This window comes from Oncorhynchus nerka, linkage group LG13, assembly GCF_034236695.1.
Source record: "Oncorhynchus nerka isolate Pitt River linkage group LG13, Oner_Uvic_2.0, whole genome shotgun sequence".
Taxonomy (NCBI): domain Eukaryota; kingdom Metazoa; phylum Chordata; class Actinopteri; order Salmoniformes; family Salmonidae; genus Oncorhynchus; species Oncorhynchus nerka.
Genome location: NC_088408.1, coordinates 30,258,679 through 30,393,494, shown reverse-complemented (window position 1 = coordinate 30,393,494; position 134,816 = coordinate 30,258,679). Strand labels below are relative to the sequence as shown.

General features: G+C 43.6%; 3 protein-coding genes across 5 annotated transcripts; all 3 read right to left on the bottom strand.

Annotated features, from left to right (window-relative positions):
• Nucleotides 1-14,636: 14,636 nt before the first annotated feature.
• On the bottom strand, nt 14,637-36,746 carry fez2b (fasciculation and elongation protein zeta 2b). 2 transcript variants are annotated; one of them, XM_029676581.2, is made up of 9 exons: nt 36,361-36,746; nt 27,306-27,414; nt 23,978-24,094; nt 23,705-23,846; nt 21,713-21,978; nt 20,060-20,140; nt 18,632-18,707; nt 18,376-18,441; nt 14,637-17,711 (listed from the first exon to the last, which is right to left on the bottom strand). In XM_029676581.2, the coding sequence occupies exons 1-9, from the start codon at nt 36,660-36,662 to the stop codon at nt 17,695-17,697; spliced, it is 1,176 nt and encodes a 391-aa protein (XP_029532441.1). In that variant the 5' UTR covers nt 36,663-36,746; the 3' UTR covers nt 14,637-17,694. The 2 variants fall into 2 exon arrangements, with proteins under 2 accessions (XP_029532441.1, XP_029532442.1); XM_029676582.2 differs by lacking the exon at nt 20,060-20,140.
• A 543-nt stretch (nt 36,747-37,289) lies between these two features.
• LOC115139333 (WD repeat-containing protein 26-like) lies at nt 37,290-55,452 on the bottom strand. Of its 2 annotated transcripts, none has more exons than XM_029676579.2 (14): nt 54,701-55,452; nt 52,760-52,859; nt 52,139-52,195; nt 47,481-47,617; nt 46,873-46,970; nt 43,821-43,995; nt 43,123-43,261; nt 42,704-42,844; nt 42,243-42,362; nt 41,715-41,860; nt 41,351-41,429; nt 41,072-41,201; nt 40,572-40,766; nt 37,290-40,484 (listed from the first exon to the last, which is right to left on the bottom strand). In XM_029676579.2, exons 1-14 carry the CDS (start codon nt 54,982-54,984, stop codon nt 40,459-40,461), a joined length of 1,827 nt encoding a protein of 608 aa, XP_029532439.1. In that variant the 5' UTR covers nt 54,985-55,452; the 3' UTR covers nt 37,290-40,458. The 2 variants fall into 2 exon arrangements, with proteins under 2 accessions (XP_029532439.1, XP_029532440.1); XM_029676580.2 differs by having other exon boundaries at nt 43,839-43,995.
• Nucleotides 55,453-61,107: 5,655 nt separating this feature from the next.
• On the bottom strand, nt 61,108-74,799 carry LOC115139332 (adenylate cyclase type 3-like). The gene is made up of 20 exons (XM_029676578.2): nt 73,107-74,799; nt 72,177-72,326; nt 71,077-71,207; nt 70,783-70,894; nt 69,989-70,116; nt 69,672-69,830; nt 69,383-69,548; nt 69,145-69,246; nt 68,923-69,032; nt 68,648-68,809; nt 64,886-64,973; nt 64,670-64,786; nt 63,525-63,796; nt 63,322-63,403; nt 62,952-63,110; nt 62,663-62,809; nt 62,444-62,560; nt 62,193-62,319; nt 61,984-62,108; nt 61,108-61,813 (listed from the first exon to the last, which is right to left on the bottom strand). Exons 1-20 carry the CDS (start codon nt 73,782-73,784, stop codon nt 61,625-61,627), a joined length of 3,321 nt encoding a protein of 1,106 aa, XP_029532438.2. The 5' UTR covers nt 73,785-74,799; the 3' UTR covers nt 61,108-61,624.
• Between the last annotated feature and the right edge of the window lie 60,017 nt (nt 74,800-134,816).

Genomic DNA, 134,816 nt, shown 5'->3' with positions numbered 1-134,816 from the left:
ATTTATCATCATTAGTCATTTAGGTCAACGTTGGATCATTCAGAGATCCTCACTGAACTTCTGGAGAGAGTTTGCTGCACTGAAAGTAAAGGGGCTGAATAATTTTGCACGCCCAATTTTTCAGTTTTTGATTTGTTAAAAAAGTTTGAAATATCCAATAAATGTCGTTCCACTTCATGATTGTGTCCCACTTGTTGTTGATTCTTCACAAAAAAATACAGTTTTATATCTTTATGTTTGAAGCCTGAAATGTGGCAAAAGGTCGCAAAGTTCAAGGGGGCCGAATACTTTCGCAAGGCACTGTAGATGCATCCGATTACATTTTTTTTTACCACCAAATAAATTAACAGTAGGGAATTTCTATGAAAAGAGATTCAACATCAATGTTATCAGATGTAAGTACGAGGTTCTCTCTTACAAATAATTGAAAACGTTTATGAACAAAAATGGACACTCCTCCCACTCTTGATGTTCTACAGTGGTGAACAGCATTATAAGGAGACATGTTATAAAGCATGGTTCTCTCTTCAGTCAACCATGTTTCTGAAAGGGCAACAATGGAACATTTTTGACTGAAAGACTACAGATAATTAACAAAATGGTCATGATTTTTAGGAAGAATGCGAACGTTCAAATTAAAGGCAGGAAATAAGCTTGTCTTTGAATTATAATATCATGATCAATATCATTAATATCTAATGGGACAGTGTTATCAGCGTTGATATCCAGCCAACTAAGAGAGATACACAGTCGGCATCATCCAGAGAGCGGAATGGAAAATGGTGCTGGAGGGGATGGCTTCTGTTTTACGGGCTCCTAAATAACTGTGCTATTTTGTGTTTTTTTTTGCATTGTCTGTAACTTGTTTTGTACATAATGTTGCTGCTACCGTCTCTTTTGACCGTAAAGAGCTTCTGGATATCAGAACAGCAATTACTCACCTCAAACTGGACGAAGATTTTTTCTTTAATGAGTCCGACGTGAAGGAAAAATACTTCTCCAAGACCAGGCCCAAATCCCTGTCATTCGCATGAAGAAAATACTGAAATTCCGAGGGCGGAGATCAGGGAGAATTTGTCGCGAGTGGGTAACCCGCCTCTACGATCTGTTCTACTGGCCATCGTGCATTCACTGGAAAATAAACTGGATGATCTCCGCTCAAGACTATCCTACCAATGGGACATTATCAACTATAATATCTTATGTTTCACCGAGTCGTGGCTGAATGATGACATGGATAATATACAGTTGGCTGAGTTTTCCGTGCATTGGCAGGACAGAATAGCTACATCTGGTTAGACGAGGGGTTTTTGGTGTGTGTCTATTTGTCAATAACAGCTGGTGTTCAATGTCTAATATTAAAGACATCTCGAGGTATTGCTCGCCTGAGGTAGAGTACCTCATGATAAACTGTAGACCACACTATCTATCAAGAGAGTTTTCATCTATATTTTTCGTAGCCGTCTATTTACCACCACAAACCGATGCTGGCACTAAGACCGCACTCATCAAGCTGTATAAGGCCATAAGCAAACAAGAAAATAATCATCCAGAAGCGGGGCACCTAGTGGATGGGGACCGGTTGCATCACCGCCTGGAATGGCAACTGCTCTGCATCTGACCGTAAGGTACTACAGAGGGTAGTGCGTACAGCCTAGTACATCAGTGGGGCCAAGCTTCCTACCATCCAGGACCTACAGTTGAAGTTGGAAGTTTATATACACCTTAGCAAAATACATTTAAACACAGTTTTTCACAATTCCTGACATTTAATCCTAGTAGAAATTCCCTGTCTTAGGTCAGTTAGGATCACCACTTTATTTTAAGAATGTGAAATGTCAGAATAATAGTAGAGAGAATGATTCATTTCAGATGTGATTTCTTTCAATTGTTTAACTTGGGTCAAACGGTTTGGGTAGCCTTCCACAAGCTTCCACAATAAGTTGGATGAATTTTGTCCCATTCCTCCTGACAGAGCTGGTGTAAGTTAGTCAGGTTTGTAGGCCTCCTTGCTTGCACATGCTTTTTCAGTTCTGCCCACAAATTTTCTATAGGATTGAGGTCAGGGCTTTGTGATGGCCACTCCAATACCTTGACTTTGTTGTCATTAAGCCATTTTGCCACAACTTTGCTAGTATGCTTGGGGTCATAATCCATTTGGAAGACCCATCTGCGAGCAGGCCCATTGTTGTGCCACTTTGGAGCAGTGGCTTCTTCCTTCCTGAGCGGCCTTTCAGGTTATGGTGATATAGGACTTGTTTTACTGTGGATATAGATACTTTTGTACCTGTTTCCTACAGCATCTTCACAAGGTCCTTTGCTGTTGTTCTGGTATTGATTTGCACTTTTCGCACCAGAGTGTACGTTCATCTCTAGGAGACAGAACGCGTCTCCTTCCTGAGCGATATGACGGCTACGTGGTCCCATGGTGTATATACTTGCATACTATTGTTTGTACAGATGAACATGGTACCTTCAGGCGTTTGGAAATTGCTCCCAGGATGGACCAGACCTGTGGAGGTCTACAATTATTTTTCTGAGGTATTGGCTGATTTCTTTTGATTTTCCCATTATGTCAAGCAAAGAGGCACTGAGTTTGAAGGTTGGCCATGAAATACATCCACAGGTACACCTCCAATTGACTCAAATGATGTCAATTAGCCTATCAGAAGCTTCTAAAGCCATGACATAATTTTCTGGAATTTTCCAAGCTGGTTAAAGGCACAGTCAACTTAGTTTATGTAAACTTCTGACCAACTGGAATTGTGATACAGTGAATTATTAGTCAAATAATCTGTCTGTAAACAATTGTTGGAAAAATTGCTTGTGTCATGCACAAAGTAGATGTCCTAACCGACTTGCCAAAACTATGGTTTGTTAACAAGGAATTTGTGGAGTGGTTGAAAAACGAGTTTTAATGACTCCAACCTAAGTGTATGTAAACTTCCGACTTCAACTGTATATACTAGGCGGTGTCAGAGGAACGCCCCAAAAATTGTCAAAGACGCCAGTCACCCAAGTCATAGACTGTTCTCTCTGCTACCGCACGGCAAGCGGTTTTGTAGCGCCAAGACTAGGTCCAAAAGGCTCAACCCCCAAGCCATAAGACTGCTGAACAATTAATCAAATGGCCACCTGGACTATTTACATTGCCCCCCCCCCCCCCCTTTTTTTTACACTTCATCTACTCGCTGTTTATTATCTATGCATAGTCACTTTACCCCTACCTACAAACTACCTCGACTAACCTGTACCCCTGCACATTGACTCTGTACCGGTGGTACCCCTGTATATAGCCTCAGTATTGTACTTGTATTATGTTACTTTTTATTTTATACTTTAATTTATTTCGTAACTCTATTTCTTGAACTGCATTGTTGGTTAAGGGCTTGTAAGGAAGAATTTCACGGTAAGGTCTACACTTGTTGTATTCGGTGCATGTCCAATACAACCATACATTTGTGTTATTTTTATCAACAGGGGTACACTTCCTATGGAATGCACATTGAGACAGTCCACATAACACCACTAAAGACTTCAGAGGATTATGACATTTAGAGCAATGTGTGTTTTGGTCATGAGATTAGTTGAAACACATGAACAAAGTAGAATTTATATGTGTTTATGTGTTGAGTGTGTATGCATGTCAAATCAGAAATCAGTTGACTATAGCGGAGTCACTTGCCATAAGCCTACGAGAGAGAAGGGGGGTGAATGACCAGCTGATCATACTTCAACTAGTCGTGGCAGCAGTACCTTTTCTTTTGATTAAGATGTTGGTTCCCTTCAGTCACTTGGCTCTCCTGAGAATATGAGCAGTTTCACCACAATAGATCTGGACCGTCTATCGGGGAAGAAATTGCCATTCCTATGTGCCCTCTCCATCTCGTTTAGGGCCCAGTTTGGGACGATCTGCCAGGAGTTTCTTGTGATTCTGTGTCATGCCATGTTTCAGTCTTTACGTCCTCAATTCTTTCGATTAAAATGTTATTGCGTCTTGATTGATTTCTGAGGTAGTCTCCTTTGAAAGAGTGCTTGTCAAGTGTTGTTTGGAAAATTGCGAAATCCTCACATGGTTTTGAATGCAGTCTGGCTGGTGACATTCGAGCCCTATAACTCCTCCACCTCCCACTGCGTACATTCCAAACTGTTTAAATTCCATTACATCCTTAAACAGATCATCAACACTTTTGTTGGTAGAATCCATAAAGAGTTGCAGGAAGGACTTAAAGTTATTTACCTGCAGATCTATTTGATCTTTATAGAACTTGAGTAGTTCATGGAGTGTAGTGCTTGATATGTATTCTTACATTTACATTTACATTTAAGTCATTTAGCAGACGCTCTTATCCAGAGCGACTTACAAATTGGTGCATTCACCTTATGACATCCAGTGGAACAGTAGTGCATCTAAATCTTTTAAGGGGGGTGAGAGGGATTACTTTATCCTATCCTAGGTATTCCTTAAAGAGGTGGGGTTTCAGGTGTCTCCGGAAGGTGGTGATTGACTCCGCTGTCCTGGCGTCGTGAGGGAGTTTGTTCCACCATTGGGGGGCCAGAGCAGCGAACAGTTTTGACTGGGCTGAGCGGGAACTGTACTTCCTCAGTGGTAGGGAGGCGAGCAGGCCAGAGGTGGATGAACGCAGTGCCCTTGTTTGGGTGTAGGGCCTGATCAGAGCCTGGAGGTACTGAGGTGCCGTTCCCCTCACAGCTCCGTAGGCAAGCACCATGGTCTTGTAGCGGATGCGAGCTTCAACTGGAAGCCAGTGGAGAGAGCGGAGGAGCGGGGTGACGTGAGAGAACTTGGGAAGGTTGAACACCAGACGGGCTGCGGCGTTCTGGATGAGTTGTAGGGTTTAATGGCACAGGCAGGGAGCCCAGCCAACAGCGAGTTGCAGTAATCCAGACGGGAGATGACGAGTGCCTGGATTAGGACCTGCGCCGCTTCCTGTGTGAGGCAGGGTCGTACTCTGCGGATGTTGTAGAGCATGAACCTACAGGAACGGGCCACCGCCTTGATGTTAGTTGAGAACGACAGGGTGTTGTCCAGGATCACGCCAAGGTTCTTAGCGCTCTGGGAGGAGGACACAATGGAGTTGTCAACCGTGATGGCGAGATCATGGAACGGGCAGTCCTTCCCCGGGAGGAAGAGCAGCTCCGTCTTGCCGAGGTTCAGCTTGAGGTGGTGATCCGTCATCCACACTGATATGTCTGCCAGACATGCAGAGATGCGATTCGCCACCTGATCATCAGAAGGGGGAAAGGAGAAGATTAATTGTGTGTCGTCTGCATAGCAATGATAGGAGAGACCATGTGAGGTTATGACAGAGCCAAGTGACTTGGTGTATAGCGAGAATAGGAGAGGGCCTAGAACAGAGCCCTGGGGGACACCAGTGGTGAGAGCACGTGGTGTGGAGACGGATTCTCGCCACGCCACCTGGTAGGAGCGACCTGTCAGGTAGGACGCAATCCAAGCGTGGGCCGCGCCGGAGATGCCCAACTCGGAGAGGGTGGAGAGGAGGATCTGATTACATTTACATTTAAGTCATTTAGCAGACGCTCTTATCCAGAGCGACTTACAAATTGGTGCATTCACCTTATGACATCCAGTGGAACAGTAGTGCATCTAAATCTTTTAAGGGGGGTGAGAGGGATTACTTTATCCTATCCTAGGTATTCCTTAAAGAGGTGGGGTTTCAGGTGTCTCCGGAAGGTGGTGATTGACTCCGCTGTCCTGGCGTCGTGATGGTTCACAGTATCGAAGGCAGCCGATAGGTCTAGAAGGATGAGAGCAGAGGAGAGAGAGTTAGCTTTAGCAGTGCGGAGCGCCTCCGTGATACAGAGAAGAGCAGTCTCAGTTGAATGACTAGTCTTGAAACCTGACTGATTTGGATCAAGAAGGTCATTCTGAGAGAGATAGCGGGAGAGCTGGCCAAGGACGGCACGTTCAAGAGTTTTGGAGAGAAAAGAAAGAAGGGATACTGGTCTGTAGTTGTTGACATCGGAGGGATCGAGTGTAGGTTTTTTCAGAAGGGGTGCAACTCTCGCTCTCTTGAAGACGGAAGGGACGTAGCCAGCGGTCAGGGATGAGTTGATGAGCGAGGTGAGGTAAGGGAGAAGGTCTCCGGAAATGGTCTGGAGAAGAGAAGAGGGGATAGGGTCAAGCGGGCAGGTTGTTGGGCTGCCGGCCGTCACAAGACGCGAGATTTCATCTGGAGAGAGGGGGGAGAAAGAGGTCAGAGCACAGGGTAGGGCAGTGTGAGCAGAACCAGCGGTGTCGTTTGACTTAGCAAACGAGGATCGGATGTCGTCGACCTTCTTTTCAAAATGGTTGACGAAGTCATCTGCAGAGAGGGAGGAGGGAGTGAAAGGATGTCAGGTCCGCAGGGAGGCGAGTTTTCCTCCATTTCCGCTCGGCTGCCCGGAGCCCTGTTCTGTGAGCTCGCAATGAGTCGTTGAGCCACGGAGCGGGAGGGGAGGACCGAGCCAGCCTGGAGGATAGGGGACATAGAGAGTCAAAGGATGCAGAAAGGGAGGAGAGGAGGGTTGAGGAGGCAGAATCAGGAGATAGGTTGGAGAAGGTTTGAGCAGAGGGAAGAGATGATAGGATGGAAGAGGGGAGAGTAGCGGGGAGAGAGAGCGAAGGTTGGGACGGCGCGATACCATCCGAGTAGGGGCAGTGTGGGAAGTGTTGGATGAGAGCGAGAGGAGAAGGATACAAGGTAGTGGTCGGAGACATGGAGGGGAGTTGCAATGAGGTTAGTGGAAGAACAGCATCTAGTAAAGATGAGGTCGAGCGTATTTCCTGCCTTGTGAGTAGGGGGAAGGTGAGAGGGTGAGGTCAAAAGAGGAGAGGAGTGGAAAGAAGGAGGCAGAGAGGAATGAGTCAAAGGTAGACGTGGGGAGGTTAAAGTCGCCCAGAACTGTGAGAGGTGAGCCGTCCTCAGGAAAAAGGAGCTTATCAAGGCATCAAGCTCATTGATGAACTCTCCGAGGGAACCTGGAGGGCGATAAATGATAAGGATGTTAAGCTTGAAAGGGCTGGTAACTGTGACAGCATGGAATTCAAAGGAGGTGATAGACAGATGGGTAAGGGAGAAAGAGAGAATGACCACTTGGGAGAGATGAGGATCACGGTGCCACCACCCCGCTGACCAGAAGCTCTCGGGGTGTGCGAGAACACGTGGGCAGACGAAGAGAGAGCAGTAGGAGTAGCAGTGTTGTCTGTGGTGACCCATGTTTCCGTCAGTGCCAAGAAGTCGAGGACTGGAGGGAGGCATAGGCTGAGATGAACTCTGCCTTGTTGGCCGCAGATCGGCAGTTCCAGAGGCTACCGGAGACCTGGAACTCCACGTGGGTCGTGCGCGCTGGGACCACCAGATTAGGTGGCTGCGGCCACGCGGTGTGGAGCGTTTGTATGGTCTGTGCAGAGAGGAGAGAACAGGGATAGACAGACACATAGTTGACAGGCTACACAAGAGGCTACGCTAATGCAAAGGAGATTGGAATGACAAGTGGACTACACGTCTCGAGTGTTCAGAAAGTTAAGCTTACGTAGCAAGAATCTTATTGACTAAAATGATTAAAATGATACAGTACTGCTGAAGTAGGCTAGCTGGCAGAGGCTGCGTTGTTGACTATGTAGGCTAGCTGGCAGTGTCTGCGTTGTTGACACTACACTAATCAAGTCGTTCCGTTGAGTGTAATGGTTTCTACTGTGCTACTGTGCTGCTATTCGGGGCTAGCTGGCTAGCTAGCAGTGTTGATTTACGTTACGTTGCGTTAAAAGAACGACAATAGCTGGCTAGCTAACCTAGGAAATCGCTCAAGACTACACAATTATCTTTGATACAAAGACGGCTATGTAGCTAGCTATGTAGCTAGCTACGATCAAACAAATCAAGCCGTTGTACTGTAATGAAATGAAAAATGTGATACTACCTGTGGAGCGAAGCGAAATGCGACCGGATTGTTGAGTGCGGAAGTTCTGTTAAGTTAAGGACGACGAATAGCTGGCTAGCTAACCTCGGTAAATTAAGATAATCACTCTAAAACTACACACTCTAAACTACACAATTATCTTGGATACGAAGACAGCAAAGACAACTATGTAGCTAGCTAACACTACACTAATCAAGTCGTTCAGTTGAGTGTAAGTTGTGCTGCTAATCGGTAGACGGTGGACTAGCTAACGGTAGACGTTAGCTAGCTAGCTAGCTGCAGGGCGGTGTAGACTGCGTTAGGACGACGAAATACGATAATTACGCAATTATCTATGATACAAAGACGACTATGTAGCTAGCTAAGAAGAAAAATTGCTAAGATTAGACAAATCAAACCGTTGTACTATAATGAAATGTAATGAAATGTAATACTACCTGCGGACCGAGTGCAGATGCGACCGCTCGCTCCAACCTCAATCCACATTGAGCTTTGAGGCGTTTTTCTGTCTAGTATTAGCCATGCTACAAGCTTGTTGTCAGCTAAAAATCCCTCTCAAAAACAACCTCCGCCAGATAAATGACAAACACACACAAGCAACACACACTAGAACACACATGCACCAGTACGATAAACAGACAGAAGGCGGAAGATCCTGGCTACACTTTACTAAACAAGCGGGAGATTATTAACACGGAACCCAAACCGGCTGCACGCGTGCGCCATCGTGCATAAATGTATTTTGTCCCCCCACACCAAACGCGATCATGACAAGCAGGTTAAAATATCAAAACAAACTCTGAACCAATTTTATTATTTGGGGGACAGGTCGAAAAGCATTAAACATTTATGGAAATGTAGCTAGCTAGCTTGCACTTGCTAGCTAATTTGTCCTATTTAGCTAGCTTGCTGTTGCTAGCTAATTTGACCTGAAATGCACAAGATCCTCTACTCCGTTTATTAATCCACACATAAAATGGTCAACCGAATCGTTTCTAGTCATCACTCCTCCTTCCAGGAGTTTTATTCTCTTGACTTTATATTGTGATGGGCAACTTTCATAAATTAGGTTTATTACCGCCACTGACCTCGTTCGTCTTTCAGTTACCCACGTTGGTATAACCAATGAGGAGATGGCACGTGGGTACCTGCTTCTATAAACCAATGAGGAGATGGCACGTGGGTACCTGCTTCTATAAACCAATGAGGAGATGGCACGTGGGTACCTGCTTCTATAAACCAATGAGGAGATGGGAGAGACAGGACTTGCAGAGCGAACTGCGTCACAAATAGAACTGACTTCTATTTTAGCCCTTAGCAACGCAGACGCTCATTGGTGCGCGCGAGCAGTGTGGGTGAAATAATTGAATAATATAGATTTCTAAATTTATTTTGCAATGCTTGCACATGCGACGTGAGCGGTGTGGTCAGCCTGTAACTCGCAAATTAGTGCTGTGGATACACCAGTCAAAGATGCTTTGGAGAGTCAGTGGTAGGAGCATTCGGTTACCCATGGAATGAGCAGCATAAACGAATAAAGCATTGCATCATATCATCGCATTTGTGGAAAAATTTGTCCTTATATAAATGCATTTCATGTAATTCTACATCATTTTCCATGACTGGAGACTTGGGTAGAATCTTTTTTCATACCGAACAAATTATGGAAAGGACAGGCTACTTCGACACTGACAAACTGAAAATCTGAACATCAATAAAAACGACCCTGTCTTGAATTCATCAATAGCCTAGGTGTAGGTTTGTGAAGACACATATTGTAGGCTACAATATGAGAAGGAAATTATAGTCCTAAAAATGCTTTCCAGTTTCCCAATGATGCAGAGCTCACTTTCTGGTGATGGCCAATGTACTTGTGCCAAAACTCTCTATCTCTCTCTCTTGTTTTACTTTGTAAAATAATATTTTGAAATGTATCAAATATGTTGGTAGACTACAGCAGACAGATTAGAGTCTTCTCTCTTCAGCAGGAGCCATTTTCTTTCCAACCTGTGTATTCCCATGATTGTATTAGAAATATTGAGAAAGGCCTGTTTTGTCAACATGCTGTTTGTTCACTGACAGATTTACTGCGCATTCCCAACTGTACGCTAGTTATTGGGCTACACTCCACAGCTAGGCTATTATTTTTTAAAGAAACTATTGATCATCTGTGGCTAAATTATAGGCCTTCTTGTGGTGTAGTAGGCTATTCAGAATTATTTAATTTATTTCTGAACACACAGCATTAATTCTATAACTTTGGCATATGTATTTGTTCTTCCAGAACCCTACGTGTGCAGCTATGATTCTGTAAGGAAATAAATGATCAAGTGTAACGCTGGAGAGATGAAAGTTGCAGGCTCATGTCTATCAGAGCAGAGAGAGGGAGAGATAACATAGAAAGAACATCTCATTCAAGTTCTGTGAGAAATACAGGCACGCTTCTCACACAGCCCTGGTCTCAAACCTAGGTTACAACCGGAGACCACTTGTAACCACGCCAGCCCATGACCTCATCTGGCTTCTTCCCCTGCGGGATTGTCTGAGACCAGCCACCCAGACTGCTGATGAAACTGTGGATTTGCACAAGCGAATCATTTCTGCACAAATTGTCAGAAACCATCTCAGGGAAGCTCATCTGCCTGCTTGTCGTCCAGGGTCTTGCCCTGACTCCAATTCGTCATTGTAACTACATGTGAGCAAATGTGAGCAACATTGTGAGCAAATGCTCACCTTCGATGGCCACTGGGACGCTGGAGAAGTGTGCTCTTCATGGATGAATCCCGGTTTCAACTGTAATAGGCAGATGGCAGACAGCGTGTATGGCGTTGTGTGGGTGAGTGGTTTGTTGATGTCAACATTGTGAACAGAGTGCCCCATGGTGGCAGTGGGGTTATGGTATGGGCAGGCTTAAGCTATGGATAAGAACACAATTGTATTTTATTGATGGCAATTTGAATGCACAGATACTGTGACGAGATCCTGAGGCCCATTGTCGTGCCATTCATCCACCTTATGTTTCAGCATGATAATGCATGGCCACATGTCGCAAGAATCTATACACAATTCCTGGAAGCTGAAAATGTCCCAGTTTTTCATGGCCTGCATATTCACCAGACATGTCACCCATTGAGCACGTTTGGGATGCTCTGGATTGGCGTGTACGACAGGGTGTTCCAGTTCCTGCCAATATCCAGCAACTTGGCACAGCCATTTAAGAGAAGTGGGACAACATTCCACAGGCCACAATCAACAGCCTGATCAACTCTATGCGAAGGAGATGTGTCGCGCTGCCTGAGGCAAATGGTGGTCACACCAGATATTGACTGGTTTTCTGATCCATGTCCCTACCTTTTTTAAAAAAGGTATCTGTGACCAAAAGATGCATATCTGTATTCCCAGTCATGTGAAATCCATAGATTAGGGCCTAATGAATTTATTTCAATTGACTGATTTCCTTATGTGAACTGTAACTCAGTAGAATCTTTGAAATTGATGCGCAAAGAATTTTAACAAACAAAGAACAGAAATGTCACAGCAGTGGGTTAGTAATAGATGGTCAGTCGCAGAAAAAGTACCCAACTGTCATACTTGAGTAAAAGATACCTGAATAGAAAATGACTCAAGTAAAAGTCAACTAGTAAAATACTACTTAAGTAAAAGTATTTGGTTTAAAATATACTTAAGTATAAAAAGAAAAGTTAATTGCTATAATATACTTAAGTATCAAAAGTAAAAATACAAATAATTTTAAATTCCTTTATATTAAGCAAATAAGGGGCAGACATCATTTACAAATGACGCAAGTGTGTTTAGTGAGTCCGCCAGATCAGAGGCAGTCTGAGATTTCCCACTTCCGAGTTTCAAGTTGTTTTGAACATGGCAGAAGTCATGCTAGATTGATAACATGGCCAATGTATTCAACCTTTTCTGGTCCATGGTTTTGCGTGTGAATGTTTATCCTTTAAAGCTCAGAAAAGATTTCAGACAGATTTTTTAAATCCTTAAAGCCAGACCTGGACCACACATCCTCTCCACCTAATAGCAGGCAGGGGAAGCAAAACAGTGATTGCTTTGCGGCGCTTGCAGTTAGTCATCGATTCCTTCCAAACCACTCGTTGAACTTGCGATTTCCGACTTGTGTAATGTTTATGTCCTATGGCCGATGAACACCGATACGTGTTATCTATAATTTCTCTTCATATAGTACCAAGGATTGAAAAGCATTTGCCAGTAGATTGTCGACGTGATTTATGATGACTGCTTGAGCCTATCACGGCGCAAATAGAGAAGATTACCAATGCCCACCCTTGTATTTTCGCATGCTGCACCGAGCTAGGCTGAAACACCTGCATTTTGGAGCTGCCTTACTCAAGAAAGAGATCATGTTTGTATGCAGCTTTATTCATTCAATTAATATATATATATATTTACATTGTTTGCAAACTGATATGTGACACGAATTAATACCAAATCAACATGAAAAACAGGCAAAAAGAAAATGATCATATATATTTTTAAGCTCTGCCCCACCTGCCCTGAATGACAGGTCGCCACTGCTTAGAACTATTCCTATTTGGCTATGACTGCAACGTTGTGCAGTTTGGTTTTACTGCTTCTTCACATCGAACTGATAAATGACTCACTTCAGATTGTCTAAGAAAATGACTTTTCTTGGGAGCCAGACAGACATAACTCTGGGACAGATGCATGAGTGCTTCCATGAAATAGGACTCCCGAGGAGGTAGAGGGCTGATGGAGAGAAGAGCTGCCCGTTACACTGAGAGAATAACATTTCATTTTTTCAATTAACAGTATTAAGGCATCCATTTATATTCAGATTTGTTCTTATAGCTACACTGACCTAACATAGAAAGAGAAGAGTATGCCATTTTTTTATTTTATATAAAACATATTTGTACATTGACTTCTGGTTTCCGAGCCGGTCACGGGTGCACCTCAGCCACACTCAAGGTACTAAACGATATCATAACCGCCATCGATAAAAGACAGTACTGTGCAGCCGTCTTCATCGACCTTGCCAAGGCCTTCGACTCTGTCAATCACCATATTCTTATCGGCAGACTCAGTAGCCTCGGTTTTTCGGATGACTGCCTTGCCTGGTTCACCAATTACTTTGCAGACAGAGTTCAGTGTGTCAAATCGGAGGGCATGCTGTCCGGTCCTCTGGCAGTCTCTATGGGGGTGCCACAGGGTTCAATTCTCGGGCCGACTCTTTTTTCTGTATATATCAATGATATTGCTCTTGCTGCGGGCGATTCCCTGATCCACCTCTACGCAGACGACACCATTCTATATACTTTCGTCCCATCATTGGACACTGTGCTATCTAACCTCCAAACGAGCTTCAATGCCATACAACACTCCTTCCGTGGCCTCCAACTGCTCTTAAACGCTAGTAAAACCAAATGCATGCTTTTCAACCGATCGTTGCCTGCACCCGCATGCCCGACTAGCATCACCACCCTGGATGGTTCCGACCTTGAATATGTGGACATCTACAAGTACCTAGGTGTCTGGCTAGACTGCAAACTCTCCTTCCAGACTCATATCAAACATCTCCAACCGAAAATCAAATCAAGAGTCGGCTTTCTATTCCGCAACAAAGCCTCCTTCACTCACGCCGCCAAGCTTACCCTAGTAAAACTGATTATCCTACCGATCCTTGACTTCGGCGATGTCATCTACAAAATGGCTTCCAACACTCTACTCAGCAAACTGGATGCAGTCTATCACAGTGCCATCCGTTTTGTCACTAAAGCACCTTATACCACCCACCACTGCGACTTGTATGCTCTAGTCGGCTGGCCTTCCTTCGCTACATATTCGTCGCCAGACCCACTGGCTCCAGGTCATCTACAAGTCCATGCTAGGTAAAGCTCCGCCTTATCTCAGTTCACTGGTCACGATGGCAACACCCATCCGTAGCACGCGCTCCAGCAGGTGTCTCACTGATCATCCCTAAAGCCAACACCTCATTTGGCCGCCTCTCGTTCCAGTACTCTGCTGTCTGTGACTGGAACGAATTGCAAAAATCGCTGAAGTTGGAGACTTTTATCTCCCTCACCAACTTCAAACATCAGCTATCTGAGCAGCTAACCGATCGCTGCAGCTGTACATAGTCTATTGGTAAATAGCCCACCCATTTTCACCTACCTCATCCCCATACCGTTTTATTTATTTACTTTTCTGCTCTTTTGCACACCAATATCTCTACCTGTACATGACCATCTGATCATTTATCACTCCAGTGTTAATCTGCAAAATTGTAAATATTCGCCTACCTCATGCCTTTTGCACACATTGTATTTAGACTCCCCCTTTTTTTCCCTACTGTGTTATTGACTTGTTAATTGTTTACTCCATGTGTAACTCTGTGTTGTCTGTTCACACTGCTATGCTTTATCTTGGCCAGGTCGCAGTTGCAAATGAGAACTTGTTCTCAACTAGCCTACCTGGTTAAATAAAGGTGAAATAAATAAATAAAAAATAAAATAAAAACTTGCTGTTGCTCTGCATGTAAGAATGCCTTTTGATAGATGCAATCTGTAAACAGAAAATGTGCAGAAACCTATTAAAAGTGTGGACCAATGTATTTTAATAGTAACTTTAAGTAGAGTAAAAAGGTGATTTAATACCAATTATTTATCATCATGGATGCACTTACAAACCAATAGTATGACACCAAAGTAAACATTATTTTATTTGAAATGAGTTCCAATGTAATTCTGGCACAAAACGTTTGTACCAATAGTCGATATGGTTTCAAAACAAACATTTACTGAATAAATGAATGTACATTAGTACCTCATGACAACAAGACAAGTAAACATAAAAACCCAAAATGGGGGAAGAAGTATATTGCATTAAAAATAAATGAGTAGATTCTATTATACAAAAGTTCTGGCATTTACAAAGGCAGCCTTATTTGTTGCTTGTGACTATATAAATATAAATCTCTAGATAAAGCGTGGATATACGCTGATATGGTCCCTCTATTTTAGGAGACATGCAACGAGGGGTGGGGCTTCAGCCTGAGTCGATAACCTTCTCTCATCTCCGTGACAACCCCATGCCGCTCCAAGACAACCAGAATAATACTAGTTCTCAACTCGACTAGTTTCAAGGAGTCCAAACCCCACCCAAGCTAGTATACATTTCAGTTCAGCTTAACTTTCTTATTACAATGTGGTTCAATGCTAAGGATCCCTTTAGTGTGACCTTAATCCTTATCATTCATTTGATTTATTTAGTAAAAGTAGATAAAGTGCATGCAGCACATGCTTGGGGCTCTGAATGCTTCTGAAGCTTGCTACAGTTGAAAGATAGTTACATATGATTCTGTACAGTACGTAGAGGTCTACTGGCTTCCCTTACTAAAGAAAGATGCCTTCTGAGACCCTCAACTAAAACCCAACATCTCTTCATAACATACACTTTGATACAGGGAAAAGAGAGCTTCCGTTAGACTCAATGATTCCTGCCAACTACATCAGACTTCTACTAGTGAGGACTGGCACTACCATTGACTTACAGCGGCCCACCTGGGATATCTAGTTGCTGTCTATAGGTGTCAGGCTGCCTTGGTACAGAGCTATTGCAAGCTGATGCTACAACGTCCACTTAGCTAGGTACTAGCCTATACTTGTCTGAAGCCTTATCACTGATGTTACTATATTACTACTCAGGCCTAGGACAGACAAAAACTACTAAATGGCTACTCAAGCTATAGGATGATGGGCTTGCTAATGCTTCAACATTATCCCCAAGCATGGCGTAACAACATCTACACTCTTCTTCCTAACAGGCTGCTGTAGAACCGATGCTCTGGGTGTACCTGAGAGTCGTGATAGACCAGACCTGATGGGCTTGTGTGTTATTGTAATTATTGTGCACTGAGCTTAGTTACTGCTGATGATTTGACAGGATTGTACAGAGGTGATATTATAGACAGTGCTGAAGGTTAGTGGTTGTGGATGTAGACAATGAGTTTTTGAAATATGTATGTTTGAAAAATCTCTCCTGCTTTTGTACAGAAACCTCTCTACATCCTTTAAATTGTCTACATAAGTGCATGCAACGATTTGGTGATCTACTACTGTTGCTAAGTCCACTAGACAAGACAAGATAACATGTCATCACTAGATCCCCAACATTTACACAACATCAAAGAGTTATTAGTTCTAAACACAACATGGCAGGATCAACTCACAGCAATTTAACCATTATTTTACATTCTAATATTATTGCTGTAACCCTTCACTTACTGTACTTTATAGAGGAGGTATGAGGCAAGTATACAGGGTGATGTCATGTGACATCCCTAGGAGGGGTCAGAGGTTGACGGCTAGTGTTTACATAACAATGGTGATGTCATAATAAGTGGCCACACACTGCTGGCAGTAAAAAGTCCCTCATCTCTCTAAAACCACAGAAAAATAAAAAGCTGTACAAGTTTGTTCTTTGTTACCTTCTTACTAACTTCTGTCATTTTTCCCTTTTTTGAGAAGTTATCACTTAAAAAAAAAAGTTCCATCTGTGCAATTTCACATTGTAGTATACAAACAATGCTTTATAATATTTGACCGATGTAGCTCGCTAATCCTATGTAGCAGCATGCAAAGACATGCACAACTTTTAAGGGGGTTTATGAAACATAAAACCTAAGAGATGGTGAAAACAAGGCTTCTGAAACCCACTAATCCCATGGTCTGTCAATCATTAATTGCTCTGAACCAATAGCTCTCTGATAAAGTGGCGAGCTCCCATTGGACTGATCCCGCCCTAGTTAGACTGGTTCAAGAAGCCTTATTTTCCCATCCCTCCTATATATACACACACACAGAGGGAATTAGCCAGTTTAACAGAGAAAAGATGCATCCCAATTGTCAAGTGACTTCTTCTCCTTGTCTCCTCACCCGAACCTTTAATGATGTGAAAAGGCAGGCAGGTGAATGTAGAGGAATTTGTTTTCCATCTCCAGTTCCTTCACATCAGTGCAAACGGAGGATAGAAGATGAGAACAGCAAGCCACTTTAGACAATGGAGAGTAATACTGCTAACATGCAGAGAAGACATTAAAACAAATGTTAGATATTAGCATTACAACATTAAAAAAAACATTTAAGATTACACGTAAAAGGTGAGAAGATTATAAGGTAAAACAGGCATTGAAATGTGAATCTCAAAAGGTTGCGGGAAAAGTTGTTGTGGAGAAAATAAATACTCCATCAGGAAGAGTCCACCTTATTAGGGGGGTGGGTGACTCCTTCCATTGGTATGTTCAAGAACTCTGCAGCTCCTGAGCGCAGGGCCAGCTTTAGCCTTTTGGGGGGCTCTAAGAGTGGCAAATTTGTTTCATGGGACCCCTCTTGATGACAGTCAGAAAAATGCATGTTTTAAAGATAATTTCCTGCAGTTCTACACATTTTGCCATGGGGCAGAGAGAACATTTAGCAATTTTCTACGAAAAATTCATGCAATTCTAGTTCTGCCATGGGGCAGAGAGATATTATTGCATTTCTACCCATTTTACCATGGGGTGAATCATTTCCTACAATTCATCACATTTTACCATGGCTTATGCCATGTTATTGATATCTGAGTGACTAACAAAATCAATGAGGGCCCCCTGGAGGTCAGGGACAGTAAGTTGAGTTCCTAAAAAATAAAAAGTGCTTATGCCTTGAGTGTGTTCAGAGTGTTGTAGAACAGGTGGCTCCTCCACTGGGTTTATGTGGGACACAGCACTGTAGGGACAAGAAGAACACCCAGAAAACAGCTGTCAACCTAAAATGATCTACCACAAGGAAGAGAGCAATTAAGAACGGATGGGGGGGTGAGCAAGAGCGTGTGTGTGAGTAGGAGGAGGGAGTGTGTGTAAGATAGAGGGTAAGTAAAGTAAGTACACCATAATCACAATCACAGCACAGGTACACTACACTACAGCACAGAGCCAGGGAAGGGGGCTGTCTCGGAGGTGTGTGAGAGCGGGCTCTCCACACATTGCGTGTGTGTGCGTTTCCTGTATGCATGTCATTGTGTGTGTGTGGCTCACAAACCTCCACCTCCACCTTTCTCATACTAGAACTAGCGACAGAGCAGCGCAGCAGAGGCGAGAAACAAGGAGGGTAAAGGTCAAGATGAAAGGCTCCGAAAAACCCTGCAGGCCTTCAGTGAACAAAGAACACACCCTCCTAATAACATGTGTCCTAACTGGACCCTTGTGTCCTGCAGCATCTTTCTCAGGCACTAGGTCATAGTGAGACTGTCAATCTAGACAAAAGCTCTGTTTTGAATGGGAGCAATGTTTCCTCAAAGTAATTGAGTACCTTTGAGAATGTACACCTTGTGTGGTAATGTGTGGTGTTTTGAACGGGAGTAATAGTTTTGTAACTGGTAGGGAGGGAGTACCTTTGAGAATGTAGTCTGTTAGGAGGCTGGGTACCTTCTCACTGTCCTCCCGCATGGCATGCAGAACTGCATGGAGGGAAGAGCAAAAAAAAAGATTTGGGATGAGTTACTATCATGGTCATAATAGGACATTTCTGTCTTCACATTACAGCTTTCATCAGTTGGCCTACAGTGACTTAAAAAGTTAACAGACAAAGTGTGGTTTGTAAAATAAACAATACAACGTTGTAATAAACAGGAACATGTCAGTACTCACTCTTGGTGAGGATCTGAAGGTCTTCCACAGAGGGGGAGCCAGAGTTCTTCTCATAGGGGATAACTGTGGTCAGATACTGAGAGCGAGAAACACACGTCACAACCACAGAATGAGAGGAGAGAGAGAACACGACACAGGAGAGAGGGAAGGCAAAGGATGGAGGGGGATAAAAAAAAAGGACAAAAATGTTGAACAGAAAGAAAAAGAAACTGCACCATGATAAAAGAGAAAGTTAAGAATTTTGATGCAAAACTCATCTGTAGTTCTGCCTGCTTGAACGACAAATAGCTCAGATACACATAAAAACATTAAATGACCCCGGGATTCGATAGAACGTCACTCAGTGATGCACAAATACGATATAACATTCAAAATGGGTGAATCTTAACTTTCAACTGGAACAACCAGCATTTGAACTACTTTGCAGACAACCATAATATCCATAAAAAATATTTTAAAAAATTACGCCGTGCGGCTGGGATCTTTCATCTCAGCACTTTACATTTATATCTCTGTTCAGTGTATGTTCGCTGACGGAATGTAATTTATGTCAGTAGATTTTCTGTATTCCTCAGAGGGGACACTAATTCAGAGAAGTTTAGGCAGTTAGACAAATTCCCTAAATTTGTCATTGTTCCCCTGTTAATGAAGTGTTCAAGCAATGTCAGTTGAGTTGAATCAAAAGATGACAGCACATGTTGATCATTGACATAAATGCGGAGGCCCGTTCTATTCATATGGCAGCACATGCGATCAGGCGCAAAGGAGGGGAGAAAATGTGCTTTTCAAACGGATATTAAACGAGACCTCGTCATTACGCTGGCCAATTATAGTCATCCAAAATTCCATGACTGTCACAATCCTAAACATTTACCATCACCCTTTGTATGAATTGTTGGAAGGCAAGAAACTGATTATTTGAGAGTGAGAGAGTCATTGGTCGACTCTGAGCCAATAATGAGTGAAAGTAAGTTGTGATTGGTTGGTGTGTGGCTGTAGGTGAGGTTTAAGGCCATTGGTTGGCTTTAGCTTGGTGGGAGACAACTGGGCATTAGTAATAGGAGGATGCTTGTTTGCAGGAAATAAGGAGTGCACACTACTGGATGATTCAGCATCCAGTTACAGCCAATCTCAAGGCTAAATGCTCAGTCAACAAGACAGGAAAAGGATAAGGGAAGAAAAGAACAAGTCATAAAAAGAGAAGGATATGAAAGCTGAGAAGGAGAGCTGCTTAATTTGTGTTTGATGGACAGAGAGAATGAGCCACAGGACGAGAGAGCAGAAAGGAGGGCTTGAGTTAAATTGAAAATGAAAGATGGTAAAATAAAGAGGACATGTGGTAAACACAGCAGCGGCAAAAGCTGTAGAGAAAAGAACTGTAAAGAAAAATGTCAAAAAAGATGAGGATAGCTAGAGAGAGAGGGGCACCTGTTTGTCCCCTCCTGTGATGCCGAAAGTTTGACGGAGGCCGTTCTGAATGACAGTGGACAGCCCTTCCATAGTGAAGAGCTAGAGGAAGGGAGAGGAGGGAGAGAACGCAAGAGAGATAAAACTACCAGAGAAAGAATGAGAAACCCTCCAAAAAGACATGAGAGCTCTAGAGAGCAGGAGAATAAGAAGAGGGGTATAGAACTGGATTCAACCTGCCATCGTTTCTGGTTCCGAAAAGGACAAATTATCCACACGGAAGTCCAACAGTTCAGATTGGACAAAAACAATGACAAGGTGAATTCAGACCTACAGGGTCGTTTATTTTACTGTCCAGTTTTCAGCTGGTATTTACAAAGACATATAACAAAGCCCAATAATTACAATGTAATGATGTAAATAAATACATTTTCACTATGTAAATAGCAGGCTAATAGTGGACTGTAGAATGAAGCAGAAGGAGAGACAGAAAGAGAGACCCAACAGGGTCTGCAGGGTGAGTGCAGAAGTTAGTACAGGACTACTGCAGGGTGTTGTTTTGCACTTCCAGGCATGTCTCTCATGCATTTCTTCTGTTTCCAGTGCATGCATCTAACCTGGTTTGTGCCTGTATAAATGGGCGTGTGCACAATACACTAACAGTGGTGTACAAAATGATTGACACCCTTGATAAAGATGAGTATTAATGACCATATAAAATAAATAATTAAAGTACTGAACTATATTGTATGCTCAAAAAATGTGGGAAATTATGTTATTTTATACTAATACAATTGCCCAGAGAAAGATTTTGTTTAGCAAGTCCATATTTTTCCTGAAAAAGGTAGGGGTCAAAATGATTGACCACCCAAAGATTCTTATAAAGTAGTCAAAAGTTTAGTATTTGGTTCCATATTCCTAGCAAACAACGACTACATCAAGCTTGTAACTCTACAGACTTGTTGGATGCATTTGCAGTTTGTTTTGGGTTTATTTTATTCTGATTATTTTGTGCCCAATAGAAATGAATGGTAAATAGACATGCTAAGATATCATTATCATTCATGATTATGCGTAATCATGGTAGCATCTACATTAATGTAGATGTGTTTAGAAACATATACTATTCTTATTTACAATACAATTGACTCCAAAATGACACAATACATTATTTACCATTAATTTAGGGGCGGCAGGTAGCCTCGTGGTTAGAGCGTTGGACTAGTAACCGAAAGGTTGCAAGATTGAATCCCCGAGCTGACAAGGTACTGTTCCTAGGCAATCATTGAAAATAAGAATTTGTTCTTAACTGACTTGCTTAGTTAAATAAAGTTCAAATATTGATGTAGTCATTGTGTGATAGAAATATGGGACCAAATACTAAACTTGTGACTACTTTATTTAGTCTTTGGGGGGTCATTTTGACCACTACATTTGAGTTAAAAAATTATGACTTGTTAAACAAAATCTACTTCTCTGAGCAATTGTATTAGCTCAGTACTTGCATTATTTATTTTATACAGTCAGTACTGCTCATCTTAATTAAGGGTGTCAATAATTTTAGACCCCACTGTATCTAGGCACGTATGTGCATCACAACGTGTATTATATGCATTTCAAATCATACAATACTATGTGTACGAATCTGTGTCTATCGGTGCCCATCTCGCTCACCGTCCCAGGGACATGTGTCCTGTCTGCCCTCTGAGCGCTGCCTGTGGGCCTGATCTTCTTCTTCTTGCGGAGCAGCTCACGGTGCTCCTTCTGCCGATTCTGCACGTCGATGAGCAGTGAGATGAAGCTGTTCTTCACCTCCTTCTCAAAGTCCAGCTCGTCCCTCAGGGCCAGGGCCTGGATCAGCTCCTCACTGTAGCGCCTGATGGCCGTCTCCACCTCCTCCAATGCCTCGCTCAGCTCTGAGACTGAAAGACGACGCAAGCCTGGGAGGAGGTAGGGACGAGAACATAAACATACTAACACATACTTATATAGAGCTTGACAAATTCCATGAACACATGGCAGGATAACACATCACATACTAACACATAATTACATGGTCAGTCCCAAACGTTTGCATTACAGCTTGATATGTTTTGCATTTAAAGTTACATAACAAGTAAGCAGTAATTGCTGTCCAGTTGTATGTAGTGTCTATTATGTAACAATGCTACTATGAGCCTGTATCTGCAGTCCAGTTGTATATACACTAAATATACAAAACATTTAAGAACACTTGCTCTTGCCCTGACAGACTGACTAGGTGAATCCAGGTGAAAGCTATGATCCCTATATCCTTCCTGTTTGGCCCTGTCCGGGGGTCTCATCGGATGGGGCCACAGTGTCTCCTGACCCCTCCTGTCTCAGCCTCCAGTATTTATGCTGCAGTAGTTTGTGTGTCGGGGGGGCTAGGGTCAGTTTGTTATATCTGGAGTACTTCTGCTGTCTTATCCGGTGTCCTGTGAGAATTTAAGTATGCTCGCTCTAATTCTCTCTTTCTCTCCTTCTTTCTTTCTCTCGTAGGACCTGAGCCCTAGGACCATGCCTCAGGACTACCTGGCATGATGACTCCTTGCTGTCCCCAGTCCACCTGGCCGTGGCAACACACACACACATAGCTTGTGTTAAGAGTGTGGCTTTGTAAGTAGTAGAGTGTGGTGAATTTGAGACGTGATAGAAAGAGAGCGAGTATGTATGTGTGTGTTGGTTGAACAACTGCTGCTCCAGTTTCAACTGTTCTGCCTGCGGCTATGGAACCCTGACCTGTTCACCGGGCGTGCTACCTGTCCCAGACCTGCTGTTTTCAACTCTCTAGAGACAGCAGGAGCGGTAGAGATACTCTTAATGATCGGCTATGAAAAGCCAACTGACATTTACTCCTGAGGTGCTGACTTGCTGCAACCTCGACAACTACTGTGATTATTATTATTTGACCATGCTGGTCATTTATGAACATTTGAACATCCTGGTCATGTTCTGTTATAATCTCCACCCGGCACAGCCAGAAGAGGACTGGCCACCCCTCATAGCCTGGCTCCTCTCTAGGTTTCTTCCTAGGTATTGGCCTTTCTAGGGAGTTTTTCCTAGCCACCGTGCTTCTACACCTGCATTGCTTGCTATTTGGGGTTTTAGGCTGGGTTTCGGTACAGCACTTTGAGATATCAGCTGATGTAAGAAGGGCTATATAAATATATTTGATTTTCATTTTTGATTTGATCCCTTAATGATGTCACCTGCTAAATCCACTTCAATCAGTGTAGATGAAGGGGAGGAGACACGTTAAAGAAGGATGTTTAAGCCTTGAGACATGGATTGTGTATGTGTGCCATTCAGAGTGTGAATGGACAAGACAAAATACTTAAGTGCCTTTGAACGGGTATGGTAGCAGGTGCCAGTCACACCGGTTTGTGTCAAGAACTGCAACACTGCTGCGTTTTTTGTGCTCAACAGTTTCCTGTGTATATCAAGAACGGCCCACCACCCAAAAGACATATAGCCAACTTGACAACTGTGGGAAGCATTGGAGTCAACATGGGCCAGCATCCCTTTTGGAACTTAAAGTTTGGTATACTCAGTATATATGTATGGGATGGGGTTGTGTAATACAGCTGCAGGGAGCTGTTTATACTTGAGCTGTTAGTGATTTGATGCGAGTTAGGAGTCACTCACGGTCCTCATAGCTGGTGTTGGAGCTGGAGCGTTTGAGGTTGCTGAGATCTTGGGAGAGCATGGACAGGTCTGACTGGGACGGGCTCTCATCATCCTCTGGGTCTGGAGACTCCTGCATCATCTCCTCAATCTCCTCGATCACCTGCAACACACACACACATAGCTTGTGTTAAGAGTGTGGCTTTGTAAGTAGTAGAGTGTGGTGAATTTGAGACGTGATAGAAAGAGAGCGAGTATGTATGTGTGTGTTGGTTATCAAGTGTGTGTGTGTACCTGTTCGGCAGTGAAGAGCGGCTCATCGTTGATGCAGGACACAATAATGGAGTGCATGTCCATCTGTTCCCTCAGCTCCTCATCGTCAGACAGGTCCAGAGGCATGTTGTCCAGCTTCTGTCCATCAGAGGAAGAGAGAGAGAAGAGGGCGAGAAGAGGGACGAAGAGAGAGATAGGGAGGGAGAGAGCAAAAAGGGAGATGAGTCAGCTTGGCTGAGTTAATGAACAGGTGTGCTGAGTGGGGGAATCAAATCAAATTTTTATTTGTCACATACACATGGTTAGCAGATGTTAATGCGAGTGTAGCGAAATGCTTGTGCTTCTAGTTCCGACAATGCAGTAATAACCAACAAGTAATCTAGATAACAATTCCAAAACTACTACCTTATAGACACAAGTGTAAGGGGATAAAGAATATGTACATAAAGATATATGAATGAGTGATGGTACAGAGCGGCATAGGCAAGATACAGTAGATGGTATTGAGTGCAGTATATACATATGAGATGAGTATGTAAACAAAGTGGCATAGTTAAAGTGGCTAGTGATACATGTATTAAATAAAGATGCAGTAGATGATATAGAGTACAGTATATACGTATACATATGAGATGAATAATGTAGGGTATGTAAACATTATATTAGGTAGCATTGTTTAAAGTGGCTAGTGATATATTTTACATCATTTCCCATCAATTCCCATTAATAAAGTGGCTGGAGTTGAGTCAGTGTGAGCTAACTCAATGTTAGTGGTGGCTGTTTAACAGTCTGATGGCCTTGAGATAGAAGCTGTTTTTCAGTCTCTCGGTCCCAGCTTTGATGCACCTGTACTGACCTCGCCTTCTGGATGATAGCGGGGTGAACAGGCAGTGGCTCGGGTGGTTGTTGTCCTTGATGATCTTTATGGCCTTCCTGTGACATCGGGTGGTGTAGGTGTCCTGGAGGGCAGGTAGTTTGCCCCCGATGATGCGTTGTGCAGACCTCACTACCCTCTGGAGAGCCTTATGGTTGTGGGCGGAGCAGTTGCCGTACCAGGCGGTGATACAGCCCGACAGGATTCTCTCGATTGTGCATCTGTAGAAGTTTGTGAGTGCTTTTGGTGACAAGCCGAATTTCTTCAGCCTCCTGAGGTTGAAGAGACGCTGCTGCGCCTTCTTCACGATGCCGTCTGTGTGGGTGGACCAATTCAGTTTGTCTATGATGTGTACGCCGAGGAACTTAAAACTTACTACCCTCTCCACTACTGTTCCATCGATGTGGATAGGGGGGTGTTCCCTCTGCTGTTTCCTGAAGTCCACAATCATCTCCTTAGTTTTGTTGACGTTGAGTGTGAGGTTATTTTCCTGACACCACACTCCGAGGGCCCTCACCTCCTCCCTGTAGGCCGTCTCGTCGTTGTTGGTAATCAAGCCTACCACTGTTGTGTCGTCCGCAAACTTGATGATTGAGTTGGAAGCGTGCATGGCCACGCAGTCGTGGGTGAACAGGGAGTACAGGAGAGGGCTCAGAACGCACCCTTGTGGGGTCCCAGTGTTGAGGATCAGCGGGGTGGAGATGTTGTTGCCTACCCTCACCACCTGGGGGCGGCCCGTCAGGAAGTCGAGTACCCAGTTGCACAGGGCGGGGTCGAGACCCAGGGTCTCGAGCTTGGAGGGCACTATGGTGTTAAATGCCCGAGCTGTAGTCGATGAACAGCATTCTCACATAGGTATTCCTCTTGTCCAGATGGGTTAGGGCAGTGTGCAGTGTGGTTGAGATTGCATCGTCTGTGGACCTATTTGGGCGGTAAGCAAATTGGAGTGGGTCTAGGGTGACAGGTAGGGTGGAGGTGATATGGTCCTTGACTAGTCTCTCAAAGCACTTCATGATGACGGAAGTGAGTGCTACGGGGCGGTAGTCGTTTAGCTCAGTTACCTTAGCTTTCTTGGGAACAGGAACAATGGTGGCCCTCTTGAAGCATGTGGGAACAACAGACTGGGATAGGGATTGATTGAATATGTCCGTAAACACACCAGCCAGCTGGTCTGTGCATGCTCTGAGGGCGCGGCTGGGGATGCCGTCTGGGCCTGCAGCCTTGCGAGGGTTGACACGTTTAAATGTTTTCCTCACGTCGGCTGCAGTGAAGGAGAGTCAGCATGTTTTAGTTGCGGGCCGTGTCAGTGGCACTGTATTGTCCTCAAAGCGGGCAAAAAAGTTATTTAGTCTGTCTGGGAGCAAGACATCCTGGTCCGTGACGGGGCTGGTTTTCTTTTTGTAATCCGTGATTGACTGTAGACCCTGCCACATACCTCTTGTGTCTGAGCCGTTGAATTGAGATTCTACTTTGTCTCTATACTGACGCTTAGCTTGTTTGATTGCCTTGCGGAGGGAATAGTTACACTGTTTGTATTCGGTCATGTTTCCGGTCACCTTGCCCTGATTAAAAGCAGTGGTTCGCGCTTTCAGTTTCACGCGAATGCTGCCATCAATCCACGGTTTCTGGTTTGGGAATGTTTTAATCGTTGCTATGGGAACGACATCTTCAACGCACGTTCTAATGAACTCGCTCACTGAATCAGCGTATTCGTCAATGTTGTTGTCTGACGCAATACGAAACATATCCCAGTCCACGTGATGGAAGCAGTCTTGGAGTGTGGAATCAGACTGGTCGGACCAGCGTTGAACAGACCTCAGCGCGGGAGCTTCTTGTTTTAGTTTCTGTCTGTAGGCAGGGATCAACAAAATGGAGTCGTGGTCAGCTTTTCCGAAAGGAGAGCGGGGCAGGGCCTTATATGCGTCGCAGAAGTTGAAATAGCAATGATCCAAGGTTTTTCCAGCCCTGGTTGCGCAATCGATATGCTGATAAAATTTAGGGAGTCTTGTTTTCAGATTAGCCTTGTTAAAATCCCCAGCTACAATAAATGCAGCCTCCGGATATATGGATTCAGTTTTCAAAGAGTCAAATAAAGTTAGTTCAGAGCCATCGATGTGTCTGCTTGGGGGGGGGATATATACGGCTGTGATTATAATCGAAGAGAATTCCCTTGGTAGATAATGCGGTCGACATTTACATTTGATTGTGAGGAATTCTAAATCAGGTGAACAGAAGGACTTGAGTTCCTGTATGTTGTTGTGGCCACACCACATCACGTTAACCATGAAGCATACGCCCCCGACCCTCTTCTTACCAGAAAGATGTTTTTTTCTGTCAGCGCGATGCGTGGAGAAACCAGCTGGCTGCACCGACTCCGATAGCGTCTGTGAATGTGTACAGTGTGGAGGTGCAGACCATGTGTGTAAGTGTTTGCCTATGGTTGTGGGCGTTAGCCTGTGGGTGTGTGTGTCTTACCCCCTGCTTGCAGAGGTTGAGTGTGGGGAGATGCAGGGAGCGAATGTGAGATGTCTTCCAGTCCACTGGCATCACGTTGCCATAGTTTTCTGTCAGAGCATTCCACACCCTGAGGGGGAGAACAAGAGAAAGAATGTGGAAGAGAAATGGTGAGAGGAATGAAGAGAAATGGGATGAGAAAGGAGAGAAAAAGAAGGAAGACAGAAAATGTTACACTGCACTTGAAACATTTCCCCAGTGACACAGCATTAGTTGGCAGTAGTGTGTCATCCTCTTTCCTCACCACCCACACACACCCCTCTTTCCCTGACGCAGCTCGCCTCTGCCTGATAAGAGCAGGAATCTAGCATTTTAATAGCCTAGACATTTTTTTTTATGCCAAATGTATTTTTTATGTCAATTCTCTCTCAAAAGGGCTTTGCGCTATACTATAGGAAATACAGAATACAATTTGTACATAGATCCCGCTACACAATGGGAGTGAACATGTGTAATGTGAGGATGAGTGTGTGTGTCTGACCAGGACTGCTGCGAGCGATGCGAGGATGGGCACTGTGAACCCAAGTGTCAGAAAGGTTTTGCATCAGAGAGTTTGTCACACACGTGTTCTTCATATAACTCCAGTCTCTCCATCCCTCTCTTACCAACAAAGAATCATTATCATCAACAACACACAGTTCAAGGACAGGTTCTCTAAATTGGGCAATGCTGGCAGGAAATGCTTTGGCCCTGCGGCTGTCACCCTGTGATTCAGGCATTACTATATTTTTAGGCCGTCAACAACAGACACGCACGCACACATGCAAGCCCTGCATAAACAAGAACAAGCACATAAAAGCCTCTATGTGGCCAGTGGCTCTCTGTGTATCTCCATGGGTAGTCCTACGCCAAGGAAAGTTGATCATGAAACTTTTCCCTAAAGCACATCGATATATGAACACACACACATTACTTCCGGTCTCCATGTCATCCTCGCTGTGCGTCTCTGCTTGGAGGTAGGTCATTAGCCAGCTACAGTAGAGCTTGTTAGTAGGCAAGGCACGTCCTCCAAAAAGGGCAGTCACTCATGAAAGGACTCCGCTGCCCTCAGTGCACTGCTCTTTCAGCCCTGCTAAGGCTTCTCTCCAAACTACCCCCTCCACCTTCCTCTCACCATCCTGAGCTCATTTTACTGTAAAAGAGTGCAGTGTTTCCCCCATATTATTTGGATGTGACTCAAGAGCAACTGAAGCAACATAGAAGACTGTCCATTTCAACTGACAATCTTTGTGTGTGCATCTGACTCTGTGTGTGTGTGTAGGCTTTTTATTTTTAAAGTTGTTTGTGCGGTTTGTTCTTCAGGTGCCCGAAATGTGAGAGAAAATATCCACAGGAACGTATTGTTTACCACTTGGTAGGAGGAACATCCCAGCTTCATTTCATTCGCTCTTCCGACTGCCCAACTCCTGGCGGAACCCTACATCACAGCCACTGACATCGTAGCACAGCAGGAGAGTGGTTTCATCACGGTAGCACATTGAGGTCAATTCATAGCAATTCATCTAAAATAATTAATAGACTTTAAATTTTTTTAAAACACTGTCATAGACGGACAAAATTAATATAGATGAAAGGAGAGTTCCTAACAAGTTCAGGAAGCCAATAAAGAGCTCTGTGAGACACAGCGATGGGGGCAGATGTTTTGATCAAGCGAGACCTTCAGAAAAAATGCACATTTATGTATTTTACAGATATAAGGAAGGTGAAATCTTATAGTTAGTCATGTTTATAATTTCAATATACTATATTTAGAAAGCAAATAAGTCATTTCAAGCCTTATCGATAGTTTTGTTGAATAGGAAATGCACAATATAAAATGTCATTTTCTTATTTGTATCATACTTGTACTGTGTACTTCAGCTTGTGTCCTCAAAAGTCAGTACACCTCAGCCTTTTATAAAAAAGATTTTAACCGTCCTGAGTATGCAGCATTACTAGGTATTGTTTATGGCCCTCTCATAATAAATCATTATTTGGGGGATTACATAGATTATATTTTTCATTACAATTAACTGGTTAATGGCTGTGATAGCAAAAAACTGAGGATGGATCAAATCAAATCAAATTTTATTTGTCACATACACATGGTTAGCAGATGTTAATGCGAGTGTAGCGAAATGGCTTGTGCTTCTAGTTCCGACAATGCAGTGATAACTAACAATTCCAAAACTACTGTCTTATACCCAGTGTAAGGGGATAAGGAATATGTACATAAGGATATATGAATGAGTGATGGTACAGAGCAGCATACAGTAGATGGTATCGAGTACAGTATATACATATGAGATGAGTATGTAGACAAAGTAAACAAAGTGGCATAGTTAAAGTGGCTAGTGATACATGTATTACATAAGGATGCAGTCGATGATGTAGAGTACAGTATATACGTATGCATATGAGATGAATAATGTAGGGTAAGTAACATTATATAAGGTAGCATTGTTTAAAGTGGCTAGTGATATATTTACATCATTTCCCATCAATTCCCATTATTAAAGCGGCTGGAGTTGGGTCAGTGTCAATGACAGTATGTTGGCAGCAGCCACTCAATGTTAGTGGTGGCTGTTTAACAGTCTGATGGCCTTGAGATAGAAGCTGTTTTTTCAGTCTCTCGGTCCCAGCTTTGATGCACCTGTACTGACCTCGCCTTCTGGATGATAGCGGGGTGAACAGGCAGTGGTTCGGGTGGTTGATGTCCTTGATGATCTTTATGGCCTTCCTGTAACATCGGGTGGTGTAGGTGTCCTGGAGGGCAGGTAGTTTGCCCCCGGTGATGCGTTGTGCAGACCTCACTACCCTCTGGAGAGCCTTACGGTTGAGGGCGGAGCAGTTGCCGTACCAGGCGGTGATACAGCCCGCCAGGATGCTCTCGATTGTGCATCTGTAGAAGTTTGTGAGTGCTTTTGGTGACAAGCCGAATTTCTTCAGCCTCCTGAGGTTGAAGAGGCGCTGCTGCGCCTTCTTCACGACGCTGTCAGTGTGAGTGGACCAATTCAGTTTGTCTGTGATGTGTATGCCGAGGAACTTAAAACTTGCTACCCTCTCCACTAGTGTTCCATCGATGTGGATAGGGGGGTGTTCCCTCTGCTGTTTCCTGAAGTCCACAATCATCTCCTTAGTTTTGTTGACGTTGAGTGTGAGGTTATTTTCCTGACACCACACTCCGAGGGCCCTCACCTCCTTCCTGTAGGCCGTCTCGTCGTTGTTGGTAATCAAGCCTACCACTGTTGTGTCGTCCGCAAACTTGATGATTGAGTTGGAGGCGTGCGTGGCCACGCAGTCGTGGGTGAACAGGGAGTACAGGAGAGGGCTCAGAACGCACCCTTGTGGGGCCCCCCGTGTTGAGGATCAGCGGGGAGGAGATGTTGTTGCCTACCCTCACCACCTGGGGGCGGCCCGTCAGGAAGTCCAGTACCCAGTTGCACAGGGCGGGGTCGAGACCCAGGGTCTCGAGCTTGATGACGAGCTTGGAGGGTACTATGGTGTTGAATGCCGAGCTGTAGTCGATGAACAGCATTCTCACATAGGTATTCCTCTTGTCCAGGTGGGTTAGGGCAGTGTGCAGTGTGGTTGAGATTGCATCGTCTGTGGACCTATTTGGGCGGTAAGCAAATTGGAGTGGGTCTAGGGTGTCAGGTAGGGTGGAGGTGATATGGTCCTTGACTAGTCTCTCAAAGCACTTCATGATGACGGAAGTGAGTGCTACGGGGCGGTAGTCGTTTAGCTCAGTTACCTTAGCTTTCTTGGGAACAGGAACAATGGTGGCCCTCTTGAAGCATGTGGGAACAGCAGACTGGTATAGGGATTGATTGAATATGTCCGTAAACACACCGGCCAGCTGGTCTGCGCATGCTCTGAGGGCGCGGCTGGGGATGCCGTCTGGGCCTGCAGCCTTGCGAAGGTTAACACGTTTAAATGTCTTACTCACCTCGGCTGCAGTGAAGGAGAGACCGCATGTTTTCGTTGCAGGCCGTGTCAGTGGCACTGTATTGTCCTCAAAGCGGGCAAAAAAATTATTTAGTCTGCCTGGGAGCAAGACATCCTGGTCCGTGACTGGGCTGGGTTTCTTCTTGTAGTCCGTGATTGACTGTAGACCCTGCCACATGCCTCTTGTGTCTGAGCCATTGAATTGAGATTCCACTTTGTCTCTGTACTGACGCTTAGCTTGTTTAATAGCCTTGCGGAGGGAATAGCTGCATTGTTTATATTCGGACATGTTACCAGACACCTTGCCCTGATTAAAAGCAGTGGTTCGCGCTTTCAGTTTCACGCGAATGCTGCCATCAATCCACGGTTTTCTGGTTTGGGAATGTTTTTATCGTTGCTATGGGAACGACATCTTCGACGCACGTTCTAATGAACTCGCACACCGAATCAGCGTATTCGTCAATATTTCCATCTGACGCAATACGAAACATGTCCCAGTCCACGTGATGGAAGCAGTCTTGGAGTGTGGAGTCAGCTTGGTCTGACCAGCGTTGGACAGACCTCAGTGTGGGAGCCTCTTGTTTTAGTTTCTGCCTGTAGGCAGGGATCAGCAAAAATGGAGTCGTGGTCAGCTTTTCCGAAAGGGGGGTCTTTCAAGATCAAGAACATTGTAGTTACTCCACAATACCAACCTAATTGACAGAATGAAAAGAAAGTCTGTAGAGAAAAAGAATATTCCAAAACATGCATTCTGTTTGCAACAAGGCACTAAAGTAATGCAACAAAAATGTGGCCAAGCAATTACCTTTGCCCTTTATACAAAGTGTTATGTTTGAGGCAAATCCAATACAACACAATACAATACAGAGTACCACTCTCCATATTTTCAAGCATAGTGGTGGCTGCATCATGCTGTGCGTATGCTTTTAATCGGTAAGGACTGGGGAGTTTTTCAGGATACATTTTTTTATGGAATAGAGCTAAGTACAGGCAAAATCCTAGAGGAAAACCTGGTTCGGTCTGCTTTCCACCAGACACTGGGAGATGAATTCACCTTTCAGCAGACCAATAACCTAAAACACAAGGCCAAAACTACACTGGAGTTGCTTAGCAAGAAGACAGTGAATGTTACCAAATGGCCTATTTACAGCATTGACTTCAATCTACTTGGAAATCTATGGCAACACTTGAAAATGGTTGACAAGCAATTTGAAAGAGCTTGAAGAATTATGAAAATAATAAATGGGTAAATGTTGCGCAATCCAGGTGTGAAAAGTTTAGAGACTTACCCAGAAAGACTTTTAGCTGTAATTGCTGCCAAAGGTGCTTCTACAAAGTACCGACTCAGGGGTGTGAATACTTATGTAAATGAGATATTTCTGTATTTCATTTTCAATAAACTTGCTAGAATTGAAGAAAAAAAACATGGTTTCACTTTATTATTATGGGGTATTATGTGTAGATTGGTAAGAAGAAAAAAATATTTTTAATCAATTTTGGATTCAGGCTGTAGTAACAAAATGTGTAATCTATGGTCAAGGGGTATGAGTCATTTCTGAAGGCACTGTATATGTTAATGTTAGTTTTATATTGGATGTTCAGTTCTCTCTCTTCAAAGGCTATTGAACCAAGCATGCCATCACAATGAAAAAAAAATGTTATTTGGATTCAGAATATTAAATGTTCATTGTGATGGCATGCTTGGTTCAATAGCTATTAACTAGAGAAAACCGAATATCCAATTTTATCTTGCTGCCAACAACCAAGCTTGGTCTCATAGGCTAGATGTAAAATAGTACATGTAAATCCTGGACACTTAAATTAGTATATGTTATGTTTGGTTACATAACACAGGTTACTTAATAACCCTTTTAGCTAACTCTTCCCCTAACCCAGCTAACGTTAGCCATCTAGATAACATTAGCATTACCCACTTAGCCACCTAACTAACGTTAGTAAATAACAAATTGTAATTTGTAAAATATAAGTTTTGCACATTTGTAACAGATTGTAGGTTTTGCAAATTCGTAACATAAGAATTGTCATTCGTAACATATTATACGAAATGGATTATGGACATCCACATACTAAATGGAGTCTCTCAAATTTACATACAGAATAATAAGAAATGCTCTGAGAGCAGGTTGAAGTACCACATACACACCATCGATCTAAACAGTAGGGTAAACAATACTTTCCTGGAGATATTTTGTCTCAACCAGTAGTTTAAATGTAATTCTATTCAAAATTCTGCCTTCTAGGGTACATTTACACGATTTTCAGAGATTCGTTTCAGGCTGTATATACCCATTAATTGTGTATTACTGCCAGATTAAATCAGACTAAGCTGAAGCGTGCCCTTTCAAAAACAATTACAAAGATTTACCTCTGTGTACCTCTGTCGAGAGCTTCAAGTTCTTCTGTGTCCAAATCACTAAAGCCTTAAAATGGTCCAAACACACACGCACAGTTGTGAAGAAGGTGTGAAAGCGCCTCTTCCCCCTCAGGAGGTTGAAAAAGTTAGCCATGGGCCCTCAAATTCTCAAAAAGCTACACATCTTGACTGGCTGCATCACTGCCTGGTATGGTAATAGTACCGCCCTCGATCGCAAGGCGCGGACAGCCCAGTAGATCACTGGGGCCGAGCTCCCTGCCATCCAGGATAAAGGTTGGCCGTTTAATCGGCCAATTTGGGACAATTTCAAGTTTTCATAACAATCGGTAACCGATTGTGTGGCAGGCTGACCACCTGTTACGCGAGTGCAGCAAGGAGCCAAGTTAAGTTGCTAGCTAGCATTAAACTTATTTTATAAAAAACAATCAATCTTCACAATCACTAGTTAACTACACATGGTTTATGATATTACTAGGTTAACCAGCTTGTCCTGCGTTGCATATAATCAATGCGGTGCCTGTTAATTTATCATCGAATCACAGCCTACTTCACCAAACAGGTGATGATTTAACAAATGCACAATTGTTGCACGAATGTACCTAACCATAAACATCAATGCCTTTCTTAAAATCAATACACAGAAGTATATATTTTGAAACCTGCATATTTAGTTAAGAAATTCATGTTGGCAGGCAATATTAACTTGGGAAATTGTGTCACTTCTCTTGCGTTCATTGCACGCAGAGTCAGGGTATATTGCAACAGTTTGGGCCACCTGGCTTGTTGCGAACAATTTGCCAGAATTTTACGTAATTATGACACAACATTGAAGGCTGTGCAATGTAACAGCAATATTTAGACTTAGGGTTTGCCACCAGTTCGATAAAATACGGAAGTATTTCACTGAAAGAATAAATGTTTTGTTTTTGAAATGACAGTTTTCCGGATTTGACCATATTAAATCAAATCAAATTTTATTTGTCACATACACATGGTTAGCAGATGTTAATGCGAGTGTAGCGAAATGCTTGTGCTTCTAGTTCCGACAATGCAGTAATAACCAACAAGTAATCTAGCTAACAATTCCAAAACTACTACCTTATAGACACAAGTGTAAGGGGATAAAGAATATGTACATAAAGATATATGAATGAGTGATGGTACAGAGCGGCATTGGCATATTAATGACCAAAGGCTCGTATTTATGTGTTAATTATAATTAAGTCTATGATTTGATATTTGATACAGCAGTCTCACTGAGTAGTGGTAGGCAGCAGCAGGCTCGTAAGCATTCATTTAAACTTTACTGCGTTTGCCAGCAGCTCTTAGCAATGCTTGAGGCACAGCACTGTTTATGACTTAAAGCCTATCAACTCCTGAGATTAGGCTGGCAATACTAAAGTGCCTACTAGAACATCCAATAGTCAAAGGTATATGAAATACAAAAATGGTATAGAGATAAATAATTGAGGCATCATAATTCCTAATTAACTACAACCTAAAACTTCTTAACTGCGAATATTGAAGAACTGGGAATACTGAACCACCAGCTTTCATATTTTCTGAGCAAGGAATTTAAACGTTAGCTTTTTTACAAGGCACATATTGCACTTTTACTTTCTTCTCCAACAATGTGTTTTTTCATTATTTAAACCAAATTGAGCATGTTTCATTATTTATTTGAGACTAAATAGATCTTATGTATTATATTAAGTTAAAATAAATGTATTCATTCAGTATTGTTGTAATTGTCATTATTACACACACACACACACACATATATATATATATATAAAAATATATATATTTTAAAAAGTAATAAAATCAGCCGATTATTCTGTATCGTCTTTTTTTGGTCCTCCAATAATCGGTATTGTTTGAAAAATCATAATCTGTCAACCTCTAATCCAGGACATCTATTTCAGGCGGTATGGCTCTTGAACGGCTTTCATCGCAAATCAACAAGACTGCTAAATAGCTACACAAACTATCGGAGTTAACTTTCTATCTTTATCGCAGTTTTAATTTTGATCACCAGGGCCCTACACACTCACTCACACATAATATGCACATTAGTCTACACACACGCACCCACTCACATAGAAGCTGCTGCTCTCTGTTTATATCCTGTCACCTTATATCATATCCAACTCCATCACGCCAGTATCGCTGACATTATAAATATGGTATTGGAACTGGGTATGTATATGTTAGTATGCTTACTTACTTTTTGCGTTCTTCATATTTCTCGTGTGTTTTTTCTAGTATTACATTGTTATTAATGATTGTATTGTTGAGTTTGCAAGAAAGTAATGTCACTGTGCATGTGACATGTGAAACTTTAACTATCAAGTTATTTACAAACTTCAATTGGGTAGCTAGCTGCTAGCTAACTTAGCTAGCTACTTTGAAAACACAGCTCAGCTAATGCATTTTAACTAACGTTACCTGCTAACAAACAACAAAACACTTAAGCTTATCTTGAAGTCCTTATTTCCTAAGTTATCTTTACAGGTTTACATGCATTCCAAATAACATTGGCTAACTAGCTAACACTAACAACCCTTTTGTAAAATGGCTAGCTAGCAGCAGGTTCACATTAGCAATGGTATGCTAACTAACTAGCTTGAGATTGTAGACAAACTATAAATGCTTAACTGATAAAAAAGTAGTAGCTACAAAATTCACACTCACTCGTCGTCTTTGAGGAGATTATCTTCGGTGATAGGTTTAATAGGGGCTATGTTTTCAGTCTTGGTGTTGTAATTTCGAAAGCAAACTGTCAGCTTCTCATCGAAGTCGTGGACAAGGTCCTCCATTGATGTGAAGCTGCATATATCCCCGGAGAAGCTGTCGAGGTCTGAGAAATCATCCACCAGTCCCGCATCAGCCATGTTCGAGTTCAGCTGGTCCAGTCGGTTCGGCGACCCGGAGGCCGCCTTGAATTCATTGAAATCCTGCCAGTCTTCGTCGAAGTGGGCTAACGGCGCCGCCATGACTGATGCAGGGACACGATTCGGCTGCGCAAACCCTGGATGGTATTCTATCCTCCGCGATATGGCAATGATGAACGGGGAGACTAGAATGTGGAAGCTCTCTGACTCTGCCGCTGCTGACGTCACGCGTGGTGGGACTCCATCCTCTACGAAGGAAGATCAAAACATGGTTTTGAACGTGTTTCAGAGTTTAAAAAAAATTTGAACTAAGCAATTGTACCATTTCATCTTCGAGTATGTGTGAATGTGGTCAGTAGCGTACAGGATTCTCAGTTAAAACGCACATTTGGCATATTTCCCTATTGTTGCAAACTGCAGGTAAAGGTCAAACAAGGGAATAATTGTTGGATATTGTATTGACTTGGGTATTTAGGCTTTGAACCATAGACTGGGTTATTGTATGTAGGCTATGTTATGGAAAAATAAATAAAAAATACTGTGGAAAATGTTATTGAAAGCATATTTCCCACCTGGGGGCAGTGGTGAGCTAATGTAAAGTGGAATTGAGACATTTGAGTCTATAGATGGAGGTTCTGCAATTAGTCTATGACCTGTATAATAACAGGCCGATAAAATGGCTTCAACACAAATGCATCTCAAATTAGAAATGTATTTCAAACAAGATGGTTTAGTCAAAATAGTCACATTTTATTGGCAACAGATCTTGTTTACCCCTACATTTGGCATTTGATCCCCTCTGATGCACATTTTGCCTCTTTCCTGCCATGTGGATTCTCTGAATTACACCAAATGTCATCAAATTTTCAAGTGACTCAATCAACAATACAAAGTTAAACACAGGAAAATGGAGAGCTCTTTTCAGTCTGGGAACTCAAGCTTTCCTCTAAAGTCTGATGAGACGTATTGTCCCTTCACACTGATCGAAGGTCAGTTTAGCTCTGTACCCCCTCATGAGTATAAGGGACTGTGGATAGGATTGGCTAGGGTAAACTGATCCTGTATCTGTGCTTAGGGAGTGACTATGTTCCAGCCCCTTGGTATTCCGGGCCACAGCTCTTTTTCAAAACCCTGAATGTTTATTGAAAATATGCATACATAACACTTCTCCTACACAACAATACAAAACAGTACAATCACTTTTGTAATAACACATTAAAAACACAAACAGGTCCCCATCCCACAATAACTATTTTAATCTGCTACCAAAAACCCTTACTCCCCCAAAAAGCCCTACCACCTCCAGAGAGAGAAATAGTTATTAGCATCATCAAATCATTAAAATTCCTAGGAACTCAAAAGAACAGAGTAGACACCAAGTTGCATACAGACATAGAATGTCACCAGCAGGTGAATTATAACTTTGTGAAAGCTTCTGGGTTCTTCACTTTTGATTTGCCTCAATTTTTCAGACATGACATAAGGTGTGGATGGAGAGTTCAAGTCCATTCAGTGGTCCAGGAGATGAAAGGGTCAAGAATGGGAGAAACACCATTCCAGACTAACCTTAGACCATGAAATTACACACACCGCCACTTTTGGGTCTCAAGCGTTTTGGTAAGGGCAGAAATGGCAACCGCAACCAACAGTGGCACAAAAATAGACCCCCCCCCCCCCCCCCCCGGTCTTATTCCACAGACATGCAAGTATTGAATCACCGTACAGTCTCTTTTTAAAGGCGAGGGGTAGACAGTTTAAACTCTCTAGACTCTTATAAGGTAACACACTCCCAAAGCATAACCCACCACACTCATATTATATTGGCATGAGTGTTAGTGCGCATATTCACTGATTACATGTAAGAAGTGGTGGATAAGGTAAACATTTTACCCAAAAGACAAAAGGCAAAATGAATTATAAGCGGGATTTTTTAATTTTTTTTTAAAGAGGACACCAGTTGTCTGGTTATATTTTAATATGATAATACAGTGAGGGGTCAACCAAAAAAAATGAAATAAGACCAAAAAATGAAAGTAACAAATTATTTCAGTTCTTTTTAAACATGTAATACCAGTTCACAGAAAATAGTCATTACATACCCCGAATCTGGAGGAAGAAAGCTCTGTATGGTGCTTTCACCACTGATAAGGAGGTCTGGAGAGAAGGAAAGGGGTGTTGTGCAGAAGTCGGTCTCGCTCCGTATGGGCTGTACGTACGTAAAAGTGCAGCTATATGCCTGTGTGCGTTTGAATGTGGGAGGTTGTTTGGTTCTGTAACTTCAATAACGCTGTACTACTGTGTAGGGTTCATGGAATTGTGGCAGGTGATCATATTGAAATTGAGTGTCTGTAGGTGTGACTTGGGGTAGACCTCAAAGCGCAGCGTTGTGTTATGGGTATACATGTGAGTTTGTGGAGTGTTTGTGTTAGGGGGTAGAACGCAAAAAAAAAAAAAAAAAAAAAAAAAATAGTCATTCTACACATGGAACATTAAACCTCTGTCTCCAACACTACAATCGTTAATTCCTCCTCATATGAAATTACCCTTTTCTCACAACACAGTTTACAGCTCGTTAAAATGCATGTCATTCACTTTTTTCCCCTCCACAAAACAGATTTAATTCTGATACCTCAGTGCCTTTCCAATGGTAAGTGGTGGTAAGGAGAAATATAAAAAGCAAAGTCAAATGTAAAAAGAAAAGCCCCAGCTAAAAAAAAAAGAAAGAATTTTCAAAAATGGCTCTAAAGTATTCTTTATTCCACAGATAGATGTCGCTATGGGGCTTTGGATTAATTCTGAATGGGTTTAAAAGCCTCTTTAAAATTTCACGGGGGGGTGTGACTGCTGGTGTGACTAAAAACACAGGTCTGCATGCACCTGCATTCACTCAAACAAACCACACGGAAGCGCACCCAGACACACATTGACACAGAAGGGCACACGCACATACACAAAGAGGAAGGACAGATGCAGTCCTCAGTGTACCGCAAAAGTTGCATGTACAGACCTCTACAGCCAACAGTATGTCCTTCTTAGGGAGATACTCAACACAAGGGTTGCTTCACATGAGACCCCCCCCTCCCCCTCCCCACAGGTAGATCTTGTGGAACTATGTGCTGTGCTGTTAACAGCCGAAGTGGGAGGGGGGAGATGGGGGAGTCAGAGGGTGAGACTTCGTAGCGAGTTTGTTCGTGTTAGACTTTAAGGGATAAAAATAGCTTTTCCTAATTGAGAGCGTATTGTTCACACTGAAGCACTCTACAGCCACTACTCCTAGTTCAAACCTAGGATTCACCTGTTAAATGCTTACTATCGTTAAAAAAAGAAAATCAAAATAAGCATAGCGTTTTACTTTGCCGGTTGGTTGGTTTTGTGCATATTTTCAGCCTTCATCCAACAACTCAAGTGCAAAGAAAAGAGCTAGTCAGAAGGAGAAGATAAAAAAACAAATAGAAGGAAGAGTTGTAATACCCCCCCCCCCCTTCCCACAGACACATGATAGAGCGACAGACGCGGTCCAATTAGTGCGGCTGGTCTGTAATGGCTGTCTGGAGAGATCAGGTGCGGGACACCGTGCCTGTCAGCCAGGCAGGAGGTGGGCTTCCAGGGGAAGATTCAGGGGAGAGCCCCTGGTTTGGCTGTGGCCTTGTTTGGGAGAGGGGTGGAGGAGGAGGAAGCCACAGGGAGTACCAGTGGATTGGATTTTCCGGGTCACTGGTTCTAGATGAAGACCTGGTTTTCTAAGAGTGTGTTCATCCTCACCTCCACAGTTTTGCCAGGTCATGAGACGCAACTGATTTACTTTTATTTCTGTTTTGTTAGGTCTAGGATTCGTTTTGATGTTTATTTGTTGTCGGTTGGTAAAAGAGAAAAAAAGTCTTCCATTCCAAAGTCACCATCAACTGTCCATGTTGCTGCAGTTCTCTGGGGAAAGATGAGGGACATTAATTACTTGTAACACCTTTCGCTGTTTTACAGCCACTGTGCTAACACAATGCTAGTGGTAGTTACCGTTGAGCCCATCCACCTCCTGTGTGTCGAGGAAGGGTGCGGGGCCCCAGACACGCACAGTGCCGTCGTCCGAGGCGGAGGCCATGAGGCCTGGGATGATGGGGTTCCAGCTAACGCAGTTGACTGTGCGAGTGTGCCCTGTCAGCTCAGCGATGGGCAGCTCACTGCGGCGGTGCCAGATATACACCTTATGGTCTGAGGGGGTAAAGTGAGGAGGGGAGGAAGGGTAAGAGAGGGAGAGGAAAGGTGGAGGACGTGAGAGAGGAGAGGAAGAACAATGGTATTAATATTTTTTAAGTGGCAAGGTCAACCTCCCTATTATATGCTGCAAGGCAAAGTCTGCATGTGTTTGTGTTTGAGAGATAATTTGAATGAAACCATAGTGAGGGACACAGAGGTGAACATGTTTGTTCTAGTGCTCAATATCAGTCATTTCCCCAATCCTGAGCATAAGGAGTAGTTGATGCCTAAAATGGTTGCTGTTGGGTCTGTGGGTGTACCTTCGCTGCCGCTGGCAATGAAGTCTTCATTGTGTCCTCCGAAGCAGGAGTGGATGGTGTAGAAGCCCTGGGTCACACCCTGGTACTTCCGAACCAACACCCGGTCCTGCAGATCCCAAAGATGCACTCCCTGTAGGGTGGTGGGGTAATGGGAGCAGTTAGACACTAAAGACAACCATTAGCATTGCCACAAACTCCTTAATCTCCCACCCAGACACTAGTCCAATGCCTCCACACACACACTTCAGTGTTCAAGTATGGCACCATATCCCCACTCACCTGAGTTGCTACATTTAGCAAAGCTAATCTTCCGTTCTTGGAAACAGTGAAAGACATGATAGGATGGTCCTCCTGAACTCTGTAAGAGAAATTCACAACAAAGATGATCAATTACTAGTCTGTGTTCTGTTCAATATCTGCATAAAGAATTGTATATGTAAGATTAGTAATTCAGAGCGCATTAAGTGCTCCAGTATTGCTTAATTTGTATTAATAAATCTAATTATAAAACAATAAACAGCAGGAAACACTGAGTAACTCATGTATCATTTGTTAATATATAAATCATGCATTTATTATTAATACGTCTGTCAACGTGCCCTTTACATATTTTCAGTTATCTACTCATTAATACAGCCCTCACATGTTTCTGTCCGTTAGGTCCTCAAAGTTGTAACCCCGGATCCGCTGGTGTGTGTCAGACGCTAGCACTGTCCTGCCATCCCCCACACACCAGAGGCACTGCACACGTACGCCCTCCCATGAGTCCAACAGGTTACCATCCAGGTCCTACCATAACACAATCAATACATAGGTCCAAATGGATATAGTCCAGATTCTGGGAATCAATCAAATCACACACAGGCCAGTCCATAACGGTATCGCCCATGCTCCTAGAAAATCAGACACACATTTTGGCAATTGCACAAATAGAAACAGACACATTAGATCCTGACAATCTTTTTGGAGGTCAGCAGGTTCCTGTCTAGTCAGCTAATCAATAAAGGTGTCAAGCTGCAAATCTAAAAGTAGCATGTCCATATTCAATGCTGTATTAGTCCCTCCCCACTGTCCTGTATCCTCCTCACAGATCACACACTGGCAGGACAAACTGGAAGAACCAACTGGTATATCTGGTGGATAGATCTCACACACACCCACCAATACTTACACACTGGTAGAATTGTCCCCTCTGTCCCCCGGTGACGAACCGTTTCCCATCAGGGTTCCAAGCCACACTGGTCAGACTGTCCTCGTGGGACTGGCTCATCTTGGTCCGCAACTCTCCCGTCTGCCCAGCAAGGGACAAAAACCACTCAGTCAGTACACAGACACTGAAGAGTTCCCAGCCTGGAGGTCCACTGCACGGCTGTTTTTATCAGTCCCAATAAAATCAGGAACTATCTGGCCAATAAGTTACATGAATTGCCGTTTCTATTTATCTAATTAACTCCAATCAATCCTCGTCCTGGACGGTTGCAGTGTATGCCTGCACCAATAGACAGCGTTGCCAGGCGGTGTGTGTGGGTTGCAATACCTGGCTGTTCCAGTGTGTGTGGGCACGCAGGGATTGTCCATATAGGGATGTCCCAGTGTGTATGTATGTGTGTATAAGTGTGGGGATTGCCATACCGGGACATTCCAGAGCCAGAGTTCAGAGCAGTCATCAGGCCCGCAGGCGATCAGGTAGGTGTCATCAGGGCTCCAGGCTAGGTAGGACACACCGTAGGCATGGCCCTCTAGGGTCCGCAGCAGCTTCAACTGGTGGCTCTCCTAGACACCACACAGACCAGGCTCTGGGTTAGCGCAAAGCACGAATGGGAAGACAGTGGATCAGGGGTCTGCAAGAGGCTTAGTTGCGGTCAATTTGCAATGTGCAAATTATAATTATGTTCACTCCAACAAAAATCATCCTGTGGCTGAATCTAGTTGCCTACACCTGCAGTGGCCATCTTTGCCATTAATGCAGGAGATGACTCATCCTATATGGCATATAGTGGGAATGTACACAGCAGGTGGTGTGGGGGAAATGGGCTCAGCGTGGTACTCACAGGGTCCACCTGCCAGATGATGACGGTAGTGTCTTTGGAGCCGGTGGCCAGCTTCGTGCCGTCGTTGGAGAATTTACAGAACCACACCTCGTTACAATGCTCTGTGAGGATCTGCTGTGTGTAGCACGGAAACTGCTTCCTGTGGGTATGGTCAACCAGGAGAGAGAGGTCATCCAAGGTCCAAGGTTTAAATAAAAAGGCGAGAGAAAATGGGGAGGATGAGAAGAAAATACAAGAGGATAGTGGAGAAAGAAAGGTATAGAATGAAGAGGACAGAGGCACTACGGGTGAGAGGGAGTTGGTAAACGATTGAGGGTGATATTTTATGTCCACTAAACTCCTGTAGTGCGCAAAAGTGACAGAAAAAAAAACATACCATTCCAAACACACAGGACACTGGCGTACAAAACGAGTTCAGAAAATTGCAGCTCGTTATTGCATTTACATGCAATGGTTATACATAGGTTCTGAGCTTTTCCTGACCATGTGGGCCCTGAGTTCCCCCAAGTCAGGTCAAGGGGTCAGGAAAACTCTATAATACACAAAGACCCTATATTAAAACACATGCTTTTCTTTATATCTGCATAGATTATTGCCACCATCTTTACCGATGTGTACTGTAAAAACCGCAGAAAGAAAAGGGTTGTCAGGTATTTTTTTTTTTGCACATTTCATCTGTGTTTGGCAGAAACTGTCACCCTGAGTGCGTTGCTGACCGGCTGCAGACGTGGTCCAGGAGCAAGGTGACAGAGTCCAAGCTGCTGTCCAGTTTGGTATTATGGTAGAGGCAGCGGTCCCTCTGCAGCTCCACAGCCTGTCTCAGCAGGGTCTGCAGCCGGCGTGGCGGCAGCATCACCGACGGGGGCAAGTATGCTGGAGAGGGTTGGAGAAAAGGACCAGAGGCAGGAGTTAAACTATAGTCCAGTCTGAAGTACATCCCTAGATCCCTGCGAAGCCATGTGAGAGTGTGTGTATAAGATAGCCACTCTGTGTGCAATGTGTTTTTAACATGATTTTTGAATGACTACCTCAATCTCTGTAACCCACACATAGCAGACATTGAATATCCCTTTGAGCATGGTAAAGTTATTAATTACACTTTGGATGGTGTATCAATACAGACACCTAGTCACTAAAGACACAGGCATACTTTGGAAACCGCTCAGGGATTTTGCCATGAAGCCAATGGTGACTTTGAAACAGTTAAGAGTTTAATGTATATGCTTGAAGAAAACTGAAGAATCAACAACATTCTAGTTACGCCACAATACTAACCTAATTGACAGAGTGAAAAAAACTAAGCCTATACTGAATACAAATATTCCAAAACATACATTGTTTGCAACAAGGCACTAAAGTAAAGCTGCAACAAATGCGGCACAGCAATTCACTTTTGTCCTGAATACAAAGTGTTATGCTTGGGGCAAATCCAATAAAACACGTTAATTGTTAAGGACTGGAGAGTAAATAATGAAACAGCATGGAGCTAAGTACAGGCAAATCCTAGAGGAAAACCTGCTTCAGTCTGCTTTCCACCAGACACTGGGAGATGAATTCACCTTTCAGCAGACCAAAAACCTAAAACACAAGGCCAAAACTACACTGGAGTTGCTTACCAAGAAGCCAGTGAATGTTCCAAAGTGGGCAAGTTACAAATTTGACTTCAATCTACTTGAATTTCTACGGCAACACTTGAAAATGGTTGACTAGCAATGTTCAACAACCAATTTGACAGATCATTAAAAATGGGCAACTTTTACACAATCCAGGATGGGAAAACTCTTAGAGAGACTTACCCAGAAAGAATTGGTGCCAAGGTGATTCTAACATGTATTGACTCAGGGGGTTGAAAACCAAGATGTGTTCTCTTTTTCAATATTTTACATTTTTATTAACAAATGTTAGAATTTCTTCCGCTTTCACTGATTATTTTGTGTAGATAGTTGACACAAAAAAAAGAAGATACATTTGAATCCCACCTTGTAAATCAAAGTGTGAATATTTTCTCAAGGCACTGTTCAAACAGTGCTCTTGTCAGAAGAGCCTGGTTTGATGAAAATGTGTTTTCTTGTATGCCGAATAAGTCAGATATTGTTGTTGTGGGAGGAGACCAGAAGGAAGTGCTGATTTTGGAAGTGGGCTGCTCATTCCATTGTTACAGGGAGCAGGACTTTTGTGAAAAGTTCTTTCAATACCAGCCCCTAATGTCACGCTTGGAAAGCCTGCGATACAAATGCAAGTTGGTGGCGATTATATTTGGCAGTTTGGGCCACGTACAATACATGTCAAAAGTTTGGACACCTACTCATGCAAGGGTTTTTCTATATTTTTACTATTTTCTACATTGTAGAACAATAGTGAAGACATCAAAACTACGAAATAACACATATAGAATCATGTAGTAAGCAAAAAGTATTAAACAAATCAAAATATATTTTAAGTAGCCTCCCTTTGCCTTGACAGCTTTGCACACTTGGCATTCTCTCAACCAGCTTCATGAGGTAGTCATCTGCAATGCATTTCCATTAACAGTTGTGCCTTGTTATATAGACTTGTTTATACTGTATTATTGACTCTGTTTGTTTTACTCGAGGTGTAACTCTGTGTCGCTGTATGTGTCGAACTGCTTTGTTTTATCTTGGCCAGGTCGCAATTGTAAACGAGAACTTGTTCTCAACTTGCCTACCTGGTTAAATAAAGTTGAAATAAATTTAAAAAGTTCATTTGTGGAATTTTTCCTTCTTAACGCATTTGAGCCAATCGGTTGTGTTGTGACATAGTAGGGGTGGTAGACAGAAGGTAGCCCTATTTCGTAAAAGACCAAGTCCATATTATGGCAAGAACAGCTCAAATAAGCAAAGAGAAATGACAATGCATCATTACTTTAGGACATGAAGGTCAGTCAATGTGGAAAATTTCAAGAACTTTGAAAGTTTCTTCAAGTGTAGTCGCAAAAACCATCAAGCTGAAACTGGCTGTCATGAGAACCGCCACAGGAAAGGAAGATGCAGAGTTACCTCTGCTGCAGAGGATAAGTTCATTAGAGTTAACAGCCTCAGAAATTGCAGCCCAAATAAATGCTTCCGAGTTCAAGTCACAGACGCATCTCAGCATCAGACTGCATGAAATCAGGCCCTCAGCGTCGAATTGATGCAAAGAAACCACTACTAAAAGGACACCAATAATATGAAGATACTTGTTTGGACCAAGAAACACGAGCAGTGGACATTAGACCAGTGGAAATCTGTCCTTTGGTCTGAGTCCAACTGCCATGTCTTTTTGAGACGCAGAGTAGCTGAACTTTTTTGGTTACTACATGATTCCATGTGTGTAATTTCATAGTTTTGATGTCTTCTTGAATCCCCGAGCAGACAAGGTAAGGTATCCCCCTTCCCTATTGCTCTACAATGTAGAAAATAGTAAAAATAAAGAAAAACCCTTGAATGAGTAGGTGTCCAAACTTTTGACTGGTTCTGTACGTAGGCTTATGGTACATGGCCTTCAGATTACAGGCCTACTTAAGAGTAGAGCAAAACAACTGGCTAGGTAGTCTGCTCTGTTCCAGCTGTTATGGGCAGCCTAACTGTGTGGAGGAAAAGGTGCTTTTTGTTTCCTTACGTGTCCTTGCATCAAAGACCTTTGAAATATTTGAATATTTTATTACGTAATGTGATTTGTGGATTCAAATATTTTACTATGTAATGTGATTTGTGGATTCAAATAAAGTATTTAAAATGTCAGTGTTCTCACTCTGTAGCTTGTCCAGTAGTCGGCAGCGGGAATTTGTGCCTTTGCCCTCCCACTCAGTCTTAGCGCGCAGGTCCTCTGCATGGCTACACATCAGATACCTACACAACACAATGTGAATCAGACTACAACACACACCTCTGGATACATCACTGTTATGCATAACCCATAATAACAGTATCACTAACCTGTATTTACCGTAGTAACACTGTATAACCTGGTTATTACTCCAAAGACACAGATTGAACTAGGACAATGTGACGAATGATCAACCACTGATGCAAAGTTGGTTGTTAGTTTGTCCTTATAATCCATGTCTTCAATAACTGCCTAATGGACAGACTGATATACCTACTGAGTGTCTTTATGCAGCAGTTGGCATTATTGTTTTATTTTCATGCTGATTATTTGGATGCTGTCCACGTTGTACTTGACAGCGTAAAAGTTGATGATTAACATAAGTCAAGTAGTCAACACAAGTCAATCAAGTGATAGATGAACTGAGTATGTGAATCCTGTTTGCGATAGTTGATTGATGTGATCAGAAGGGACTACAACGGCATACTGACTGCGCATGTGTGTGTGGGGGGCACTGTTATGTGATGACGTACCCGCTGAGAACATGGATGCGGTCTGTGTTATACTTGAGCGGTGTGAGCTCTCCCCTGAGCACCTGCAACGCCTCGAGAACCTTCCCGTCCTCCAGGTACTCCAGATACTTCTGCTGCAGGAGCAGGAACTTCATACGCTATAGAGAGAGGGAGGGAAGGAAAGGGGTAGAGATAGATGGAGAAGAGAAAGGTCGAGATGGAGAGGGTTGAGGAAGTATGAGAAAATGAGTGGGAGGAGGGGTGTTGATAGATTCAAAACAACCCCCCGACGACTAATCCTGTGCTCCAAAGGAGGCAGGCACTCATACCAACATCGTTTGTGTGACAGGCAGCATTGCCATGGTGAGAGTAAACAGGCGCCTATGGTTGGACTTGGGGGCACATGGTGGGCGTTGGCTTAACCCCAGAGACCTCACTATGCCAGCTGTAACTGGCCACTTCCTTGTTCAAGTTAATACTTGTAACAACAAACAAGTGTGTTAACCTGTCTGGGTATTTTGGTCAGTTGTGATACTTCTGGTATTAATAAAAGGGAGTCTGTCTTATCATGGGCCTGCGGTGTCTATCACAGTCCAAGAAACGAGGTAACGCACCGTAAAACAGACACATATGTTTTCAATTATATCTATGACTCTGGTATGTAAATTACCATCATCAAGTGCCAACCATAATCATAAGAGCAGCCATTCCAGGTTGACATACACTACATGACCAAAAGTATGTGGACACATGCTCGTCAAACATCTTATTCCAAAATCATGGACATTAGCATGGAGTTGGTGTTGTGTGATTAGGCCTGGCTCACAGTTGGCGTTCTAAATCATCCCAAAGGTGTTCGACGGGGTTGAGGGCAGGGCTCTGTGCAGGCCAGTCTAGTTATTCCACACCAATCACGGCAAACCATTTCTGTATGGACCTCGCTCAGTGCACAGGGTTATTGTCATGCAGAAACAGGAAAGGCATAATCATTTAGAATGTCATTGCATGCTGTAACATTAAGTTTTCCCTTCACTGAAACTAAGGGGTCTAGCCGAACCATGAAAAACAGCCCCAGGGTTATTATTCCTCATTCACCAAACTTTACAGTTGGCACTAGGCATTGGAGCTGGTAGCGTTCATCACTCCAGAGAACGCATTTCCACTGCTCCAGGGTCCAATGGCGGCAAGCTTTACACCAGTCCAGCCAACGCTTGGCATTGTGCATGGTGATCTTAGGCATTGTGCGAGGCTGCTCAGCCATGGTAATCCATATCCTGAAGCTCCCGACAAACAGTTGAGGTTGCTTCCAGAGGCAGTCTGGAACTCTGTAGTGTGTGTTGCAACCGAGGAGAGACTTCAGCCGTCGAGTTCTTTGAGTGTGGCCTACCCCTTCGTGGATGAGCTGTTGTTGCTCCTAGACATTGTCACTGCAAAATAACAGCACTTACAGTTGACCGGGGCAGCTTTAGCAGGGCAGAAATTTGACAAACTGACTTTATGGAAAGGTGGCATCCTATGCCAGTGCCACACTACAATTCACTGAGCTCTTCAGTAAGGCCATTCTACTGACGTTTGTCCATGGCTGTGCCATGACTGTCCTGATCAGGTCAGGTTACAGGAGACCACAACCCTACAGATTATCTCTCAACCCCAACAGAGGAGGAGAGATCTAGGGGTCTGAAGATGTGGGGGTTTTATGACCCCTCACACCCCTGGTAAATCTCAGGCCACAGACAAATTCCTTTGTCCTGTTACTATGGAGAACCAGCCTCAGAACATTAAACATGAAATAAAGGGTGGTCATGACAATAGATGGAATATGAAAATGTATGTCATTTTTGTTTTGTTATTAAAAGGTTAATAGATGACGTTATTACGAAAACGTTGTAATGTGAAGGGTTTTTCTACTATATGTTTGATGTTTATACATTGTAAGTTGTATGGAAAATATCCAAATCGAAGAGAATGTTTTGGGGAAGATGAAATGTTTAGTTATTTGTCTAAAATTGGATTTGAATCAAATCTAGACCATGTCTCATTAACTTGGTACGCCCGGAGAATTGCGCTAAAGGCAGTTACGCCCACTTCGGACCCAAGGGTATAAAACCCGTGAGTGAAGACTTCACAGGTGACTACGTGACCCAAGCTGCAGCAAAGGTCTAAAAAGTCAATGAACCCAGAACGCAACGCAAGTTTGAAGACAAATAAATTATTTTCTACCCAAGCTACGGATGAGTAGCTGTGTCTAAGCGGGTGAATTCAAGTCGAACCACCTAGCCTCCATCTCCCATCGAATCATGGTATCTAACGGGTTTCCTATGCTGTGAGCTCTGAGCTACAGAGCTGTCTGTCCTCAGAAGACCCCTTCCAGAGCAAAGGGTGAGGGAACAGACTCCTAAGCCAAAAGGACACCGACATCGGGAGGACGACCAGAGAGGTGCGCCGGAGTAGTGAGTCCTCGAGCAGCCTGACCGGTCCACGCAGAGAATCCTCTGAGATCATCCCCACGCAATTACATCATTATATTCTGACCCATAAGAGCAGCAGTTTGGGGCAAGTCTAGGGTTAGAATAGCATAGCTGACAAATTCACCCAAATGTATATTTCTTGTGTACTTTCTTTTTTCTCTCTCTGTTTGAAATCCCCATTTTGGGTAGTGTGTTGGCCCGTTATACTAAGTGTGTTGGCCCGTTATACTAAGTTCTAATCAATAGCCTATAATGTGTTTTGTCTATCTTTTATCATCATTTCAGCTTTTTAGTAAATAAATATTCAACTAAGATTTGTGTGGTAGGAACTCATTGGTGAGACCCGGGTCCGTGCAGATTCACGGCTATACGACATTCAGAACGAGATTGGTAGAGGTAACTGGTTAATTAGCGGCTGTTGTAAAATCGATATTCTGAGAGTTAATTTGGGAAATAGAAACCCAATAAAAACTAGTTTTCCCATGGTGCCCCAGGTTACTGAGTTAATAATTGCTTGACTCAGTTAATCACGCAATTAGAAACTTTAATCATTCGATGAACAACAGTCATCACATTAACTAATGAAATAGCCAAATCCACTCATTTGAAGGGGTGTCCACATACTTTTGTGTGAGTAAATATTGCGTGCTGTACCCATGGGAGAGGAAACTCCTATAATTTACAAATCACAGAAGCGCTGAATGATATACAGTACCAGTCAAAAGTTGTGCCTTAAATTCTAAATAAAGCACTGACAGTGTCACCAGCAAGGCACCATCACCTCCATGCTTCATGGTGGGAACCACACATGTGGAGATCATCCGTTCACCTAATTTAGTTGGAACCAAAAATTTCAAAGTTGGACTCATCAGACAAAAGGACAGATTTCCAACGGTCTAATGTCCATTGCTTGGATTTCTTGGCCCAAGCAAGTCTCTCCTTCTTATTGGTGTCCTTTAGTAGTGGTTTCTTTGCAGCAATTCGACCATGAAGGCCTGATTCATGCAGTCTCCTCTGGACAGTTGATATTGAGATGTGTTTGTTACTTGAACGCTGAGAAGCATTTATTTGGGCTGTAATCTGAGGTATAGTTAACTCTAATGAACTTATCCTCTGCAGCAGAGGTAACTCTGGGGCTTCCTTTCCTGTGGCGATCCTCATGAGAGTCAGTTTAATCACAGTGCTTGATGGTTTTTGCGATTGCACTTCAACGGTCTTGAAATGTTCCGCATTGACTGACCTTCATGTCCTAAAGTAATGATGGCCTGTCGTTTCTGTTTGCGAATTTGAGCTGTTCTTGCCATAATAGGGCTTGGTCTTTTTCCAAATAGGGCTACCTTCTGTATACCACCCCTACACTGTCACAACACAACTGATTGGCTCATACGCATTAAGGAAAGAAATTCCACAAATTCACTTTTAACAAGGCACACCTGTTAACTCAAATGAATTCTAGGGGACTACCTCATGAAGCTGGTTAACAGAATGCCAAGAGTGCAAAGCTGTCACCAAGGTGGCTACTTTGAAAAATCTCAAATATGTTTAACACTACATGATTCCATGTGTGTTACTTCATAGTTGATGTCTTCACTAATATTCTACAACGTAGAAGATAGTATAAATAAAATAAAAACACTTGAATGAGTAGGTGTCCAAACTGTTGACTGGTCCTGTATATGAACTCCATTTCAGGGCTCCATCAGAATATGCATGGATATTTGTTGTTCTTGTCAAATAATACTAGTGGTGGCAAAATGTAATTGAGAAACATTCCCTACACTTACCATCTGACAAGCAAATGACTAAATGCAGGACATTATACCCCCATGTATGAGGATATCTGTTTTAAACATTCCAGTCAGTCCCTCCAAGGCATTCCGGGAAACACTTGAAATTCCACAGCCAGAAAGGATATGCCTCACAAAGGGGGGACTATATATTTAAATGATTTAGCAGACGTTCCTATCTAGAGCAACATACAGGAGCAATTAGTGTTAAGTGGCTTGCTCAAGGGCATACAGGCACCTAGTCGGCTTGAGGATTCTAACCAGAAACCTTTTGCAGTTACTAGCCTAACGCTCTTAGCCGCTAGGCTACCTGCCACCGACTTTCTAATCTAGAACAGTCAGGTTTGGGAAAGACTCGTTCTAGAACCTGTGTATACCCTTTCACTGCATGGCTGAATGTCTATGAGGTCAGGTTTGGGCTTACCACAATAGCGTTCGGAGAATGCATCAGTGCTCTCAGCTCGTTGAGATCATTCTCAGCCTGGACCAAAACAAAGAGAGGGGCAGGGGGAGACAAATAGTTGGCTCAGCACTTCCTCTCCACAAAAACAGCAAATCAAAACAGTTTACCACTACAAGGCACCACCAGTAACAACACTTTCTCAGTGTAGGAAGTCAAAAAATTTAATTTTCACGGAGTGTGGAGCCATTTTATATCTGTACATTTATGGGATAAAAAATGTAATATGATGTACATTTTTACAAACAGAAGGCTCTTGGAATGAGAGCATTTTGTGTCAATGTAGAAGAGAAAGTTCAGCCAAAGGAGCTAGTTTTATAATCAAATAACGCATTCCTAAAAAAACCTTACTAGGAACGTACATATACGTACATAACTCTTTGTTTCACAGAGTTCCAATCTTTTATTGATTGGCACCTATGTTTATTAATAGCACTGTTCATCTACTCCATATGTAGACTAACATTGGTGTTGTACATGTGATAGATACTTACACTTAGTAACAGAACCATGTTATCGGTACTGTCTCTAAACTTAAGCGTAGCATTACAGGTGCAGGTGTAACTATGGTAACCAGGGACCCACCTTGTCCCACTCCCCCTCCATGACGTGGTTGCGGAACTTCGTGGCTGAGGTATGTTCCAGTCTGCAGCCCGACTCCTGCATCAGCAGGTCCACTGTTTGACTGCGGAGAAGAGAGGGGGGAAACGTTACCTCACCTGTTTCCTGCAAAGTTAACTGAACATTAGAACAACAAGACAGACAAGAACAGACAGAATGTAAAGGAACTGAAATGTCAGCCCAAAATCCGATTGATCACAGAGGTGGATTAAACACAGATAGCCTAAATGTTTGCTTATAGCAAACGTTTGCTTAATGTTGGCCAACAAGACAGACAATGGAATGTTATACCAGACAGACAAAGGAAAGAATGAGGGAGAAAAACAAACATAACATCTAAAACCATATCCACCAATAAGAGAAGTGGCATTTGTTATCATTCTAGACCAGACAACTGTGAGTGCTATAAGTGTGCTGAAAAGGTGTCTGTGCTAAAAATGGAGTGGAGGGGGTGTACTGACGCCAAGGCATGATGACATCATCCTCAGGTATCAAAGAAGAGTGGCGCAGCAGAGTGTTTTCAGCTTCACCCTGCTGTGTCCGACATGGTTCTCACTTGCCGTTCCACATTTGAAACGTTGGGTCGTCAGGTCCATAGCAGACAATGCATATTTCCCATATAAAGACACTGTGTAATGTCAGTCCCACTTCCACACAGTCAGTGGCGAGCAGTAGCAGCCTGGGTCTATCGAACACTGCATTAAGAGTTCATTATGGTGACAGGGGCCGATTTAGCCATGGAGGGCTCAAAATATCGTTTTTCCTGTCGAGTCCTGATGGGTTCAGCTTGCGCCATCTATTATTAGATTCAACCAACGTTTCTAATCTAAAACTGCTGGGGAAGCCGTTCTGACTACTTCACCAGCCACCAATAATGATAAAACGAGGTAAATATCACTGACTTAAAGTGCGACGTCCTTATATGCACTACTGACATTGTTGACATGAGTGATACAGACTATTATTTGCAGACAAATAAATGACAACGTCTGATCACATAAGTAGATCGAAAGAAACGCAACAGTGCAGTGGTATGATAAGGGGGCTGTAGATAGATAATGGTTGTTGTCGTTGAAGACGACCGCCACTCATAAGAACCACTGAGTGGATACAAAATGACCCGTCCGGTTTTCTACTTTACAACAATTTATCAAGCAAAACTTATACCGATGTTCCCTTTGTAAACACCAAATGTCAATGTAATAATAAAACCAAAGCATCGAAAGGGACAAATAAGGGATAACATACAACGAAAAACGAATCGCCGCTCTATTGTTGTTCTCCCTACGCACTTTTGCGCAATCCTCTAAATGCAGATATTTCGTTGCAGAAAACTACTTTACGTGGTGCCACAGTATAAATAACAGGCCAAATTTAATCGGCCCTCGTGACAGGCTATGGTTAAATACCTCCTATGGTTATACGTAATTTGTAGCCACACAAGTCATTATGGATGTTTCGCTGGATTACAAGGTGATGTAATGCGATTTCAATCCGTGTAAAAAAAAAATATATCGCTAGATAACGTCAATACAACCCACAATACTCATAGTTCAACTAACTAGCTAGCCTAGCTACTCACTGAAGAAAGTTGGTTCGAGGTAAATGTAGCCAAACAAATTGTGTTTTTATTCTGTATAAACGTGATAATAACCCCCATAACGAAGGCTATGTAACATTTAGTTGCGCTATCTAGCTACCACTCCGTATTGTGCAAGATGGACCCCTTCTCCTTCAACTGACGTTAGCCTGCTAGCTAACTACCCCCTCCCCCATGTTTGTCCGTCAACCGCAGAATTCGGTTAAACTGCCCCCATGCAGTTTCGCTCAAAACACTTACAAATATTTAATGTGCTTGTATACTTCAGTGACTTTTCGTTCGAATGACACATCGTGTAAACTTACTTTAGCCCTAACCCGTCGAGATGTTGTCCTATTAATCGAATGACATCTTCCTCAGACTGCGAAAGTCGTTTCTTCTTTTTCATGGAGCCAACCTCCGAACCCGAGGATGTGGAGGCGACACAGGTCCCAGACCCCAGTCCGGCTCCAACACTATTCCCATTGTTTGTGCTGGTTAGAACCCCATTGGAGTGCGTTCCCACAGCCGAGGATGACTCCCCGTTTTGTGCGCTGTTCAGGCAGGAAAGCTCCGAATCCTGTCCTTGTCCTTCCCCGTTTGATTGCATGTTATTGCCGCTAAGATTGTTGACAGGGGTTATGTTAAAGTGAATAGCAGAGGTGGCTTGGTGATGCGGAGAAGTAGTAGTAAATCCCAAAACAACTCCAGAAAGGCCTGTCGCAACTGTTGAAGCCCCGGGCTCTCCTGCTCCCTCCGCCGCCGAGGCTCGGTGTTTCTTCCGCGGGGGCGGCGACGCTCCGTCGGTGTCCGAGCCGGAGGAGAAGGAAGCGGAGGCCAGAGTTTCCTCACCGAGAGCGGCCGTGATTAGAAGCCGGCGAAGCCCCGGGTGGGAAAGGAGGTCTTAGCTCCCAGGATTCAGCCCTCGTAACCGGCTGAGAACGCACCGACTCTGTGGTAACTAGTCCCCTCAGTCGCTCCGTTTTTGTTGTTGTTTCTCTCAAAACAGCTGCAACCCCCTAATGGAGTCCAGAAACACATCATTGGTCCAGACACGCTAACATTACCGGAAATTCATATATTACCCTGCTTCCGGGTAGAACTATATAACCAATAGGTGGCGCATGAGAACCAATTTCGCATATTGATTGTTTTTATGATAACAATAAATACATTATGAGAAAATGGCATACAGAAATTTCTTCAGATACATATAATTAATTCGTGATGTTCTACTCATTGTTTGTGTTTTTATTAGAGGGGTCACTATGAGGAAACAGCCAGGATGATCGATCCGTGTACGGCTCGTTCAAACAAAAACTGAATTTAAACAACGAAGACAGATAATCAAATTAATCGTTTTTCTGGCGTACAGTCTCACGGTGTGTTGCAGTGCTTCCAAAACCAAAACAATTGCAAATATGTGATATTCTGAAAACCAACAATTACTATAGTTTTTTGAAAGCATTGCGAAGTAATACGACATACATCCGTTTTTAGTCTTCTCAGTGGATCTGTGGATCTGTTACACGTCTTCCTCTTAAAGTTGAATCTGAACTGAATGTTTGAGAGCTTTACAATGGGGTGAAAAACAGTCACATAGTCATAGTCACATCCTCATACTGTCTCATAGTCCCTTCCTGTGAGGCATAATGCTTCAAGGAGAAAATATGCAGTCTGCCAGATTTTCAGTTCGTTTAGTATGGGATGCAAACTGCATACATGGTGCAACAATGACCCCCAGAGGCCAGAAATAATACTGCAATTCACTGTCATTTCACTGTGCTGAGGATTGCAGAAATACTGTACGGTAGTAGGTTGAAATACACAGACAATGGCAACCCATCATTCAGGGCTGTTTTGAGCACCACATTTTTTTTGCAATTTATATATATATATACACACACTACCGTTCAAAAGTTTGGCGTCACTTAGAAATGTCATTTGTTTTTTAAAGAAAAGCAATTTTTTTGTCCATTAAAATAACATAAAATTGATCAGAAATACAGTGTAGACATTGTTAATGTTGTAAATTACTATTGTAGATGGAAACGTCTGATTGTAATGGAATATCTACATAGGCGTACAGAGGCCCATTATCAGCAACCATCACGCCTGTGTTCGAATGGCACATTGTGTTAGATAATCCAAGTATATCATTTTAAAAGGCTAATTGATCATTTAAAAACTCTTTTACAATTATGTTAGCACAGCTGAAAACTGTTGTCCTGATTAAAGAAGCAATACAACTGGCCTTCTTTAGACTAGTTTGTGGGTTCGATTACAGGCCATTTTTAGCAGTAGTGTATATTTCAATATGTATTTTTTGGGGGCTTGCCTAGTTGGCATTAATACGTGTCACATATCAGTTTGCAAACAATGTAAAAAAAAAAGTATAATTCAGTTAATAAAGCTGCATACACACATGGTCTGTTTTCTGTTTTCTTGAGGCATCTCCAAAATGCAGGTGTTTCAGCCTAGCTCAGTGCTTTCTGTGGTGGTGGGGTGAGCCAGCAGAAAATAGGAGCATTGTGCCATGATTGGCTCAGTGTTCTGTCACTCATGGGGACAGTACGTCATCACCAAGTTTAAGTGCTTAGTAAGGGTAGACATCCAAAATTTCTAACCCTTTAATTCCTGCCATAGAGTTATAATACAATAATATAATAATAACAAAAAGTCTATATACAGTGAGTGCAAATGAGGTAAGTTAAGGAAATAAATAGGCCATGGTGGCGAAGTAATTACAATATAGCAATTAAACACTGGAATGGTAGATCGGCAGAAGATGAATGTGCAGGTAGAGATACTGGGGTGCAAATCAAATAAAATGTTATTTGTCACATACACATGGTTAGCAGATGTTAGTGCGAGTGAAGCGAAATGCTTGTGCTTCTAGTTCCCACAATGCAGTAATAACCAACAAGTAATCTAGCTAACAATTCCAAAACTACTACCTTATAGACACAAGTGTAAGGGGATAAAGAATATGTACATAAAGATATGAATGAGTGATGGTACAGAGCGGCATAGGCAAGATACAGTAGATGGTATTGAGTACAGTATATACATATGAGATGAGTATGTAAACAAAGTGGCATAGTTAAAGTGGCTAGTGATACATGTATTACATAAGGATGCAGTAGATGATATAGAGTACAGTATATGCGTATACATATGAGATGAATAATGTAGGGAACATTATATTAGGTAGCATTGTTTAAAGTGGCTAGTGATACATTTTACATCATTTCCCATCAATTCCCATTATTAAAGTGGCTGGAGTTGAGTCAGTGTGTTGGCAGCAGCCACTCAATGTTAGTGGTGGCTGTTTAACAGTCTGATGGCCTTGAGATAGAAGCTGTTTTTCAGTCTCTCAGTCCCAGCTTTGATGCACCTGTACTGACCTCGCCTTCTGGATGATAGCGGGGTGAACAGGCAGTGGCTCGGGTGGTTGCTGTCCTTGATGATCTTTATGGCCTTCCTGTGACATCGGGTGGTGTAGGTGTCCTGGAGGGCAGGTAGTTTGCCCCCGGTGATGCGTTGTGCAGACCTCACTACCCTCTGGAGAGCCTTACGGTTGTGGGCGGAGCAGTTGCCGTACCAGGCGGTGATACAGCCCGACAGGATGCTCTCGATTGTGCATCTGTAGAAGTTTGTGAGTGCTTTTGGTGATAAGCCGAATTTCTTCAGCCTCCTGAGGTTGAAGAGGCGCTGCTGCGCCTTCTTCACGATGCTGTCTGTGTGGGTGGACCAATTCAGTTTGTCTGTGATGTGTACGCCGAGGAACTTAAAACTTACTACCCTCTCCACTACTGTTCCATCGATGTGGATAGGGGGGTGTTCCCTGAAGTCCACAATCATCTCCTTAGTTTTGTTGACGTTGAGTGTGAGGTTATTTTCCTGACACCACACTCTTGAGGACCCTCAAAGGAGCAAAATAAATAAATACCAGTATGGGGATGAGGTAAGTAGATAGATGGGCTGTTTACAGATAGGCTATGTACAGGTGCAGTGATCTGTAAACTGCTCTGACAGCTGGTGCTTAAAGTTAGTGAGGGAGATGTGAGTCTCCAGCTTCAGAGATTTTTGCAATTCGTTCCAGTCATGGGCAGCAGAGAACTGGAAGGAAAGACAACCAAAGGAGGAATTGGCTTTGGGGGTGACCAGTGAGATATACCTGCTGGAGCGCGTGCTACGAGTGGGTGCTGCTATGGTGACCAGTGAGCTGAGATAAGACGGGGCTTTACCTAGCAGAGACTTGTAGATAACCTGTAGCCAGTGGGTTTGGCGACGAGTATGAAGCGAGGGCCAACCAACGAGAGCGTACAGGTTGCAATGGTGGGTAGTGTATGGGGCTTTGGTGACAAAGCGGATGGCACTGTGATAGACTGCATCCAGTTTGTTGAGTAGAGTGTTGGAGGCTATTTTATAGATGACATCACCGAAGTCGAGGATCGGTAAGATGGTCAGTTTTACGAGGGTATGTTTGGCAGCATGAGTGAAGGATGCTTTGTTGCGATATAGGAAGCCGATTCTAGATTACATTTTGGATGGGAGATGCTTAATGTGAGCCTGGAAGGAAAGTTTACAGTCTAACCAGATACCCAGGTATTTGTAGTTGTCCACGTATTCTAAGTTAGAGCCGTCCAAGTATACAGAATGGTGTCGTCTGCGTAGAGGTGGATCAGAGAATCACCAGCAGCAAGAGCAACATCATTGATGTATACAGAAAAGAGAGTCGGCCTGAGAATTGAACCCTGTGGCACACCCATAGAGACTGTCAGAGGTCCAGACAACAGGCCCTCCGATTTGACACACTGAACTCTATCAGAGAAGTAGTTGGTAAACCAGGCGAGGCAATCATTTGAGAAACCAAGGCTGTCGAGTCTGCCAATAAGAATGTTGTGATTGACAGAGTCGAAAGCCTTGGCCAGGTCGATGAATACGGCTGCACAGCAATGTCTCTTATCGATTGTGGTTATGATGTCGTTTAGAACCTTGAGCGTGGCTGAGGTGCACCCATGACCAGCTCTGAAACCAGATTGCATAGCGGAGAAAGTATGGTGGGAATCGAAATGGTCAGTAATCTGTTTGTTAACTTGGCTTTCGAAGACCTTAGAAAGACAGGGTAGGATAGATATAGGCCTGTAGCAGTTTGGGTCTAGAGTGTCACCCCCTTTGAGGAGGGGGATGACCGCGGCAGCGTTCCAATATTTGGAAATCTCAGACGATACGAAAGAGAGGTTGAACAGGCTAGTAATAGGGGTTGCAACAATTTCGGCAGATAATTTTAGAAAGAGAGGGTCCAGATTCTCTAGCCCGGCTGATTTGTAGGGGTCCAGATTTTGCAGCTCTTTCCGAACATCAGCTATCTCGATTTGGGTAAAGGAGAAATGGTGGGGGCTTTGGCGGGTTGCTGTGGAGGATGCCGGGCAGTTGACCGGGGTAGGGTTAGCCATGTGGAAAGCATGGCCAGCCGTAGAGAAATGCTTATTAAAATTCTCAATTATAGTGGACTTATCGGTGGAGTGGCTGTGTGTTTTTTTTCCAGAGTTCTCACCATAAATCCAGAAAATGCCACTTTGATGACAAAATTTGCCCACGAAGACCTGCTGTGCCACCTTCACAAGGTGAGTCCAATAATGTATTGTATGCTGCTGCATAAGGATGTAATATGCAAGGGAGATATGTATACTGTAGCTAAGAAAGTAATACTAAGTGTATGTTGTGTAGTAAGTCGTTAGTAGCCCATGTGTACTCTAATAATTTGGTGTATTTTCACCAACGAGGTATTGTAAACACATTGTTTGTGGCCCGGTGTGTGCTTGTTTGCAGACCTTTTTTGTACAGATTTGACAGTGCTACTGATAGCCGTGGTGGCGCTGGGCTTGCACGTGAAAATTCAGCACACACAACATTCTATTATAGAATTGTGTTTTTTGACGTGTCAAATGAAAAGCCTATTTAACACGTCAAATAGTGCTATATGACATGCCTCTTTTTTGACACGCAACGACCCAAACAGTGTTCAATGTGCCTCACCCTAATAATTTGTGCTATTTTCACCTCTTCAGTTCTCCTACTGTTCTAATTTGGTGGTGCACATGTAGCCTATAACCTGGTTTAGAACAATGTAATCATCTAAAATTGTAAGAGCTTTCATTGTCTGTTTATATGCCCCTTTTATTTATCCCACGGTTCTGATTTGTTGTACAGGGAGAACACTGTAAGAACGGCCCATGTTCTGAATTCTGTCGCTGTACATTTCGAAAGTGTTGAAAAAAAATAGTTATGTTGACTATATCTGCCGTCGCTCGCTCATTAATGTCTTAATCGAAATTACGGATTGCCTCTTATCCGCTTGTCATCCCCTTATGCCATAGTTTGTACATCTCAATTGTCAGTAGAAACATCATTTGTTTAAGCAAGTCAGCCATCTCAGCTATGTTTTTTTAAAAGACAGTAAATGAGGCTGAATGAACTGTTTTGCTGCCAGACAAGGCTCCGCTGATAGCCAGGTGTAGCAGTGGTAAGGTGTTGGGACTCTGCTGTTGGGGCAGCTTTATGTAGGCCTTAACAGTTTGTGGGCACTGATTGTCACATTTGTCACCGTTATAGTGCAAATCATGTATTGTTTAGTGTTGTGGATTAGCTGGCAAGCAGCCCACAATTTTTTGTTTGCCCCACCAAGACATTACATGTAAAGAATAAACGCCACACAAACCTCGTAAAAAGTGAATGAAAACATTTTTTATCAACACATTATAAATACAAAATCTTTCAAGCGGCATTATCTTACAAAACCCGAGCTTGACTGTTTAAAAACAATAAAAGAACATATAGGATAATCATACTGAAGGCAAACTGTCACACTAGTGAGTTTAGTTGATGTCAATATGGACTTAGGGTGTAGTGATATGTTGTTCTATGAAGTAGTTGCCTATATCTAAATATATACACAAAAGCTCATATTTTGTACATGTACCCACCCATCAAAAGGTATGATTTTATATTTTTCACTTGAACTATCAGTTACCATAGAATCCAGAAGCGGCTAGTACAGAATTGAGTGTGTTTTTGTTTTCTTAGCTTGTCGAAACAGTATACTTGCCTATGCATTAACTGTACACTTGTCTATGATTTTTAAGTTTGATCTGTCATAGCATTTCTATAGGATGTTACATAAGAATGATGAATCCGTGTGTAATCTATTTACTGTCTGTTGTTTCAGCAGGTGTGGGTCAGGATCAGGAATGGTCCACTACTTGGTGAGGAAGGGTAGTAGTAGTGGTGGGACCAGTGCCGTTGCTACTAGTTTTGTCTTTCCCTTTCATGAAGAAGGTTAGTAGCTCCCCCTTCCCCTTGACAAAGATGGGGCCTCTCCTGACGAAGCGGAATCCGTACTCCTTTAGGATGTCATAACAGTCCTCCACCACCTGGGGGAAGCACATCATAGGGTAATGACGGATAAAAATGGGACATTATAGGACGTAGAAGGAAAACTGTTTATCAAGATTAAAGAGAGGAGAAGAAGGGAAAAGACTGAGGTGGGAAAATAAGGGGGAAAGAGAGGAGGGTAGTAGACAGGTGAGGAAATGTGTGTTACCTGGATGTTGCCCATCACCCCTGTAGACTCCATTCTGCTGGCTACGTTGACTGTGTTGCCCCAGATGTCATAATGAGGTTTACGAGCACCAATCACTCCAGCCAAAACCGAGCCCTTATTCAGACCTAAGAAGAAGAGACATGTCACTCAAACACACACACGCACGCACGCACGCTCGCAGGCACACGCACACACACACACACACTTACCGATGCGTAGCATAAAGTTGTTGAAGGACTGGTCGTTGAGTTTGGTGAGAGTGACCTTCATGGCCAGAGCAAAGTCTGCCAGGTCAGCTAAGTGCTGCCAACGTTCTAACAATGACTGTTCCTCTATCTGAAGGGGAGAAATAGAGCCTTCATCATTATCATCATCACAATCATCATCATCAACGCCATTAGTCATGCTGATATACATTGAGCTTGATGATGTATTCTGTGTTGTCAGTTGCTGTGGTTACCGGGCGGTTGCAGTATCCGTTGGTGTTGCTCTCGGGTGTGACTCCAGATGCAGCCATGTAGGTGCTTCCTATAGTCTTAATCTTAGTGATGAAGCGGAACTCATTCCTGTCCAACAGCTGGCAGGGGAGCAAGGAAGTTAATTATGCAGTTACTGTACTAAAACACACACACACACACACACACACACACACACACACAGAGAGCGAGAGATCACTCACACAGTCAAAGTCAGAGATAATCTCATTGAGGATCCTCAGACACTCTATGCCCCCATTGTTGATGCCCTCCTCTGTGTAGAAGTCTGAGAAGTTGGGGATGGAGGCAAACATCACTCCTATCTCATCGTATGACTGGCTGTACAGCTCCTACAGAGGAGAAACAAAATTGATGGGTAAGAAAAACACTCAAGCTCATCATACATCCTTTTACAATTTCCTGTATTTTTTGAATGCCCTTTCTTTGAGTCTCGCTCCCTTTTTGTTTGTATTTTAATTGTCCCTCTCTCACCTCGTCTCTCTTCTTAGAACCAAGGAAGTGTTTGGCTACATGTTCAGGCAGCATGTTGGTGACCAGCGCTTCATTCCAGCGCCTCATCTCAAACACCCTCTCCTTCTGGTCATGCACCTCAATCTTCCACAGGAAAAGCTTCCGCGACTGCCTCTCCACCTGGTGAAAAAGAGGAGGGTGGAGTGAAAGAGAGGGAGTGTTTCAAGCAAGCTCACACAGACTAGTGCTGTCAGGGGGATCAGTAACAACAGCAAGTCTTTCTCAGTTTGTATGATCGACGAGTTCGAGGCTGATGCTCATGCTCATGGACGTCTGACTCAATGTGAATAGGAGGTGTGATTGTGAGGATGTTCAGGAGGAGGTAACCCACATGTCTGGCAAAGTAGTAGAAGCAGATCATCATGATCATGATCATCACTGTCATAAGGTACTTGGAAGGGACCATAGACATCCTGAGGATGCGAGAGGGAGAGAGAACACATTGAGTATCCACAGCTTTCTACTTTACCTGCCAATATAACTACCATGTAAGTACATGTTTTTAGCACCACTTGAGGGATTATAGTTCCTCACCTGTAGCTGGTGAATCGTATGAAGTCATACAGGTCGTAGATATCCCTCCAGCTGTAGATGTTGACGGCGCCCGTTGCCACAATGACCAGCAGCATGAGCCCCAGCTTGACCAGGTGGCTCACCTGCACCAGCATGGTGGTCGCCACAAGCGACAGCACCGCCATATAGCTGTAGTGTTTAGGGTTTTCTGCACAACCTCCGTCACCTAGCGACTCCCTGCTGAGGCCAGCACTGGTGTTGAGGAACAGGAAGGGAGGCTGGACACAGCTCAGCTACAATGTCAAGAGGGGTTGGGGTGAGAAATGTTCAATCCATAAACTAAGGCAATACTCCAGTAGTGGCATGCACTATAACTCCCCTAATGCTATGTTAACATGTAATGTTACAAAAAACGTCAGTGTAACATTTAAACAAAAACAAAACTAAAGCAATATTTGAACTCAAGCATAATTTGGGCAACATTGCAGTGGCCGTACATTCTCTATGCTCCACTAGACATCTCTGCGCCACTGATAATTCCTCTCTTGACATTTGGGAGTCCTGTTCCTGCCTTACAGAAAAAGCAGTAAAGTGTGGAACAGGCTGTCCCTGTTGGGCCTTCCAAATGAGCGTGCAGGCAGTGAGAGACAGCTAACTCTCTGTAATGGACCCCTATGGGGATGGGTAGGTTTTGACTACGTGGTATCAGAAACCTGTATATAATGATGAAATGCTCATGTCTCCGCCCTAACAATGGGAGTTGTTGTTCCAAAGGCGGGAAGACAGGCGACAAGCTTAAGTCCAAAATAAGCCCATTGAAACGCATTGGGCTTACTTTGGACAGATTTTGGTGAGAGGGAAACCTGTCGCTTCGCCTCTTCCTCTCTGGTGGTATACAGCTACGACTGAAAGTCATTTTTTTGCAGCAGGTTAGGAGAACTTACGCAGCAGGTTAGGACAATTAACATAGCAGGTTAAGGTTAGGAAAATGTTTAGGGTTAGCTAAAATGCTCTCCTAACCTGTTACAAAAAAATCACTTCCGGTCTTAGCTGTACTCCATCTCGTCACAACCGGATAGGTACTCAGACACAAATCGTTTAGAAGGCACTGAAGAGTATGATGGCAACAAGGTAAGAACACACACAAGCTGAAAAAATTGGCTCACCATATCGGCAATCTCAGCCATGGTTAAAACAAAGATGGCTGCCATGGCCCAGGTGTTCCGTGCCCAACGGGTTCGATCGATCCACATCGAGAACGACACGAGCCTCTTCGAGAACATCTTTTACACAGACACAGACAAACATTATTATAATCACCATCATCACTGCCATTATCATCCCCACCTCCATCATTATCATCATCATCAGAGGAGACTCACACGAGGGAAGACGGCAGCCATGGAGCAGATAGTGAGAATGAGCAGCAACCCCTCTCCAATCGCCAGGGTCACATAGTTCACTACCAGCCTGTCAGACAGAGGCACACATACTAAACTCAGCAAAAAACGAAACGTCCTCTCACTGACAAGTGCATTTATTTTCAGCAAAATTAACGTGCAAATATTTGTATGAACATAACAAGATTCAACATCTGAGACATGAACTGAACAAGCTCCACAGACATGTGACTAACAGAAATGGAATAATGTGTCCCTGAACAAAGGAGGGGTCAAAATCAAAAGTAACAGTCAGTATCTGGTGTGGCCACCAGCTGCATTAGGTACTGCAGTGCATCTCCTCTTCATGGACTGCACCAGATTTGCCAGTTCTTGCTGTGAGATGTTACCCCACTCTTCCACCAAGGCACCTGCAAGTTCATGGTCATTTCTGGGGGGAATGGCCCTAGCCCTCACCCTCCGATACAACAGGTCCCAGACGTGCTCAATGGGAGATCCGGGCTCTTCGCTGGCCACGGCAGAACAATAACATTCCTGTCTTGCAGGAAATCACACACAGAACTAGCAGTATGGCTGGTGGCATTGTCATGCTGGAGGGTCATGTCAGGATGAGCCTGCAGGAAGGGTACCACATGAGGGAGGAGGATGTCTTCCCTGTAACACACAGCGTTGAGAGTGAAGAGCACTTTTGCCAGTCCTGTCTGGTCCAGCAATGGTGGGTTTGTGCCCATGGACAACGTTGTTGCCAGTGATGTCTGGTGAGGACCTGCCTTACAACAGGCCTACAAGCCCTATTGCGGACAGTCTGAGCATAGATGGAGGGATTGTGCGTTCCTGGTGTAATTCAGGGAGTTGTTGTTGCCATCTTGTAACTGTCCCGCAGGTGTGATGTTCAGAAGTACCGACCCTGTGCAGGTGTTGTTGCACGTGGTCTGCCACTGCGATGACGATCATCTCTCCATCCTGTCTCCCTGTAGTGTTGTCTAAGGCGTCTCACAGTACGGACATTGCAATTTATTGCCCAGGCCACATCTGCAGTCCTCATGCCTCCATGCAGCATACCTAAGGCACATTCACGCAGATGAGCAGGAACCCTGGGCATCTTTCTTTTGATGTTTTGCAGTGACAGTAGAAATGTCTCTTTAGAGTCCTAAGTTTTCATAACTGTGACCTTAATTGCCTACCGTCTGTAAGCTGTTAGTGTCTTAACGGGACGGCAGGGTAGCCTAGTGGTTAGAGCGTTGGACTAGTAACCGGAAGGTTGCAAGTTCAAACCCCCGAGCTGACAAGGTACAAATCTGTCGTTCTGCCCCTGAACAGGCAGTTAACCCACTGTTCCTAGGCCGTCATTGAAAATAAGAATTTGTTCTTAACTGACTTGCCTGGTTAAATAAAGTTACAAATAAAAATAAAATTAACAACCGTTACACAGGTGCATGGTCATTAATTGTTTATGGTTCATTGAACAGTCATAGGAAACAAGTGTTTTTTAAATTTTTATGATTTCTTTAAGGGGTGGATCAGCTTAATATTGCGGAAAGATTGTTGCTTCCATCAATGTAATTGTCTGCATCATTTCCATTCCCCATATATTTTTGGGTAAATATATATATATCCACATACATACACGTATGCATATATATATACACATATATACCTATATAGATATACATACTTTTTAAAGAATATACCTTTATTATTCCCCTCAAACCCTACCACCCTTCCCCCAATTGGTGTAAACTAATAAACACTTTGGCTTTTACCTTCAATTTATACATCTTATATACATTTTACAGACACAGTCTATTTTACAATAGTTATTTTTTGTTTGTTTTTAGTCCTTCCTCTATTTCTGATGTCCATCCAGTTTGATTTATATTTGTAACTGTGCTATTTCACAAAAAGTTCTGAACCTATATACATTTTACAGACCCCGTATGTTTTACATGGTTTATCTTGCTATTAGTCCCACCCTTCACCTCCATTCAACCCCTCCCATCTCTCTCAACATCATCCATTTTGGATTTCTATTCGCCATATATTTTTCAACTGTGAGTTTCCTGTAAACAATAGATATTATATTCCTTCTCTTTTAGCCAGGTAAATACTGATCTTCTTTTCTTATTCTCTGCTAGGCCATTACAATTCTAACTGGCTATACTTATTTCACCACTTACCATAATGAGACACACCTTTCAATTCTATTTATCAAAATATATGTTTGTTTACGTACCATTAAAAAGTAACACGATGATTAAGTGTCTATATAGCTGTACCATGATATCTGCATTGCTACTAAGTAAACCTCCAATTGGTCCCCACTATTCCACCGCTAAAAGCCCCCATCCAGAGTTGGGTTGTCATCCCAATGCCTGGCAGACCACCCCCGAATCCCATAGCCCTAAAAAGACTGGGATCCTTCCTTCGAAAAGAGAACACAGTGCCATTTACAGAACAGAAGTAGATCAACCGCCAAATGCATTTCCATCGCCCTCACCTCGATTTGTATTATATTTGGCCATCAAAATAAATATATATTTAAAATCCTGTTTCTTATTTTCCATAATTAGCTATTAATATTTGTTGTAATGTAGGCAGTTTATGCAAAGGGTTTTACCTCTCACCAGTCTCGCCATTACCAAAATTACAAGTAATTATTATATTAGCGAACAATTATTGTGAATCATCCTATATTGTCCCTAACATCTTTTACTCCTGTATGTGCGCAACAGTTGTGGGTTACGCACATACACCCACACACTCAACCACAGGCTCACATTCTCAACAGTTGCACCATCCCAGAGCCCAACTCAAGAAAGGTCTTGATTTATGAATGCATATACAGTTGCAGCTGTATGAGAAGGCCTGCAAGACTGTGCAAAAGAATGGGCAGAAATGGAAAGATTTTATGAACCATTGTCACGTCCTAGATGATGGAGGCCAAATATACACCTTTTCCCTGAAACACCCACAACATGGTCCCCCCTATTGACCATATTCCCAAGCATCTCCATGCAGTCAGACTTATGATTTTGTGCCACCAGGGCCACAATAATATTCCCCCTCTCTGAATGTCCGAGTGTGACCCCCTCCCCATGGGTTACTGCAGCAAGTGTTGCCATCACTGCCACTGCCTGGGTGGGGGCAGCCCACCGGAAGCCCCACCGGCTAGGTACAAGGTCACTCAACGACACACTTTCCCAAATATAACAAATAACATAAAATAAATAAACACACCACACCATCCACTGTGTCTTCTGTTTACTGAGTTTTTATCATCATCATGTTGAATTAGTGATTGAGTGTTCCAATTAGTTATATTTGAAGATCAATAAAAAAATATAGATTTTCTATTTCATTGTTACAATCCATAACCGGGCTAGAATTGTGTTAAATTATTTTCCTCGTCTATAAGAACTTTGTAATTTTTTAAATAACCATGGACTAATCTTTGTGTCTCTGAACAACTGGTTATCAATATATAGTTTATTGACGACGAGAGCTACTCGTTTCCCTTTTAGTCTATTTTCCTTGAAAATTGGATACAGAACTTTACGCAGTACTGCAATTTTGTGAAACAGTGTTTAAACCTTTTACAATGAAGATCTGTGAAGATATTTGGATTTTTACAAATTATGTTTTAAAGACAGGGTCCTGAAAAAGGGACGTTTATGTTTATGTTGTAGTTTATGTTGTAGTACAGTATATTTAATATTTTGTGTTGAATATAATGTGTGAACTCACATTGGGTCTATGAGGACCTCCATGCCTGCAGAGAAAAAGAGGACCAGGCAGCTGCAGCAGAAAGCTACACCACTCTGTCTTTCCTTCTCTGCAGAGTAACGCTCCTCCAACTCCCCATCCACAAACTGCAGGGACACAGGGTTGGTCCGACGCTCCTTCGCACTGATAGAAAGAGAGAGAGAGATCAAAAGAGTGAGAGATGGTATATACTTTTCCTTCTTCTTTGCTTTGTCCCCCCAGCCTGTCCTCCCTTTCCCCTTCTCCTCCTCTCTTACGTCTCTTCGTTCTCTCTCTCCAGCAGCTCCAGGTGCAGTAGTCTGTTCAGCTCCTGTTCACTCTCCCTGGCATCTACATTCTTTTTTATTTGACGCTGAGGGCTCGTCACCTAGGCAACACAGGTCAGAGGTCATGGATAGGCTCGTAGTGAAATTCATACAATTAGTCAAATCTAATCAAAATTTTTAAAAGAAAATATGGAAGTTAGGGGTTAGGTGTACCTGTGTTTTTGCTTCCTGTTTGCGCTCTGTGGGCGTGCCCCGGACAGAACCGACACTCCCATTGGTCTCTGTGGTGTTAATCAACTGGGGAGAGATTCTATTCTGAAAAATGACGAGTGGAGAGAGACAGAGAGAGAGCAATATAAAACATTTAATGTACAGAACCAGGCCAGAAAGAGCGAGGAATATAAAACATTACATTTATAGAACCAGGCCAGACAGAGAGGTCATCACTTACTACCCTGTTGAGTCCGTTGACCTGGGTGGTTTCCTTGGAGAACACCACCAGGTAGGTATCTATGCCTTTCTCCAGCAGGTACTCACACCTCTCCCCTCCGTTTCCTGGCTCCAGGTCAAACTCTCCATGCAGACACTCCATGGTGCTCTGGGAGATGTGGACACGCCTGGAGAACACGCACACCCATAGACACACACTGTCTATGTACCCTCTTGGCAATGAAAGTGACACTCAGAGACATTACTAGTGACCTCTCCCTGGGCCAGTGGTCTTGCTGTACATTTCTTACCCAGGTATCCCTCCTGACTCCATCTTGTTGGCCACAGTGACATCAGTGGACCAGACATCAAACTGCCACCTCCTCTGTCCCAGCACCCCTCCCAGCACAGTGCCTGTGTGCACCCCCACACGCATGTCAACCTCTGTCTTAGTCTTCTCACGCACATACCTGAGTTTGGACGGAAAAGGGGTTCATTCAATTCAGTTTTTCTAAATGCTATCCTTTTCTAAATTGCACATCCCTCATGCTCACTCTTCCACCCTCCTCTCCCACCTATCCCACCCTTCCTCCTCCTTTTCCTTCCTCTCCTCCTTCCCCTCACTTACGAGATGGCCTCCACCATGGCCAGGCCCATCATGATGGAACAGGCTGCGTGGTCATCACGGTAATCAGGCAGGCCACAGATACAGTAGTAACAGTCTCCCAGGATCTTGATACGCAACTGGTGGTGTTGCTGTATGGAGGGAGGGAGGGTGGATATAGAGAGAGAGGAGAGTAGAGACACAATGACAGGAATAATATGAATGTCAGTATGTTATGAGATGTGTGTGTTTGCGAGAGAAAGAAACAGTGTATTTTAAAGACAGCAGAAGTATCCTTATGGAAGAGATAGGTGAGTCGGATGAATGTGAAAGTCACCTAAGATAACGTATTGTTGTGAGAGATAAGGAGAGAACAACACAAGGAGGCAGAGAAACACGACCATGAGACAAAGCAAGGTATAGAGCAGGGTTCTCCAACTGGCGGCCGGCGGGCCGAATTTGGTCCGTGGGTGTTTTTATTTGGCTCCCCAAGTTTTATGAGCAATTTTTTAAATGTTATTTTTATTGTTGGACAGAAAAGACTGTACAAACACCAGGAAATCCACTCCAAGTGATTTTCATTTTGGAAATCTATTCCCAATTATTCCCTATAGAGAAGACACGTGATCGTATACAAATGTAATAATTTTTTATTATTATGGTTTAGTCAAATATTATATCTGTTTGGGCATTTTACTGTCAATTTGCAATTTAAAATGATTTGTAATTATGCTCCGGCTCCCCGACCATCCAGTCAAGAAAAAAATCGGACCGTGGCAGAATCTAGTTGACGATTCCTGGTACAGAGAGAAACTCACAGCAGCTAGCTTGTCAAAGCGGGCGAACAGTTCGTTGAGCAGCTTGACCAGCTCTTGTGCACTACACGCTGAGGAGAGCTGTGTAAAACCCACTATATCAGCAAATAGGATACTGTAAGAGAGAGGGAGGGAGAGAGAGAGAAGAGGGGGAGAGAAAGGGGAAGGCAGAGAAAACTAAATTGCTTAATAGGTTCGCTCAATTTCCATGTGTTAAAGTACAGATGATTGTCATGAGTATTTCTGAATGATAGCACATCTTCACGTTCGCATTACGTTATATTAACATTGTCGAACCTGACGTTCTCATGACGGTACATGTACATGGTGTTGAACTGCTGCACTTCGTTCTGGTTAGCCTGTTTCTTCATGCCCTCCAGCATCTCTTCTGCTATGTGTTTGGGCAGGATGGACAGCAACAACTCCTCCTGCACACACAAAGACAGAGACAGACGTGTTTGTGTGTGTGTGTGTGTGTGTGTGTGTGTGTGTGTGTGTGTGTGTGTGTGTGTGCGCGTGCCTGCGCACAGCGCGTACTGCATGTTTGAGACAGGAGTATAATTTCTGTGAGCATCCTCTCAGGGCCGCGTCGTCATGGCAATGTGAAGCAGTCAGATGTGTTCTGATTGGCTGGCTGCACCCGTCTCCCAGAAGCCTCCACTGCCTCTTTGCCACTCTGGGAATTCTGTCTTTCTAACTTATTTCTCTCTCTCCCTCTGTCTCGCTCTCTCTCTCCAGGGCCCATACTGTTTGCTCTACAAATAGTAGCAGTCAGGGAAAAGCATAACAGAGGATGGAAGGGACACAATAATAATTGGCTCATCAGCTGCAGTGAATTAGGGTCGACTCAGTTAATTTGACAGTAATGACAGAGAGGATTGTGTGAGGGGAGAGGAGACAGAGGAGAGAGAAGGGGGAGATGACAGAGAGAGAATGGAAAGAGGAGAGAGATGGGGAGAAGGCAAGAGAAGAAAGAAAGATGGAGTGATGGAAAGAGACATTAGCCCTGGTCCCATACCTCTGCATACCTCAGTACGTATGTGACCTCCTTAACAATGCCTCTACTGTAAAGATAACAACAGTCTGTCTAATCAGCCCATTAGACCAGAGTCAGAGACAAAACACTGCAATTAGAGCAGTCCTGGGTTATCCAGCACACTGCTAACAGCTAGAGGTGACAGCACACTGCTAACAGCTAGAGGTGACAGCACACTGCTAACAGCTAGAGGTGACAGCACACTGCTAACAGCTAGAGGTGACAGCACACTGCTAACAGCTAGAGGTGACAGCACACTGCTAACAGCTACAGAAGACAGCCGGTAACAGGTCACTCGGGCATCAGGGCACACACATACACACAAACGCACGGATGCAGACGCCCGCGCACACATATCTACCTGCTGGGTGCTCTGCTCCTCCAGGGTGAGTTTGACCTCCAGGGACTGGCGCGCCTCCAGGAAGGCCGTTCGGTACTTCCTGTCGGCCATGTAGTATGATATCACGCCCACAGTGACCGCACAAAGGTACAACACCCAGTTAGCCAGGAGCTGGGGGAAGGGATGAACATAACGTGGCTGAAAACGAAGTCCTGACTGACTGAGGTTGTGAGGGATGCAGAGGGAGTGTTGCGTTCCTAAGTGACAACTCTCACTGAGTACAGTGAACAGGTTCAACAATATTTTCCAAAATTACACTCAGCTCGAAGGCTGTCCCACAGATCCCTGCACAGCTGGCTTGCATAACCTGACACACAAAGGCAACTTAATGGTGATTAGCTGAGTTTGGAGTGTGTGTGATGTTTCAGGTCCTCTCACCTGTATCATGCCCTATCTCACCAGCCAGTGTTGCGCCTGTCCTCTTTCCCACAGAGCAAATTGTCCAGTGTTGATTTTTCAATGTAACATTTCTAGTGTTGATTCAGGAGTTAAGTTCATTTTGTACACTGAAAAAGCGTAACAGCGACAGCACTAAGCAAAGTAAGTCAATTTGACTCTAAATCAAGTGTTATGTTTTACACTGTAGGTGTTGCATATTACTCTACATTAGAGTTATGAAAACACCACAATCAAGTTCATTTGAAAACTTTAAGAGTTGAATGTGGAACACTGCAATAGAGTTACATCTTTAACACTTTCAAACGTGTTATTTTAACACCAGTTCAGTGGGATTCATATGTTCACTGAAAATAGTGTAAATGTAATACTTTCCGAGTTAAATGTATACCCTGATTTTGCTGAGCACTCACCTACCAGCACCCCTTCCCTTTTTGCCCACCTTTGTTCCACCCACCCCATCCCAATCTGTACCCACATCCACCTCTCCTTTACCTGTCTGAGCAGTATGGTTCCCTGCAGGCTGTCCTGGTGCCTTTGGGCGATGGTGACCCCCACCACCAGGGTATGGATCCCACAGGACAGAGCTGTGAGCAGCAGGAGAGGGACCAGGGTCAGGGGCAGTGTCAGGAAGCAGGAGAAGCTGAAGAAAACCTGCCAGCCCGCTGTGTCACTGGCTTGGGGGAAAAGCTGGTAGTTCAGCCCCAGGTAGCACAGCACGTGCACGGCTATCATCAACCAGAGTATGTATGGTATTGCACCGCGCACAACAGGCGTCGCGGGGAGCTTGCGCAGTCGGCAAAGCGTGTAGAGTACAATATCCGCAGCAAGTCCAACTGCCGCGACCACGATCATTGTACGTTTGTCTGTTGTGTACACCACTGCGCACATGACAATGACATAGCAGTTGAAAAGCGCCGCAAACACCACCAGCACGAGAAGAGTCTCCTGTCGCTGTCGTCGGAAGTAGACCTGGTAGAGCTGCTCGAGGGACTCGGGCGCAAAGGTGAGGCGCATGATGCGCGGCAGGCACACGCAGCAGCCGGTGTTGCGCACGGTCACCTCGTGCGTACGACCTGCCCCGTGCCCGTTGTCGGATGAGACTGTGGCCGAACATTCTCCAGTATCCTCTGCAGACTGCTCCGTGTCCGTGTAAACCCGGTTTAGAGACATATTGGAACCTGAGTAAGAGTTCCAGTCTCAGTGAAGGTAATCCGTAATCCTATGTTTCTCCAAAGCGCACTAGATCCTTGAGTGCGCAAGCAGACAGGGAGTGTTTAGCTTCAGATATTCAGTGAGATGTCACGAAAGGAAAACCCTGTCATTGCTTTTCAGGGGAATTAATGACGTGATGACATAGCCTAACCACAGTAGGCTAACTAAAAGTGTCTCCCGTGAATCGCATCAGACCCTCATTTTAACGACGTCCACCATATCGTGTGAAGACTTGGTCTGACTAACACCACCAAGTTTGACATAACCTCCCCTTACCGTTGTGAAAAAAATATGTCTATGTTTTCCGATTCAACATTATGTCAGCTCTGTAAAATAATAACATTCGCGATGCTTGAAGATTTCTCCCTCGCCTACCAGATCACACAGTCACTATCTCTGCGCCACTGTCCACCGTTTCCATGGCAAACCTCGCAATCTCACAGTGTAGAGCAGCATACAATACAATCATATTGGTTTTCCTTTTATAAAGACTGATACTCGGTGATCTCAAAAAGACATAACTTGTTTCTTGTCTTGATTCACTTTGCCTTGGATGGATAACAACCGATAGTTATCCAATTACGCATAACGCTGACACATCATATCCAACTCTACAGTATGAAAACAAAATAATGATAATACTTTGAAATATGTCAAATACACAATATCATTATTCATTCATTCTAAAGTAGGCCAAAGTCATCTAAAAGCATTAGACATATCCATTTGAAATAGATAAAACGCAATATATTCAATATCATCTAAAACAATTACAATCTTAGTGCAAATGTGGTATTTAAAGACTTGACAACAGGTTTGTTTAATAAACTCAAATAGTTGTGACAACTGTCATCACCTAAATGTTGTAATTAGTCAAGATTGACGTAAATATCCAACAGATCCCATAAGTACTCACGACTGCTTTTAGATCAAGATTGAGGTAAATATCCAACAGATCCCATAAGTACTCACGACTGCTTTTAGATCAAGATTGACGTAAATATCCAACAGATCCCATAAGTACTCACGACTGCTTTTAGATCAAGATTGTATCCAACAGATCCCATAAGTACTCACGACTGCTTTTAGATCAAGATTGACGTAAATATCCAACAGATCCCATAAGTACTCACGACTGCTTTTAGATCAAGATTGGTGTAAATATCCAACAGATCCCATAAGTACTCACGACTGCTCACAACTGGTTTTAGATCAAGGGTGGCAAAAAATGGTCAATTGCATCATTGCTTTTAATCCGCTTGGAATCAGAAGGATTCTTTAAACTGTGTTCTATCCAGCAAACAGACCAATCTCTCTCACTCTCCCTCTCTTTCTCTCTGCCCTCCCCTCTCTCTCCCTGATGTTGCTAACGCAGTTGAAACCAAACTAATTACTGGATTGTTATTGTGTCTTGGGGGAGGAATGGAGGATGGAGCAGGGAGGTAAGGAATGGAGAGAAGAAGGAAGGGAGGCGGTGGTAGTTCTCATACTTATTGTGGGTTTAGTTAGGGAAGTAAGTTATGAATCCTGCATCCTCATAATGACCATAATAATAATCATAGACAAAGGATACACACCTTGAGTTATCCTTCATGTTTATTATGATTTCTAGGTCATTAACTGGCCATGGTCAGCAAATAATGTCAGTGCACTCTGTAAAGTCTCAGTAAAGTACAAATGGGTGTGTACACACACACACACACACACACACACACACACACACACACACACACACACACACACACACACACACACACACACACACACACACACATATAGCATCAACAGAAATAACAAAGTCTGCTGCTGTAAGCCACTGTCTCAGTCTCCCAGTCCACATATAGTTTTTCCTAGTACTGCTGCCACCAGTACTCCCAATGTCCCCAGTCTCACCAGTGCAGCTGTTCCTAGCACTGCTGCTCCCAGTGCCCCTGCTTAAAGTGCAGCTGCCACGGTTACAGTTTCCATGCAGATTCCTCCCATCAGGCTGGCCCCTGTGAGGACCTCACCCCTCATTTGTATGGAACGGACTCTTTGGTGCACCCAGTATGAAGGACACCACTGCAACAAGGGTTACATTTATTAATTCTGCTGGTCCCAGTATGACACTTCTCTGTGCTAGACCCTACAAGCTTAGCACCGCCCCTACTACTACAGAGGTTCTAAATTTGCGGTCCCCGGTGACATCCCTGCAGCCATGGCTCCCCTAACAGCCCCCCCGCATGGTGCCCCTCAAACCCAGCAAAGGGCATGCTAGGTGAATGAGTCTCAGGGCAGATGAGAATGACCGTCACCCTCACTGCCCCTTTTTGGTCCAAAACTCACCACAGCCACTGTTCCCAGAGCAGCTTCTGGCAGCCATGCAGCTGGCGTCCCCATCCACAGCACTGACCCCAGCATCACAGACACGTCTGACCGGGACCCACTGGCTCTCCCCGCACCTACCCCCCTTTTGAAGTATTGAAACCAAACCATATGATTTGAATGAAAAGTATTTTAAAAAACAACATGAAAATGTGACTGTAAGAAGCACATCATTTCAAATAGACTACATGTCGTACTAAACAGCATATAAACAGTCTAAATAGGTCAGGATTCAGACAGGTAGCCTAAGAAGGAACTAAATGAATTATTTTGGATACATTATTAGCCTATTATTTTAATTATTACAAGGCTATAGCCTACAAGGAAATTAATCGTGAAGTATTTGCGACACACTAGGGTGGCAGGAGCATTAAGAGCTCAGCATTATAGTCTATAAATTGCGCATATAGGCTGTGACTTACTTAGAATGAAATAAAATTATGTAACAAAAAACACCTTATTAGTCTCAGCCTACAGTGCCTTTGAAAGCACGTTTAGAAACACAAGTTTGACCAGAGTCTGTGGCTTCAGACTCGTGTGATGGTGCCTAGAGAGTAGGCCAGCAGCGGAAAATACCCTCTCCACGCTTCCAGAGCCACTGGGGATGCTATCAGCACCCATCAGGCCACTCTTGTCAGGCTGAGCAGGGATGCAGACTTGTTTTTTTGTATTTTTCTATAGGAAGTGTCACACCCTGACCTTAGTGTTCTTTGTTTTCCTTGTTATTTTGGTTAGGTCAGGGTGTGACATGGGTGATGTATGTGTTTTGTCTTGTCTAGGGGTTTTGTATGTTTATAGGGCTGTTTCCTTTCTAGGTAGTTTGTATGTCTATGGTTGCCTAGATTGGTTCTTAATTAGAGGCAGCTGTCTATCGTTGTCTCTGATTGGGAACCATATTTAGGCAGCCATATTCTGTGGGTAATTTGTGGGTGGTTGTCTTCTGTCTTTGTGTCTATGCACCAGGTAGGACTGTTTCGGTTTTTCACATTTGTTGTTTTGTATTTTGTAGTGTTCACGTTTATTGTCTTTATTAAACATGTTGAACACTAACCACGCTGCGCTTTGGTCCGATCCTTTCGCCCACAGAAGAAAGCCGTTACAGAACCACCCACCACAAAAGGACCAAGCAGCGTGGTAATGGGCATCAGCACCGATGTCAGGATTTCTGGACATGGGAGCAAAATCTGGACTGTGTCACTACTTGGGAGGAGATAGACAGGTGGGCGGTCGACCCAGGGAGAGTGTCGCAGCCCACCTGGGATTCTCTGGAGCAGTGGGAGGAGGGATACCGGCGAATGGAATCAGCACGGCGGCGCAGTAGGAAGCCCGAGAGGCATCCCCAAAAATGTATTGGAGGGGCACACAGGGAGTGTGGCGAAGCCAGGTAGGAGACATGCACCAACTTCCTGTGCTTACCAGAGAGCGAGAGAGATGGTACACTTAGCTAGCTACCCACTTCGCTGACAGCAAACAGCTCGCCCACACGACGCCGTACAAGTGGTCTGCAATTGTGAGGGCGGTTGGACATACTCCCAAATTCTCTACAACAGCGTTGGAGGCGGCTTGTGGTAGAGAAATGAACATTCAATTATCTGGAAACAGCTCTGGTGGACAGTCCTGCAGTTAGCATGCCAATTGCATGCTCCCTCAAAACTTGAGACATCTGTGGCATTGTGTTATGTGACAAAACTGCACATTTTAGAATGGCCATTTATTGTCCCCAGCACAAGGTGCACCTGTGTAATGATCATGATGTTTAATTAGCTTCTTGATATGCCACACCTGTCAGGAAAAGGAGAATTGCTCACTAACAGAGATGTAACCAAATTTGTGTACAAAATCGGAGAGAAATTAGCTTTTTGTGTGTATGGAAAATTTCTGGTATCTTTTATTTCAGCTCGTGAAGCATGGGACCAATACTTTTTACATGTGTTTATATTTTTGTTCAGTGTGTGTTACCTTGATTTTGCACCTCAGGGTTTTTTTTTCTGAAAATATTTAGCGATCTCCATGACAGTAGCTAAAACAAGGGGCTATAGAAGAACACAAGTAGCATACAAATGCATGCTGGGCCGGGCATGCCCTGAGCTGGTGAAGTGAATACTATTGGCGGTACTGGAGCAAAATTGGAGTGGGAGAGAAGGCCAACACTCTAGCCTTTGGGAAACTCCCTCCACGCTCCAGTCAAATTGGGCACACTCCGCTCCAGGTCCGCTCCGCTCACATAGGTCTACTCTGATCTGTACCCACTGTGAATACCAACCACTTATATTGTCCACCAGGTGTCAGTAAAGGACAACAGTAGAACAACCAACACTTACATGCACTGAGGGACTGTCATTGAGCTGAAAAAGTGAATAGATAGTGTATCACTATGGAGTGCAGTGATATGTTTGGTAAACTTGTTGAACAGGCCAGAACACCAAACGGTCAGTAACCCCACTCTTCCTTCCTTGTCAAGACTAGACACTATGTCTCTTGAAAAGGAAACTGAAACCACAATGAACCCTGTCATTAAAGGCACACTCTTCAGGAATGGAGGAAGCAGAGTGATGGCATGTTGAAGTTGGCAAGCCAGTGGGGTTGGTGGATCTTGTGATTAGGATGCCACACTCCTTAATTTGTGAATACCCTCAAAGACTGGGCAAACATAAAACATGTTAAAAATGACATTTTAACATGCAAATAACAATTGATTTACGTTGATACATTTTTAGTTCTTAAGTAATGATTCAAAATGAGAGTTCATCAGAGCGGCCAGCACGCAGGCTCTTTCAACATGATGGCAAATCCAGCCCTCTGATATTGTAACGGTTCCGTAACCACAGATGCTGGGAGAAGGGAAGGAAGTAAAGGGTGAGTATTTAATAATACATAGAGAAGAAACTAAACAAGAACAGCATCTGGACAAGAGAAAAAAACAACATCAATGCAGACACGGGGATGAAACTGAGGAAGTGACAGATATAAGGGAGGCAAACAATGACCGTGATGGAGTCCAGGTGAGTCCGATGAAGTGCTGGTGCGCGTAACGATGGTGACAGGTGTGCGTAATGATGAGCAGCTTTGCGGCCTCGAGTGCCAGAGAGGGGGAGTGGGAGCAGACATGACAGATTTGGGTGTGCCGACACACACATGATGCTTTTTTTCTAACAGAATGTAACATGTCTGTCTAACCTGTGTATATTTAACCTCCTCGCTCATGTTCCCAAGTGACTCCCCCAAGCTGGTGCGCTACATCCATGACCAGGGACTGAAGCTGGTTGTCTACTGGGACATGGGCACACACACACGTGTGGGGTTGACCCTGGTACCCCCTTGGACAAGATCACTATAGATGCTCAGACTTTTGATGACTGGAAAGTGGACATGCTGAAGTTTGATGGCTGTTACCCCAACGCTACAGAGCAGGAGCAGGAGCAGGGTGAGAGGGGGATGAAGAAGACAGGAGAGATGGATGGAGAGTGGGAAATAAAGTTGGATGGATAGATTAGGGGAGATACAAAGACTTTGGAGAGTTGGGGAGGGACATGTTGAAACAAGAGATAAGTGGTTTACTCAACTCTCAGCTTTTTGCTTGCTTGAACACGCTTCTTTCTTACCTTCTTTCTTTCTTTCTTTGCCATGTCTAAGGCTCTGAAATCTACCAGACACCTCATTGGTTACTGCTGCAGTTGGCCCGCCTACCAAGGTGGACTCCTTCCCTAGGTAAATCCAATATCACTAAAAAGGATGGGTTATCAAACCCTATCGTTAGTCAATACATATTATGTACAGACAATATGAAGTAGTTGACATTTTCTTCCGCAGGCGAACTACAACCAGCTAGAAGAGATCTACAACCTGTGGTGTAACTATGGCAACATAAAGGACTCATGGGCTTATTGTGCTGAGCATCACTGATTGGTTCTTCAACAAGCAAGATGTCCCTACAGCCTATTCTATCTCTCTCTCTCCACACCATAGACACATGTTGGTGTGAGAGTGGTGAAAGGGTTTGCTGTCCCTTTTTTTTGCTTATTTCTGTCTTTCTATATATATTTTGTTGGGTAGGTAGGTTAAGTGATATATTTTAGTGGTTGTCATGGTTGTCGTGATGGAGACCAGGCAGTGAATTATCCGGTTTAGGTAGGTTTAATAACTCTTCAATCAGACAATTAACATGGAGTCCACCGAGCTACTGGTCCTCATTGCTAGTGTCGTAACGCGACTTATTTATTAAATGTGAAGACTGTTGTATTATCAAATCAATTCTCTATCTATAATTATTCTGTGATTAAATTAATCACGGAATAGTAATTAACTAGGAAGTTGGGGCACCATTGGAAAATGTTGTTTATAGAGTTACAATTTCCCAAATATAACTCTTCAGATATTTTATTATCTTATCGATTACAGTCTTCTATTAATGTATTATCACCTCATCAGTCTCATTCCTGAATGTCGCAAACCCTTGGATATCTGCACGAATCCTGACATAAATCATGAATCAGAGATATACAAATTGGCTTAATTATTTATTTACTAAGTAACAAATCAATTACATGAACACACCTAGAGTAGGTCATACATTGGTTACTAACATGTGGCAAAGAAAAGTCCCTAGTGGACGAAACCGATATGACGGCTTGGTAGACAAAGGAAAGGGGTGGGGACAGCTCAAGAGGGGTAAATTCAGATTTTATAACGATACTCATGGAAATGCTAATACTTTGAACATGAGCAACCGCTCATTCGAAAATAAATGGCAATTTACATATTTACTATTGTATGCCTTTGTTGTCCCTCTCTGCGAACACCAGTCCGTCTACTGGATAGATTGTAAAGTCTCTGGTTCGTCCATCAGAGATCAAAGTCTTTCGTAGTTGTAGTTTTCTCAGCTGGCTCTGGATAGTGTCTGTTGTAATGGATACGTCAGACGTACTATTCGGTCGTTCGACCGGTAGCGTTTACCAGACTAAAGTACAGCTGCAGCCTGAATAATTGTTCTTTAGTTTGTAGATTTCTTAGCCATTTCAATGTAGAAATGATCTCCATGTTCTCTGGTCTTATCCTTTGGAGTTGCTAACCATTTCAACATGTAACGACAGCTTCCATGTTTTCTGGTCTACTGTAAATTTATACAACATTCAGATGCAAACCCCATAATTGAGAATTGTATACAAATAAAGAAACAGTAATGTGTGTCTCCTGTCCTTCATGAGGTCACCAAATGAAACAAACTCGACATGACTGTTCCTTAAGTGTTTCTGTTCAATTATTCAACCTTTTGATGTCCAAGTGTCTCTCTGTGTTCCACAGTCACATTACATACTCAATACCACAGAGCCCAGAAGCAGCGTATTTTATGACCGCCATAAAGAGCCCCCCCCCACCTCTGCAGGAGAGAGAGGACACTGTAGAGCGGACCCACTGTGACCTGATCCTTCAGATCTTCACAGGAGAGTTATGACACAAGGTTAGTCCTATCTGGTGATGCCGATGACACGCATAACCAATCAGTTACGGAGATATCTATCAGACGTCAGTACATCGCCCTTTTTCTGAGAGCAATAAAAACTATAATATCCTCTATCTGATACCTAATAATTCACCCTGTGGACTGTTTCAATGCAATCTATTTGTATTTCAATAACATATCTTTTTTTAGTAAAATAAGTTTTGTTTTTCTTTAACATCGACATAACTGTGTCAACTCTGACATCGGGGTAGACAGCCCTTTGTCCACAGCAACATAAGGATTATTCTGCCCCGAAACAGTTGCTGTTCCTATACATCTTTCTTTCTTTTGTCTCTTTCTTTCTTGTGTCTCTGAACCTCAGTGGTAGTTTTACCTCTTGACCTCTGGAGGTCATTCTCACCAGTTGTGGTGAGGCTGGCTGAGGTGGTGGATTGAGTGAGGGGATGGGAGTTGGCTGGCTCACAGGCAGGACCTATGTGCTGTCCTCGCTGGTAGACCGGGTGACTCTTTCATTGTTCTGCTGCTCTCTGGAGTAGGTGTTACACCCTGATCTGTTTCACCTGTTGTGTGCTTGTCTCCATCCCCCACCAGGTGTCTACCATTTTTCCCCTGTGTATTTATACTTGCATTTTCTGTTTGTCTGTTGCCAGTTCATCTTTCCTTGTCAGATCGTACTAGTGTGTTTTTTTTCTCCAGTTTTCCTGTTTCTCAAGTTTGTGTTTTTAGTCTTCCTGGTTCTGACCCTTCTGCCTGTCCTGAGCCTGCCTGTCGTCCTGTACCTACCTGACTCTCCTGGATTACGAACCTCTGCCTGCCCTCGACCTGCCCTTTGCTTGCACTCTGTATGAAAATAAATTTTCTGAGATTTGAACTATCTGCCTCCTGTGTCTGCATCTGGGTCTTATCCTGAGTCGTGATAGTAGGTGACTCTGGAAAACCCTGAAGGTGTTCATTTTCCACAATGTAGGATCTTAGCTCTGGAGATTTGCTGATGACAACTGCTAGTGTTTTCCATCCTTTCCCTCTGTCCAGCTTGACTCTTCCACTCTGTCCAGGCTGTAATTCCGGTAGGGGGCGCACTGAATGCCTCCTGTTATAGAAGAACTGGTAAGCTTGTTTGGCTTTTTGGTCCTTCTGTTTAAAACTGTTGTGGCTGATGTGTTTTAGTTGGAGTTTCCCATCCAGCACTGGGATCGATCCAAACTGGATCTGACGTCCAGTCATGAGTTGTGCTGGGCTTGCTACTGTTGCGCTGATGGGTGTGGCTCAGTAGCACATTAGAGCCATGTGTGGGTCAGGTTGTTTAAGAATTCGCTTAGCTGTCTGTACAGCTCTCTCCGCAGCTCCATTTGCCTGTAGGTAATGGGGACTGGAGGGGGTATGAGTGAAACCATACTCCTTGAACTCAGTGCAGACAAGCTGAGTAGTGTTGTCACTAACGAGCTCGGTAGGTATCCCCCAACTTACAAACATACCTTTGAGGCAGGTGATGACCTGCTGATTAGTGTTGGTGAGCTATTTGTATGTCCCTCGAATAGTTGTCCAGCAGTATGAGGTATTTCTTGCCCTCTAGCTCACACAGGTCAGCTGCGATCTTCTGCCACAGACCCTTAGGTAAAGGTATCATGACAAGTTGCTCTCTCTTTTGAGTTGGTTTGTTCTCTATACAGATCCTGCATGACATCACTTTTCTCGTGATGTGAGGGCTGATGCCCGGCCACCACACCGACATCTTGGCTCTTTCTCTGCACTTTGTCAGCCCCCATGTGACCTTTGTGTATCTGTAGAACTTCTTCTCTCTGTGAAGCTGGGCTGACAATCCTGTCTTGATATAGCACAAGTCTGTCCCGCCCCAATAGATGCGCTTTCGCTGTGCGGTATCCCTGTAGCGATTATGGTAGCTGCGCCATTCGGAGGCCAGCCTTTTCAGATGTAGCCCATGACTATTTGGAGGGCTGCATCATTGCGTTTCGCCTCTATGATGTCATCCAGCATGTGTGCAGACACTGGTCTGCTCTCCCCCACAGCTTCCACAAATGCTTTGACTTATTATTCTGTGTCTGATGTGTTTTCTTTCAGTGGGTTTCTTGTCAGTGTGTCAACCACCACAGCCTGCTTCCCAGGAACGTGCATTGCTTTCAGATTGAGGCACATGAGTAGTCACTGATACCTGAATGGTGCTTTGTCCAGGTCGTACGTGTTGATCAATGGAACGAGCGGCTTACGGTCTGTCTGTAAAACTAAACTGCCCATGCATCCTCTAGGTTATATCAGCTGTGTCGGTGAACCGCTCCCGCATCTGAACTGGCTGACACAGAGGGTACAGCATGATCATAGGTGAGAGGTCAGGTCAACAGGAAGTATTATTAAGGAGATGCTTTACATTGAAATACAGATAGAGATTAAGTAGTCCCAGAGTTAATGATCTGGTAAGCTCTCTCTGCAGTTTTGCATTTCACCTCCTGATGATTGTGATGACTGACTGTGTTAGAATAAAAGAAAACAGGCTTAATCATGCTCTCTATCCATCTGGCTCTTGTCTGTAGGTATGCCACCTTACCCGCTCTTATCCTTCGGGCCAACTGGAGGCCCAAGGCTGGTTAGGAGACACCGCTAGAGACACTGTAATTGTGATGAACTGAGAGAATATTTGGGTAGCACTGTAATTCATTAATCATATGCTGTCTTCCTCTGTTCTTACCTCTTTCCCTTTCTGTGTCTTCTACACCTCTCTCCCCACCTCGTCTTTCTTCCTCGTTTTATAATGCACACCATATGTGCATTGAAGTACAGATTGAACTTCTATTTGTAATATAATATTATAATTCTTATAATTATAATGCATGTATTATGTATTTATAACACCTGGATAATGAACTTCTTTCAATAAAGCGTTTCACATTCTCCACTGGTTGAAATTAAATATCTCATTGAAATAGTATCCTGTGTCCTCAGATTAATACAGATGAAGGGAGATAGATATGCATAGTTTAGAGAGTACATGAAGAGTACATGATCAGTGAATATATTCAATGTACAGGATACAATGTGGGAATCTCATGCGTGGTAATAATTACAGTACATGTATATAGGACTTGCATCCCTGGCACATTAAAATGATTATATTCTACTCAATCCATAGGCTTCATTAATGCCATTCAGACTTGAAGTTGATACAACAACTATGATAGCTGAGGTTCATAGATTGGTATGAATATTAGTTCAGAACCTAACGTTTTAGGGTCCATACACAGATCGGCTACATACTGCAGCTAGCTACAAATCCTTAGGCATACAGTTATTTTTATCCTCCACTACACAATAAGCAAGTAAATAGTTAGCTAGCTACGTTACTTCATCTACATTGCATGGCAAGACAAGCTTACACAATTGTACATTCAATTTGCAGTAAATGCTTTAGCTAGCTAGATTCTTTACATCCACTCAATCCCAAGATGACAGACAGCCTGGTTTGAGGGTTTTCTCAGGAGCTCCTAAAACATTAAACAACACGAATTACAATGTCATACTGTACTCATGTCATAACTCTAGCTAGCTAGCTGGCTAATGTTAGCTAGTCAGTTAACTTGCTAAATCGCAATTTTCGTAAATGAACTTTATGACAAAAAAATATGCATAATCGTTTGTCTCTACATTAACTAACATATTCCTCTCAATTGTACATTTTTAGGTTGACTCGTTATGACGTTATAATTACTTACATTTGCTTCCACCATAATGTTTTGTCAGCCATCTTTGTTGAAGAAAGCCACCAGGGACGGGTGGCTCGCGTCAAATACGTCATTGGAACCACTCAATGTCATATAAAAATCTTGGGACCCAAATGTGTGGCAACGTGAGTGCTCTAACTCCCCATTGTGGTGTTCTGGAGCAATGCAGTCGTGATGCTTGGTACCTCTAAGTTCCGCAGTGTAAGCTCACAACTTTTAAAGGAGGAACCACTGTAGCCCCCAAGACAAGGTTCCTCTTATCATTATCCATACCCGAACCATCTCTCCCTGGTACCTTACATTACACAAACACCAACTCATTCTATGAAATGCATGATGTAGGTTTTATCACCAACCCATTAAATCAATTGTCAGTTCCAGATACCCCTAAAGGTTGTTAGTAGTTCATAGGGACCAGGCATACTGTGTGCCTGGGCGGACAATAATGGACAACTTGTTTATTTTGAGAGACATTATTAGGATGTATGACCAGGACCTGGGAATCATATCGATACATCAAGAAAAAGCTTTTGATAGACTGTGTCATGCCTGTCTGTTTAGGACCATGGAAGTGTTTGGCCTGGGAAGTGGGTTTAGATCATGGATCAAGTTATTGTATTGTGGGGCTTCTGGTAAAAGTGTGGGGTGGGCTGAGCCGGCCAGTCCCAGTTAGGAGAGGGATTAGGCAGGGGTGTCCACTCTCAGGTCAGTTTTACTGTTTAGTCATAGAACCACTGCTGTGTAGGCTGAGGGAAAGGCTGCAGGGGTTGTAGGCTGAGGGAGAGGCTGCAGGGGTTGTAGGCTGAGGGAGAGGCTGCAGGGGTTGTAGGCTGAGGGAGAGGCTGCAGGGGTTGTAGGCTGAGGGAGAGGCTGCAGGGGTTGTAGGCTGAGGGAGAGGCTGCAGGGGTTGTCAGTTCCAGGGGTAGTAGGTGGGGAGTCGGTTTCATTGTCAGCTTATGCTGATGATGTAACAGTGTTTGTTAGAGGGGAGGGAGATGTAGAAGAGGTTAGCAGGGCTTTAGTGTTGTTTGAGGGGGTATGAGGGTATGATTATGGGGAGATGTTTTAACTTTCTAGTCTGTTAAAAGGAAATAAAGTTTGTTTTAATGATATAAATATTTTTTTCTCTCTGTGTCTCTATTTATCTGTCTCACTCCTGGTTGTGGTAGTGTTTGTCATTGTGTTCTGGCGCCCTCTGTCTGCTAAGGCCACTTTTGTAATAACAAATCATCAGTGACCCCCTCATTATCAGAACAAAAGGAACTATACTATGACTTCGGCAGTGCATGGTCATACGAACCAAGTCTCAGGGCCCTGGGAAGAAACATTTTAATGGGCCCATTTCTTGGCATCGGAGAGAAAATGTTACAGTTTTCAAGCTCATTTTCTGCAATTGTACACATTTTATCATAAGTCAAAGAGAAAATATTGCAGTTTAAAAGCTTAAATGACAGTGCATTTGTGTTTAAACAAATAGTTTTGGGAAAAATACAAGAAGTATTGAGTTGAAAATTGGTGGGGTACTGTGGTTACCAATATCCCTGTGAGCCTCCCAGGCCCATGTTGCCCAGGGTTAAGAACATACATTGTAGATTAATGGTATGACATTGTATTACACCCTCTTAACTTATTCCATGGATCCCTTGGCCAAAATGAGTTAAATCTGTTGTTGTTAGTAACAGCTCTGACAACAGTGGATGATGTCACAGACCAACCTCCCACAGAACTAGAATGAGATTTTGGGATGCATTATTAAATTCACTCTAGAGTGCCAGAGAGTGTGCTCTGGGCGTTCCTAAATTCAGAGCATTGCCAGATTGTCTGTTTGTCTCTCGGATTGTTCAGTGCGCACACTGGACGCTCTGGCCAAGGAGTAGGGTTGATCTAAGCCTCTGCGAGAGTTATATCCAATTTCAAAATGGCAGTGTCCGTAACGGCAAGATGTGATAGATGTGGCTATATTGATACATTTAAAGTAATAATTCAACATATTGCCAAATGTAATGGCAAAACAAACCCAGGAGGTAATTGAGATATATAGTGTATATACATTATGTGTTCATGTGTATGTAATTTATTACGTTCACTTACTAGGTAAGCTAACGTTAGCTAAATTAGCTAGCTAACTTAGCTAACGTTAGCAAGCTAACTCATTTAGTTTAACATTAACTAGCGAGATGTTTCTTGTTCAAGTTTCTCCATCCTCTAATTGATCTAGGGGTTGTTATCATCAACCTATTAGTTCATCAGCTGGGTCAATAGAGAACTGCACCATATAATAGCACTTTACTATGATAGTAACCTTACATTTTTGTATTTATTTTTCTTTTGTAGAGTCAGGATCACTGCAGGAGCCAACCAGTGATGGATCAAGGGTGTCAAGGATTCAGGGAGCCAGTGAGGAAACCTCAGCAGTTAGTCATGGAGCCATTGACTCAGGGGCAGCAGGGTTCACCTGGGACCAGGCAGTGGTCTATCTCCTCATTGCGCTTTACGAACAATACAGATCAAATTTCTATTCTTAAACAATGAAAAAAAAGCTGCCTGGGAGCTCATAGCACTAGAAATGCAGAAGAAAGGCCAACAGGTCACAGGCCCCCAATAATAACAAATAGCAAAAGAATCGTGCTGAGGAATGGCAACATGGCCATATTTTAATGCACTAGACACGCTCCTTCATAGATAGCCCAACATCAACCCTGTGTCAATAGCCAGCAACCTCAGTGGGTTTCAGCCCATGTTAGGTCTACCAATTGCCCCAAAGCCCACCGCTCAACCTGACCTGACACAAGCAGGGTCCACCGAGTCAGAGGACAATGCATGCCAGTCAGAGGATGTGGGACAAACAACCCAATCTGTGAAGCCACCACATTTGAAGAAAAGGAAACCTGCAGAGGAGCCAGCTTGGCTTAAAGATTACTGGGTGGAGGTTGATAGACGCCAGTTGGCAGCTGGAAAAAGGACATTGGAAGCACAGACATGTCACACAGAGATGTTGGCCATGATGAAACAACTACTGGAACAACAGAGCACTGTAGTAAACACCCTCTAAAGCTTGAAGAAGTGAAGTGGCAAAAAAACAAAACTGAAATGAAATGAATTTAAAGAAAATGAACAATATTTTATTCATTAATTCTATATCAAATGAATATAGTTTCATCAAAACAGTTTTAGGTTTGATATAGGCATATCAAAACATTTATTTACGAGTTCATTAAATGTAGTACATTAAATGCATTTGCTTGAATTATTAAATTAAAACTATTTGACATTGTTTTCTTATTATGGGTGCAGATCCTTGCGACATGGGGCTGTGCATTATCATGCTGAAACATGAGGTGATGGTGGCAGATGAATGGCACGACAATTGGCCTGATACGCTGAGTATACAAAACATAAAGAACACCTGCTCTTTCCATGACATAGACTGACCAGGTGAAAGCTATGATCCCTTATTGATGTCACTTGTCAAATCCACTTCAATCAGTGTAGATGAAGGGGTGGAGACACGTTAAAGAAGGATTTTTAAGCCTTGAGACAATTGAGCTATGGACTGTGTGTGTGCCATCCATAGGATGAATGTGCAAGACAAAAGATTTAAGTGCCTATAACACTGCTGGGTTTTTCACACTTTAAACTTCTTGTAACTACCCATCCCGGATCCGGGAGCTTTGTCATCAACTACAGTAATTAGCATAATGCAACAGACAAAAAACATTTTCTAGAAAATATTCATATTCATGAAATTAGCCTTTCGTTAATCACCCAGTCATCTCAGATTTTGAAATGAGGCTTTACAGCCAAAGCAAGAAAAGTATTTGTGTAAGTTTATCGATAGCCTAGCATAGCATTATGCCTAGCTAGCAGCAGGCAACCTGGTCACGAAAATCAGAAAAGGAATCAAATTAAATCGTTTACCTTTGATTAGCTTTGGATGTTTACACTCACGAGACTCCCAGTTAGATAGCAAATGTTCCTTTTTTCCAAAAAGATTATTTTTGTAGCCGAAATAACTCAGTTAGTTCTTCAGGTTTGGCTGAGAACTTGACCGGAAATTGCGTTCACACGACAACGCCGAAAAATATTACAAATTAGCTCCATAATATCGACAGAAACATGGCAAATGTTGTTTATAATCAATCCTCAAGGTGTTTTTCAAATATCTATTCGATAATATATCCACCGGGACAGCTGTATTTTCCGTAAGACCGGGAGGAAAAATAGCCGGACACTTACGCAATGTAGTCGCTTACGCTCATTCTTCAACATAAAGGCGTGAAACTAAGTCAAAAGGCTGTAGACACCTTGGGGAATACGTAGAAAAAGGAATCTGGTTGATAGCCCATTCACTGCTCAATAGGGACGCATTGGAACGCAGAGCTTTCAAAACATGAGTCACTTCCTGATTGGATTTTTCTCAGGCTTTCGGCCTGCAATATCAGTTCGGTTATACTCACAGACAATATTTTTACAGTTTTGGAAACTTTAGAGTGTTTTCTATCCCAAGCTGTCAATTATATGCATATTCTAGCATCTTGTCCTGACAAAATAGCCCGTTTACTTTGGGAATGTTATTTTTCGAAAAATGAAAATAGTGCCCCCTAGTTACAACAGGTTTTAACAGTTTTCCGTGTGTATTGCGGAGGGAGGGGGGGCGCAACTCAATATTAGGAAGGTGTTGCTAAGGTTTGGTACACTCAGTTAATACAGACAGTATGCTGTTGTGGAGGGTAAGCTGTGCTTTGAAAGAGGCTGTGCTCTGACCTTGAACCTGAGGATTGTTGTTTGTTTAGTCTGTGCTGGTCTTAAAATAAAACACACATATCACACATTCACCAGTTGGTCTCGGCTTCCAAACCACTATCTGGGAAGCTCTATTGACGTTTGCTGTAGATCTATATTTAACCAGTAGAGGTAGCAGTAGACCACAGTGCACTGCTGTTGAGACCGTTTTTGAATGCAGCTGAGCAGCATTGGAATTGCTGGAGTGTCAGACACAAAAAAGCAATCACACATAAGCTGTAGATGGTGTCATGCACAGGCGTCATAATACAATGACAGACAATACCTCCCTTTCTCCTCCTCCTCCTCCTCCCGTGCTTTGTGAATTGTATTGTGTCTAACCTTGGTTTGAAAGGAGTGTGTGAACCCAGATCAGATTCCAGCCCTTGGTCCGGTCACATGATTGGATGGTAGACGCATCAGTGTGCGTGTTGTGTGACACAAGTGAACTCAGGGAGCGATTTGTCTGTCCGGAAGGAAGAAGGGGTTCTCCTGATATCCGCACGCATGCACACACATAAGTGTACTTGATTACTCTTAATCACAATGAAAGACAGAGGGCCTGTATTTATGCTATAGTGCCTTGGATATGTAGAGTACACAGTATGTGTTGATGCATGCTATATGGCTTATTTTGTCTGAGTACAATACAGATTATACTGGGTAGATTAAGAATAAGATGTATTGGTACGTGTGAATAAGAATTTTGTATGTGCTAATGCAAATGCACAAACACAAGGACACATGGTGTGGCAGGTCGTCTCAGGCCACATTTGGTGTCTGTGTGTATTTGGGGGAAAAGGATCTTTGCCTTCCTTTTTTCTCCTTTCACTCGTCTCAGATATCCGCCAGCTGGACGAATGTGACACATCTCTCATTGTCAAGGTCTCCGCCCTTTGGGAACGAGAAGAGACGGAGAGAGAAGCACGGGAGTGTGAGAGAGGGAGCAAGAGAGAGGGGTAACGAAAGAAAGGGTGTGTATGACAAGGAGGCAAGTGGGTGAGGGAGGGGGAGGGGGAGAGAGAGATGAGAGAGAAGAAGAGAGATGTGAGAGCAAGGGAACGAGGCAGGGAGAGGGGAAAATAATGTGTTCCTGCCGATGCTCACGTAGGCCCACAGCTGCAGAGCTGCAGTTGCTACCCCCCCCAAAATCTGGTCCTTCCCCCCACCTACCCCAGAGTCACGCTTCCAGTCATGCTTTCTGCCTCTCGCCTCAGTCACCAAGAGAGACCTGACATGGAGGTGGCACGTGGCTACATCAGGGGGGCTGGGGGATATGGAGGGGTGTGGATAGAGGAGAGGGGATGTGGGTCATCCTGCTTTTCAAAGGGAGCGGAACGTGATCCCCCTCCTGTACTGTGCAATCCCCAAAAGAGTATTGCCAAGCTGTGCGTGCTTGTAAAACTGTGTGTCTGTCTTTGCTGATATGTTTACATTCCTATAAATACTGTGAATAATATAGCCTACTGTGTCAAAAAAAGGGAGCACTTTGTGTGTGTGTGAGTGAGTGAGTGAGTGAGTGAGTGAGTGAGTGAGTGAGTGAGTGAGTGAGTGAGTGAGTGAGTGAGTGAGTGAGTGAGTGAGTGAGTGAGTGAGTGAGTGAGTGAGTGAGTGAGTGAGTGAGTGAGTGAGTGAGTGAGTGAGTGAGTGAAAGAGAGAGACAGAGAGACCGAGAGAGAGAGACAGCGAGAGAGACAGAGATAGACAGAGAGAGAGAGAGCGAGACAGAGAGAGAGACACACAGTGAGAGAGACACAGAGAGAGACACACAGGGAGAGACAGAGACACACATATAGAGAGACACACATACAGAGTCACACCGAGAGAGACTGAGACAGAGAAAGAAAAAATGGTCAGAATGGACCATTTTAAAATAATGTCAACTAGATTCCCAGATTCTAACTTTTAAAATATTTGCTGTATGTGTAATATCTCTGTTAATCTTTATGTGACTTGTATGTCTATTTATGACTATGTGTAGGCATATATTGCCATATATGGATGTATGTTTAGGCAAAGTTAATGCCATATTCCACTGCTGTGTGATTTTTATGAATGAGTTTCCAGTTTATCCGGCAGTGGCTGCTGTTGATTCAGCGGAACAGCCACAGCCATCTCCACGACATTACGTTGCCAAGGCCGTGTATGAGGCGAGCTGCACGTTGCTGTGGCGTTAAGTGTGTGTGTGGCGACGTGCCAGGCTGTCAGCTGCCTACTGTGTGGGTCAAAGTCAGACAAGCCAGCCAGAAACCACTGACACACACTCATGCACACATGTACACACGTACACACACCCACGTACACACACACTCGCACACACACTCGCACACACACTCGCACACACACACACACACACACACACACACACACACACACACACACACACACACACACACACACACACACACACACACACACACACACACACACACACACACACACTCGCACACACTCGCACACACACACACACACACACACACACACACACACACACACACACACACACACACACACACACACACACACACACACACACACACACACACACACACACACTTATGTGCAAAGGATACCCACACGCAGAGAGGGCATGATAACTGAGCTCTGCTCTTTACCACACCCTTACATTCTCTCTCCCTCTTTCTGTATTTATCTCCCTCGGTCTGTGCCTCTCAGTCCCTCTGTGAACACAGTAAATTGTAGGCCCACAACTCCAGGATGGCATCTTACAGTGCAAACAAATGTACCTGCCTCTGTGTGTGTGTGTGTGTGTGCGCATGCGCGTGTGTGTCTGTGTGTGTGTGCACGGGTGTGCGCGTGGGCCCACTCTAACTGTACTTTACTGGTACTGTATTCTCATTTAACTGGTTTACTTGGCTCTCTCGCTTTGTTTTCTTTCTCTCTCTGACTGTATTCAAACTCCAGTCTCTGGGCATCAGCACAAAACTCAGGCTCCCCCAGGCTCCCACAATCTGGACCAAGACTCAAGTGTGGGAAAAGCAAGAAGGGCCAATGTCAATGTCCCATGTTGTCGTGCCTAGTTTTTTCTGCATTTGGAGACCAGTCCTTTTTGTTGAATAATACAAAATAAAATACAAATAGTAATTTAGCAGATGCTCTATCCAGAGCAACTTACACTAGTGAGTGCATACATTTTCATACTTTTTCATTTGTGTATTTAGTTTGCAGTGACCTTCATTATATACAGTGCCTTCTGTAATTATTGGGACAGTGAAGCATTTTTTTCCCTCTTTCAGCACTATACTCCCAAAATTTGGTTATGAAATCCAACAATGACTATAGGTTAAAGTGCAGAGTGTCAGCTTTAACTTCAGGGTATTTACATCCATAGCGGCTGAACCGTTTAGAAATGAAAGCTCTTTTTAAAAAATAGTTGTAACTGTGCACTGAGAGTGGGGAAGCAAGTTCAGGGAGTAAGTGTTTTAATAAAATAAACGTAACATAACAAGAAACACTAACAGAGCACAGACTTACGCCTATGGAACCCTGACCTGTTCACCGGACGTGCTACCTGTCCCTGACCTGCTGTTTTCAACTCTCTAGAGACAGCAGGAGCGGTAGAGGTACTCTCAATGATCGGCTATGAAAAGCCAACTGACATTTACTCCTGAGGTGCTGACCTGTTGCACCCTCGACAACCACTGGGATTATTATTATTTGACCCTGCTGGTCATCTATGATCACATCTTGGCCATGTTCTGTTATAATCTCCACCCGGCACAGCCAGAAGAGGACTGGACAGCTCTCATAGCCTGGTTCCTCTCTAGGTTTCTTCCTCTGTTCTGGCCTTTCTGGGGAGTTTTTCCTAGCCACCGTGCTTCTACACCTGCATTGCTTGCTGTTTGGGGTTTTAGGCTGGGTTTCTGTACAGCACTTTGAGAAATCAGCTGATGTAAGAAGGGCTTTATAAATACATTTGATTTGATTTGATGATGTTGTTTGTATGGCTGCTATGAAAGTGAACTGTGAATTTGTCCAATAGAAACCTGAATTTGTCCAATAGAAACTCTAATTTTAGTTGCAAAATGTAAAGTTTCTCAACTGTTTGGACTAATGATTAAACCCTAGATCCGCTTGATACAGGTACGAGTGTGCAAGGGAGTATGGAATGTGTCAATGTCTGTCACCTTGATTATTCCAATTTGTTTCTCGACCTGTGCACCTGCATCATTTAATTTGTAGGCTAGGTTGTAGAAAACTCATGATGAGTATAGGGCAAATGTAGTAGCCTAAACCTAATAATATTATATTGAGCTGATATAATGGAATATGAATGATAGACTGTCATCCATGCTATGCTGTAATAGAAATAAGGCCATGCTCATTAAAATATAAATCGTCCTCCCTAATCTCAAATGGTACCGACCACCACTGATATAGAGTGCCTTCAGAAAGTAATCAGACCCCTTGACTTTTTCCAAATGTTGTTACATTGCAGCCTTATTCTAAAATTGGTTAAGTAAAAATGTTTGCAGACTTATTAAAAATCAAAAACAGAATACCTTATTTACATAAGTATTCAGACCCTTTGCTATGAGACTCGAACTTGAGCTTAGGTGCATCCTGTTTCCATTGATCATCCTTAAAATGTTTCTACAACTTGATTGGTGTCCACCTGTGGTACATTCAATGCATTGGACATGATTTGGAAAGGCACACACCTGTCTATATAAGGTCCCACAGTTGACAGTGCATGTCAGAGCAAAAACCAAGCCATGAGGTCGAAAGAATAGTCCATAGAGCTCCGAGACAGGATTGTGTCGAGGCACAGATCTGGGGAAGGGTACCAAAAAATAAAACAGCCCGCTTGGAGTTTGCCAAAAGGCACTTAAAGACTCTCAGACTATGAGAAACAAGATTCTCTGGTCTGATGGACCAAGATTGAACTCTTTGGTCTGAAAGCCAAGCCTCACGTCTGTAGGAAACCTGGCACCATCCCTACGGTGAAGCATGGTGGTGTGGGGATGTTTTTCAGCGGCAAAGACAGGGAGACTCGTCAGGATCGAGGCAAAGATGAATGGAGCAGAGAGATCCTTGATGGAAACCTGCCCCAGAGCGCTCAGGACCTCAGACTGGGATGAAGGTTCACCTTCCAACACTCAGTGTATAATTTAATCAGGCAAATCCACTCCCACCATCACCGACCAAATTTGCAGCTTCGGCAGCAATTGTGCCCTTTCCAAATAGTCTCTATCTTAGTCAAAGATTTATAACTAAATCAAGATAGACCACTGTCTGTTGTTTCCAATGGGAACAAATTAGTCATAGTGGGCAGAACAAGTAAGGATATGAGCAATTCCAAGCACGCACTAGTGAGATCCTATTGGCGCGTTCTAGCATGCGTCTGCATATTTACGTTAGGAAATGCCTACTCTGTGAGGTGGGCGTGTGCAATAACTCAATTCGCCTTTGCACTCCTACACAGCGCAATTTAAAAAAATCGTTTGCAAAGGGTAAAGTCTACAAAACTTAGTCCACTCTGTTCATAGCAGATTCTAGTTTTGGGAACAGAAAACGATATTAAAAGCAAATGTTTCATCGATGAGAAAATCTTGTTCCATCTTCTCCCACTGCCGCCAGTGGGCTTCCTCTCACTACCATATTTGGTAGTGAGTGGAAACACCAAGCGGACGCTTCACATTTATATGTCCAGTGAAATATCTGTCTACTTGTTCTATCTGTGTCTTAGTATTGAATGACTTAGTATTGAATACTTTTTATTGTTTCCAACAGCGGAGGGTTGCTTGGACAGTCGCTGAGGCTGTATTTATCTGTTATTGTTGAAAACACTTTATTTCAGATGCAGCAGGTGTAGCTACTTAGCTAGCTACCATTGCTAATGTTAGCAATGATACAGGCTGAGAGACTAGAATTCCGTAATGATTTGCCTGTAAATTTCATAATAAATGTAGTGTTTTTCTAACAGGCCTACGTGTTGTTTGGATTGTTGTTTAAAAGATGAAACTCTGCTGTTATTGTTGCAAACACTATTATTTTGGATGTATCAGTCAAGCTAGCTAGCATGCTAACTACAAACAGTAACTTTGCATTATGGTTAGCATTACAATTATCACCAAGTGGTTTAACCCTATTGGTGCATGTGTGGGGTGTTTGTGTTGAACAGAAATTATTTATAGCTTTTTATCCATTCTTTATTACCACATTCATGATAACATTAATGATAACTACTATCAATCTTCCGACACCTGTTCCTACAAGAGTTCCTGTTATAACTTCAATGTGGAAAGAGAATGCTTAATAAATTCTCACAGTCAAAAGCTGTTACGTCTTGTACCCTATCCTATCTCCTTCCTCTTACTGACAACCTACTTCTGTCAGCACCAAGGTGAGCGAGTCTCCTTACGTAAGCTTTCTGACTTTGCCTCAGGTACACTGGAGTGGTTAAGTGATCTGTGTGTGTCTTGTCTTTGGTCCAACCCCTCCTCCCTGGTTGTTCCAGGAGGAAAAGATCAAACAGTGGCTGTAGGGATAACATTCAGTCTGCTGAGCCTCGGCTTTTTATCACTGCAGACGTAATGCCTCTAAACATTAACCCTGGGGAACAATCATCTGTTAATGGAATACCATTGGAATGCTGCAGAGTGACTTTAGCTGTTTATGGAATACCTGCTGTAAGCGTGGCACACTAACACTGATTACGTTTCACCTACTGTCCCTCATATACACAAGTATAGTATGATAGAGAGTAAGAGAGCAGAAGTGAAAGAAAAAGGGAGTTGGAAAGAGAAAGTTTCATTTTTGAGAGAGAGAGAGACAGAGGGAGAGAGGGAGAGAGAGAGGGGGAGAGGGAGAGACAGGGGAGAGAGGGAGAGAGAGAGGGGGAGAGGGAGAGGGAGAGAGAGAGGGGGGGGAGAGGGAGAGACAGAGGGAGAGAGGGGGAGAGAGAGGGAGAGAGAGGGAGAGAGGGAGAGAGAGAGGGGAGAGGGAGAGAGAGAGGGGGAGAGGGAGAGGGAGAGAGAGAGAGACAGAGGGAGAGAGGGAGAGAGAGGGGGAGAGGGGAGAGGGAGAGGGAGAGAGAGAGACAGAGGGAGAGAGGGAGAGAGAGAGGGGGAGAGGGAGAGACAGAGGGAGAGAGAGGAGGGGAAAAGTGGGAGAGACAGAGGGAGAAAAAGACAAGAGGGAGAGCGAGACCGAGGGAAAGAGAGACCAAGGGAGAGAAAGACCAAGGTGGAGACAGGGAGAGAGAGGGAGACAAAGAGAGAGAGAGAGACAGAGGGAGAGAGAGAGACTGAGGGAGAGAGAGACCGAGGGAGAGGGGGGGTTTGGGGGGTGTAATAATAGGCATCAAGTCATTGAGAGAGAGAGAGAGAGAGAGAGAGAGAGACAGAGAGAGAGAGAGAGAAATTGTTCCTTGACTTCCATAATCAGTTGGTTACACGGTTGACCAAACACAGATCAGGGTGCAGAGACACCTGTTATATTGGCACAATCAGAGCAGAGTCCCTCTGATGCTGCTGCATGCTGGGGCCTTCCTGCACACTGAGACCTAGATGTATGCCCTCCTGCACTGTGGAACCCACCTGTACAATTGGGCCCACCTTAATATTGGCAACTGCACCATGGGACCCACCTGCATATTGGGACCTCCTGCCAAACTTAAGCCCTCCTGCATTGTGGAGCACACCTGCACCAGGGTTGGACTCTCTCTAGTGGGACTCTCTCTAGACTTGTGTTCACAACCTTGGAGCCAGTATGTGAACAGCTATGCTCTCAGTGCACATGTAACAAACACAGTGGACGCTTTGTGTCAAAAGAGACACTTTTCCAAACATTGACGAAAACGTCCTCTTTGCTCTGTAACAGAGACAGTTAGCCACAGATAAGACAACTGATCACATGGACAAGGATATGTGAAGACTTCCACATACTGTATATATGAGTAATATGTCTACTATGCCAACATGTAACACAGCGATCAAAGTGCTGTATCTCCCATGGCTTTTAAGCATTTTGCCACTGTAGCTTGGCAGGCTAATAGTACAGGCACGTAGCTGTATAGCGAGCCAGAAGGTAACAGCCAGTCTGTTACAGCTGCGGTGGCTTGGAGGCAACAGAAGAGTCATGGAATGAGAATATGATTCATGCTACTTGAATCATGGAACAAGCTTCGACAATCATCATATTGTGTTTTCAATTTTCAAATTAATTACCATTAGCTTGCAGGTGGCCCATCTGAAGTTAATTTAGTTTGTCTTTGAGTGTTTTTCCCCATTTGGAGGTACCCTGATGACAGATTTTTTTAAACCTTTACTTAATGATAAGAATAATGATAAGGCTTCTTATTGTTTAATTTCCATCAATTTAAAGACAGAAATCACAAAGCTCTTGTAAGACAGAGCCTTTGACCAAGCAAGCGTGTTATTATGCATCTATGTCTTGAAAGAGCATTTGACCAGCAGGGGGCCATGACAGCCTGGCCCAGTGTTGGGGATCAGATCACGACCCCACTCAGTATTTACCACCACACCACAGACCCAGATGATCCAAGTCTTACCATTCCTTCTCGACACCATTCTTTACAACTGTCTGTCATTATACTGCATCTTATTTCCTCACACCAAATTATGAAAGCTCCCTATCATGTAAGGGTTCTGCTTCTAAACTTTTCTTCAGCTAAGATCTGCTATAGGATCAGCTTTATAAACCCGATTTAGACCATAAACGCAACTGGTGAAATCATAAAACTGGTTCTGGACCTGTGCTTGGAGACATCTCCAGTCTCCACCAGTCCACCACACTCCGGTACCATATTCTGTAGTGTGTATCGATTGAGTTAAGTGTCAGAGTTAACTTAATCAACTCAATCAGAGTTTCCTTGAAGCTCAGAGCTCTCTTTGCTGCCCAGAGGGTACATTAGGTCATTGAGAGAGAGAAAGAGATAAAGAATTAGCGAGAGAGGAGATAAGAGAGAGAGAGAGCAAGAGAGGGAGAGAGATAAAGAATTATAGCGGGGTGGGGGCGATAAGCGAAAGAGGAACAAGTGCACATAGCAAAAAAAACAGTGGTTGCCATTTTCTCAGCCTGAGAAGTCGGCAGTGAATGCCCTCACTCGCTAGTACATTTCTGCTGACGCTAACTTGGGTTATGACTCTACAGGATGTCCGATAAGAACAATTAGGAAGCTTCTCCTTTCAGGGTTTTCATTGCTTTTCTTCATCACCTCCACACATTAGGTACACAGTCATACACACGGGTTATTTACAATGGGTTTTGGAATAGCAGTTGAACTGTTGTCGTACTCTGAACGACTTGTGGTTCTAAAGCAAAGGAAAATATACATATGACCGTATTAATAAGTTGCTCATGCAATAGGAATATATTCACAGGGATGAATCCCATAGGATTACACCAATAAGGGATACATTTATCAACATACAGTATGTACAAACATATCCCGGAGAGAGTGAGAGAGTATTTCTTTTGTTAACATTTCGATAAACATAATTCCACATTGATATTATGGGGTATTGTGGGTAGGCTAGTGACAAACAATCTCAATTGAATCCATTTTAAATTTAGGCTGAAACACAACAAAATGTGGAAAAAGTCAAGGGGTGTGAATACTTTCTGAAAGCACTGTAAGTTGGATGCTCCTATCAAAGGTGGACGGTGGTTAAAATGTTCCCACAATTAAACAGTTTGTTAGAGTGGATACTCTGTAGTTGGAGTTTCGTGTTGGTTGTGATATGACGGATTGTGATTGGGGCGCCAGTTGTGATTGGGGCAGCAGGTAGCCTAGTGGTTAGAGCGTTGGGCCACTAACCGAAAGGTTGCTAGATTGAATCCCCGAGCTGACAAGGTAAAAATCTGTTGTTCTGCCCCTGAACAAGGCAGTTAACCCACTGTTCCTAGGCCGTCATTGTAAATAAGAATTTGTTCTTAACTGACTTGCCTAGTTAAATAATGGTTAAATAAATAAAAGGAAGGTTTCTGGTTTCTAGAAGGGAGATACTGTACAAGCTCATCAATTAGGAGACCAATAATATAAAAAGTGCATGATAAAGTAGTGGCAGATGACATGTAGGGAGAATTCCAGAACTGAGCAAAACTGTATAACAGCGTAGCTAAAGTGGGGATGAGGAGGATCTGATTTAGTACTTTAATATATTGCAGATTCTGAATGAAAGCGAAAAGATGACGCAGGATTGTATGGACGCTGCTTTGATAGCTCTGAACCAACTTAGCTATTTTGTGATTTTTTTTGTAAATTATTTTGACTTAATTTTCACGAAATGTATCCACTATCATTTCTTATAACTGACAAGAACTTTTGAACATCAATAAGATGGATGACCTCCAATGACCTCCAATGACGGATCTGCTACCAACAGGACTCTGCTACCAACAGGACTCTGCTACCAACAGGACTCTCGTAACTGCAATATTCTCTGCTTTTCTGAAACATGGCTTTTGGACAAGATAACCCCCATGGCTATCCAACTACATGGATTCTCCATTCACTGAGCAGACAGGACAGTGGAGTCAGGGAAATAAAGAGGAGAAGGGGTTTGCCACAAATGGTGTGCTCACTCGAGCGCAGTGGTAGGTTCGACCCATTGTTTACCCATTTTGGAATACCTGATGGTCAAATGCTGACCCTTTTACCTTTTCAGCTGCTATCGTGACAGTTGTATACAACAGTCACTCCTTACTGTCCCTTTTCATGTTGCCAGTGATTTTAATTCCATGTCATTCCACAACATGTGATTTACTCTGTTGAGAAATGTGACCGACCGGATTGATTCGGTCTTATGTAGCAAAATTTGATATGGTGTTTTTTTTTACATTGAAAACAATGAATACAATGTAAAAAAAAAAAAAGAGCTAGCCCAGCTAGCAATGAGAAATCAGCCCAGAAGCAGCCCTCTTCCGGGGGTCTAGAAATGATTGAATCGGCCCAGAATCGGGTGTCGGACTCAGCCCGGAATCAAAATGAATGACTGCTCAGAATCGGCCCAAGTACATCGGGCCATTTCCGTCAACAGGAATTCAGCCGACTTTGCCGGCATCTTACCAGAATCCCCCCAGAAGCGGCCCGATGCAATTTTAAATAAATGTATAATATTACCCGGTTTAGTCATTTTAAATATGACTATTATACATTTTATAGATGCAAATTATAACCATCCACAATATTTTTAAATAATTGTATTTTTTTCCTAACCCCTTTTGTCATATCCCATTTTTATCCAGTTGTCATATCCCATCGCTGGGACACTCCCATACAGCCTCAGGAGAGGCGATGGTCGAGAGCCATGAGTCCTGCAAACGCAAGCCCGCCAAGCCACATGGCTTCTTGACACAATGCACACTTAACCCAGAAGCCAGCCGCAACAATGTGTCGGAGGAAACACCATACACCTCGTGACTGTGTCAGTGTAAATGCGCCTGGCCCATCACAGGAGTCACTACAGCACGATGGGACAAGAACATCCCGGCCGGCCAAACCCTCCCCTAACCCGGAAAATGCTGGGCCAATTGTGCATAGCCTCACGGGTCTCCAGGTCGCGGCCAGCACAGGTATCGAAACAGCATCTGTAGCAACGCAGTTTGTACTGCGATGCAGTGTCTTAGTCCGCTGTGCCACTCGGGAGGCACCATCCACAAAGGTTTTAATGCTTGTCAATTGCCTTGCACAAAGAATCAAAATACTAAAATACTAAAATACTACTTAAACAGGACTCTTAATTTTTTTATTTTAATTAGCTTTTTTTAATCACAGAAACAATGACAAAATATGGAAAAATAAATACATAAATAAATATTAATTATATAAAGCAGTCCGTGTAATCATCTGCCAGAGAGTAGCCACAATCGGCCCGAGCCCCAAGTAATACACTTGGGCCAGATAACTCGGCCCGAGCTCAATCCCTGCATCCAAGCCATAAGTATGAGGAGCATAAGTACGCTGCGGTCACAAGACGCAGGCCTCCTTACTGCAAACAGCTCGAGGCAGGGCTTTCTCCTATAGAGCTCCATTTTTATGGAATGGTCTGCCTATTCCTGTAAGAGAAGCAGACTCGGTCTCGACCGTTAAGTCTTTACTGAAGACTCATCTCTTCAGTAGGTCGTATGATTGAGTGTAGTCTGGTCCAGGAGTGTGAAGGTGAACGGAAAGGCACTGGAGCAACAAATCGCCCCTGCTGTCTCTGCCTGGCCGTTTCCCCTCTCTCCACTGGGATTCTCTGCCTCAAACCCTATTACAGGGGCTGAGTCACTGGCTTACTGGTGCTCTTCCATGCTGTCCCTAGGAGGGGTGCGTCACTTGGGTGGGTTGAGTCACTGACGTGATCTTCCTGTCCGGGTTGCCCCCCTCGGGTTTGTGCCGTGGGGGAGATCTTTGTGGGCTATACTCGGCCTTGTTTCAGGATGGTAAGTTGGTGGTTGAAGATATCCCTCTAGTGGTGTGGGGGCTGTACTTTGGCAAAGTGGGTGGGGTTATATCCTGCCTGTTTGGCCATGTCCGGGGGTATCGTCGTATCGTGTCTCCCTACCCCTCCTGTCTCAGCCTCCAGCATTTATGCTGCAATAGCTAGGGTCAGTCTGTTATATCTGGAGTATTTCTCCTGTCTTATCCGGTGTCCTGTTTGAATTTAAGTATGCTCTCTTGAATTCTCTCTTTCTCTCTCTTCTCTCTCCTTCTGTCTTTCTGAGGCCTAGGACCTTGCCTCAGGACTACCTGGCATGATGACTCCTTGCTGTCCCCAGTCCACCTGGCCGTGCTGCTACTCCAGTTTCAACCGTTCTGCCTGCGGCTATGGAACCCTGACCTGTTCACCTGACGTGCTACCTGTCCCAGACCTGCTGTTTTCAACTCTCTAGAGACAGCAGGAGAGGTAGAGATACTCTGAATAATCGGGCAATGAAAAGCCAACTTACATTTACTCCTGAGGTGCTGACCTTTTGCACCCTCTACAATCACTGTGATTATTATTATTTCACCCTGCTGGTCATCTATGAACATTTGAACATCTTGGCCATGTTCTGTGATAATCTCCATCCGGCACAGCCAGAAGAGGACTGGCCACCCCTCATAGCCTGGTTCCTCTCTAGGTTTCTTCCTAGGTTCCGACCTTTCTAGGGAGTTTTTCCTAGCCACCGTGCTTCTACACCTGCATTGCTTGCTGTTTGGCGTTTTAGGCTGGGTTTCTGTACAGCACTTTGAGATATAAGCTGATGTACGAAGGGCTATATAAATACATTTGATTTGATTTGATTTTATATTCTGATTATAATACGATTCATACATTCATACAGTAACAGAGTAGTATTCTGTTTAGTTATAATTCTAAGCTAAATGTATACATAAAAGTCATTATTCATAAAAATCCCATATAAATATTATACATCCAATCACACCTCTATTTTTATTAGAATGTTAAAAAACACACATCTATTTTTATTAAAATATTAAAGAGCACACGTCTATTTTTATTAAAACTATCTCTTGTTATCCAAATACAACCTAACAAAGACCAACATATGTATTACATTGACTGTTCCAGGCCTACATCAGAATCATAACACTTCTTATCAGGATTTTCGTTATAATCTTCATCAAAGAAACAGTCTAAACATCAAAACATAAGAGAACCTAAACATTAAAAATGGTCTCATTTAACATAGGCTTCTCGTTTGTGAAGGATCCGGATCCATATGCTAGGTCTAGAATCATGTATTCATCATTCCACTGGTCAGAGCTCGGAATCGGCCCGTATCTCACCATCTGTTGTCTCATCGATTTCTCCAGAGTCCTGGAAATGAGAACCTTTCACACCGGAATCATCCACACAAAACTAACACGGTCACACAGGTGAAGGTTGCCCAAAACACAGTGATCATGACGTTTATTCATTTCCCAAACACACTATCAAACCAATTTGTTAGAGCATTATCTCCCCCAGAGATCTCTGCCAAGGCCTTGGTCACTGATCCGTCTGGAGCTGTGTCATTCTGGGATGAAACCTCATACACCCCCCACCCTTTTCAGCCAGTAACATACAATAGGGCAAAAAAGTATTTAGTCAGCCACCAATTGTGCAAGTTCTCCCACTTAAAAAGATGAGAGAGGCCTGTAATTTCTATCATAGGTACACTTCGACTATGACAGACAAAATGAGAAAAAAAATCCAGAAAATCCATTGTAGATTTCTGTCTCTCACAGACCTGTTAACTTCTAATTCAAAGGTCCAAGCTTTTCCCCAGTGAGGATTCTCCTTATTCTCTCTCTCTCGTTCTCTCTGTATGTCCCCTTACCTTGTAACCTTCTTTTCCAGGATTCATTTTGGGGGATTTATGTGTTTTGTCTGTTTTGTCCCATGTCACACCATGACCTAACCAAAATAATAAAGAAAACAAAGATAACTAAGGCCATTTTTTAAAATAAAAGCCTGAAACTATGTCTGAAGACTGTTGACACCTTGAGGAAGCGATAGGAAAAGGAATCTGGTTCATATCCCTTTAAATCCAGCAAAGGGAGGCTATGGAACATGGAGTTTTCAAAATAGAAGCCACTTCCTGTTTTGATTTTCCTCAGGGTTTCACCTGCAAAATCAATCTGTTATACTCACAGACAATATTTTGACAGTTTTGGAAAATGTAGTGTGTTTTCTATCCAATACTAATAATAATATGCATATATTAGCAACTGAGACCGAGGAGCTGGCCGTTTACAATGGGCACCTTTTCATCCAAGCTACTCAATACTGCCCCTGCAGCCATAAAACGTTAAAGCAAGGCCCCTGAACTCTCGTGTATTTTCTGCACTATGCAATGATATGGGCAGCGACCATGTAACGCTTTTACAAAATACAGAAGTGTGCTGGTTATCAAGGGTCAAAGTATTGACACAGTTTTTGGAATTGAGAGACAAGCTTAAAGTTTTCTTTATTGACCATAATTTTCACTTGTCTGACAGCTTGAATGATGACGGGTTTCTCACACGACTGGCCTATCTGGGTGATTTTTTTCTGGACAGAATGATCTGAATCTAGGATTACAGGGACTCTCCGCAACTATATTCAATGTGCGGGACAAAATTGAGGCTAAGATTAAGAAGTTGGAGCTCTTCTCTGTCTGCATTAACAAGGACAATACACAGGTCTTTCCATCATTGTATGATTTTTTGTATGCAAATGAACTCAAGCTTACGGACAATGTCAAATGTGACATAGCGAAGCACCTGAGCGAGTTGGGTGCACAATTACGCAGGTACTTTCCCGAAAAGGATGACACAAACAACTGGATTTGATATCCCTTTCATGCCCTGCCTCCAGTTCACTTACCGATATATGAACAAGAGCCTCATTGAAATTGGAACAAGCGGTTCTGTGAAAACTGTATTTAATCAAAAGCCAGTGCCAGATTTCTGGATTGGGCTGCGCTTAGAGTATCCTGACGTAGCAAATTGCGCTGTTAGGACTCTGATGCCCTTTGCAACCACGTACCTATGTGAGAGTGGATTCTTGCCCTCACAAGCGTGAAAACTATATACAGGCACAGACTGTGTATGGAATATGATTTAAGACTCTCTCCAATACAACCCAACATTGCATAGTTATGTGCATCGAAGAACACAAGAGGCTAAGCAGGATCTCCTCTCAATGTTAGCTAACGAAAACTCACGTAAACTCGTACATCGCCTTGGTCTGTACAATTGCCCTTATTTTAGTGCCCCAAAAACGTAATGCTTCCAGATCAACTGTAATGTCAATACCATTGTAAAGCACAATTTCTCCCCTTTCCAACATAATCAATTACATGACCTAAACGCTGACGGTTCTGCATAATTTAAGCAGGCAATGAGCCCCGTCGGGTCTTTTTAAAAATGGCGGACAGGGAAGCGAAACTAATGCGTGATAGTGAGAAGGAGAGATGTTGTGTGGGAAAATTGCTTTTTTTCACTCGATCTGTCCAACTTATCACCTTATCGCCTCTAAAATGTAAATACAACACTATAAAGAGTTTATATAATGTGTCATTACATACCTATTTGAAGGTTTGTGTCGAATTTGAATCGGGTTTTTAGGGCGGTGCTAAAGTGATCTTAGAAGTTAACAGCGGCTTTGAGAATGATGATCGCATGCAATGATGACGAACAAAATGACTAGGTATCCCCCCTTACCCCCGTCACTGTCCATTTCTTGTTTTTAAAGGATGAGAGAAGTGCTACACCTGGCGGAGAGAGATTGTAAGACAGAAATAGTTGCTTTATGCGTGCTGTACGTTACGACATGACACATCAAGATGTAACGGAGGGTCAGTTTTTTAAACTTTTCTCCAATACTATAGAGCCATTACCATGTCGATCAACGCTTGAATAGAAACCTAGTTCACACCCCCGATTTTGACGTCAACACAGTCGCTACAGTCCCATTAGTTTTCTTTGTAGCCTCGTTTGAATGTTGCGGTTGCGCACATTTGTACGGAATGGGGTGAGTTTACGTTAGCAATCTAAGTTTATGATGCATCTAAAGTCAAAAACACTTGTGCAATCAAGGTGATACTGGCACTAAGGCAATATAAACAATATGCACCATCTAAAATATACACAAACCTTAGCTGCAAGATGACAAAACTATTACAATACAGTTACATGTGTAGAAAATTAGCTATAAGTAGGCCTGCTATTAGTAACTAGGCATCATTTAGCAGCATAAAACCCACAACAGTAGGACCCACAACTCACTTTCTTAGATGCATGCACAATCTTCAGAGTTAACACAGTCAATTTAAGCTTAAGCTTACCGTATGCTTCCCAGTTGATAAAGTTTGCGAATACACTATATATACAAAAGTATGTTGGACACCATTTCAAATAGTGGATTTGGCTATTTCACCCCAATCGAACACACAGCCATTCAATCTCCGTAGACAAACATTGGCAGTAGAATGGCCTTACTGAAGAGCTCAGTGACATTCATCATGGCACTGTCATAGGATGCCACCTTTCCAACAAGTCCGTTCGTAAAATGTCTGTCCTGCTAGAGCTGCCCCGGTCAACTGTAAGTGCTGTTATTGTGAAGTGGAAATGTCTATCTATTTTTTTAACTTGAGAAATACTGCAAAATTGTGCAACTAAAATCTTCTCAGTAAGAACTTGATTTAGTAATATTGTTTTTTCAAGCAAAGGTCTTTAGGGAGTATGAGAGAACAGACGGTCGCTTCGCCTAGCTGAGATCTGCTAGGAGAAAATCGAACATAGTTTGCGGGTGCCTTTAATCGCCAGCATCTTGTTCACTCGACAACTAAAAACACTCTGACCTGGGGTGGGAGGGGTTAGAGTCCAGATTAGCATTTAGGCACGCTGATTGGCTGAAACCAAAGGGTTTTGATGGACAGCTGAGATGGTGAGATATCTCCCTAACGGGACTGTGGCGGCACTAAAGGGACTGTGAGGGAAAGTTAGGTAGAGAGGAGGGGAGCAGGACAGCCTTTTCTACACATACAGTAGATACTCATGGGACCCTCTGAAGCTATGCTGAACATACTAGTGTCTGTGTCTTCCAGTCCTTATTTTTCCTAAAAACCTCTATGTAACATGTTGCAACATACAGTCTCATACAGTCAACCAGGGGTCAGAAGCTTGGAGAAACATTAACGTTTTTCTCCAGGAATGCCGCAATATGCCTAATCTCTCACTTTGATATTTATGTAACTACTCGCAAACTGCTCACTCCTTCACTCCTTTGAATTACTGAAAAGCGGCTGTTGTTAGGAGAGAGAAAAAAGCCTCTGCAGACTTATCACTGGAGCAAATAACATGTTTGGAAGTATGGGACATGGGACTATGAATTTGAGAATGTTGGAAATGGGAATAATGGTTGGAAATATGGGACTTTGAGTGATTGGAGTGGAAATGTTAAGAATGGAAATATTGTTGTGAAAGTTTATTATGGTAATATTTGGTGTAGGAATGTGACAGGTCGAGTGTGAGATGGAGGGCAGATATAATGGATGGTAGATTATCTGATGCCCGGGTTTCCTTCAGTAACGGTCTGCTTGCAATCACAGGTAAACACATGGTCTCTCTCTCACACACACACACACACACACACACACACACACACACACACACACACACACACACACACACACACACACACACACACACACACACACACACACACACACACACACACACACACAGGGGCGGGCTGGGACAAAACTTCAGCCCTAGCATTTGAGCCACACAAGCTCACACTACCGAGCGCATCTGGCACTCCTACAGTAAGTGTTATTTGCAATTACATATAGAGCCAACCTATTAAGGAACTTGCAGTGCATCTGTGTCCCTCTGTTTTCTTCCTATCTACAGTACATGCACTCACCTCTGAGCTGTCTCTGCTAAGCCTAGCATCCTGTCCCACAGCACTGGTACCAGAAGACCAGGGGACCACACTGCCTGTGCTGGGCCCAGCAACATCCTAGTTGTGAATGAATAAACACATTTATTAGATAAAGAGGAAAGATTACTGAATAAATGCCTAATATTTTTATTTTATTTTTTATTTCACCTTTATTTAACCAGGTAGGCTAGTTGAGAACAAGTTCTCATTTGCAACTGCGACCTGGCCAAGATAAAGCATAGCAGTGTGAACAGACAACACAGAGTTACACATGGAGTAAACAATTAACAAGTCAATAACACAGTAGAAAAAAAAATGGGCAGTCTATATACAATGTGTGCAAAAGGCATGAGGAGGTAGGCGAATAATACAATTTTGCAGATTAACACTGGGGTGATAAATGATCAGATGGTCATGTACAGGTAGAGATATTGGTGTGCAAAAGAGCAGAAAAGTAAATAAATAAATAAATAAAAAACAGTATAAAAACAGTATGGGAATGAGGTAGGTGAAAATGGGTGGGCTATTTACCAATAGACTATGTACAGCTGCAGCGATCGGTTAGCTGCTCGGATAGCTGATGTTTGAAGTTGGTGAGGGAGATAAAAGTCTCCAACTTCAGCGATTTTTACAGTTCGTTCCAGTCACAGGCAGCAGAGTACTGGAACGAAAGGCGGCCAAATGAGGTGTTGGCTTTAGGGATGATCAGTGAGATACACCTGCTGGAGCGTGTGCTACGGATGGGTGTTGCCATCGTGACCAGTGAACTGAGATAAGGCGGAGCTTTACCTAGCATGGACTTGTAGATGACCTGGAGCCAGTGGGTCTGGCGACGAATATGTAGCGAGGGCCAGCCGACTAGAGCATACAAGTCGCAGTGGTGGGTGGTATAAGGTGCTTTGGTGACAAAACGGATGGCACTATGATAGACTGCATCCAGTTTGCTGAGTAGAGTCTTGGAAGCCATTTTGTAGATGACATCGCCGAAATCGAGGATCGGTAGGATAGTCAGTTTTACTAGGGTAAGCTTGGCGGCGTGAGTGAAGGAGGCTTTGTTGCGAATAGAAAGCCGACTCTTGATTTGATTTTCGATTGGAGATGTTTGATGTGAGTCTGGAAGGAGAGTTTGCAGTCTAGCCAGACACCTAGGTACTTATAGATGTCCACATATTCAAGGTCGGAACCATCCAGGGTGGTGATGCTAGTCGGGCATGCGGGTGCAGGCAGCGATCGGTTGAAAAGCATGCATTTGGTTTTACTCGCGTTTAAGAGCAGTTGGAGGCCACGGAAGGAGTGCTGTATGGCATTGAAGCTCGTTTGAGGTTAGATAGCACAGTGTCCAATGACGGGCCGAAAGTATATAGAATGGTGTCGTCTGCGTAGAGGTGGATCAGGAATCGCCCGCAGCAAGAGCAACATCATTGATATATACAGAGAAAAGAGTCGGCCCGAGAATTGAACCCTGTGGCACCCCACAGAGACTGCCAGAGGACCGGACAGCATGCCCTCCGATTTGACACACTGAACTCTGTCTGCAAAGTAATTGGTGAACCAGGCAAGGCAGTCATCCGAGAAACCGAGGCTATTGAGTCTGCCGATAAGAATATGGTGATTGACAGAGTCGAAAGCCTTGGCGAGGTCGATGAAGACGGCTGCACAGTACTGTCTTTTATCGATGGCGGTTATGATATCGTTTAGTACCTTGAGCGTGGCTGAGGTGCACCCGTGACCGGCTCGGAAACCAGATTGCACAGCGGAGAAGGTACGGTGGGATTCGAGATGGTCAGTGACCTGTTTGTTGACTTGGCTTTCGAAGACCTTAGATAGGCAGGGCAGGATGGATATAGGTCTATAGCAGTTTGGGTCCAGGGTGTCTCCGCCTTTGAAGAGGGGGATGACTGCGGCAGCTTTCCAATCCTTGGGGATCTCAGACGATATGAAAGAGAGGTTGAACAGGCTGGTAATAGGGGTTGCGACAATGGCGGCAGATAGTTTCAGAAATAGAGGGTCCAGATTGTCAAGCCCAGCTGATTTGTACGGGTCTAGGTTTTGCAGCTCTTTCAGAACATCTGCTATCTGGATTTGGGTAAAGGAGAACCTGGAGAGGCTTGGGCGAGGAGCTGCGGGGGCGGAGCTGTTGGCCGAGGTTGGAGTAGCCAGGCGGAAGGCATGGCCAGCCGTTGAGAAGTGCTTATTGAAGCTTTCGATAATCGTGGATTTATCGGTGGAGACCGTGTTACCTAGCCTCAGTGCAGTGGGCAGCTGGGAGGAGGTGCTCTTGTTCTCCATGGACTTTACAGTGTCCCAGAACTTTTTGGAGTTGGAGCTACAGGATGCAAACTTCTGCCTGAAGAAGCTGGCCTTAGCTTTCCTGACTGACTGCGTGTATTGGTTCCTGACTTCCCTGAACAGTTGCATATCACGGGGCTATTCGATGCTATTGCAGTCCGCCACAGGATGTTTTTGTGCTGGTCGAGGGCAGTCAGGTCTGCAGTGAACCAAGGGCTGTATCTGTTCTTGGTTCTGCATTTTTTGAACGGAGCATGCTTATCTAAAATGGTGAGGAAGTTACTTTTAAAGAATGACCAGGCATCCTCAACTGACGGGATGAGGTCAATGTCCTTCCAGGATACCCGGGCCAGGTCGATTAGAAAGGCCTGCTCACAGAAGTGTTTTAGGGAGCGTTTGACAGTGATGAGGGGTGGTCGTTTGACTGCGGCTCCGTGGCGGATACAGGCAATGAGGCAGTGATCGCTGAGATCCTGGTTGAAGACAGCGGAGGTGTATTTGGAGGGCCAGTTGGTCAGGATGACGTCTATGAGGGTGCCCTTGTTTACAGAGTTCGGGTTGTACCTGGTGGGTTCCTTGATGATTTGAGTGAGATTGAGGACATCTAGCTTACATTGTAGGACTGCCGGGGTGTTAAGCATATCCCAGTTTAGGTCACCTAACAGAACAAACTCTGAAGCTAGATGGGGGGCGATCAATTCACAAATGGTGTCCAGGGCACAGCTGGGAGCTGAGGGTGGCCGGTAGCAGGCGGCAACAGTGAGAGACTTATTTCTGGAGAGGGTAATTTTCAAAATTAGTAGTTCGAACTGTTTGGGTATGGACCTGGAAAGTATGACATTACTTTGCAGGCTATCTCTGCAGTAGACTGCAACTCCGCCCCCTTTGGTAGTTCTATCTTGACGGAAGATGTTATAGTTGGGTATGGAAATCTCTGAATTTTTGGTGGCCTTCCTGAGCCAGGATTCAGACACGGCAAGGACATCAGGGTTAGCAGAGTGTGCTAAAGCAGATGATAGATGACCATTGGCTCATAATACCTTATGAAAGCCCAACTACTTATTTTGGATAAGTACTTAAGTACATATATACATACAGCCTCAATTTGTCAGAGCATGGAATCTAAAAGCTGTTAAAATCATTCCATAGGGATGCAAGCTGGTGTTGACTCCAATGCTTCCCACATTTCAAGTTGGCTGAATGGCACACATACATAATCCATGTCTCAATTGTCTCAAGGCTCTTTAATATGTCTCCTCCCCTTCATCTATATTGAAGTGGATTTAACAGGAGACATCAATAATGGATCATAGCTTTCACCTGGATTCACCTGGTCAGTTTATGTCATGGAAAGAGCAGGTGTTCCTAATGTTTTGTTCACTTAGTGTATAATGTAGAGCCAAAATATCAATAAACTGCCAGTACATGTGTCAGTCTCTCTCTCACTCTGTTTTCCCCCTACGCCCACTACACTTGACTGATGTCTGTGCTGAGCTGTCTGTGCTGGTAAGCCTAGCACCACCGGGACCAGAAGACCGGGACCAGCTGCATGAGATGGGCACAGCAACATACCTTCTAGGGCAGGGGTATTCAGCTCTTACCCTACAAGGTCTGGAGTCTGCTGGTTTTCTTTTCCACCTGATATTGAATTGCACACACCTGGTGTCCCAGGTCTATACCAGTCCCTGATTAGAGAGGTGCAAGGCAAAAATGCAGTGAAACTGGCATCGAGGTCCAGAGTTCAGTTTGAAGGTATTGAAAGTATAGATTGCACACACTTTAGGTCAGGGACCGCAAAAATACTTTACTAGTGATTAGTAAATGGCCCATTAATGTGGGAGAAATTACTAGTAAATGGTGAACACACAATTTCTAAATGCCTTATAAATGGTTTATATAATACCTTATAACAGCCTATATACATATTTTGAATTAGTGCATGTCAAGTGTTCCTCCCTACCCACTTAGCGTTTAAGTGTTTAAATATCAGGCTACATATAATTCAATAGAACAAAACAGAGTGAGATAAGGAGAGAAAGAGGCTGCCAGTTCCTAAATGTTTTTGCTGCACAATACAGACAATGTCTTCTATTGAATTCATATGCATCCTTATGTGTTTATAAAAGAACGATGCCGGGACTAGTTTATGTAGATTGATTCCCAGTGTATCTATCTGCCAAATACTGACAGGCCTCTCAACAAATGAAATAACCAGCGGTGGCTATGCAATGTAATACGACACAGCATACGAGTCATAAACCCACTCACTGGGCTGAAAAGACTGAGACTCAGAAGCGAATTCACATTGATAAAACAATTAAAATAAACAGACCCCGACTTGACCTTTACTGTAGTACATGATGACTTGTGTTTAGTAAAATGCCTACAGCATGTGTTATAAAAGCCAATCTAACGACTTGTTAGGCTATATTGCAAGTAGCCTAGTGTCTAAATGTTCCCCCGAATCCCCCTTCCCTATTTCACCTACTATATTTCATACAATATACTGCTAGAATATTAGGCCTAACTGGCAGCTGTAGTCTACATGATCTTTGTCAGCGTGTGTGAGTATGTATTTCTCTGTTTTCTACCTACCTCGACTGCACCACAGCAGCTGATCCGTAATTTCTCACATACACAGCCACAACACTCGGACCAGCAGAACCAGAACTTTTAGCAAAAAAGTTGGTTAATTTCACACATTTAAATAGTCCTTTTTTTGATCTCTCAAAAGAATTTCACACCACCTTTCCACATTTCAGTTTTGACTGAGTGAAAGATATATACATAATATGACATTTGTAATGTCCTTATTCTTTTGGAACTTATGTGAGTGTAATGTTTAATGTTCATTTTTATTGTTTATTTAACTTTTGTATATGATCTATTTCACTTGCTTTGGCAATGTTAACATGTTTCCCATGGCAGTAGGGCCAGTAGGAGGCACTCTTTCCTCTGGTCTAAAAAATATCCCAATGCCCCAGGGCAGTGATTGGGGACACTGTCCTGTGTAGGGTGCAGTCTTTCGGATGGGACGTTAAACGGGTGTCCTGACTCTCTGAGGTCATTACAGATCCCGTGGCACTTATCGTAAGAGTAGGGGTGTTAACCCCAGTGTCCTGGCTAAATTCCCAAGCTGTCCTTCATACCATCATGGTCACCTAATCATCCCCAGCTTACAATTGGCTCATTCATCCCCCCCTTCTCCCCTGTCATATTTCCCCGGGTCGTTGCTGTAAATGAGAACCTGTTCTCAGTCAACTTACCTGGTAAAATAACGGTCAAATTTTTTTAAAGCCAATAAAGGCCCCTAGAATTGAATTGAGTCCGAGTGGCTCTCACTCTGTTTGATGATGTGCGCTTGACTTTGAAAGTGAATTTGTGCCACGTCGGCTCAGCCAAATGCTCAATATATGATTAAGACAACAAAGAAATTGCGCAAAGGTCCTGAAAAAAAACAGGCCCATGGGCCGCCAGCCGTGTCTATATATAAAGAGTGCCTTCGGAAAGTACACAGACCGCTTGACTTTTTCCACATTTTGTTATATTATAGCCTTATTCTAAAATGGATTAAATAAATACAAATCTTCAGCAATCTACACACAATATCCCATAATGACAAAGTGAAAACAGGTTTTTAGACATTTTTGCAAATGTATTAAAAATAAGAAACAGAAATACCTTATTTATATAAGTATTCAGACCCTTTGTTATGACACTCAAAATTGAGCTCAGGTGCATCCTGATTCAAACTGGTAAATGTAATTAATTGGACATGATTTGGAAAGGCACACACCTGTCTACATAAGGTCCCACAGTTGACAATGCATGTCAGAGCAAAACCAAACCATGAGGTCAAAGGAAATGTCCGTAGAGCTTTAGAGTTCCTCTGTGGAGATGGGAGAACCTTCCAGAAGGACAACCATCTCTGCAGCACCACCAATTAGGCCTTTATGGTAGAGTGGCCAGACGGATGCCACTCCTTAGTAAAAGACACATGCTAGCCCACCTTGAGTTTGCCAAAAGGCACTTAAAGACTCTCAGACCATGAGAAACAAGATTCTCTGGTCTGATGAAACCAAGATTGACCTCTTTGGCCTGAATGCCAAGAGTCACATCTGGAGGAAACCTGGCACCATCTCTATGGTGAAGCATGGTGGTGGCAGCATCATGCTGTGGGGATGTATTTCAGGGGCAGGGACTGGGACACCTTTTAGGATCGAGGAAAAGATTAACAGAGCAAAGTACAGAAATATCCTTGATGAAAACCTGCTCCAGAATGCTCAGGACCTTAGACCGGGGCGAAGTTTCACATTCCAACAGGACAACGACCCTAAGCACACAGCCAAGACAATGCAGGAGTGGCTTCGGGACAAGTCAATGAATGTCCTTGAGTAGTCCTGCCAGAGCCCAGACTTGAACCCGATCGAACATCTCTGGAGAGATCTGAAAATAGCTGTGCAGCAACGCTCCCCATCAAACCTGATAGAGATTGAGAGGATCTGCGGAGAAGATTGGGAGAAACTCCAAAAATGCAGGTGTACCAAGCTTTTAGCGTCAAATAAAAATCTAATTGTATTTGTCACATGCGCTGAATACAACAGGTGTAGACCTTACTGTGAAATGCTTACTTACAAGCAATTAAACAACATCGCAGTTCAAGAAATAGAGTTAATAAAACATAAAATAAACATAAAGTTAATAAACTAAAGTAAAAAAATAAAATTTAAAAAAAGTAACACACAAGAAATGTAACGATAATGAGGCTATATACAGAGGATACCGGTACCGAGTCAATGTGCAGGGGTACAGGGTAATCAAGGGAATTTGTAAAGTGACTATGCATAGATAATAAACAGCAAGTAGCAGCATTGTAAAAACAAAGGGGAGGGTCAATTTAGATTGTCCAGGTGGCCATTTGATTAGTTGTTCAGCAGTCTTATGGCTGGTGGGGGGTAAAAGCTGTTAAGGAGCCTTTTGGTCCTAGACTTGGAGCTCCAGTATCGCTTGCCATGCCGTAGCAGAGATAACAGTCTATGACTTGGGTGACTGGACAATTTTTTGGGCCTCCCTCTCACACAGCCTAGTATATACGTAAGTCCTGGATGTCAGAAAGTTTGACCCCAGTGGTGTACTGGGCCATACCCACTAGCCTCTGTAGTGCCTTACGGTCAGATGCCGAGCAGTTGCTATACCAGGTGGTGAATAAACCGGTCAGGATGCTCTCGATGGTGCAGCTGTAGAACTTTTTGAGGATCTACGGACCCATGCCGAATCTTTTCAGTCTCTTGAGGGTGAAAATGTATTGTCATGCCCTCTTCACAACTGTCTTGGTGTGTTTGGACCATGATAGTTTGTTGTTGATGTGGACTCCAAGGAACTTGAAACTCTCAAGCCGCTCCACTTCAGTCCCGTCGATGTTAATGGGGCCTGTTCGGCCCTCCTTTTCCTATAGTCCACGATCAGCTCCTTTGTCTTGCTCACATTGAGAGAGAGGTTGTCGTCCTGGAACCACACTGCCAACCACACTGCCACAACACTGTCACACCCAAGAAGACTCATTGTTGTAATTGCTGCCAAAGGTGCTTCAACAAAGTACTGAGTAAAGTGTCTGAATAGTTAAGTAAATGTCATATTATTTTTTTATATAAATTAGCAAAACGTATTTTTCCTTTGTCATTATGGGGTATTGTGTGTAGATTGATGAGGGAAAACAACTATTCAATCCATATTGTAAAGTAACAAAATGTAGAAAAAGTCAAGAGGTCTGAATACTTTCCGAAGGCACTGTATATATACATACAGTGCCTTCGGAAAGTATTCAGACCTCTTGACTTTTTCCACATTTTGTTACGTTACAATATGGATATATATATATATATATATATAGAGAGAGAGAGAGAGAGAGAATTTTTTTAATATACTTTTTTCTCCATTTTGACCATCCCACCCCAATAAAAGATCGTCCCGCCATTCTGGCATTTGTCCAATTCCCTCTTCCCCAATTACGCCATTCTACATTTGTTGGTCTCTCCCAACTCTTACATTGAAATCACCAAGGAGGATCAGCTTGTCAGTTTTTGGTGTGTTCTGAAGGATGTAATTGAGTTGGCTGTAGTAATTGGGAGGTCACTTAGTTGATGAGCTTTTTGTCTATTGCAAAGCCTACATGGTAACTGTGGTGGCCCGGGTGAGTAATGCTGCGTAACAGCGTCACCCACCATACTTCACCCTGTCTGGAAATCCTGTACAATGCCTGTTTCCACCTTCCATGCAAGCACACACTGTCTGGAGATGTTGTACTAGGGGAGTTTGTTTAGTGGGAGCTCCATTATGGTAACTTACTGCTTGCTCTGCAAATGCGGTGTTATAATGTCAGTTTATGTGTCTGGTTAAACTGTTCTGCACTGCTATGTGTATCACCACTATCTATCCTACTACCATACCATTCTTATTAATGTATCATGCCTCGATACTTATTCTTAACTCACTGATCACGATAACGATAATGACAAATAATTGTAATGGGGATATGGATACATGTGGGAATTATGATGATGATCCAAAGATTATGATGTCATCTCCTTGGCCAGAGTTTTACAGGTCCACGTTTTTCCTTAGCAGTTGGGAAACATAGATAAACACATGTCATTAAAGGCTATATTGTTGACTGTCATAAGCCCACAGTAAACACACCATCTATCTTCCTTAGCAACTCAGCCCTGCCACTTTACAGCAGGCCCCAATTACACTAGCCCTAATTACTGGAGTGGGTGACTTAAGGTATGTCTCTGTGTGTGTCTCTCTCTCTCTCTCTCTCTCTCTCTCTCTCTCTCTCTCTCTCTCTCTCTCTCTCTCTCTCTCTCTGTGTGTGTGTGTGCGTGTGTCAGATGTGTATCCTGTGTATACGGCATGTTATACATCAGATCCCTCATTCAGATACATCAAGGTTAATCCAAGGAAACAGGAGAACAAACATTAAAATGGAGTGAGAATTATAAAGAAGAGATGGGGGAGGACAGTTCCAGAACTACCACGCAAGCAGAGCAGAGACATTTTCTCTTTCCCCTAGCTCTTTCCTGCCAACATTCTGAGTTATATTTGGCTTCTCTCTACTCTCTGCCCTCGTTTGTAAACTGCCATTTGTCCTGCCAACTAGGCAGGATGGTGTAATACTGGAGACATTTTGGGGGAGAGGGTTTAGGTATTTACAATGACTTTAGCAATTACACCAAGCCAGGAGAGAGAGAGAGAGAGAGAGAGAGAGAGAGAGAGAGAGAGAGAGAGAGAGAGAGAGAGAGAGAGAGAGAGAGAGAGAGCAATGAATACTAAGGGTAAGACTGGAGGATAGAGAGAGAGTGATACACTCAGAGTACAACAATGGATAATGCTAGAGTGATGGAGAAAGGGAGGGAGAGACGAATAGGAAGGGAAGGGGGACAGAGGGAGATGGAAAAGAGACAGAGGGAGCAGGAGAGAAAAGAGAGGGCGAAAGAGAGGGACAGCTAAGGGCACAGAGACGGATAGACAGAGGACAGAAAAAAGGTGAATCTATCGTGCTGATCCATTAGTTTTCCTGGCCGATGCTATGTATGTGCCGGTGTATCAGTGTGAGCAGGGGATATTTTCCATGTCTCTCCCCTGTCCTTCATACTCACCTTGGCCTTTTATGCTCAGTCTTACTTCTACTGGTGTCCACTGCATGGTGTTCCTCTGAGAACTCTGTGGTATTCAGACACACACACACACACACACACACACACACACACACACACACACACACACACACACACACACACACACACACACACACACACACACACAGAGCAGTGCAGCCATCGTACACAGACACTGTACATTGCTAGCGTTGTTGAGGAAGTTCAGGCTAATGTTGCTGCCAGGAATTGGTTGGCACTCCCTATTCTCTTTAATATACTGATACCTGAGCAGCAGCATGGGGTGTGTATGGTATGGCTATGTGAAGGTTTTTCAGAAGGGTTTCAATCAATCAATGTATTTATAAGCCCTTTTACATCAGCAGTTGTCACAAAGTGCTATACAGATACCCAGCCTAAAACACCAAAGAAAAAGCAATGCCGATGCACAATGACTAGGAAAAACTCCCTAGAAAACAGGAACCAAGGAAGAAACTAGAGAGGAACCAGGCTCCGAGGGCTGGCCAGACCTCTTCTGGCTGTGCCTGACGTTGAAGACTCTCAGAGTTCGCAGAGATAAAATCGCTCTCTGTCCATTTCATAGGGAGCACAGAAAACAGCTGCAGGCACAAGTCAACCAGAACAACGGACACATAATTCCTTGATTATGGTCCATTTGGACAGTAGCACTCAAACAACACCTGTTTCAGTAATAGCAACCTGCAGATATCTTGGTACCTTCACTTTTTTTTGCCATGCATCGCCTCTGTACAGCACAGCTTCCCCACATGTATAGAAGAAACCTCTTTAATTAGGGAGCACTCTTTATCATGGTCCTTCGAGCCGTATATTAACAATAACCTGTAAAGCACAATCCACTCTGCCCTCCAGCTAATCTTCACTTCTTCTCTCTGCACAGACTGACCAGTTGGGATCGTATGTTTAGCGAGATGTTGGTAGTTTTAATAAAACGTTGTGTTGTTGTGACCCACTGTGGTAGAGATGGACCGTGTTACACATACATGTACGATGCCTCAGGCTATGTGGGCTGGAAGGGTCCTGAGGAAGCCTACAGCTCTTAGCTCACAGAGACACATGTTGCTAAAATAAGACACCCTTACAGGAGAAAGGGGAGGAGAGGGAGGTAGTGTGAGAGGGGTAGAGTAGGAAAGGGTGCAAAGGGAAAGAAAATAAAGTGCTATCTAGAACCCGAAAGGGTTATTTGGATGTCCTCATAGGAGAACCCTTTTTGGTTCCTGGTAGAACACTTCTGGGTTCCATAAATAACCCCTTTGGAACCTTTTTTTCTCGGAGTGTAGAATATAGGAAAGAGGGAAGTAGAGGGGGAGTAGAAGAGAATGAAGTATAAAAAGTGGGGCCAGTGATCTAGTGTCAACGAGTACATGTACCACCTTTAGGAGGGTAGGGGTCTCCTATTTCAGTTAAAAAGAGAGAGAGTGAGAGAGAGAGAGAGAGAGAGAGAGAGAGAGAGAGAGAGAGGTGTAGTAATTATTAACAATAAACTCGATTCCCCCCAGTCCTCTGTCCTTCTCTCTCTCTCTTTATCTCATATATTGCAGATTTAAGACATTTGGTATTGATATCTCAATACTCAATATTATATCACATGTGCTATACAAATGTCACATTCCAACAGAAGTTACTAGAATTTGTCTGTGTGAGTAAATGTTTTATCTCCTCTCTCTGATGTACACACTCATCTCAATATGACAAATATTTAATTTAGTCTAGTCTATACTGCGTGTGTGTGTGTGTGTGTGTGTGTGTGTGTGTGTGTGTGTGTGTGTGTGTGTGTGTGTGTGTGTGTGTGTGTGTGTGTGTGTGTGTGTGTGTGTGTGTGTGTGTGTGTGTGTGTGTGTGTGTGTGTATTATGTCTGACCTTGGGCTCAAGCCAACCAGACAAACTTGAGCATGTTGGCAAACAGCAACAGGACATTTTAGACAAACGAGGAGGAATCTTCCACTTCATATTTCAGGTTGAACAATACTTTCAATGGTTTCAAATGACCTTCTTTCGTTATATATGTACTGTAGATGAAGGATATAAGGAAAGGCTGCCTTAGTAAGAGTATTGGGACACAACCTCCAATTACATTCACGTCTCAATTATCAGCTTTCCCTTCGCAAATTCTGAGCATGAGCTCTGTAACGTAGCAAGCCCCCTGGCGAGGCGAGTGTCTTGACGCAGCAGGTTCTCTGACATAGCAGTGCGCCCTCTAACGCAGCTTAATACACAGCTCAGGTCTGACTGATGGGTGCTATATTTCTTGAATGGATTTGGCTATAGCTATCCATCCATGAACATTAAATTCCTAAATATGGCACAGTAAGCAGATTACAGCGAATCCCCTCAGTGTTAGAGTATATTATCCTAATGCATAGGCAATACATGATCAACATGTAGCGTAATGCGAAAAGGTCACACTTAATGCATGTGGAATTAGAAGGTAACCATAGAATCATAGAACCCAATGACACTCTATATGGCCTGTTGTAGTTCCTTGTGATGTAATCTGCTTTTATGTTCTGTTTCAGGTTCTTCTATTTCAGGTTATTTTGTTTATGTCCAATAACTGTTGTGCTACAGGTGTATTATTTCTGTTTGTGAGGCTTTGGGGGATTATTACTGTATGTTTAGTTGACGTAACCTCTGTAGGTACTGTATGTGAGAACCATGAAGGGCTGAGGGATGCTAATGCATTACCTCTGTCCCACATACAGTATACTGACCCTTACATACTGTTAAACACTCACTCCAATGTCTTTATCTCACAAATACTTACTTCACATGAGGGATGCTAATGCATTACCTCTGTCCCACATATACTGAGCCGTACATACTGTTAAACACTCACTCCAATGTCTTTATCTCACAAATACTTACCTCGCATGCTTAGAGGATAGTCACCAGATATACTTCTTCCCACTTTCTCATGCTTCTCCCTCAGCATCAATACTATTTATTTGCACATGATAAATACACACACACACACACACACACACACACACACACACACACACACACACACACACACACACACACACACACACACACACACACACACACACACACACACACACACACACACACACACACACACACACACACACACACACACACACACACACATACACACACACACACACACACACACACACACAGAAACACTTTCCCACATAACTTGACCCCACACCTTCACTCACACGCAGGTTGACCCCTAACTATGCTCAGTAAAGCATAGTCAGGGTTAATAAATGTATTAAAGCTGCAATATGTAACTCTTTGGGGGATCTAACCAAAATTCACATAGAAATATATTTTTGTTATTGGAAATATATATCACAGCAGTTTAGATGGTACAATGATTCCCTACACTGTACCTGCTATTTTTTCATATTAACTGAACTATTAGAATTTTAGCTACCAGGAAATGTTGTAGCCATTTCTGCATAGCTCATATTGAAGTGGTCAGGTTATTAAAGAGAACTTGTTGGGAATGTTTTAATCTCAATACACCCCCCCTGCCGCCTAATCCCCCCGATATGTCTGCTGCTCCTGGACACTGTATCTCTGTGTCGGCTCTACTACCAGTAATTACCACGGATAATTAGCATAGCCACTGACTTCCCCACAACTGGGTTGAACTCTGAGAGTTCTTAATGAGCAGATTTATGAATGTCAACAAACAAAGCATAATGTGTGATTTTCAGCGGGGTTTAGAAAAAACATACATACATTCATGTCTACTTTACTTGACTGACTTCATCAGGAAAGAGATTTATAAGGGAAATCTTTGTGGAATGGTACTGCTTGACCTACGGAAGGCCTGTGATACAGTTAACCACTGTCTTCTATCTCCAAACTGGAGGCACTGGGGTTAAGCAGTATAACTCTAGGTTGGGTAAAGTCCTACTTGTCAGGTAGGGAGCAAGTGATGGAGGTTAATGGTTCACTATCTCAGGTAAAATTAATAAGCTTTGGCATTCCGCAAGGGAGCGTGTTTGGGCCACTACTGTTTTTATGGTACATAAATTATATGAAAGATGCTTGTTCTTGCTGTCTTTTCCTTTATGCGGATGACTCTACACCTTTGGTGTATCATAAAAGTGAAACCATGTTAGAGAACATACCTGGCAGGGAGCTTACTAACATTAGCACATTGCTTGGAGATAATAAGCTATCTCTGCACTTAGGTAAAACTGAGGCAATTATTTGTAGGTCTTAAATTGTATAGGTCTTCTGAAATCAGAGTGCTTAGGGGGTGAGGTGTTCACAGCCAAAACCTCTGGTAGCTACCCGGTATGCATCCTTGATGGAAACTTAAGGGGGTGTGAGCATGGCCACTAAAGTGCTAGGTAAAGTTAATGCCAGGACCTTGTTTTTGATAGAAAGTCAAAGCTGCTCACTTTAACCATATCTACATGTACATACTACCTCAATCAGCCTGACTAACCGGTGCCTGTATATAGCCTCGCTACGGCTATAGCCCCGCTACTGTATATAGCCCCGCTACTGTATATAGCCTCGCTACTGTATTTAGCCTCTCTACTGTTATTTTTCACTGTCTTTTTTACTGTTGTTTTTATTTCTTTACTTACATATTCTTCAGATAATACATTTTTTGGCACTGTTGGTTAGAGCCTGTAATTAAGCATTTCACTGTAAGGTCTACTACACCTGTTGTATTCGGCGCACGTGACAAATAAACTTTGATTTGCTTGATAAGGACTCCAAGAGAGTACTAGCCACTGCCCTCATTCAATGCCATATTGACTACGCTATTACTTCATGGTTTTAGGGTTTATCTAAGCTTCTGAATGGGATGCTCCAGATAGCCCAGAATAAGCTTATCATGGTAGTATTGAAGATGTGTCCACATACTCACAAAAGCAGGAACTCAACGGGCTGCCTGCTGAGGCTAAGGTGTCCCAGATTAGACTGGGTCTGGTTTACAGGATTACATATGGTTCTGCACCTAAATATCTGACTGATTACTTTCCCCATGTTAGGGATGTACACAACCACAACATCAGATCAGGTGTTGCTAATGTGTGCTTATACAGGTTCAGGAGTAATGCTAAAGGTACACTACATGACCAAAAGTTAGTGGACACCTGCTCGTCGAACATCTCATTCCAAAATCATGGGCATTAATATGGAGTTGATCCCACCTTTGCTGCTATAACAGCCTCCACTCTTCTGGGAAGGCTTTCCACTAGATGTTAGAACGTTTCTTCGGGGACTTGCTTCAATGCAGCCACAATGTACACTACTGTTCAAAAGCTTGGGGTCACTTAGAAATGTCCTTGTTTTCGAAAGAAACACATTTTTAGTCCATTAAAATAACATCAAATTGATCAGAAATACAGTGTAGACATAATTATTGTTGTAAATGACTATTGTAGCTGGAAACGGCAGATTTGATATGGAATATTGTAATGATGTGTGCTGAGAGTCGAGAAGCAAGATCAGGGAGTGAGTGTTTTAATAAATAAATGAAAAATAATACAAAAACAAGAAAGACAAACAACGAACAGACAGGAAACTGAAACAATAACGCCTGGGGAAGGAACCAAATGGAGTGACACATTTTTAATTTTTTTATTTCACCTTAATTTAACCAGGTAGGCTAGTTGGGAACAAGTTCTCATTTGCAACTGCGACCTGGCCAAGATAAAGCAAAGCAGTTAGACTCATACAACAACACAGAGTTGTTGTATGGAATAAACAAACATACAATCAAAATCTATATACAGCATGTGCAAATGAGGTAGGATAAGAGAGGTAAGGCAATAAATAGGCCATGGTGGCAAAGTAATTACAATATAGCAATAAAACACTGGAATGGTAGGATGTGCAGAAGATGAATGTGCAAGTAGAGATACTGGGGTGCAAAGGAGCAAGATAAATAAATAAAAACTGTATGGGGAGGAGGTCGATTGGATGAGCTATTTACAGATGAGCTATGTACAGGTGCAGTGATCTGTGAGCTGCTCTGACAGCTGGTGCTTAAAGCTAGTGAGGGAGGTATAAGTCTCCAGCTTTAGAGATGTTTGCAGTTCGCTCCAGTCATTGGCAGCAGAGAACTGGAAGGAGAGGCGGCCAAAGGAAGAATTGGCTTTGGGGGTGACCAGTGAGCTATACCTGCTGGAGCGCGTGCTACGGGTGGGTGCTGCTATGGTGACCAGTGAGCTGAGATAAGGTGGGGCTTAACCTAACAAAGACTTGTAGATGACCTCGAGCCCGTGCATTTGGCGGCGAGCATGAAGCAAGGGCCAGCCAACGAGAGCATACAGGTCGCAGTGGTGGGTAGTATGTGCGGCTTTGGTGACAAAACGATTGGCACTGTGATAGACTGTTTCCAATTTGTGTTGGAGGATATTTTGTAAATGACATCGCCGAAGTCAAGGATCGGTAGGATGGTCAGTTTTACGAGGGTATGTTTGGCAGCATGAGTGAAGGATGCTTTGTTGCAAAATAGGATGCCGATTCTAGATTTTATTTTGGATTGGACATGTTTAATGTGAGTCTGGAAGGAGAGTTTACAGTCTAACAAGACACCTAGGTATTTGTTGTAGTTGTCCACATATTCTAAGTCATCTGGTGGTTAGTTAACACAGTGTCCAAAGAAGGGCCATTAGGTATACAGAATGGTGTCGTCTGCATAGAGGTGGATCAAAGAATCACCAGCAGCGAGAGCGACATCATTGATGTATACAGAGAAGAGAGTCGGCCCGAGAATTGAACCCTGTGGTACCCCCATAGAGACGGCCAGATGTCCGGACAACAGGCCCTCCGATTTGACATACTGAACTCTATCGGAGAAGTAGTTGGTGAACCAGGTGAGGCAATCATTTGAGAAACCAAGGCTGTTGAGTCTGACAATAAGAATGTTGTGATTGACAGAGTTGAAAGCCTTAGTCAGGTCGATGAATACGGCTGCACAGTAATGTCTCTTATCAATGGCGGTTATGATATTGTTTAGGACCTTGAGCGTGGCTGAGGTGCACCCATGACCAGCTCTGAAACCAGATTGCATAACGGAGAAGGTGCGTGAGATTCGAAATGGTTAGTAATCTGTTTATTATCTTGGCTTTCGAAGACCTTAGAAAGGCAGGGAATAATATATATAGGTCTGTAGCAGTTTGGGTCAAGACTGTCTCCCCCTTTGAAGAGGGGGATGACTGAGGCAGCTTTCCAATCTATGGGAATCTCAGACGATACGAAAGAGAGGTTGAACAGGCTAGTAATAGGGGTTGCAACAATTGCGGCAGATCATTTTAGAAAGAGAGGGTCCAGATTGTCTAGCCCGGCTGATTTGTAGGGGTCCAGATTTTGCAGCTCTTTCAGAACATCAGCTATCTGGATTTGGGTGAAGGAGAAGTGGGGGAGGTAATCAGGGAAGGTAATCAGGGAGGTGATTGAGTCCAGGTGAGTCTGACGACGTGCAGGTGCGCGTAACGATGGTGACAGGTGTGCACCATAACGAGCAGCCTGGTGACCTAGAGGCCGGAGAGGGAGCACATGTAACAAATATCTACATAGGTGTACAGAGGCCCATTATCAGCAACCATCACTCCTGTGTTCCAATGGCACTGTGTTCCAATGGCAATCCAAGTTTATAATTTTAAAAGGCTACTTGATCATTAGAAAACCCTTTTGCAATTATGTTAGCACAGATGAAAACTGTTGTCCTGATTAAAGAAGCAATAAAACTGACCTTCTTAAGATTAGTTGAGTATCTGGAGCATCAGGGTTTGTGGGTTCAATTACAGGCTCAAAATTGGCAGAAACAAATAACTTTCTTCTAAAAACTTGTCAGTCTATTTCTAACACTCACTCTCTGAACTTGCTTTGCGACTCTCAGCGCACATCGTTACAATATTCCAAAAATCTGCCGTTTCCAGCAACAATAGTCATATACAACATTAACAATGTCTACATTGTATTTCTGATCAATTTTATGTTATTTTAATGGGCAAAAAATGTGCTTTTCTTTCAAAAACAAGGACATTTCTAAGTGACCCCAAGCTTTTGAACAGTAGTGTATGTCTATGGAGATTGTATGGCTGTGTGTTTGATTTATACACCTTTCAGCAACGTGTGAGGCTGAAATTGTCACGGCTTTCTTCCTGGGAAGGAGAGGACCAAAGCGCAGCGTGGTAAGTGTCCATGGTTTTAATAGGAATACTCAAACATGAACACAACTACAAAACAAGAACCGTGAAAACCCGACACAGTCCCGTGTGGCACTGACACAGGAAACAATCACCCACAAAATACCCAAAGAATATGGCTGCCTAAATATGGCTCCCAATCAGAGACAACGATAAACACCTGCCTCTGATTGATAACCAATCCAGGCAACAATAGACTTACCTAGACACCTAAAAGAACACAACCTCAAATCTACAAAAAACCCTAGACAAGACAGAACACATAAATCACCCATGTCACACCCTGGCCTAACCAAAATAATAAAGAAAACAAAGATAACTAAGGCCAGGGCGTGACAGAAATAGCCAAATCCACTAATTTGAAAGGCTGTCAACATACTTTTGTATATATAATGTACTTGTACACAGGAGCTGTCTCTGACGAAAAAACCAGTGTCACGACTTCTGCCGAAGTCGTTGCCTCTCCTTGTTCGGGCGGTGCTCGGCGTTCGACGTCACCGGTCTTCTAGCCATTATTGATCCTTTTTTCATTTTCCATTGGTTTTGTCTTGTCTTCCCACACACCTGTTTTCAATCCCATTCATTACCTGTTGTGTATTTAACCCTCTGTTTCCCCTCATGTCTTTGTCAGAGATGGATTTGTTGTCTGTGTAGTGTGCTTGTTTGTATAGGTGCGCGGCGGGTTTTCGTACCCATGTTTTGTTTGTACATTTATTGTTATGGAGCATACTCGTGGAACTTTATTAAAAGACTCCATATTTAAACTCCATTTTGACTCTCCTGCGCCTGACTTCCCTGCCACCTATTACACCTATGCGTCACAGAATCTCTGACCAAAAATATATGAAGTCAGCAGGAGAAGACACTATACCCATGGACCTGGAGGAACGCGTTCAGGAACAAGCGAGGGAGCTTGACTGTATCAGCTCCGTCATGGAGCACATTGTCCAGAAAATGGATCGCTGGGAGAGACGGAGTTTCTCCAGCGCCACCACAACCGGAATCTCCCGTGAACGTTTTTTCCTCTCCGGAATCGAGGATCCATTTATCCCTACCTACGGGATACAATGGAGATACTGCCGGCTGCCAGGGTTTCCTCCTCAAGCTAAACTTATATCTAGCCACGGCCTCCCCAGTACCATCTGACCGTGAGAAGAGTTACGCCCTCGTCTCATGCCTCACCGGGAGAGCCCTGGAATGGGCCAGCGCTGTGTGTAGAAGGGAGGATGCTGCGTTGGACCATTTTGAGGAGTTCACCCGCCAATTCCGGATAGTATTCGATCACCCACCTGAAGGCAAAGCAGCGGGTGAGCTTCTCTATCATCTGAGGCAGGAGACGAGGAGTGCACAGGATTTTGCTTTGGAGTTTAGGACCTTGGCTGCCGGTGCTGGATGGAGTGACAGGGCCCTGATCGACCATTACCGATGTAGTCTACACGAGGATGTCCGTCGGGAGCTGGCCTGTAGAGACACCACCCTCACCTTCGACCAGCTGGTGGACATGTCCATTAAGCTGGACAACATGCTGGCTGCTCGTGGAAGTCTAGATTGGGGTCTGGTTGTTCCATCCTCGCGCACCCTCTCTCCCGAAGCTATGGAATTGGGAGGGATGGTGCGCAGGGAGACCGGAGGGGGTTCCCGCTTGAGCACCATTCATGGTCGCAGAGGGCACACTGCTGGTCGGTGCCGGGTTGGTTCCTCTGGGAATAGAGAGGGCAGGCAGGGCATTCTGGCGTCACCCCAGGTGAGTAGGCACCATTCTCATCCAGAGCCCTCTGCTGCACTAATGTTTGTCTCTGTCTTTTTTTCCTGATTTTTCACTGCATTCCCAGTATAAGGCACTAGTTGATTCAGGTGCGGCTGGGAATTTCATTAATAAAAGTCTAGCTCATAGTTTAGGGATCCCTATTGTTCCTGTGGATATGCCTATCCCTATTCATGCCTTAAATAGTCGGCCATTAGGGTCAGGGTTTATCAGGAGGTTACCGCACCTTTGTGTATGATAACGCAGGAGGGTCACAAGGAGAGGATTAGTCTTTTCCTTATTGATTCTCCTGCGTATTCTGTGGTGCTAGGCCTACCCTGGTTAGTTTGTCATAACCCCACTGTTTCTTGGCCACAGAGGGCTCTCACGGGGTGGTCGCGAGAATGCTCAGGTAGGTGTTTAGGGGTTTCCGTTGGTGCTACTACGGTGGAAAGTCCAGACCAGGTCTCCACCGTGCGCATTCCCCCGAATATGCCGATTTGGCTCTCGCCTTCTGTAAAAGAAGGCGACTCAATTACCACCCCATCGACGGGGGATTGTGCGTTAGATCTCCTGGTAGACGCTGCATATCCCAAGAGTCACGTGTATCCCCTATCGCAAGCGGAGACGGAGGCTATGGAGACATATGTCTCTGAATCCCTGCATCAGGGTTCATTCAGCCATCCATTTCACCCGTCTCCTCGAGTTTCTTTTTGTGAAGAAAAATGATGGCGGTTTACGCCCGTGCATTGATTATCGAGGTCTTAATAAAATCACAGTGAAATATAGCTACCCGCTGCCTCTGATCAATACGGTTATTGAGTTAATGCACGGGGCACGTTTTTCACAAAATGGATCTCAGGAGTGCGTACAATCTGGTGCGTATTAAGAAGGGTGATGAGTGGAAGACTGCATTTAGCACTACCTCAGGTCATTATGAGTACCTGGTCATGCCATATGGGTTGATGAATGCTCCATCAGTTTTCCAATCATTTGTAGATGAGATCTTCAGGGACCTGCACGGGCAGGGTGTAGTTGTGTATATCGATGATATTCTGATATACTCTGCTACAAGCGCCGAGCATGTGTCCCTGGTGCGCAAGCCTGTTGGAGCATGCTTATGTCAAGTCGCCTGTTGGAGCATGATCTATATGTCAAGGCTGAGAAATGCTTGTTTTTCCAACAATCCATCTCCTTCCTAGGGCATCGGATTTCCACTTCAGGAGTGGAGATGGAGATGATTACCGCATTACAGCCGTGTGTAATTGGCCATACTCCAACCACGGTAAAGGAGTTGCAGCGTTTTTGGGGTTTTCCAATTACTACCGGAGGTTTATCCGGGGTTTTGGTCAGGTGGCAGCTCCCATTACCTCACTGCTAAAGGGGGCCCGGTGCGCTTGCAGTGGTCGCCTGAACACAGTGAGGCGACAGGCAGTGGTTCGGGTGGGTTGACAGGGCTTTGAGCACCTGAAGACTCTGTTTACCTCGGTGCCTGTGTTGGCTCATCCGGATCCCTCTTTGCCATTCATAGTGGAGGTGGACTCATCCGAAGCTGGGATAGGAGCAGTGCTCTCTCAGCTTTCGGGTGCGCCACTGAAACTTCGCCCCTGTGCTTTCTTTTCGAAGAAGCTCAGCCCAGCGGAGTGAAACTATGATGTAGGGAACCGAGAGCTGTTAGCTGTCGTAGAAGCCTTGAAGGTGTGGAGGCATTGGCTTGACTAGGGCTAAACACCCTTTTCTCATTTGGACTGACCACCGCAATCTGGAGTACATCCGGCAGGCGAAGAGATTGAATCCTCGCCAGGCAAGGTGGGCCATGTTTTTCACTCGTTTTGTGTTTACTCTTTCTTACAGACCAGGCTCCCAGAACGTTAAGGCAGACGCATTCTCGGCTGTATGACACAGAGGAGCGGTCCATGGATCCCACTCCCATACTCCCAGCTTCGTGTCTGGTGGCGCCAGTAGTGTGGGAGCTGGACGCGGACATTGAGCGGGCGTCACGTGCAGAGCCCTCTCCCCCTGAGTGTCCAGCTGGTCGTCTGTACGTTCCGTCTGCTGTCCGCGACCGATTGATATATTGGGCTCACACGTCACCCTCTGGTCATCCTGGGATAGGTCGGACGATGCGCTGTCTTGAAGGAAGGTACTGGTGGCCCACTTTAGCTAAGGATGTGAGGATTTATGTTTCTTCCTGTTCGGTGTGCGCCCAGTGCAAGGCTCCTAGACACCTGCCCAGAGGTAAGCTACAACCTCTACCCGTTCCTCAACGGCCATGGTCGCACCTGTCGGTGGATATTTTTGACTGATCTTCCACCTTCACAGGGTTACACCACGATCCTGGTCGTTGTGGATCGGTTTTCAAAGTCCTGTCGTCTCCTCCCTTTGCCCGGTCTCCCTACAGCCTTACAAACTGCAGAGGCCCTGTTTACACACGTTTTCCGGCACTATGGGGTGCCTGAGGATATAGTGTCTGATCGGGGTCCCCAGTTCACATCAAGGGTCTGGAAGGCGTTTATGGAGCGTCTGGGGATCACCCGAGAGTAATGGGCAGGTGGAGAGAGTTAACCAGGTGTGGGTAGGTTTCTTCTTATTGCCAGGATCAGGTTTTCACCTGGGCAGAGATGGCTAATGGGCAGGTGGAGAGGGCTTATCAGAACCAGGATGTGGGTGGACAATTTTCTGCGGGAGGCAGCCCACGTCTTAGCGTGCCAGGATAAATCATCGGGGAGGCCCCAGTGTTCGCACCAGGGGACGACCCGAAACCTGCCCCTTCGCCTGCTCTGTGCCCTGGGGGCCAAAGTCCTGAGGAGAGTGAGATGGCTCAGAACTCGCTACTCTCCTCAGGCTCCTCCACTAACCTTCACCTCCTTTCAATGTGTATTAGGGTATCAGCCTGGTTCTGGCTCCTTGGCATCAGGACCAGACCTGGAAGTGCGGTGGACAATTGGTTTCGAGCTCGCTGAGGAAACCTGGGAGGCAGCCCCAATTCCACCTTCAGCGTGCCATAAGGTGCCAGAAAATTAGCGCAGACCGTCGCACGCAGTGAGGCCCAACAGTGTTCGCACCAGGGGACAGGGCTGGCTCGACCCGAAACCAGGGGGGGTATGTTTTCTGTCACGACTTCTGCCGAAGTCGTTGCCTCTCCTTGTTCGGGCGGTGCTCGGCGTTCGACGTCACCGGTCTTCTAGCCATCATTGATCCTTTTTTCATTTTCCATTGGTTTTGTCTTGTCTTCCCACACCTGTTTTCAATCCCATTCATTACCTGTTGTGTATTTAACCCTCTGTTTCCCCTCATGTCTTTGTCAGAGATTGATTTGTTGTCTGTGTAGTGTGCTTGTTTGTATAGGTGCGCGGCGGGTTTTCGTACCCATGTTTTGTTTGTTTGTACATTTATTGTTATGGAGCATACTCGTGGAACTTTATTAAAAGACTCCATATTTAAACTCCATTTTGACTCTCCTGCGCCTGACTTCCCTGCCACCTATTACACCTATGCGTGACAACCAGACCCGGGCAGCTTTTTAAAAAAAAAAGGTTAATGTTTTCTGTGCTCATTTGAATGTCCCTTACGATGTAACTACAGGAATGAAATAGATGTTTTCATGTTTTTTTTATATCTCGCTGCCATACTGTGTACAACCGTGTTGCCGATCTTGCCTTGACATCTTGTCACAAGAGGACCACAACTTTATTGTGTTTTCCTCGATTTTTCTCACGTGAATGTGTCTTTTTCTAGTTTTGTGTGCTTGTTTTAAAGGGGTTGAAATTAATAAACTAAACTTAAAACAATTAGGGTACCCGTTAGGACAACACAGAGAGCTAAAGCAACATTACAATTACACATTGTAATTAGCTTAGTCGTAGCCTTCAGTACATTTCTATCTCTCCACCAGTAATTTCCCATGTTAGCTGGCTGATTAGCATAGTTGTTAGCCCAACCCATTAGCCCAATGCAGCTAACATTGTAGGTAATCTCAAATAGATGTAAACACAGCTAAGACCACAACACCCTCTGGTATAGACATATTTGAGTAAAGTGTTGTCCTGTCAGTGCCATGTGAGGAGCTCAGGGGGTCTCTGAGGGAAAAGTAAAAAATGACACTGCCAACACTGCCAACTAAATGTTCTTTTGATATGCTCTTATCTTGGAGAATTGTAAAGTGAGATCAGAGGACTGTCATCAAAGTTTGTTGTAGTCATTTTGATATGATCTCTTATCTTGGAGAATTGTAAAGTGAGATCAGAGGACTGAGTCACAGAGAAATATTGTTAAAAATTCAAGAAGAGTTAGGGAGAAGGAGAGAGTCTTGTTTTTATGTTTTGACAAAGGCATGGGAGGAAGGAAGGCAACTTTAGCCTGGTTTGATTGCTCACCAGTAAAAGAAAATGGTCACAGTATTGTCTGTTCTGATACGTCATTAACAATTCCTGCCATAGCGACACAACACAATGCAATCAATTACCATGACACATCAGTCAGTTTATGGTTGATACTCTTCATGAACCTCAATGACTAAAGTTGTTGAATGATAATGGAGAGTTCATGATGTCACTGTGACCTATAAGCCGGAGAATGAATAGAGAGCAGAAGTGCCAGAAGTGACATCGAACACAGACGCCGTACATTGCTAGCGTCGTTGAGAATGTTCAGGCTAATGTTACTGCCAGGAATTGGTCTGCTCTCTCTCTCATGCACATGCACACATATATATACACACACACACACACACACACACACACACACACACACACAACACACACACACAGTTGGTGGCAGTTCTCTTTTGGACTTTAGGATTATGAGGGTCAGGTTTCCGTTATGAGAGTAATCTTCTATCCTCCATCAGGGGAAGTTCAACATTACCCAATATTATCCAAATGGTCCTCAATAGCCTTTTCTGTTTCTGTTTCATGTGCGAATCTGTTTTCAAATCATGCTCTACTGTATATTATACACACTAATCCAATATCTTTGATGTGTGGCCAACCAAACTTTCCTGCTAGTTTTCAGAACTATTTGTGGCTGATTTGTAGTTAGATTTCCACTGTAAAGATTGACTTAACAGTGATCCTAATAAGGCTTGTCTGCTTCATAACCCGAAACACAACATAGTCCCACCACCCTTATCTCCCCTTTCCAATCCCTCTTCTCCTTTCTCCCCTCCACTTGCTCTCTCCTTTCCCGTCTTCCACTCTCTCCTATTCTCTGCTTCTACTGTATACACTACCAATGGCACTGCCTCAAATTTTGTAGTGCTGGTGGTTGGTATGAGAGAATGAAAGAGTGAGGTACTGCAGATAGTTAATATTAAAATGTTCCTTTGTTGTGGTGACCCAATCAGTGATATGGTAATAGCTCATTCCTAAACAGTGAGACTAAATATGAAGTGAAGTCTAACACACACACACACACACACACACACACACACACACACACACACAGAGCTTAAGGTAGTCCATCGTATCCGATGATGACTACCACTACTGCTTGTGGGTTTGCTGATGACTGTGTGCATCCAATGCAGGATTATACAATCTGCCACAGACAGAGCACACAAAGGCCTATCCCGTTGAGGCCAGTGCAGGCATGGTCATATATCTTCTCTGTCGTTTCGACAGGCTATGTTCAGTCCTTTTTTCTTCAGCCAACCGCAGAAACAGTCTCGAAGGGGGCAGGGTTTATCCCACACTTCTATAGTGATGTCTTCTGTTGGTTCTTTCTGCCCACCTGCAGAGCAACTGCCCAGTTGTTGCTGTCCGTACAGCATTTTTCGTGGCAGGCGATGCTCTGGCACCCAGATGGAATGGCCGAGCCATCTAAGCTAATGGTGTGTGATGGACGCCACAATGCTCCTGCAGTTGGTTCTCTGTAGGATCTCTGAGAGCGGAACATGGTCCTGCTAGGTCACTTTTGAAATGCGTTGGAGGCATTTTACGTGAAAGGAATCCATTTGTTTTAAGTGTCAGCTGTAGACTGTCCATGTTTCACATCCATAAAGGAGTCTACAGACTGCCTGCATAAAGGAGTCTACACACTGCCTGGTAGACTGCAACTTTGGTGTGGAGGTGCAGGTTGCTGTTGTTAAAAACCCTCTTCCTTAGTCGTCCAAAGGAGGACGAGGCCTGTTTGACCCGATTCTGGATATCCTGGTCGATGTTACAGTCTTCTGACAGGATGCTTCCAAGATATTTAAAGTGTGGTACAATGGCAAGTGAGGAGTCTGAGATGGAGAATGCTGGTGTATCAGGCGGAGAATCAGATGACCACTGACATACTGTACGACTGTCTGTTTTTGGGATGGTAACAGACAGCCCTTTTCTGCTGTTTTCATTCACAGCTGCTGTGGGGGTGACATGTAGAGCTTCTGGGTTAT

Coding starts and splice junctions, on each gene's coding strand:
- fez2b (XM_029676581.2), bottom strand. CDS start 36,662: ATGGCGGCGCCGTTAGCCCACTTCGACGAAGACTGGCAGGATTTCAAT. Junction 23,847..23,977: donor CGCTCTTCACTGCCGAACAG/GTACACACACAC, acceptor TGTGTGTTGCAG/GTGATCGAGGAGATTGAGGA. Junction 20,141..21,712: donor GGACACATGTCCCTGGGACG/GTGAGCGAGATG, acceptor CCCTTCCTCTAG/CTCTTCACTATGGAAGGGCT.
- LOC115139333 (XM_029676579.2), bottom strand. CDS start 54,984: ATGCAATCAAACGGGGAAGGACAAGGACAGGATTCGGAGCTTTCCTGC. Junction 41,861..42,242: donor GGGGACAATTCTACCAGTGT/GTAAGTATTGGT, acceptor GTGTTATGGTAG/GACCTGGATGGTAACCTGTT. Junction 41,202..41,350: donor TGCTAAATGTAGCAACTCAG/GTGAGTGGGGAT, acceptor ACCACCCTACAG/GGAGTGCATCTTTGGGATCT.
- LOC115139332 (XM_029676578.2), bottom strand. CDS start 73,784: ATGTCTCTAAACCGGGTTTACACGGACACGGAGCAGTCTGCAGAGGAT. Junction 64,787..64,885: donor TGGCTGCCGTCTTCCCTCGT/GTGAGTCTCCTC, acceptor TCTGTGTAAAAG/ATGTTCTCGAAGAGGCTCGT. Junction 62,109..62,192: donor CAACTTTATGCTACGCATCG/GTAAGTGTGTGT, acceptor TCTTCTTCTTAG/GTCTGAATAAGGGCTCGGTT.